This window comes from Cotesia glomerata, linkage group LG3 (assembly GCF_020080835.1).
Source record: "Cotesia glomerata isolate CgM1 linkage group LG3, MPM_Cglom_v2.3, whole genome shotgun sequence".
NCBI classification, from domain to species: domain Eukaryota; kingdom Metazoa; phylum Arthropoda; class Insecta; order Hymenoptera; family Braconidae; genus Cotesia; species Cotesia glomerata.
The window spans coordinates 15,898,459-16,042,637 of NC_058160.1; the positions used below are offsets into that span (position 1 = coordinate 15,898,459).

Genomic DNA, 144,179 nt, shown 5'->3' on the forward strand with positions numbered 1-144,179 from the left:
GGAAAGATACACAAATAAATTCAAAAAATCGTTATAAGTGTAGTGGTTACGGAATCAATAATTATCTTTGAATATTATTAATTAATTTCAAACATTTTCATGAGAGAAAAAGTAGTCAAATGATTAATGTCATTCTCAGCTTTATTTATTTCTCATGAAACGATAGGATGGAATAATAAAAGTTATTTGCGAGAGTATAGAGAATAAAATCTTAAGGGGGGAAATGCGTGTAGATGGCCGTTTTCGAGCAGATTTTAATCAATTATTTAAAGGTATAAAAAATTAATATTATTTATTCAAACTTTTGGGTTATTTTATACATATATTGAAGAGTAAAAATTTACATTTACAAGAATAAAACTTAAAAAGTAGTAAAGATATCAGCTGATACATCTCGTAGGTTGTCGTCCGACTTCGCAACTGGTGTACATCATGGAGGCCATAATTTTTATCTGAAATCAATGCATCAAAATTATAACTTTTTTTAGACATGTATCTTCTATATGAACCTCATTTTAAAAGAAAAAAAAAAATTTTCATTTTTTGACGGCTGTGAAAGTAAGTCATGTTTTTTACCTTTTTTGTTTATTGTTTAGTATAAAAATTAGTTAAAATGAAAAAATTGCTTCTGATTGAGGTTCATATTCAGCACAATTGTGTAAAGAAATAATATACTAAATTTGAAGATGATTGGTTAAAAACTTTTTAAGCTAGAGTGTACACTAGTTCGAAAAACTAGTTTCGAGAAAACGCGTTTAAAAAATAAGTGATGAAAAAAGTTAAGGTGACCGTCTCTTTTTCTCATGCAATAATTTCTCGCGACATAAATTATCAGCAATAATTTCTTGTTCGATATTTTCACAAAGGCAATATTTCTCATTGTCAAAATTTATTTGGTATTATTAATTATTATTAAAATTAATATTTATTTAATTATGAATTTTTAATGATAAAGTGAAAATAAAATATTTGAGAAACTTTTAAATGATAATTTTTGCTCTGTGAGAATTTTTTAATCAAGAAATTTTTGAGTGAGAATTTTTTGCATGTGAGAAATTTTTGTATGATAAATTTTTATGAAAAATTTTTGTTTCGATAAATTGTTACTGGTAAATAAAGCCACGGTGCCAAAAGGTTAATATAAAGTTGTATTAAACGAATTGAAACAACTTACCAATTAATCAGCTATTCCAGCACCATATTGTAAGCCTTCTTCAGCTTCATATGCTTCATTTTGAGCTTGTAGCTTTTCTTTTCGTGCTTTTCGGGCTTCTTTACTGTCCAAGGAGCTGCGTCGATTCTGACGGGTTACGCGCTGACTGTCGGATTGTTGTGCGTGATTGAAGCTATTGTTCCCAACGATGAGACCTAACTCGTTCATGACTAATAAAATACTTGAACTGCCTTCATTGAATAAGCAAGCAGCCAAGTATGCAGCAATTTCAATAGTTTTTAAACCACTATGCAAATGTTTAGGGGCCATACGCCAAATAGTTGAATTAAAACTTTCATTGGCATTTTGAGTATGGCCTCCTAAACATCTCTCCAATAAATCTACCCGGGATAAATCCTGATAAATTGGAAAAATCGCTTTTTGAACGTCAGGATGCAAAGGTGTCGGATGTTTTGGAGGTTCTGTCCCCAGAGCTTTAGCTTCGTTCCACTTACACCAGCTATCTACACCCTTTGGACATTTGTCATGTTGTGGATTATCATCTGTTGATATCATATGGAAATAAGTTGCCAATATCTCATTTTTCATGTCTTCAACGCTATTTACATTTCTCCTAATTGCTAGTCCATAGTAAGTGCTTAATTTTTTTATTAAAACTTCTGTCAACTTTCCTCTTCCGTCCAAATGTTTTTCTTTTTTTACGCTCCGGAGTCGCGTTCCCATTCTTTTTTGCACATGACCTATACATTCGCTTTTAGTTACTGTCAGTTCATCACCATACGGGTTCAATTTTATCACTGCTGAGAATGTTTTGGAATCTCCATCGCCTATATAATTACCGTACTTTACTCCGTGTAATTCTTCTGACCTTGTAAACATCGTTTTGATAGCTTCAACTTCCATACTTCCCGCAGATCCTTCATGTGTTTGTATGCAGCTTTCTTCATCATGGTTTTCTTCCCAAGCTATATATTCCGGTGAAGTTTTCGGTTTGTTCTTCCATATTGCACACGCATGACAATAACTACTCCGAACAACTAAATCTACAACCTTTCCAGTATAATAGCCTATTAGAGTTGTAACGCCAAATAATGATTTGAATCCTCGTTTCCTCCAAGTTCCATCACCAGATACTTTAAAATTAAGAAGAAGTCTTTCGTGCTTCTCATTTTCTTTTTTTTCTTCATCTACAGCTTTCTTACAACAAAATTCAAATATTTTTTTAGCAGCACTGTGAATATGATCATATATCGAATTGTAAGTATTTTCACAGATACCTGGAAGTATATGAATGACTACCTACTCGACCCTAACCGACCGCTCCGTTCAGGTAATTATGTTCTCGGGCGCTGTACCGAGCGCACTTACTAAATCGCTTGTAACTTTTGAACGAATAATAATTTTGACCTGAAATTTTAACTGTATATTTTTCAATAGTTTTACAAGCGATTTATGAAAAAAAAAAATTTTGAATTTTTTCAAGCCTCTACACGTATTTCCCCCCTTAAACCACGCGCACGTGAAATGAAAAATTGTACGATTAAATTTGTTTATTTTATACGGAAATAATGGTCATCAGTCTACATGTGGTGAGATAAAAAAATATGTTTAAAAACTATTTCATGTATTAGATCATTCTTATCGTCGCAAAAGTAGTGAGATGATACATTATCTTGAAAAGAAAGTAAATGAATGAATTCATTTCAATTGGTGCACAGGTAGTGAGATAAAAGATTATATTTGAAAATTAAATAATTTATTAGATTATCTAATCAAAAGAATTAATAACTGTACAATTACAGGGAAAGAATATGTTTAATAAAAAATTCTCGTAGCGGAAAAAGTGTTGATATTTAAAACTGTATCTAAAAACAACTTTACATGTTGGAAAATTAAAAAGTATGTCAGGCTAGTGAGACGGTTGATGACAGTTTATAAATCAAAAAATTTTTATTCGTTTTGAGATAGTAAGAAGGATAATTATGATCAAAAAATATTTCGAATATGAAAATATCTGATAAAAAAATTACAATTGATTGAAAAATGATTAAATCATGAAAAATGATAGTGCTCTTGCGGGAAAATAACAAAATACAATTGAAGAAATGTAGTAGATGAAAGAATAGTGAAATTAATACTTCTGTTAGCAACAAAATATTTGTTGAATTGTCATAGCTGAGTAAGTGTTGAAATTTAAAATTGGATGAGAAAACACTATAGATTAGGAATTTTGATTGATACCAAGGTAGCAAGATGGACAATCATATTTAAGTATATTTCATGGATCAAAAAAATGTTATTGTCGTTAAGACAGTGAGGATAGATATGTTATTAAAAAATATTTTTGAAAAATTTGAATTAGTGTGAAGGGATCAAGATAAAAAATGATATTAACAAAAAAAATGTTTAAAAATGATTATGCTCTTGCGAAAAATAATGAAATACAACTGAAAAAATGCAACAGATAAGAAAATAGTGAAAGTGATACTTGTGTTAGCAAAAAAATATTTGTTGAGTTGTCATAGCTGAGGATATGTTTAAATTTTAAATTGTACGTGAAAACTCTGTATTGATTAGAGATTTTTATTGATACCAGGGTAGTGAGATTGACAATCACATTCAAATATATTTCATGGATCAAAAAAATGTTATTGTTATTTAGGCGGTAGGAATATATATTATATAACAAAATATTTTTAATAAATTTGAATCAGTGTGGAGTGATCGAGATAAACAATGATATTTAAAAAAAAATTATCACATTCAAAAAAATCACTGTGCACTTTCAGAAAATAATAAAATACAACTCATAAAATTTAGTAGATGAGAAAATTGTGAAATAAAATACTTGTGTCAGCAACAAAATATTTGTTGAATTGTTAAAGCCGAAAAAGTGTTGAAATTTAAAATTGTATGTAAAAACTCTGGATAGTTTAGAAATTTTTATTGATACCAAGGTAGTAAGATGGAAAAATATATTTTAAGGGTCAAAAAAACGTTATTGTTTTTAAGGTGGTAAGAATATATGTTATATTAAAAAATAATTTTAAAAAATTTTAATTTGTGTAAAGTAATCGAGACAAAAAATGATTTACAAAAAATAATAATTGATTGAAAAAGTATTAAATTATAAAAAACGATGGTGCTCTTGCCGGAAGATAACAAATAACAATTGAAAAAATGTAATCGATGAGAAAATAGTGAGCTTAATACCTGTGTTAGCTACAAAATATTTATTGAATTTTTAAAGCTAAGCAAGTGTTGAAATTTAATATTGTATGTGAAAACTCATTATAGATTAGAAATTTTGATTGATACCAGGGTAGTAAGATGGAAAATTATTGTATAAATATATTTTATGGATCAAAAAGATTTCATCATCATTGAGGTGGTAAGAATAAATATTTAATTAAAAAAAATTTTTTAAAAACTTAAATCGGTGTAAAGGAATCGAGATAAACAATGAAATTGAAAAAAAAAAATAATTATATCAAAAAGAATGATAGTGCTCTTGCGAGAAATAACAAAATACAATTAAAGGAATGTTGTAGATGAGAAAATAGTGACATTAATACTTGTGTTAGCAAAAAAATATTTGTTGAATTTTCGTAGATAAGGAAGTGTTGAAATTAAAAATTGTATGTAAAAACTCTGTATACATTATAAATTTTAAATTAGAGTTGAGGTATCGAGATAAATAATATTTGAAAAAAATAATTAATTAATTGAAAAATAACCAAATAAAAAAAAACGATGATGCTCTCGCTGGAAGATAACAAATAACAATTGTAAAAATGTAGTAGATAAGAAAATAGTCATTAAAAATACTTCTGATAACGAAAAAATATGCGCATAAGAATTTTAGTTGAGTTGTCATAGCCGAGAAAGTGTTGAGACTTAAAATTGTATGTGAAAATTCCGTATTGATTAAAAATTATTAATGATACTAGGGTAGTGCGATGGACAATTATATTAAAATATATTTTATGAATCAAAAAAATGACATTACTGTTAAGGTAGTAAGAATAAATGTTTCATTAAAAAAATTAAAAAAAAAAAATTTGAATCGTTGTGGAGGGATCGAGATAAACAATGATATTTGAAAAAAAAATTATTATATTAAAAAAGTAATAGTGCTCTTGCGGGAAATGATAAAATACAATTGAAAAAATGTAGTAGGCGAGAAAATAGTATAATTAATACTTCTGTTTACAAAAAAATATATGCATAAAAATATTAGTTGAATTGTCATAGCCGAGATAGTGTTGAAATTTAAAATTGTATGTGATAACTCTGTATAGATTACAAATTTTGATTGATACCATGGTAGTAAGATGGACAATTATATATAAATATATTTTATCGATCAAAAAAATGTCATTATCGTTAACGTGGTAAGAATAAATATTTTATTTAAAAATATTTTTGAAAAATTTAAATCGGTGTAGAGGGATCGAGATAAACAATGATATCGACGTTCTAATTAGCAAATTATCTAACTCCATTTTAGAAAATCTTCCATTTATTCGAAAAAACAATTAGTTAAAAATTTATTATCACTACAAAAAACTATTTAATATCTAATAAAGGTAAAATATTTTGGTTTGGAGCATTCAAATAATTTATAATTGGACTATTGCTACATCAAAATGTTAAAAAATCACCTTCTATGAAATAAGGAGTTAGACCAATTGCTAATTAGAACGTCGATATTTAAAAAAAAAATTATTATATTACAAAAATGATATTGCTCTTGTAGGAAATAACAAAATACAATTGAAGAAATGTAGTAAATGAAAAAATAGTGAAATTTATACTTGTGTTAGCAAAAAAATATTTGTTGAATTGTTAAAGCCGAGCAAGTGCTTGAATTTACAATTGTATGTAAAAACTCTGTATAGATTTTAAATTTTAAATTAAAGTTGAGGTATTGAGGTAAATAATATTTGGAAAAAAAAAATTAATTGATTGAAAAATTATCAATTAAAAAAAAATGATAGTGCTCTTGCAGGAAGATAACAAAATATTTAAAGAAATGTAGTAGGTGAGAAAATAGTGTAATTAATACTTCTGTTAACAAAAAAAAATGTGCATAAGAATATTTGTTGAATTGTCATAGCCCAGAAAGTGTTGGAACTTAAAATTGTATGTGAAAATTCTGTATTGATTAGAAATTATTATTGATACCATGGTGGTGAGGTTGACAATTATATCAAAATATATTTCATGGATCAAAAAAATGTTATTGTTGTTAAGGCGGTAAGAATATATATTATGTAAAAAAATATGTTTAAAAAATTTGAATTAGTGTGGAGTGATCGATATCAAAAATGATTCTAAGAAAAAAAAATTAATTGAAAAATAATTAAATTATAATAAATGATGGTGTTCTCACTTGAAGGTAACAAAATACAACTGAAGAAATGTAGTAGATGAGAAAATAGTAAATTAATACTTGTGTTAAAAAAAAAAATATTCACAAAAATATATTTGTTGAATTATCATAGCTGAGACAGTGTTGAAATTAAAAATTATAAGAGAAAACACTTTATAGATTAGGAATTTTGATTGATACAGGGATAGCACGATAGACAATCATATTTAAATATATTTTATGGATCAAAAAAATGTATTTGTCGCTAAAGCAATGAAAAAAAAAATTATATTAAAAAAACATTTTTAGAAAATTTAAATTAGTGTGGAGGGATCGAATTAAAAAATAATTGTAAGAAAAAAATTATAAAAACATAAAAAATGATAGTGCTCTTGCGGGAAATATCAAAATATAATTGAAAAAATGTAGTAGATGAGGAAGTAGTGAAAGTAATACTTGTGTTAGCAAAAAAATATTTGTTGAATTGTTATATTCGAGCAAGTGTTGAAATTTAAAGTTGTATGTAGAAACTCTGTATAGATTAGAAATTTTAATTGTTACAAGGGTGGTGAGACGGACAATTATATTTAAATATATTTCATGGATCAATAAGATGTTACTGGCGTTAACGCGTTAAGAATAAATATTATCTAAAAAAACTATTTTAAAAAAATTAAAATTATTGTGGAGGTATTGAGCTAAAAAATGCTATTTGAAAAAAGAAATAATTGATTGAAAATTTATTAAATTATAAAAAATGATAGTGCTCTCGCAGGAAATTACAAAATACAATTGAAGAAGTTTAGTAGATGCGAAAATAGTGAAAATAATACTTTTGTTAGCAAAAAACTACTTGTTGAATTGTTATAGCCGAGCAAGTGTTGAAATTTAAAGTTTTATGTAAAAACTCAATACAAATAATCAGTTTTTTAATTCAATTTGTCCTATTTATATAGTCAATGAATTAGTTTCCTAAATCGAAAATTGTAAACATATGGAAGTAATATAAAAATTAATCAATTACAATCTTTTCAATAATGAAGGGTTCCAGGTAAGAAAATTACGAATGAACGACTTCAATGTAAAATTTATTAATATCTAATTTTTTTCAGGTGTTCTCAATGTCATTGTCATTAGTAATGACAGAGCCTAGAAGTTGGGACCGAGCTCGAGTATATATTGCTCGTAATTTTGCTGACTATCTTACTGATCGGTATTTACCATTTTCGAGATCAGCTAAATGTCTCCACTCAAAGACACTTCGACAATAGATGATATTTTCTTGAAGCGTAAGAAAGTTCATATTTTTTAATTTAGAATTTATTCTTTTGGTAAGAAAACAACTATAATGAATTTTTTGCATGAAGTTCAATGAGAATCTATTTTTTAATAATTCTGCATGCTGCGAACGTCAATTTTAAATTAGAACACCTTTTATTAAATTAAAAGTGCGTTGAGAAATCGATTTGATTTTGGCATAACGCTGTTCAGAAATTTTTTTTTTTGCCTGAATATTGCTGAGCAATTTTACAAATTTTTGTGAAAGTTCTGAATAAAAAAAAATATTTTTTTTTTGAACACCTTTTATTAAATTAGAAGTGCGTTGAGAAATCGATTTGATTTCGGCATAACGCTGTTCAGAAATTTTTTTTTTGCCTGAATATTGCTGAGCAATTTTACAAATTTTTGTGAAAGTTCTGGATAAAAAAAAATATTTTTTTTTTGAACACCTTTTATTAAATTAGAAGTGCGTTGAGAAATCGATAAGATTAAAAAAAAAAAAAACGCCGTTCACAAGTTATCTATACTTTTACACAAATTTACATCGTTTATTTGCATCTTGCAAATAGAAATGCTGCAAATTGTATTCATGAAGTGCTTTTAGTAAACGGAAAGGGGGCTTGCAAAATTTTTTATTCTATATAAAAATTATATTTTTGAAATAAGTACTTAGCATTTTTTGAGTTTGAGTTTCTTATTCTCAAAAGATGAATTCTATTGAGAAAAGTCAAAGAACATTGGAAAAATTATTTCTTTCTCATACATGAATTACGATACAAATTTTTCCATGAACGGAGCGTGAATTTCTCAATATTATTAAAAATACACCTTTTATTACTCACATTTGTATTTTCAACTTATTTCTAATTGTTTTGATCCAAACAATATGGTTGAATACTTTATTCAATTTCATTCGCTCTAAATTAGTATTCGCTTTATACTTACTTCAAATTGGTTGTCCATGTAATACATAATTTTATTACTATTGTACGTGAAATCATTTTGATTTGCCAATTTTGTAGTTGAAAAATACAAATAAGTGATGTAGATGTCACTAATTTACAGGATTCATTTAATTCATAAGGTCGTTTATTTTTAATTAAATATTTTACCGCTAGTGGCGTTTGCTGTCATGGGTAAGATCGAATTACCGACGGATGACCATCTTACAGCTTCTTAAGCATTGTTGTGTTAGTGAGGCACCCTAAAGCTTACTTATACTTTTAAAAGACTGAATACTGCAACAAATATATTATACAAATGCTCGACACTAAATTCTTTGATACTGTATTTTTATGATTTTTGACGTAACAAATTCTTAATTTTCTAATGTTTTGTTTCATCCACAGTCAGATGAAGAAATCTTAGGGGCAGGCTCCCGTAATCAGGAGTCAACAATCGTGGTAAGCCCTATAAGTACAAAATTAAAAGGAAATAAATCAACTAATATAATTGGTCAGAATAAAAAAGACAGCGAGGTATGTATGAATTTCAACAATAATAATAATAACAATCTTAATAAGTATTTTTTAGCGCATAAAGTTATTTCACTAGTCACTTATTAAAAAAAAAGTATAATAGCATCTGATAAACTATTTTTATCTATAGGAATTGGTATTGGATTTATCTTCTCCTCAAAATGCTGACAATTCCTGTGAAAAATTATCTCAATTCAGTTCAGCCACTATTGCAACAATCACTGCCAACGATAATAAAAAAAGAGAGAGTGTTGAAAAAGTTGGAAGTGATGATGATGAAAATAATGTTGATTTATTAAACGAAGAGGATCGAAGTGTCAGTACTAGCTATGACGAAGGACTTGGGTTGCCTAAACAAAAACAAGCTAAATGTAATGATGGGAAAATCTGTTCAAATAAAGAAAATATAACAGAGACTCATGATAACAATAAAGGTCGTTCATTGACTGCTGATAAAAATAACAAAGTAAGTTGATATAAATATCACGTTATTATGTGTGTGTAAAAATTCTTAAAGAAATTTTATGATTTTAGACCGTAGTTGTAGCAGGATATAGGATGGATGAAAGCTACTATAATAAAGCTAAAAGCGCCAAGAATATTCTATCTAGAATATCTAGTATTATGAGTGGGTATTGGACTGATGAACAGGCTTCTAAGTATTGTTTAAAGAAACGATCAGATAAACCTTATTTAAAACAGATCAGACCTGCTGAATTATTACCTATTAAAGGTAACATTTACTCAATTATTTATAATAATAATACCGCTCACAAATTATTTTCACCCGTTATATACTAATACAATGATTACAAATTACAGTTTTTTAGCTCACTCCTAGAATAGCGAATCATTATACTGCTGAAAATACTTTAAATTTTAAATTTATAAATATAATTTAACACTTTAAATTTTGCTTTTCATTGCAATTGAAGTTGAACAATTAGCCGGTGTGAAAATGTTTATTTTATGTTTTATTATTTTTTCTTACATTTTTATTTCATTTTTCAGAAATTTTTAACGCGATAAATGATGAAGTTCAATTAAAATTTATGAACAAGAAAAAGAATGCAGATAAATTAGATGAAGAAATTCGCAACTGTGCCAGCAGCCATTTTAAAGCAAGACGTAAAAAAATGAAGAATGCAAATACAAATGAAAAACCAACAATTCTTAAATTATCGAATAAATACCAGGATATAGCAGAAATAGACGATGCAATAGAGAAGTTGATAAAAAAAAAAAAGAAGAAATAAAGGCCACAAATCAAGAGAAAGAAAAGACTTCTGTTGAGGAGTTGCGAGTGAAACAAGAGGAGTTAATGAACAAAGAGTTAGAGTTGAAGCGTAAAGAAGAGGAATTAAAAGAACGGGAGAGAGAATATAAACGCAAGATGCAGTCAATGAAAAATATGCCAAAAAACGGAGAGTGATTGGTCACATAATCATGAAAGATAATTATTATTTAATGATTGGTACAGTTTAAAATACTATTTTTATATGGTTATTGATAATTATTAATTTTTATTAATAAAGAAATAATACATTAACTTAATCAACTGTAGCGTTGTTATTTTATTATAATTACGTGATAAAACATAATAAAATCACCGTGATTCACCAAAATTATCAATAGTAGCACCATGAATTACAGTAATTTTACTGTGATTGAAAGTGAAAAAAAAACGGTAAAGCCACCGTAAATTTCAGTGAATCGGATTTGCTGTATAAATAAATTACAGTAATATCACCGTGAATTAGAGTGAACTCAAGGTAATTAGGTACGGTGAAATCACCGTTTATAACTGTAAATTGGATCCGTCAGGGATATGGGTAAAGCACCGTGATGTCACCGTGAATCACGGTAAAATCACCGTTTATAACCGTAAATTGGATCCGTCAGGGATATGGGTAAAGCACCGTGATGTCACCGTGATCTTACCGTGAACCACGGTGATTTTACCGTGATTCACGGTGAACGGTCACGGTGAAATCACCGTGCAATCACCGTGCATCACGGTAAATCAGATCTGCCAGGGTATACACACTCGGTAGTCTGGCGCTCCGTTTGAACGGGACTTGGCGCCAGATTCTACCGAATCTATGGATTTTTATTACAATTGGGAAATTTTTTTTTTGTGTTTACTTATAATAGCTCTAACTTCGACAGAATTTTTTTTTTTCACTATTTCTAACAATATGTATTATCGATATAATTAAGAAACATAAAATTTTTCGCTTTCGTGAAACTATTTATTTTTTACTTGTATATTTAATGTAATCAAAGGTAAAAAAAATGATTAATATAATAATTAAATATAATCATTAACTAATTCAATCAGTTCTATTCATGTGTGTTTTGTATTGTACAGTGAACAATGCCAACAAAACGCAAAGGGGCCAATTTGAGATGTGATACAAATAAATCTAAAAGCATTCGAAATAGAAGAGCCCAAAGAACCGAAGAACAAGTTCAGGAAGAAAATACACGCCGAGCGCGTGTGAGAATGGCGCAATTGCGTCAAGAACAATCAGACGATACACGAGCTGAACGCAATGAAGTCATGAGATTAGACTGGCTAACAAAAAATATTGTTCACGCTGCAGCATTAAGAGATTAATATTATGTAATTAATTAATTATATAAATAATTATTACTCTTAATAAATTAAAACAATTAATGTTTGGTGTTTTGTTATTTTTAAACAACATTCCCTCATCGTTCACAGCGCTCCAGGCCTTTTTCACTCATATTCCACATCCTTATACACTTCCAATAAGTTAGTAATTTTTTTTCGACACTAGAAATTCTCTAGAAATTTTTCACATGGCAAAACAACGTTTGCTGGGTCAGCTAGTATATATATATATATATATATATATATATATATATATATATATATATATATATATATATATATATATATATAAAACGCGGCTTGTCACGATGATAGCGTCGCCAATTTACAACGGATCTTCACCAAACTCTAACTCGACATACTTATTCTACAGATAGATATCAAAGTCAAATTCAAAGATGAACTTAATCGGTCAAGTAATCTAGAAATGCCAGAATTTCAAATTTTTTTATATTCATACAAATTCATATTTCTTCACTTTCTTATTCAAATAACTCTTGAATGGGATAACTTGATATCGATAATTGTTCGACGCAGCACCGGCGCGTTTCGAACTTCGGGCCTAGAGAGAGAAAGGGAGGGGATAGTTTTGGGTTATTATACGCTGTGCATTGCAAGCGGCAGAAGTGGTGTAACCACCAGACAGAGTGCCACGAAAATCAAGAGGGACCGATCCCCGGAGTAGTTACCAGTCGAAAGAAGCCAACAACAACTAGGACTTCAATCTCAACAGTGAGTTAGATCGTCAGATTTTCATCAGGGTATCAATAATTACTCTTTGTGCTAGAAGTGGACCGCGGTTTACCTAACACCGGGTTAACTTCTCCTCTTATTATTATTTATTTCTCAATTATTTAATTCGCAATAATTCAAAGATTTGTTTAATTTTTATTTAATTAATATTCGTTAGTCGGTGCTGAGTGGTCCTCAAGGGGATCTTTACCCGGGCGTCACTCAGAGACTTTGTGGTGAAAAAGTTCGTAATTTCGTTAGAATTTATTTTATTTAAATTTAATTTACTGCGTTCTTTATTCAATTACTGATCATCTGAAAACGGTTCTGAATTGTACAAATTATATTGCACATTTTAGTCAGATAAAACCCAATGGTAAATTTTTCATGAAATTAAGATGTCTTCTCACGAATTCTAGTCAAGCGCCGGTTAAATTTTTACATCGTAGATAATCCGGACCCAAGGTCAAAACTCAAGTACTAACGAATATTTTAGCGTCCATTTTAGGAACGCAAATTTTTCTCAATTATATTTATTGAATATTTTACACCGATTTATTCAATTAATTAATTTTATTAATAATTTAATAATTTAATTTTATTAATATTATTCATTGCGGATTTATTTATTAATATTACAACGTGTTCGAGATAGATTTACTAGAAGGAATTTTATGGTTATTAATTCTAATGTTAAGATAGTTTAATGCATAATTATTTATTAAGACTAAAATAATTTATTAAATTGAATTGATGTTCTGGAAATTATTTAGATGAATTAATTCATTATTTTATCGGAAATTATTTGTTAATTATTTATCAGCGTCGATATTAAGTCCAAGAATTTATAGTTAGGATTATATAGTGAAATTTCTTAAGAATATATTTTAATTACTATGGTTGAGTATTAAACTCAGGAATTGATTTAAAATAAATTTATGAGTTGGATTTAGTTTAGATTTTCAGTGAATTTAATTATAAGTTGCAATTATCATGTAAATTAATCACTAGCTAATGATTGAAGATTTTTAGTTTGAGATTTAATGTTAATATTTTTCTTGAATTAAATTGGTATAAATTTTTATAAATAAAAGTAAAGTAAATTTAGTGTATGTGTGTGTGTGTGTGTGTGTGTGTGTGTGTGTGTGTGTGTGTGTGTGTGTGTGTGTGTGTGTGTATACGGGTTATGTGTGTGAGCTGCAGAGGTTTCTTGGCTTACGTTGCAGTCACGAGGCTATTACTTCTGTAGCTGTGTATTATTGGCGATCCCTCGTGCGCTGCGGTCTTTGTGCGAGGTGTTTCGTTGATAGTCATGTGGCGTTCCAGCTAAAATTATTATTAAATATAAGTGATTCGCGATAAGTAAAATTCGCGGAATCACACATGCAGAGATTCCTTGCTTCGCTGGTGGCGAAACAACGGCAATCTCAGCTGACAAGAAGTCATTGCGACTCAGAGTTAGGCTAAACAGCCGCGTCAGCGTGTGATCCGGTTCTCGACGGCGTTCCCTGCGTGGAATTTGAGATCCAACAATGGCTGACAAATTATTGTATCATTTATGCAGACTAAAGAAGTCAGTCTTTGACGAGATTTTATAGAGCACGGAGCTCCGCTCCGTTGTCTTGGCTCCGCCATAATCATATATATTAAATAAACGTAACTAATTTTAACCACTGAACTTAATCATTGACAGGATAGTGGGAACACCCACAGGGTGTTCCACCCTGTCCAATACCTACGGAGAAGAGCCTTTTGGTTGTTCTCTCTCCTTCCTGTTATCAGAAAGATTCGTGAGTGGCTATTCCCATCACCTTCAGAGGATTTTCCAAGAGGTGCCAAAGGGACCCCTCATTTTATTGGACAAATACCACAAATGATCACGATCAGCAATTTTTATATTATTATTATAGGAAAATTATCATAGTTGAAGTGCTTATCTTGTGACGGTGCGTCTGGAGTCTATAGACTTCCTAAAGTCACTAATCTGAGTTATATTAATTAATTACCCAAAATTTGGGAACGTTACAGTTAAAAATTTAGTAATACGTTAGTTAGTCAGGTGTTAGCTGTTTGGCTCTGGATAGCTGCCATTTAGGTTAGACGGTCTCTGTCACACTGCGGTCTTTGTGCAGAGTAATTTTACGGTTCTGGTCAGCCGACAGTTAGGCTGTAGTTTTAAGTCAATTATATTGTGAGTGTGTGAGTGATAAAATTCGTTAAATTCGTTATAATTACAAATTGTTATAATAACAAATTATAGAATTAATAATTTGTACACGAAAAAAAATTTCTGGGACAGTTTACGATACAACTATTGTAAAGCTGGACAATACTTTAATTACTATTAATTATTAAATATTTTAGAAGAAAATTTACTATTTATTCATGAAATTTTACAACTTACGATTAGAAAAAGTACGATATTACTATTATAAAAAGTAAGAGATCAATATATTCAGTGCTGCCTCTGTATCTTTTCAATAGAACTATAACAAATTTTACAATAGTTGAATTGGAATGTTTCTCATTTAGTGTAAGCGATGGCCGTGCACAGCGCTAGACTCCGAGCTTATGCTAATGTTAAAGGACATTGGTACTAGTTTACCTCGGATAGCGTAGAGGGGGAGTCTCTGGCTGCCAACAAACAGTTCTGGGTTCAATTCCCGGATAGGACGTAAATTCCGATTTCTTTTTCCGGTTACTGTATAGGTACCAGTTAGTCCAACCTTCTATCTCTCTCCCTCCCTAAAATTTCTTTTAAAAAAACTGACTGTTAATTTTTACAATCGTTGAATTGTAAAGTTTACAAACACATATTGTATAATTTGCTCTATATTATTCGACTTTTTAAGTTTCTTGCTAGCCTTGTTTGTTGGATAAAATTTACAATAGTAAATCGTGAAAATTACTAAATGAAAAGTATAGTCCACCATTCCTATTTAATTCAGTAAAAATACAATAGTGAAATAGTAAAAATTCCTTCAATTTTCTTTCCGTGTATTGTAGCTTAGAAAAAATAATAAAAAAATTTATTTTATAATTTATAATTGAGATTTGAATAATAAACCCCTGATATATTTGACATTTTTAAACCTCTTGAGCCGTTTTCTTAGAATAAATTTTACTTCCTTTTTTTAAATTTAATTTCATTCTTTATTCATTTTTCTTATTTATTCTTTGTGCTCGCTACTGTAATTTACCTTTATTCTCTACTTATATTATATATCTATATTTGGGAAAATATTTATTCTTCGGGATTCAAGCTATTATTGTCCTTGCTTTGGAATTTATTTCTATTCCTGTCGTATTAATTTCAAATCAATAATAGATTGATCGGTGCTGCCCCTGGTGATTAAGATTTTTAGAAATTTTAGAAAAATTGTCTGGCGGCCATAGGGATTCCTAACCCAGCCTGTTTCGTCGACGGGTATATTTACATATTTTCAGGGCGAGCGTAATATATTCTACCCGGCCGGTATTTCCGCCTCCGGTGCATATTTTCGATACGGAGAAAAATAGTGTTACAGATTTATAACTGAAGAAAGAGAGACACTAGTTAGCATCAATAACTTCGCTAGTGCTCCGTGCGGAGGAAAGTCTCATGAGGAGTGATATTTCCCTTTAGGGCAAAAACAATTTTAACTCTTTATACATTCTAAATCGCAGATATCCACAGACTCGGTAGAGTTTGGCGTCTAGTTCTGTTCAAATCCGTTGTAAACGGAGCGCCAGACCACCGAGTATGTTTAAACCAAGAATGGTAGGTTGGAGTCATCTACCTTTGTCAATTCGGCTGCTCAAGTGTTACGAGGAGAAGGGAGTAGCTAAAGGAGTGAACAAATACTTCTACTATGAAAAATCGAAACAGCCGTTGAAAAATGTCAATCAAATAATTAATCTTTTGAGAAACTAGCAGCACCATTTCTAGAATGTTGAACGAATGATGTAGCTACGAAAACGCAGAGAGAAAGGAGAAGCTAAAAACTTTCTTCCTCTACGTTTCGAGTTAGTTGATTACGTACGTGTTTTTCTCTATTTTATTCAAGTCGACATGCTCTTAAGTATTGACTACGTGATTATTAAACGTAGTCATTTACGATACGTAAGCAACGACGCCGTGACTAGGAAGTTCATTCGAGATCACTGCTTTCGAATGAGTCCAATCGTAGAAGATGAGCAACAAAGATGTACTAATTTTTTCAATGCACTACATTATGAATACGTACTTATATACTTACATATGGGCAGATCCATTAATTTTCGTCGAAAGTTTGCGCACTTAGGTCAACGATTTTGATGCCGATTTTTTCCCTAAAAGTACGTTTTAAAAAAAGACGATCCTGAAAATTTGGGCCCGATATAATCAAATCCAGCCGCTGGATAATTTTTTGAATTTTTAAAAAAAGTTGATTTTTCACTGATTTTTAATAATTTATTTCTCAGCTTCTATATAACTTAAAGACTCTTACTAAACGACATTCTTCTCAGTACACTCTCTTCTTTTGGGCTTAGCTGACAGCCTCTAACTAACGAACGGTTTTTGTTAAATTTGACCTGTTTGTAAAACACTTGTATTTGTACAGTGTTTGAAGTTAGGGGTCGAACAGCAGCTAATGGTTTCTATTGGGGTATACTTTAGTAGAATCTATGCAATTTTTACTTGATTGCTCCATTAAGTAAAGTTATAGCCATCTGAAACCAATCAAATTGAAAAAAAATTGAAATTTTCAGATGGGTAGAACTTTTTTCTCCGAACTTCGATTTCCTTCAAACATTCAGGAAAGTTGCTTTATTATATTCCTAAGAAGCCCTGAAAATTTGAGCTTAGGAATTGAGCTTGTATTCAAGTTATGAATTTTTTAATATTGCCAAAATTGCGTTGTTAAATATATTTGCTGATAATTTCTTATATATTGAAACGAATTGTTTCGCTCTCTTGGTTGCCCCTTATATTTATTTAGGGTACTACTGGATTTTTCACAGTGTCCAAAAACTGGACCAGAACATGAAGTGATGACACAGGGTCGTGAGAGATCATTAGGAAGGAGACAGAAATGATCGAAAGAAATTCATTTTCACAAATTATTTTATTTAACCAACCCTTAATACACAAATAAAACCCCTTACAAAATAATCAGATAGGCTTATTTCCGACGATACGCTCTTATGGAGCGTCTATATCGTGGTTTCTATCATAGTTCCTATTCCCGACAGTACCCTTATATGGAGCGTCTATACTGCAGTTTCTATCATAGTTCCTATTCCCGACAGTACCCTCATATGGAGCGTCTATAATGCTGTTTCTATCATAGTTCCTATTCCCGACAGTACCCTCATATGGAGCGTCTATACCGCGGTTTCTAGCTTACTACCGTTGTACCCCAAATCCGGCGTCTATACAACGGTTTCTAAGTACGCCCCGGTAGCAGAGGAGGATGCCATGAATCCCTAGGCAACACTACAATTGATAAATCTACCCACCAACACTAATAATCAATTTTCCAAACACACTGGATAATACCCCATATTCTACAGATTAAAATTTATAAACTTATTTCTCTAATTCTACTATTCTACTCATATCAACTCAATTCTAAATCCTAATCCAACTTCCTAGTTAATATCCCTAACTAATTTATTGACATGGTCTTAATGATACAACAAATAAATATTTAATTACAAGAGGCCTCCGTATCTTGAATTGATCAATTCAAATCTGTCGACAGAGGTCTTAATAATCTGCCAACAAAGCATTCGTTGCATCCGAGTGCTTACAAAATTATTTTGTTAAATGAATTTACTTAATTCTATCTAATTTATTTTACCAGAATTTATTAATTTATTTTATTAGATTGATTGTTAATTTAGTCCGAATTAACTTATCAGAATTTATGAGTTATTTTATTGAATTAAGAACTTAATTTCATGAATTAAAAATTTATCAACTGGTTTTGTTTGATTCATTTTTACTATTTCACTTGTCTATGAATAACAAAGTTTTATTTTACCTTAATTATTTCATTTCACTTTCTATTGTGTTTGCTCGAGAAACTTAGCATTTATTTTATTTTATTTTAACAGAGTATTATATTCTGCCTAGCAACGCAGTAAGATTTTCGTTTAGACCTTGCGTGTCCTCTACCGAGCGTTTTGACGCGGGACAAGATGGCTGACTCTCTCGCTCGGTCTTGCGTCTCTGTCGCACAACTCTGTTATGTCCTGATTGGACAAAAACGAATTTGATTTATTTTGGTCCTGGTGAGTTATCACCACTAGACCGGGAACCCAGAAAATTAGAGGGACAGGATTTATTAATAAAAATTATTATTTAATTTGTTTAATATATATTGAACATTAGGGCGGTCGTTAAAAATTAAATTTTTTCCGGCGCCCAAAAAAATCCTTCCTTTTCAGAAAAAACTACGGGAAAAATTTTGCTTTCTGATTTTAAACAAAAAGAACACGTGCCGACGGTCCATTGAATTTCAGTTTTCAATAAAATTATAGTTTTTTGAAATATTTGTCACAGTATTTAGATTTGGCAAAAAATCTTGAAAACAGGCTAGTAGGAAAATAAATTCTCTACAAAATGGTTCCTTTTGGTTTTAGATGAAGTTCATATTCATCGAGATAATCTTATTAGTAAACTTATAAACTCTATTAAGTCAGTCATTTAAGCACTAAAAACTTTATTTTTTCAGAAATATAAACAATTCTCTCAAAATATTCTGAATTTTAGATATTTTCTCCATATTTTAACATATGTAACTGATTTTTAATTCAATAGTTTTCAAATGAAACCTCTATCGTTAAGTTATCTATGATCAATCTTGTTCATATTTCCACCTGGGAGAGTGGAGCGCCTTTCCGTAAAGTCTAGACTATTAAATTGGTCTACATTGGTTCCACATTCACGTAACAGAATAATTGGGAGCAAGGGATTGAAAAAAGAATTGAAAACGACCTTCTTAATGTGAGTTTATAGAATATGCCAAAAAAAATTCGGATAGCTCGGACTGGGATTCAAACCCAGAACCTTACGAAGACATGTCGGCTACTCTACCATTTGAGCTACCCGGTTGTTTCGTTTAGCAGTAAAAATAATTTTTTAATTTTTAAACATATTTTATTCATAAAAACATTTGTTAACTAAAACTTTTATTATTAGAAAAACTTTAGCATTAGAAAATAATTTTAGGCCGTTTATGGTCATAAGCCTATTTTCTTTTCTTTAAGCTATTGAATATTCTTTTAAATAGTTTTCTCTTTAGAATTTGCTGTACCTCATTTAAAACTAAACCTTTCAGTCTAAAATTTTAAATACTATCGTAAATTTAGGGATTGAGTATCCTTGAGTTTATTTTTTATTATCTATTTATTGCATTTGACGACGAATATTTTTTCTAATCGGTGAGAAAATTTTTCTGTCAACCATGTGCATAACAGCTGTTCTCTAACTTACTCTCTCTACCTTCAAATTATTTCTTTACGCCTACAATTTTCATCTACCAATAATTTTGCACAAATAACGTTACCACACCTATCGACCCTTTCCTTATTACTTCAAGCTGTAACCTCTGACTGTACGACTTCAAACAAAATTCTTCAGTCAGTCATCTACTCACAAGACAATTGCATCTATCTATTCATCGACTATATATCGACAATCTATCTATACATCGACTATCTATCGACAATCTATATATTGAAACACTAAATTTTTCTTTATTTAAAAATTTAATTATTTAAGTCACTAAGTCCTCGCGGATAGGCAAATAATCACTTAAATTTCATAGAATGGGATACGCTGCTCTGGGATGTTCCGCTCTCTGACTACTGAATGTGTTAATCTTTTTATGATGGTTTTATTCTTTTGACAAAAGTTCTCACCTGAGCCAGTTAATTTATTTTACTTACTTACAATATTTTTGCTGCAAAGATGACCCTTTATTCCTTGACTGACCCTCTGATAAATTATAAATAATAGTGGTAATAGATGTTGATAGTCTCAACAATGAATGATGATCGGCGATGAGGATTATTATAAAAACTTGATTTTATTACACCAATTCAACACTTTAAATAAAACTTATAATATCTCGGTAACGCAACTAACGAAATATTTATAAATATGAATACTTATACTTAAAATTATAGCTGATGGAATAGTAGCAATAGTGAACGTGGTAAATAATCACCTAATATAAAATGATAATATTAATAGAAAATAATAAAGAATATTATATTAAACAATAAACTTTTAGATTAATTGAGATTTTGGTGAGTAGTCACCTAATAGTAGTATAGTAGTATGTAAATTTTTGACTATGAAAAACCTAGCGTGGTGGTTAACACCGGGGGATAGATCGAAGTGTCGATCAATGCTTAAGGTTTGAGGTTCGTAACCGTTTTTTTCCCCTCTTCGTGTCGTCCTGTGACGTCACGGGAGCTACACATTAATTTAGCGAGCGTCGGTAACGAAAATTTCGGGTGGTAGTTCGCCAGGCTGATAACATCGGGACATTTGTAGTGTCTCAATATCTATTGACAACTTATCAATTTTCTATTAATCAGTAATTAATTTAAACATATCAAAAAGTGTGTAATTTTACATTATTAAGAAGTATTTATCAATAAATCGTTAAGAGTAAAAATTTATTTTTGTGTGTTTAAAATCAACAATTTAATTGAAATATCCTCGCTCCAGTAAATTGTAGCTAGGAAATAAACACCGGTCTATACCAAATTTTCTTTTCACTTATTCTATGTACATTACACTACACCGTCCATCTTACGGTCCACATTTTTAAAATTAAATAATGCTGTGAAGCGGGAAAAAATAGGATTTACGGTTATTATTACGTGAAGTATTCACGTAACAGGACAATTGGGAGCAAATGATTGAGAAAGGAATTGGAACAAACCTTCTTAATGTGAGTTTATAGAATACGCAAGGAAAAATTTTTCATATTTCCGGAAAAATAAAGTTTTTAATGCTAAAATGACCGACTTAATGGAGTTTATAGATAGATAGATAGATAGATAATAAACTTTATTGACCCTAGAGCCTTAGCTCCCTCAGGACCATCATAATTATACATTATAATCAGTGTAAAATACAGAGCATGTAATTACATAAATTGAAAATAATAAAATATAAACATATTATAATGAAATAATAACGTGAATTATAAATTATAAATTATAATCGTGGTAGATATGAGACAAGTTGCCAGAAAACCTGGTAATAGCACAGTTAAGCAAAACTAATATCATTCAATATCACTCAAGGCACAGCAGCATACAATAATGACAATCAAAGCTCAATATCATAAATTAATACTTTTGCAAATAATAATTATAGCACGCACTACGGAACAGTTCATAATTTTCAGCTTTAGTTACTTCTGGGGGTAGCGCATTCCAAATGCGTATCCCGCGGATCAGAAAAGAGTTCTCAAATATCCGACAATTAGATCTAGGCAGGCGTAAATAATCCTCCCTTACATCACCCCTCCGCAAAGCTACCGGCAAAAACTCCAAATTACATCTGAACAATTGTCGGTAGCCCATACATATTTCTTTATAAAAAAGGCATGCCATGAAATAATTTCTCCTGTCACTCAACTTCAACCATCCCAGCCTCTTAAAGTACGACGTAATATGCTCAGCCCTTGAAACCCTAAAAATATAGCGAACACAGGAGTTCATTTTACGCTGCAGCCGCACCTGCAAACTATTGCTAATGTTACAGTAACCTACACAACAGTAGTCAAACACCGGAAATATCAGCGTGGTGACAAGCTTTATACGCAATTTCTCATTGAAGACTTCATTATTTACCTTCAACTGCGCTAGCACCCGCATCGCCCGATTGCACACTTCTGTAACCTGACAATCCCACGAAAGAGTACAATCAATCAAAACGCCAAGATACTTAACAACTGTGTCGTAGCGAATAATACAGTTATCTACTCGAATGCAATCAGCATACTTACAGCTATTACTATTGATTTTAAAATTACTACCAAAAATTATAGCTTTGGTCTTTGACGCATTCAACTTAAGATAATTAATATTGCACGTTACTGAATACGTTTATACGTTTACTGAATAGATTATCTCGATGGATATGGACTTCATCTAAAACCAAAAGGAACCGTTTTGTAGAAAATTTGATTTCCTACAAGCCTGTTTTCATGATTTCTTGTCTAAATTTAAATACTGTGGCAAATATTTCCAAAAACTATAATTTTATCGAAAAATGAACTTCAATTGACCGTCAGCACGTGTTATTTTTGTTTAAAATCAAAAAGAAAAATTTTTCCCGTAGTTTTTCGTCAAAAAGAAGGATTTTTTTGGGCGCCGGAAAAAAATTTAATTTTTAACGATCACCCTATTAAACATAAACTAGATTGATACAAAATTCACTTCATTGTAAATTAACATTGAAATTTTACATTGGAGAATTACAAAATATAGACAATATCTGAAGTTGTTTCATCGACAATTAATTATTTTAATCACTGTTGATTCTTTGATTTTTAATTTATTTTATTCGGTTCAAATTTTAATTTGCTCAATGAATCTACTTTGCTTACGTAATTTATTTTACTCATTAAACTGTATTCCTTTTTATAAATAATCAACATATTAACGAAAGGATTTCTCGACGGGAGTTTCTGATGAGACTCCTGCACGAGAGTACCTCCTAGCCAAGGACTTAGAATCAGACTACTCAACTACTCGCTAGACTGATTAGAACTCAACATAAAGTTTGGGTCTCTGATTTTCTGGGCTGTTTAGTAAAGTTTGGGGAAAACACTGTCCAATAAGATCCTGTTTTTCCTGTTCTTAGCCCTCTCCCTAAGGTTGCCTCGGGAAAGTAAGCGCCTCACCCTACTCTAGTCAGGATCAATGAATGCGTTCTCTCTTACTCTCACGTTTCTAGTACTTCGTTAATTATTATTGTTTAATTAAACCATACTATTATTTGCTATCTCGATTTATTAGTTATTTATTGTTTGTTTATTATTTATGAAATTCTGGACTATGTTGCAATTAAAGCTAAACAATTTATTTAATTATTAATTATTCATAAACTACTAAATTAATTTGCTTGTGTTATAAAATTCCGCTTTTTCGCTTAATTGATTATTAATCCGATTTAATAAATTGTTATTAATTATTCTTGAGTTTGTTACATATAATTTGTGTTATTTGTGCAGTAATTCACCGCTTTCTCAGTGCCGACTGTGTGTTCAACCTCGTATCAACCGGCTTCACTTTATTACATACGCTTTCATTAACTTATCCGCTTTTATTAAGAAAATCCGCTGAAATATTCAATAAGTATTGAGTGTATATTGTGTAAATAAATTTCTAGTTTACATTGATAATAATATTTCCGCATCTTAATTGAGATATCCAGACCAAAACCTGATCCTCCGCTTTCCCGCAATTACATCATTTTACAAAAATATTTTTTTTAAATGACGGGTTTAAATTAATTTCTTCATCTAATTTTGTTTTTTTTTTTTTTTATTTAATTAACAATATATGAAAAATTTATAAAATTGAATAATCGAAATTTATTGTATGCTTTTTAATATTTAAATAACGAGTGTCAATAACTAGTACATAATTTTTAAGTTGAATCTCGTATTCACAGCCAATCGAAAGCGCTAAGACGCCATTTTTTTACTTTAACCTAAAAAATTCACTGTATGAGTTTGAACTCTTCTGATTCAATGAATTATTTTTAAATTAATTTCTACTATTTGTAACGGGGGTTTTTATTAATCCCGTTCAATAGCAGCTTTATTTATTAAATAGATGTTAATTACCAATACGATGAAATTATTTAGATATTAAATTTTAAGGTCGCCACCAGGTTGTTATGACGGTGTCGTGGAAACCGGAAGAAACATGAGAGATATAATAATCACTCTCTCACGCATACTATAAATGTAATTGCCAAAATTTTCATAAATTATCATAAAAAATTATAAATTATTCTACCAATATTCCATATTACCAATGACCAATTTTTATTGTAAAGTTCTGATATAAAAGGAAAACCGTACCATTTATCAAAAGCTACTTGTCAGCGATCTCAATCTCTCTCACTCATAACCCGAACAAATAAATTGAAATAATATCTTAAATTTTTTTAACCGAACTAACAATTTTAACAAGAGATTATTTCCAACACAATAGACTTAGTGACGCTAGTAAAAGTGACCTAGGATTTTCAGACGCGCAGTTAAAATGTACTACGTAGTAACAATATTTGCAATTATTTCTTATAAAATTTCAAACTAACGATCAATAAATTAAATTTTACTTAACCAAAAATTGTCAATAATTAATTAAATTAATTTATTAAATTTCATTGTAATAAATGACGCGTAAAAACTTAGCACAAAACCCGCCTCAAGGTCAAACTAATATTTTCTGGGTATCGGACCACAGAAATTTCTAGCATTAATAAATTTTAAACACTAATTGAATTAATTTATAAACTCAACTAAAACAATTAAAACCTTGCCCAGACGAGGAAATTAGACTATGTAATAACCACAGTCAAATTTTCGCCCACGAGACATAACCGAGTACCTTGTAAATCGACGAACTCCTTCCCGCCAAACTACAGCTACGGCTTTGTTCTGCTGCCGTCCTCGTCATTACTCGTTATTCTAGAGGATGTATCCACTGTTTTCCCAATGGCAACAATATTACTAGAGGTACAAATTGGATTAGTATCTTGTAATTTATTAATTAGAAATAATTAATAAATATTTAACATCGCTTGCGTTCCAGTTAAGTGGACGCGCGACTGGATAATTACCTGTAAACTCCAACTGTGTCTGGAACGTTCGGTGGTACAACCTCTTCTGATTTCTCGCCGTTCGCCACTCACTCGTACTCGCTCCAGCCCATCGTCCCTCTCCCTACTACCGAAAATTCCCGAAAATGGAGACGCGCCAGTGCTGTGTCGATCCATTATCGATATCTGGTGAATTATCGATGCAGGGTATATTTTACTCTGTTATATATTTTAATACCATGATAGCCATACTGACCGAAAGTTTACATCAAATTGTACTTCAACTTGTCGACAATCTGTTGCCGAAACTGGTCATCAAATTTCCAGCATAAACTGTAGCACAATTCTTGATGTAAACTTGCCGTACAGTTGCAGATAGTAATTGTAGATGTGGCAGATTGTAAAAATTTTAACGTTTGTACTCTCAATAGGTAACTTATCTGTATCCCAGGTGAAAAATATTATGTATAATTATCCATAATTATATATGAAAAATGGTTCTATATAGTTATATATAATTAGATATAATTATATGAAATTATTTATTTATAACTAGCTGTTATTCGCCCGCTTCAGTAGGCACTTTATAGAATTACATTTTTAGATCTAGACTTGAAATTTAATTAGAGTATTTTTTTGACTTGCACAGATTCCGAATTCTATCGAATTGGCATGTACTTTCTATCCATGTAATTATTCTAGCTAATATTCATTGTAACTTTCAATGTACAATCATTATAACATTCCCGTATCTTTCTTACAAAAATGAATAATAATTAAAATAAAAAACAAAAATTTGTAATGAGCATCGAAAGTTTCAGTTAAAGAAATCGCAGGTCTCATAAGTGAAGAAATATGCCTAATATATAAACAACACCAATAGAATTAAAAAATTTATTCCAAACAAATGACTATCGAATAGAATAAATTTAGTTACAAAAAAAAAATTCATCATTTCTAAGTCAAAAAAATATAGGTTCCAGATGAGTAATCACCAACATATCATATACTAAAACCTTCTCCGAATCACGCTGCATCTTATGATGTAAGTATTATTCCGATCGGTTCTGGAGTTTTCGCAGTATAACCGGACAAAAAAAAACAGCTCTCCATTTATTATTATAGATTATTTCCATATAAATGAAAAAAAAAATCTAGCGAGCGCGGAAATCGAACCTCGGACCTGACGCTTGGAAGACTGATTCATTACCTATTTACCTACTAGACTTACATAAAGAGTAAAGTATGTAATAACTACAAGTAATAAAAATCTTATACATGATCGATTCGTAATGAACGAAATTTTTTATTAAATTTGTAAATTATTAATATATATTAGGGTGCTTCGTTTAAGACGAGTATTTTTTTTTCTCACTCCATAGACGAAATATTGTTCTATGTTCTATGTTTAGACATAGAAATACGAATTCCCACCAAAGGATGGTTCTTAATTTTAATTTCAAGTACTCGCTGAATGAATTTAAAGTTTTCCCATATGATTAACCCGTAAAATTCATTTTTTTTGCTTAAATTATCTATAGCATAGCGATATTTCATGATATTCATTTGACCATGGGCGGAAATTGTAGAGGGATCCTTTCTCTATAAAAGCTCTGACAGCTCATTTCCAATTTATGAGCTATCTCACCAGTAAAAAATTGTATATTCGATTTTTGCCCAAAAGTCATGGATTTTTTATTTTTTCTCCTAACCTATAGATCTGACACCAAAATTGCAAAGGACTTTTATTGTAAATAATTTCATTTTCTACAAGATCAAGTGATAGTTGATCCCTTTCAATGAAATTCCTCTGAGTTAAACTTAATTAATTACGAGAAAACAATAAATGACACTATTTTATCGTAATTTTACTACTTTTTAATAAAACAACAGTTTAAAAAAAAATTATAATATAGTGTATTTTTATAATCAACCATTATAATATCGTTATAATGCTTAAATTTGTAAAATTTCGAATCATCTTACAAATATTTTAATAAATATAGTTGTGACATAGAATAGATCCATAATGTATAGTCATACATAACTTCGGCACACGAAAAAAAAGTGGTATGTACTTTGGACCAGACCTACCTACCGAAATAAAATGGTCCCACTGAATCCGAATTTCAAGTCCGTTTGACCTGGTCACCCTCCAATTTTGAGCCTAATGCGAAAAACCCCGAAAAACTGCAGTCACAGCAATGAAAAAATGCTTGTGGACCCGGATCAAGTATGATTTTTATGTATATCAATTTACTAAATCTAAATCTGAACGTTAATTACCCCGGTGAGCCGTCTAAATTTGAAAAATGAAAAAAATAAAAACAAAAAACCCAAAAAAATTGCAATAAATCATTAAAAATTGTAGTTGTTGAGATAAAAACTTTTTTGGGTTAAGATTGAGTATGATTTTTATGTATTTCGTTGCACTAAATTTGAATCTGAAGTTTTCCTGCCCCGTTAACGTTTTAAAATTAAAAAAAATTTTTAAAAACCCAAAAAATCAGGAAAATTGCAGCTACAAATATGAAAAAAAATTTATAAAATATGATTAAATACTTTTCTTGTATTTTTATCGCGCATTGAATACAAGTTTAGAATCTAAAAATATAAAAAGTTTTAATATTTATAAAAAATGACGTATAATCTGGATAAAGAGAACAATTTTCTCGAATTTTAAACTGTTCTTCGTTGGTATCGAACTTTTTTGTTCTCAAACGATCTACGCATTGAATTTTTATTCCGTTTGTTATAATCTCTTGTGTTTCATGCGTGAAAACATACAAGAAAAGTATTTAATCATTTTTTATAGACTTTTTTATCATATTTGTAACTGCAATTTTCCCACACTGAACACGTCCCAAGTGATTGGGCTCGAGTTGCTATGTTCATGTTATTTAAAAAAGGAGACCAGTCCGATCCCAGTAATTATCGCGGTTTAGCAATGATAAATGTTTTAACTAAAGTATTCACTACAATTTTAAAAAATAGACTGATAAACTGGATCGACCTGACTGGTGCCTTGCCCGAGGAGCAGGCGGGTTTTACAACAAAAAAGAGTTGCACTGACAATATTTTCTCGCTTTTATCTGCCCTTCAAATAGAGCTAAGAAACAAAAAGTGTCGTCTATATGGTCTCTTCGTGGATTTCAGGAGAGCCTTCGACTCCGTGCCTCACAGCGCCCTCTGGAGGAAGCTATTCTTCCTCGGTGTTAGTTCGAAATTGATAAGAATACTGAAGTGCTTGTATGATCAAGCAACACTACGAGTAAGATCAGGAGGGTGCCTCTCGGGGGCGTTTGAGGTCACGGAGGGGGTTCTCCAGGGCGAAATCCTCAGTCCTATTTTATTTATTCTTTACTTACACGACATAGTAGAATTTTTTCGTGCCAGGGGTGCTCAAGGCATACAAATTAACAATGTTTACGATCTAATTATACTATTGTACGCCGATGACTTAGTCATACTCACTAGATCATTCTCTGAACTCAGGAAATCGCTTAGAATTCTTGAAGAATACTGTACATGTAATCATCTTACCGTAAATATAACTAAAACCAAAATCATTCATTTCAGGAAAGGTGGACCAAGGGAGAGAAGGAGTCTCTACTTTAATGATAAACTCGTCGAATGGACCGACGAGTACGTGTATCTGGGAGTGCCTTTTACAGGCTCCACGCTAGGGCTATCAGCCACTAAATCTGCCGCTCAGAAAGCCTACTCTGCCGCTGGCGCAGCGATCTCGACGCTCGCCACTAGCAAAGCTGAGTCCTGGCACGGCATTACTAAAATTTACGATGCTATTGTAGCCAGCACTCTATTATATGCTTCACATATTTGGGGCTTACGCTATCTCGATACTCTAGAGAAATCGCAACTTAATTTTTATAAGAGACTCCTCCTTCTCCCAAATGGTACCCCTAGTGCAGCTCTAAAACACGAACTCGGTGTTTCTTATGTAAAGACCAAGGTTCTGAGATTGGCGTTGGGATGGATCGCCAGGATTCTTGAAATGGACGAACATCGCATTCCTAAAATGTGCTACAACAGACTTCTACTTCTAACAAACAATCCAGACACTGACTCTAGATACAACTGGATCGCACAATTGAAACCTTTGTTAGAATTAGGCAATGCGCCGCCGACTATCTGGCTCAGTCCTTCCAGCGCTCACTGGAAAAGACTGACTCCCAAGATCCTGAGCTCATTCACCGCCGGTCTCAGACGCCTGGATCTAGCAGCTATCAATGAAAAAACTTCATGCCAAGTAGCCATTCCTCGCCAATTAAACTTACCCACGGCTTCTTATTTAATAAACAATCCACTGTACATTGCCAGGATATTTGCTCAAGCAAGGCTAGCAAATCACCATTATTTTAGTTTTAGTTTTAAGCGAATGTATTTTGGAATAAATCCACAACTCCCATGTATAATATGTAACCTCCTCGAAAACGAGAATCTAACACACATTGTTCTTAGATGTCCAATATACAGACCGTTCAGAGAACACTTTATTAACCCAATATTATCTACGAATCTAACTGATGGTGACACCCTGCTTGTCAATCTCCTAAGTGATCTGAGACTTACGACAGTAAAAGCGGTTTATCTCTTTCTTGTCCGCTCAATGAAACTTAGAGCTTTTTTCTTAAACATCTGATGCATCCGAACTGTAAAAGATTGTTAATTGTTTATCAGCATGCTATCCTCAGTGACTTACCCATCGCACCAAAGAGTATTCCAATAATCTTAAGAAATTTATGTACAGTCTAGTATTCATTTAAGCAATATGTAAGATTTAAAGAGTAACTAACTGGACAAAGTCATGTTATACATTACTAGTTCACTATCATACAATTATTATTGTAACCTGCTGTAAGCACAGCTTTATAAGCAGTTAAATAAATAAATAAATAATAAAACTGCAATTTTCCCGATTTTTTTGGTTTTTTGAGATTTTTTTTTAAATTTAAAACGTTAGCAGGGTAACTGGGCTAATTAACGTACAGATTTAGATTCAGTAAATTAAAATAGACATAAATCATACTTGATCCGGGCCCACAAGAAATTTTTCATTGCTGTGACTGCAGGTTTTTGGAATTTTTTGGAGTTTTATGCATTTCGCTCAAAATTGGAGGGTGACCGGGCCAAACGGACTTAAAATTCGGATTCAGTGCACTGAATCCACCCATTGCTCGATATACATTTCGGTAGGTAGGTACGGTCCAAGATACATACCACTTTTTTTTTTTGTGTGACGGTGTTATGTATGACTATATATTTTGGATATATTCTATAAAACAACTATATTTATTGGAATACTTGTAAAATACTTCAAAATTTCAAAAATTTAGACATTATAACGATATTACAATTATAAAAATATACGACGTTATAATTTTTTTTTTCAACTGTCGTTTTATTAAAAAGTATAAAAATTACGATAAAATAGTGTCATTTATTGTTTTCTTGTAATTAATTAAATTGAACTCAGAGGCAATTTGTTGAAAGGGTTTAGTAATCAATCCATATTGTAGAAAATTAAATTTCTTACAAAAAAGATCCATTGCAATTTTGGTGTCAGATGCAATAGTTTAGGAGAAAAAATCAAAAAACTATGACTTTTGAGCAAAAATCAAATATAAACTTTTTTACTGGCGAGATAGCTCATAAATTGGAAATACGTTGTCAGATCTTTTAAAGAGGAAAGATCCCTCTACAACTTCCACCCATGGTCAAATGACTATCATGAAATGTCGCTATGCTATAGATAATTTGAGCAAAAAAAAATCATTTTCACAGGTTAATTATATAGGAAAATTTTATATTCATTCAGCGAGTACTTGAAATTGAAGTTAAAAACTATCCTTTGGTGAGAATTTTTTTTTCTATGTTCAGAACAATATTTCGTCAATGGAGTGAGAAAAAAAATAGTCGTCTCAAATGAAATACACTAATATATATTGTGACATGGGAAAAATTCCCCATGTCATAAGACTAGTTTTGCTATTTGTTTTATTTTATTATTCTCTATCATTATTAATTATTTTAGATAAGCTGAAGGAATGCGGAGATTCGACGCGCCTGTGTCGCCCCAAGCCGCCTCCTGATCAGAGTGTGAAGCTCGAGGTAAGATGTAGAACAGAAACCGCGCCGAATTTGACAACTATTCATGGATGAGTGTGAATATTGTAAAGAGTATGTTCGAGTGAGAGCGAAAATAAGTTGAGCGATCAGACGAACCCGCGAATTTGCACGGAGCCATCAACGACCAGCGTGACATCTGGGGGAGGCCCACGGCGAGAGCGAAGCAAAATTTAAAACCGACGAATGACGACGGCGTTTGAGCAACTTAAGTCGAGCGAGGCACCATCTGGATGCCGTAAGCCGAACCGAGTGACATATCGACCAATCATCGATCGCAACGGAGTACTGGACGCATCCCGTAATACAACGGCCGGCTATAAGAAGCCGTGAGCTGATTGGATGCGAGGTTTTTGAACTAATGGAAAATTGGAGAACACATGTTGCCGAGGAGGCAGCCATGAAAAATTGATTCTGATCTGAACGCCGTGCCTGTTAGTCGCAGGAAATTCCGCCACAAGCATTAAAATATTTTACAACGCAATTAACCATCATTACTGAGTTAAATATTGCATATTGTTAAGATTATTTACGGTTGTACCTTGTCGAAGCTATTGTTCACGACCACTATGTGGATTATTGCCAAGTGACGATTCATTATTATTATTACGTGCACGTGGGAGACGCCATCGCCGAGACATCGACGCTATTCCACCTGTTATCCCGCCAACTTCGTTGAGAGTCAGCTACCTGGTCTGATCGCTAGTCTAGCCCCAGGGTGTCCTCACCGCGATATCGCGATCAATTTTAGTAAATTTCACCAGTTTGATTTTTGGTGTGATTTTTTTTTTATTAATTTTTTTTACGAAAGTAATTATTGAATTCCTTTCGGATTATCGAGACGTGTGTGACGACACTCAGAGGCACGGTACCATCGGGGTGTATTTGTATGTGTGTTCGTACATTAAAACGTAGATTCAAAGTCGAGCGTACGCTTCTTATTATTTATTTTTTTTGTTATTTTTTTTTGTTCGAGACGCTGTCATTGAACAAACTGTGTGACATTATTATTACTATTGTTAATGGTCTTATTGGTTGGAACATTGATATATGCCGACAATTGAAGGTGATTTTTTTTTGTTGTTGTTATTAAACGTAACGCACGAGAAATTTGGAGCTGTGTAGGACAGCTAGCCCGACCGACGTGCCATCTCCGAGCGCGAGCCCAAACTTATCTCGAGCTTCAACTTCCCGCAAGCTTAGTCGATTAACCGACCGTAATTAGTTATCCGCCGCGAGCCCGCCAAATTGTTGAATTTTGAAGTATTTAAATTATTATTTTGCGAATCATCATCGAATTAAAGCTACATTGTGTTTAATTTGCTATTGCAAATTACTTGGGGAATTGGCGAGCCCTTGACGGACCGAATTTAATTTTTTTTATTTAATTAATTTATGAGATAAATTAATTGGTTATTTCATCGTATGAATAATTATAAATTCATTTGAAATTTGTGCGAGCCGTTGACGGACTGAATTTGATTTTTTTTCTTTAATTATTAATTAATTGTAGAAGAATTGATTGTTTATTCCATTGTATTATTAATTATAAATTAATTTGGGAATTTGCGAACCATTGACGGACCGACTTTAAGTTTTTATTGAATTATTAATTAGTTTGAGACAAATTAATTGTTTATTTCATCGTATAAGTAATTATTAGTTAGTTTGAGATAAATTCATTATTTAGAGTATTTTATTGTGAAGTATAATTGCTCTTGAGCATTTGCGATCTACTAACGGACCGAATTGAGTTTTATTATTTTGTTATTATTATTAATTAATTTGAGCAAAATTAATTGTTTATTTCATTGTATAAGTAATTATAAATTAATTCGGGATTTTTACGAGCCGTTGACAGACCAAATTTAATTCTTTATTGAATTATTAATTAATTTGAGCAAAACTAATTGTTTATTACTTCGTATTATTAATCATAAGTTAAATTGGGAATTTTGCGCGCCATTGAAGGACCGAATATAATTTTTGGTTATGATTAATTAATTTGAAGATCGATTAATTGCTTACGTCATCGTAGTATTAATTATAAATCATTTAAATTATCATCTGCGAGCCACCGACCTATCAATGTTATTGTTGTTTCTTTTAGTTATTATTGTTCGTTCATTCAGCGAAGACAACTGTGATTATAGTAATTTTTGGAAAATTATTAATAATTCTTGGAGACTGTAAAAATAAATTGTTGACTGGACATTCGGCAATTACTGTTTTTTTGTTTTTCTTTTTCCCGAGCTTACTTAGATTTAAGCATTTTACGTTTCGCCGTTTATTTGAATTTTGAATCTCTTCGTCATCGACTCGCCGCCCGACGACAAACGACAACGACTTCGAATCGTGGAACGATAAGTTCCTGGCCATCAACTACCTTCGAAACCCAGGTAAGCCATATTAGGTGACCATTATAGTATATATATATATATATATATATATATATATATATATATATATATATATATATATATATATATATATACTAGCTGACCCGGCAAACGTTGTTTTGCCATGTGAATAATTTCTAGAGAATTTCTAGTGTAGAAAAAAAATTACTAACTTATTGGAATTGTATAAGGATGTGAAATATGAGTGAAAAAGGCCTGGAGCGCTGTGAACGATGAGGGAATGTTGTTTCAAAATAACAAAACATCAAACATTAATTGTTTTTATTTATTAAAAGTAATAATTATTTATATAATTAATTAATTACATAATATTAATCTCTCAATACTGCAGCGTAAACAATATTTTTTGTAAGCTCGTCTTCAGCTAATACAAACAAACTTGATGGTTTACCCACTCGAGAGCATGCAACGTATAATTGTCCGTGTGAATAACATGGTGTGCTCAAATCTAAGCCACAAACAGACATTGTTTGGCCTTGGGATTTATTAATAGTCATTGCAAATGCCAACCAAATCGGAAATTGAATACGCTTAAATTGAATTGGCACATCTGTGGGTATAATCGGTATTCGTGGTATCAATATATTTTCACCTCGAAACTTGCCATTTAAAATGGTGCCTTCGATAACGTTTTTCATTAATTTTTTAATTACTCATCGCGTACCGTTGCATAGCCGTGGCGGGTTCAAATTACGAAGCGAAATAATTGGAGATCCAACCTTTAATTGTAAGTTATGTTGTGGCATGCCTGGCAAATCTAGTGAGTTCAAAAACTCTGTTGGAAAATTGACAGCTTCAGTGTCATCGCAAACTGTATCAATAGATTTATATAATACCAATTCCCCTGGCAATAACTGTTGTATCTTCAAATTTAAAATGTCAACGTCCACATTTTTTGCAGCTAACATTGCTCTTTCTGCAAGCCACTCGAGATTTATGTAATTCGTGTGTACATCGGGAAATATTTGTTCAATGAGAGCATCTTGCGAATCAATGATTGTGCAGAAATCATTCGCTAATTTTATGTATCCAGTTTCAGCTATAGTGACTTTTCCATCGCCGATATCTAAGAGTTGTTTTGAGAATGTTTCAGTGGATGGATCTTAAAGCATTTAAACGTGCATATTTACTTTCAGCTGTACTATTTCAACATTACGCCACAATGTCGATGATTTATATTTGTAAATATACACGCTGACCATTTTCAAGATGAACGGCTAATTGAACAACTGCTGGATCCCGTTCATAAATTGGAAAACCAAAGATACGCCAAACAGCTTCATTGGAGCTGATATACCGACCTATTTGGTAGAGCGTTATTTCATCGTTTTTATTTACTGGAGGAGCATTCACATTGGTATTTTCAACTCTAAACACCGCCATGTCACTGCCTTTATGAACATACTTGCAAATGTATTTGATGTTCTTCACAGAACTGCAGAACTCAACATTAATATGAGCATTGTATATTTTGCTCAGCAGGGGCGAATATGGCACGACCCAACGATTGTCAATATCAATGTCTGTGTTGCTGATGTTTTTAAAAAATGATTGTCCGCCATTTTCTGGATTCCTTCGACGATATATTGGATATCCGTCGACATTTGTGATTGTATCGTTAGTGAAATCTTTAGGGAAATTTTTTGTACATTTTTCATCTGACATGTAAGGCGATGAACGATTAAAAGTACCGCATGGGCAATGAATCATGTTTGCTGTAACAATATCAAACAGCAATTGATCAGTAGACGGATCGGGAATTTCTGTAGAAATTATATTATCTATTTCTTCAGAACGGATTTTGTCGATTAACCAAATCAAAATGTGGGCATGAGGTAATCCTCGCTTTTGCCACTCAACCGAATACAGCAAGCAACGTGTGGGACCGAATACATGTGATTTAGTAATAAAATTTATTAATGACTTCAGCTTTTGTCTAAATACACGTGCTGTAATGTCATGACGATGTATTGCATTTTGGCCAGGCAACAGCAAAAATGTAATCTCTGGCCATTTTGGATTACATGTGAACGTGATAAATAATCACGGTCGCCCATATTCGCGCACGAAAGTCAGAGCATCTTGTATATACTCTTGCATATGACGTGGACTGTCTACGTACGATGATGGTAGAATGACAAAGTTACCAATTTCGGCGTCGTCGGCGTTGTTGACAATAGCGTCTCGCAAGTGAATGTACTCTTCCACACGTAGCTTGAGTTGATTATATCGTAAGTATCGTAGTCGTTCGCCTTCTATCTTCGCGTACATGTCGACCATGAATTGTTGTCAAAGCTCTCGAAATCGTAGAATGACGTTATCCAGACCGCGTGTAGTCATCAATCTATACGCATAGTAATCCTTCGAGCTAACGTCCTTGTTTGTTTCGGCTCCTGTAATAATATATTCATAAATATTAATTTAAGTTAATTGCGTTTAATAATTTAATTGTTTTGTTAAAAGTGTAATAATCGAATTCATAATAAATGAAGTACCTGATACGGGATTTCATTGTTTAATATTTATGCTTTATCCGTCTTGTCCCTTCCAGAAGATTAGCGGATATTGGAAAGCGTCATATGAACGGTGTGTATTAGCAATGAACTGAAGATTATTATTTCTCCTACGAATCACAATTTCTCGTGCACCTGTACGATCGCCAACCATGATTCCAGCAACGTCGTTAGCAACAGGTGCATTGAATCTACGAATGTGTTCTCCAGCTGGTGTTTTATCAGGATGAATAACAATAGCGTGATTATTGCTTTCTAATTGGTGCATATGTGATTTGAATATTTTCAACAATTCATTATGCTCATTCAATAGAGCATCCAGCTCGCTGACGATGCATCGAGCAAACGATGAATCAAGGTTATTGTAGCCACAACGTGCATCCACCAGATTAGCTAGTGCGCTTCCAGAGTCCTCGCCACCCATAAAGTAGATTTGTAAAAATTTATGTGGTTCGTTTGGCATTGGCAGCAATGAGCCTATTTTATGATAAACTTGGCTTCTGATTTTAAATGAAGAATTGTATTGTTGACCATTTGCATTAGTATTTTGCACTATTTCTGTTGCTCCGAACGATGTCATTTGAAAGCATGAACTGAATGTTCGAATGGACTTCAGGAACACGTTAGAATCTGGATCTGTGCCGATAAGCAAACCGTTCAATGGTTCCGGTGGTGTTTCAATTACAGGTAGTTGTACCTTCCCTGACGCGCAACACATCCCGGCAGGTTCATTTTTGAATTTCAAAGCATGACAATACGGGCATTCTTTGTCCATAGCACCAATTACTACTTTTGAATGAGCATAATATTCAATATCGGGCTCATACTGGAATTCTAGACGCAGGAATGATGTAGCTACAAATGCTCGATGTGCCTGTTGGCGTTGTTGGTCATTCGCTCTGCGTCTAATGACAGTAAAACGGTGTGATTGTCGTTGTTTTAATCTCATGACTTCATTGCGTTCAGCTCGTGTATCGTCTGATTGTTCTTGACGCAATTGCGCCATTCTCACACGCGCTCCAGTATTTTCTTCCTGAACTTGTTCTTCGGTTCTTTGGGCTCTTCTATTTCGAATGCTTCTAGATTTATTTGTATCACGGCTCAAATTGGCCCCTTTGCGTTTTGTTGGCATTGTTCACTGTACAATACAAAACACACATGAATAGAACTGATTGAATTATTTAATTATTATATTAATCATTTATTTTATCTATGATTACATTAAATATACATGTAAAAATTAGATAGTTTCACGGAAGGGAAAAATTTTATGTTTCTTAATTATATCGAAAATACATATTGTTAGAAATAGTGAAAAAAAAAAATTCTGTCGAAGTTAGAGCTCTTATAAGTAAACACAAAAAAAAATTTCCCAATTGTAATAATAATCTAACTTTCACTAAATTCGTTTTTCACCATTCCCAACAATATTTTCGTTATAAATAAGAAAGAATAATTTTTGATTTTATAATAAACGTAAAAAATAATTTATTCTTACAACTTAATAGCCGTTGTTTGCGGGAACTCGTGACACGTGTTGAGTATTTTAGAGGTTATGTAAGTCACTTAATTAACTGATCGTGCGATTTACAATCAAAATTGATAATTTTATCAGTTATTAATATTGAATTATATTCAATAATATTAGTTATTATTAAATAAACAATAAAGTTACTCGAGAATATATTTGATATGAGAGTTACACTGAGATAGTAAAAATGTTTAACTACTACGCTTGAAGCATAAACACTAATAATAGCCGAAAACTGTAGAGGAAACATCCCTACTCCGCGCTGTTTACAGGGTGAGAAATGACACCTGTAGACACATGGGGGGGATAACTTGAGAGTGATAATAATTGATGTTATCAAGCGGGATAGAAAATGATAAAATTATGAAAATGACTATTAAAAAGCAAGGGTTGATGATAATAAAGTGCAAATTTAGAGTTGTATGTATTTTTTGATGCCACATAAAAAAAAATAAAAAAAAAATTTTTGGGGTGAACACCCCTTATCACTTAGAGGTTAGAAAAATAGATAGTAGCCGATTTTCAGGCTTACTGAATATGCATAAAAAATTTTATGAGAATCGGTCAAGCCGTTTCGGAGGAGTATGGGAACGAACATTGTGACACGAGAATTTTATATATTGGATATCTATATATATATATATATATATATATTGTAACAGGCCGCTTTTAGCGCCACCTGTTAAGGCGTTGTTTTTCTAATTTTACCTTTTTGAATTTAATTTTAAAGGAAATTTTAATTGAGTTTTTTTTATTTTATTTTATGCCCATTGGTTGGATTCGCCGCGACCGAGTCGCCTTCGCGTGTAGAAACTCGAACGAAGCTCGATTGCGCGCGAAACCAAAATCTAATGCGATAATATGTAATTTGATTTAGTAAGTAAGTAGCTTTAAGTTAGATTTAAGGACTTAATTATTGTGACGGTACTAACGACGTCGGCCACGAACCCGCGAAGAGAAACAACGAGGATCATCGACGTGGGTAACCTGCAAGATCATCAACGACGGGAGGGATGGCTGTATCGAGAGCGAGCGAAACAACGGACTGATTGGAACTCGAAGTGAGCAATCGACGCATGCGTGAAGGGTTAAGCTAGCTGTCGAGCGCTCCAATGCTCCAGCCAATACATCATTCAAAATGTTGATATCGGAAAATTGGACTTACGGAGCCATCTCTGGAGTTCACAGCTAACGACGGACCCAGCAGAGAGGGGAGAAAGAAAAGAATGCGACATGTGCTGATGTTTTTCCTTCTTCCATGTTTCCGACTTGCCGTGTGCAGACAGGTTTTTACGACTTAGTTTTTTTTTGTTAATTTTGGGGAAAACTCCTTGCGTAATTCTTGCGTTCGAAATCTACGTATTTTTTTTTTAATTAGCCACGACGTAGTGTGCTGATTTTGGTTTGCCGAAAAATAAAGGCAGTGCGAAGATAATTAGCTGTTGCTAATTAGTTCTTCGACGAAAGCGTCATAAAGTACGACGCGTGTTTTGGTGTGATTGTTAGTCGACGTGTCCGGGTTCCGAAGAATCAGCCAGTATCCTCGCCGAGGAATCCAGTATCCAAGAGTCCGACGTGGAAGCCGAGAGCGACTTGGTGGCAGAAACAACCCAGGAATAACTTCAGGTCGACGCTGTGACCAGGGTGAGTGGCTTTGTCTCAATTGAAGTAGCTTGTGGGATTCGAATTGGTTAATTTAACAGTTGGATTGGGTTCATTAAATAATTAATTTATGTATTATTAATTGTACTCGACACTAGTCGAGTCATAGTGTAAAAACGTCAAGGCTGAGTTGAGTCAGTCAGCAGAGATAATCCCACGAGGTATTTAGGTACCGCCATATTTTTTTTTGTGTGTGTTTACGGATGTATAATTATTATTGCTCGTTATAAGACTTACGCTGGTTGATTTTGTACTCCCGGGATAATCGATGAGTTCGATTACCTATTGATCGAGCTTCGGGTTCGTGCGACTTACCGACGTTGAGTAAGAGGTTCGCCTACGGAGAGGGAACCCGAAAAACGGCTGCCGCGTCCAAGGCAGGCTATCGGACGTAAGTTGCCCACTCTCAGCGGAGCATTTGGGACTTAGAATAGAATTTGAACGGTGTGAGACTCAGTGACAGAGAACTGAGTGATTATGTAATTTTTTCTACTTAAGTATTTAATTTAATTATTGAGTAAATTCGATGATTGAATTTTATTATTTAAGGTTTAATTAAATTCAGCGAATAGATTATTTAAATCTTGAAATTGAATATGGCTATTCTTAATTGAATTTTGGCGCATCGATTATCGAGTTTTACTTATTTAATTAATCATTATTAATTAAAGCAAGCGGAGATTTTTTTTTTTTGTGTTATTAATTTTAATTAATCATCATTAATTAAAGCCGGCGATTCGATTTATTTCTTTGAGTTAATAAATTGGTATTAACTGAATTTAGCGAAGATTAAATTTTTTTTGTTAATTTACTGAAATTAACTGAATTGATGCAACGATTTATGTTTTATTATCTTGCTTAATGGTATTTACTTGAGTTCAGCGAAGATTATTGTTTTATTTAGTTAATTAATTGCCGTTAGTTAATTTGAGCACAGATTGATTTTTCTGATTCGATGGTTATTAATTTAGCTGAGCGACGGTTCATCATTTTTTTTTGGTATTTAGCGAGTTATTATTAAGGGGATTATTATGATCAGCTCATTGTTATTATTGCGGCGACTTTGAACTTTTCCTTGTTCGGGTTGTGAACTGCAAATCGACGACAGCGTCGACGATTATTATTGATTAATTTTCCTTGCGTTTATTTTCTCGATTTGTTAATACTAACCAATCGTTTTCATTTATTGTTAATAAATTTATAATTTAATTTTCTCTATTAATTTTTTTAATTAATTGCGAATTAATTGCGAGCAATCCCGCATACTTTCCTCGTTCCCCTATAATTAAGTCGTACCCTTAAGGCCCGCCACCCGGCGAAGAGAGTCCCGGACCGGAGTAGCCGGAAATCGACGTGATCGGAGCAAAGCTCCTGGCGCCCAACAACAGGTAAAGCAGGTAGGCCAGATTATTTATTTCGGACTTCGTCCTCGCTAACGCACGGGGACGAAAATACCCGTTATAATATATATGGGGCATTCCACGCCAAATCGACCACTTTTGACCCTGATCCCTTTTGATTTGGCTGAAAGTTTACCATCCTTTTCTACCCTATCAAAAACGTCTCTTATAATTTTTTCAAATTTTTTTATTCAACCAAACAAAAAGATATGGATTTCTCAAAAAAACCATATTTTATTTCCAAATTGCCATAACTTTTTAAAAAATTGACTTATCGGGACTTTTTTTTTCCTAAAAATTTTTGTTATTAAATGTTCTTTTTGAAACAAAATATAAAAAAGTTATTCAAACCTATCTTCATCGTTATTTTTTAGATTTTCTGAAAAAACTCCGAATTTCTAGATGATAACCATTTTCAATTTTTTTTTCTATCTTTCATATAAAACTTTGACATTTTCTACAAATATCCTGACATTTTCAGAAAGGTCTTTTTTCGATTTCTATTTTTTTTTTCAATTGAAAAAAAAAAATTTTTTTTTTTAATCTTCTTTTTCATAACACCGGTCCAAAAATTTCCGGGAATCCTCAAAAAACAAGACAAAAGTATAGCAGCAAAAGTTTAACATGTTAATCATCGAGAAAATCAAATTTTTTAAAATCAAAAAAAAGTATAGAACTAAAAGTTAACCAGATAAGCTTCTCAGAATTGCTTCTCAATTTTTTAATCCTTGCGAAGGTCCAAGTTTATTTTTGAATTGCTCTAAACTTCTTCGGGAAATGATTGTTTGCGCAACCTATGAATCTTCTTCATAAAAAAAAACTGATCAAGTGCCATCTTCAGAAATAATATTAAGCTTAAGAACATTTTCTTGCTAAGAGAAGCTAAATGTATTTATTAGTTTGTAACAGGGTAAAATTACCCTGCATCGATAAGTCGCCAGCGATCGATAACTATTCGACTAGCACTGGTTCACCTCGATCTTCAGGCCTAAAGAGAGAGTAGGAGGGGGTATTTTGGGGGTTGTTATATAGGTGAGCCAGGCGTTGTGATAGGGAGAAATAGTGTAACCGCCAGACAGTGTTTCACAAATCAAGAAGAACCGATCCCAGGAGTAGTTACGAGACGACGGAAGCCAATAACATCTAGGACTCCAATCTCGAGTAGTGAGTTAGATCGTCGTATAATCTAACAAAGTATCAATAATTACTCTGTGGGCTAGGAGTGGACTGCGGGGTTTATGCTCAGTTTACTTCTCCTCTGATTGATTATTCTCAATTTATTTAATAATAATTCAATAATCATTTAATTGTAATTAAATTTTATTCGCTAGTTGCCGTTGAGCGTACCTCTAGGGGGTTTATGCCCGAGGACTGTTCAAGGACCTTGCGGTGTTAATTTTCGTGAGAATTTATTAATTCACTCGATTAATTCTAAATCATTCTGAACATCTGGAAAATTGGTTTAGTTACATTGATTTTATTTCATAAAATAAAACCGAGAATTAAAAGCTTCGAGAAAATTCCATTGTCTTTTCACGGATTATCCAAGCATCGGTTGAATTTTACAACGCAGTTAACGTGTACCCAAGGTCAAAGACTACTACGCACTAACAAATGCCGGCATCCATTTTGAGCGCCTAAATTCCTGGCAATTATTTTACAAGACGAATTATTAAGAACAATCGAATTATTATTAATTAATATTATTTATTACAAGAAAATATTATTTATTTAACATTATATAATTTATTGAGAATTGGCTATTGAACTTCGACGCAATTAAAATTGAATACCCGTGGATAATTTTTCGTGAATTTATTTTACATTGAGATAAATTGTTTTATTAATTATTTATAAATTGAAAAATTCCACGTGGTCATTTTATATATTGAGCTTACGTTTCTGAATTATTTTCGATGACTAAATTTATTATTTTATTGGAATTATTTATAGAAATAATTAACAACGTGGATCATTAAATGCGAGAATTTTAGTTAAAATTAATTGATGAATTTTTTACAAGAATTATTTTATATTTAAGAAATAAATTACAAGTTGAATTGAAATAAATTTATGCGTCGGTATTGTTCCTAAAAATTTATTTAATGTTGAGTATTAAACTCGTGATTAATTTGGAATAAATATAGGCATCAGTTTTTAGTGTAGATTTTTTTGAGAATTAAATTATTAGTTGTGGAAATGTTTTACGATTTAATTGTTAGCTAATGACTGAATTAATTAAGCAAAAAGTTTGACGTAATAATTTTCTGATATTAAATTTTGTAATAATTTTTATAAGTAAAAATAAAAGTTAAGTAAAGTCAGAGTGTGTGTGAAGACCGTGCACGTTATATGTGTGTGAGTGTGTGCGTTCTCTGCTTGTTGACGTTTTGCCGAGCCGAGAACTAGTGTGTGAGTGTGTACATTTTCTACTTGTTGATGTTTTGCCGAGTAGAGTAGTTCGTACAGTCTTAGAGCGTGAGGGTCCGGTGGACAGCGCGATTTAGTTAGAAACTGCGGTATAGACGCTCCATAAGAGGGTACCGTCAGGATTAAGATTTTTGGCAACGTCCTCTGCTTGTTGATGTTTTGCCGGGTAGAGGACTAGCCGTGTTGTTGAGGCGTTAGTTTGTTGAGTGACTACGTTCTCTGCTTGTTGATGTTTTGCCAAGCCGAGAACTAGTAGTGTATAGCATTAAATTAGTTTTAAGTGATTTAGTGTAGGTGCGAGTGCACAAGTTGTTATTTTATTTTGTTGTTAATAAATTTTTGGTACCGTTGTAAAATAAAAATTTATTCATTTCAGATCACCTTCCTCCACTCTCTCTCCCTGTAGATAAGCTCAGCTCTGGCTCCAGTTCCAGGAACCGCGATTAAAAATCCTGGTGGTGCCCTTTTATTAATTAATTTAGATTCATTTGTTAGTTTTATTATTTCAATTAATTTAATTTAAGGGGCCATTTGAGTAGAAAAAACACCCGTTACAAGTTTAAGAATTATTGCATTTGAGACATTATTATCATGTATTAAACCATTTGATGAAAGCGTTTTAACCATAAAACTCAGATTATCGGACGATTGTTTCTTTTCAATGCTCACCATTTATTAAGCAATAAATGAAAAAAAACAATTGTTTTTCATTTTTCTGGACCAGTGTTATGAAAAATAAGATAACAAAAAAAAAATTTTTTTTTTCAATTGAAAAAAAAATAGAAATCGAAAAATCACCTTTCTGAAAATTTAAAGATATTAGTAGAAAATGTCAAAGTTTTATATAAAAGATAGAAAAAAGAAATTAAAAAAGGATATCGTCAAGAAATTCGGAGTTTTTTCAGAAAATCTAAGAAATAACGATGAAGATAGGTTTAAATAATCTTTTTATATTTTTTCCCAAAAAGAACATTTTATAAAAAAAATTTTGAAAAAAAAAAACGTACCTATTAGTCAATTTTTGAAAAAGTTATGGCAATTTAAAAATAAAAAAGCGGTTTTTTTGAAAAATTCATAACTTTTTTTTTTGGTTGGGTAAAAAAATTTGAAAAAATTATGAGAGACGTTTTTGATAGGGTAGAAAAAGATGGTAAACTTTCAGCTAAATCAAAAGGGCTCAGGGTCAAAAGTGGTCGATTTAGGTGGAATGTCATATATATATATATATATATATATATATATATATATATATATATATATATATATATATATATTAGGGTGTGCCAAAATGTAACTCCCGTGAAGAACCTTTTAAAATTGGAATTTTGAGTTCCGCTTTTAACAGGGGCTACATTTGGGCATTCTCTGAGATATTTTGGTGTGAGACGATGTATTTGATTTTCATAGAATTTTTTAACAGAAGCTTAGTTTGGGAATTTCCGGTGAAAATTCAAAATTTGGCCGGAAGTACCTAATTAAATCTCCTGTTAAAAAATTCTATGAAAATCAAATACATCGTCTCACAACAAAATATCTCAGGAAATGCCCAAGCGCAGCCCCTGTTAAAAGCGGAACTCAAAATTCCAATTTTAAAAGGTTCTCCACGGAAGTAACATTTTGGCACAGCCTAATATATATATATATATATATATATATATATATATATATATATATATATATATATATATATATATATATATATTGTGACATGGGAAAAATTCCCCATGTCAAAAGACTAGTTTGGCTAATTGTTTATTTTTAATTTTCTTTATCATTATTAATTATTTTGGCTCAGCTGAAAGAATGCGGAGATTTGACGCGACTGTATCGCCCCAAGCGGCCTCCTGATCAGAGTGTGAAGCTCGACGTAAGGCTTATACCTGAAACCGCGCTGAATTTGAAAGTATGCATGAATGAGTGTGACTATCGTAGAGAGTATGTGAGAGTGAGAGCGAAATTAAGTTTAAGCGATCAGACGAACCCGCGAATTTACACAGAGCCATCAACGACCAGCGTGACATCTGGAGGAGGGCCACGGCGAGAGCGAAGCAAAATTTGAAACCGACGAATGACGACGGCGTTTGAGCAACTTAAGTCGAGCGAGGCACCATCTGGATGCCGTAAGCCGAACCGAGTGACATATCGACCAATCATCGATCGCAACGGAGTACTGGACGCATCCCGTAATACAACGGCCGGCTATAAGAAGCCGTGAGCTGATTGGATGCGAGGTTTTTGAACTAATGGAAAATTGGAGAACACATGTTGCCGAGGAGGCAGCCATGAAAAATTGATTCTGATCTGAACGCCGTGCCTGTTAGTCGCATAAATTCCGCTATAAGCATTAAAATATTTTACAACGCAATTAACTACCATTACTAAGTTAAATATTGCACATTGTTAAGATTTATTTTTACGATTGTACCTTGTCGAAGCTACTGTTCGCGACCACTGTGTGGATTATTGCCGAGTGACGATTAATTAGTATTATTACGTGCACGTGGGAGATGCCATCGCCAAGACATCGACGCCATTCCACCTGTTATCCCGCCAACTTCGTTGAGAGTCAGCTACCTGGATGAGTACCGACCCGAGGGGTTCACTGCTGCCGCAGGGTGAGTCTGATCACTAATTTAGCCCCAGGGTGTCCTTATAGCGATATCACGATCAATTTTAGTAAATTTCACCAGTTTGATTTTTGGTGTATTTTTTTTTGTATTAATACATTTCTTACAAAAGTAATTATTGAATTCCTTTCGGATTATCGAGACGTGTGTGACGACACTCAGAGACACGGTACCATCGGGGTGTATTTGTGTGTGTTTGTACATTAAACCGTAGATTCAAAGTCGAGCGTTTGCTTCTTATTATTTATTTTTTTTGTTTTTTGTTCGAGACGCTGTCATTGAACTAACTGTGTGACATCATTATTAATACTGTCAATAGTTTTATTGGTTGGACATTGATATATGCCGACAATTGAATTTGATTTCTTTCTGTTGTTGTTATTAAACGTAACGCCTGAGAAATTTGGAGCTGTGTAAGACAGCTAGCCCGACTGACGCGCCATCTCCAAGCGCGGGCGACTGTTAAAATAAATTGTTGACTGGACATTCGGTGATTACTGTTTTTTTTTTGTTTTCTTTCCCTGAGCTTACTTAGATTTAAGCATTTTACGTTTCGCCGTTCAGTCGAATTTTAAATCTCTTCGTCATCGACCCGCCGCCCGACGACAAACGACAACGACTTCGAATTGTGGAACGGTAATTTCCTGGCGCCCAACTACCTTCGAAACCCAGGTAAGCCAATTTAGGTGGTGCTCTCCGGCCCTGTCGACGCCAGTGCCGGTGAAAAGACCATTATAATATATATATATATATATATATATACCAAGATGGCGGCTGACACGCAGCCTGTTAATAAATCTAATGAAACTTTCAAGTGTCATTCGAATATGAAAATACCAAAAATAGTGATCTGTATAATATGTGAAAGTGTTTATCATAAAGGTGATTTTAACAGATATAATAAAGGTTTCTACGTGGGTAAGATGAGCAGTTGGTAAATGCTAAAATGGAAATTGAATTATTACGTGATTTAAACCAAGAACTGAAATCTAAAAACCATCTGTTAACAGAACTACTAAAATGGAATAAAGTGGAGTTAAACAATAACAAATCTTTCGCTGATGCCTTAAAAGCAAACAATAAAGAAAGGCTCCCTGAAGTAGTTCCAGCCATTGTCATTAAAACGAGGAATAAAGAAACCGGCAAAAACTGCGTATCGATAGTTAAAAAAAACATTACAGCAAATACCAGCGCACAAATAAAAAATGTATTATCTACAAAATCAGGCTCAGTGGTTGTGAAATGTAAATACAAACAAGATGTTGCAAGAACCAAGGCGGTGCTTGCAGAAAAACTTGGTGACAATTATGAAGTAGAACAAGAGAAAATGAGTGCTTCCAAAATAAAAATTTATGATATTGATAGTGACATGGACAAAGATGAATTGATTGAGGACATATGTAACAGAAATAATGCATTTTTTGACAACAATTTTAAAATTGTCGCTGATTTTTTTAATAACAAGAGGAAACATAGCATAATACTTGAAGTGTCGTCAAACATCTATCTTAGTGTCATGTCTACGAGAGTGTTATTTGTCGGACATAAGAGTTGTCGTGTGTTTGATGTTTTTAATTTGAGTTTATGTTACAAGTGTGGCCGTGCTAATCACAGTCACAAAAAGTGTAACAATGAAGTGAACTGTCTAATATGGGCTGGGAATCATGATACTAGTAAGTGCACCAGCACTACTAAAAGATGCATTAACTGTGTTTATTATAACAATAAATTTAATAAAAACAACTGTACGGATCATGTAGCATCAGATGTCAGTGCGTGCGAATACCTTAAATTCAAATATAAAAATGTAATAAAATCAACTGATTACCCTATAATACCACAGATACCAACCCACTTTCCCGAGTCGAAATTTAGAGCCTATATAGAACCCTTTAGTCCGAAATAGATCCGACTGAGAGCCCTGTAGTCCCATAGCTCTGATTTTGAACCCACAGATCCGAACATTCACCGAGAGGTCCGATTTTGAACCCTCAAGTCCGTCAATATTAGCCTCTTCATAAATTTTTATTAACTACAATTAAATTATTCATGACATAAAAAATTAAAAATTAAAAATAAAAAAGTAAAATAATATGAATTAACCCATGTACACAGAAAGAAAAATTTCTTGATTGGAGAACAAAATTCTTGGCTCAAGAAAATTTTCGGGTGCCTGAAGGAAGGCCGAAGTTGTGTTGGCCGAAGTAAAAATTTTTCTTGAAATTTTATTCTTGGTGGAAGTCATTTGTTCTTAATTCAAATAATCATAAATACTTGTTACAATAAGTTTTTGTATTTGATCAAGATTTTTAGATACTTTAGGGAAGCAGCGCCACTTACTTCAGCTGAGAAAAAAATTTTCTCACCTTCAGAAAATTTTTCTCTTGAATATTTGATACCCATTTTATATTATTTTAGCGTGCAATTATACATATTAAATGGAAAAAAATGATGAAATATTATTTGATCTTCCCATTTGACATGTTAATCAATAAAAATGTAAATGAAAAATTACTTCTATCTTTATATTTCATTTTTTGAAGTAAGAGAGAAATTTTCTCAAGACTAGAAAATTTACTTCTATCAAGAACTAAATTTTTTGGAGCAAGAGGCCGAATTTTCTTAAAATAACAAGATTTTCTTGACTTAAATAAATTTTCTTAGATCAAGATACGTATTTCTTAAAGCAAGACATTGAATTTTGTTGGAATAAGTGAAATTTCTAGTGTTAAAAAATAATTTTTTTTTTTCGTTTAAGAAAATAATTAGGAAGAAAAATATTTTTTTGGCTCAAGTGAACCTTTTTTTCTATGTAGGAGTCCCCAGAGTTGAACGACGGGGCCAAGACTGAACAACTCAGTCTCGGCCGTTCTTTTGGTGAACCAGACTTGAACCAAGACTGGGTCATCTAGCTCTGGCTATTTAATGGTGTGCTAGGCTTAGGTCAAGACTGAATAACTTAGCCTTGGCCATTCAATGGAAAATCTAAAGTTAATTAATAATTAAGTAAGAGAAGGGGGAGGGGGCAAAACGGACCTATTAAGACAAAAATGTGAAATCCTTAATGTTTTTCTCTGATTTTACGTTTTTTTTAGTCCTTTGCCAAGTATTTGACATTAATTTGTTCTGTTTATTGAAAATAAAAAATTGAAAATGTGGGGCAAAATGGGCCACCTTCAGAAAATATTATCATATGAGTTTTTCAACTTGTCTTACTTTTTTTGGCCTTTTACTGAGTTTATGGTATTAATTTTTTTTGTGTCTATCGAAATTAAAAAATTGAGAAAAGTGAGAAATCTCAAAAAAATTAAAAAAATTTTTCAAATGTGGTTCTGTTGGAATAACTTTTAAACGGATTTACCGATCGATTCTAAAAACTTATCAGCTCTTAATCAAAAAACCACGTTGATCGCAGCCAGCCCGGTCAAAATCAGTTGATTCGTTAGTTAGTTATTGTTGTCGAAAGAAAACCAAAAAAAGTATTTTTTCGGAATTACTTAGAAATTCCTAGTTTGATCAATTTAAACTGAAAGATTCTTTGTGAGGCTTCAAAAACTGCGTCGAATGCCGCCAACCGTGTAGAAATCGGTTCATTCATTCAAAAGTTATTGCAGTTTAAAAATTCAAAAAATAGTGTTTTATTACACTTCTATCAGATTTTTGAGCTGGGAGAACTCAAAATGACACGAAAATTACATTTATTAAAAATTGATTTTTCTATCAATTATTTAATTAAAATTTCCATCAATAATTAAAAAATTAAATTTATTAACTAAAAAAATTTTTCTTCTTGATCTGAAGAGAAAAATTCTTCAACTAAGAAATTTATATTGGTTTAAGTGAATTTTATTTGATTCAAGAATTTTCGTCTTGATTCAACACAATGAATTTTTTTAAAATTATTGTAAAAATTTATTGTTTAACGAATATTTGTTAGCAAATGCTAAAATTTAAAATTTATTATTCAACCAAAACAATTACATATCGTCAAAATTGATATGGTCTTTAAAAATTTAAAATTTAATAATTTACAGTTAAATTTTTAATATTGATAATTTTAAATATTAAAATTTATAATAAAATATTGAAAATCCACAGAATGGTGTACAAATTCTAGAGTAATATAAGGACTTGACTTTTGCATTGTTTTTAATTAATAACCATGTGTAAAAAATAGTTAATTTTCATCAAAACACAATATTAAATAACATAAATTATTAAACCGTCACACTTCATCATTATATAGATTTAGCTTATAAGAATGATGAGATGCGTAGCAGCTCATCGGTCGTATAGTGTAGGGGTTAGGTATCGGTCTAGCAAGCGCGCGGCTCGGGTTCGAATCTCGGATAGGGCGGATGCGATTTTCACTTTATTTCTATGATTAGCGAAAGTTAGGTTTAAATAAGAGTCAAACAGTCTGAATTTGCGTTAGCCTCTACATCTAAAATCAAATAGAAAAAAAAATGATGCTTAGAAAATTAATTTTTTTATTATTTCTTATGGAATAGCATGAGGCAGACTTGAAAATTGACTAAGGCACAGTCCTGGTAACCAGGCATGGGTCAGTCGTGGCAACTAAGAGAAATAAAAATTAATTAATAAAAAAATAATAATAAAAGAGGACTCAGGGGTTCAAAATCGGATCTAATTTTTATTTTCATCAGGTCCGATTTTGAGCCCTAAAGCGCCGAAAACGGAAATTTGTAGCGCTTGTGGGACCAAAACCGGACCTACTTAAACATGGAAACAGGCTCTAGTTTGAGCCCCTAAGTCAGAAATAGATCCGATTTTAGAAGGTTCTAAATGGGCTCTAAATTTCGACTCGGGTTGGTAAAGTACTTGAACCAAAGAGGGTAGCAGCATAAATTTTTAACAAGTGCTTATTACTTATCATAAATAAATACTACTTTCTAATAATATGATCTTTAATCAAGAATTAAATTGTGTTATTGAAGAGTCAATAGACATAATTGATGATTTAAATGCCAAACTTGCTGATAGTGATCTTTCTATACTACATGTTAATATTAGAAGTCTCAGCGCCAACTTCGAAAAACTAGAATTATTCTTAGAACGATTACATTGTAAGCCTTATGTTATTATCTGTACAGAAACTTGGAATCTAGTAGAATATAAGTTTTTTTCGTTGAGGGATTATAGTATATATTATAATCAAAGTTTTGTAAATAAGACAGATGGAGTAGTAATCTATGTTTCAAATTCTCTAACTCATACTACTACTATAGACATAGTCGGGCGTTGCAATTTTATTACTACATATATAAATATAAATAATGGTCTAGTTATAAAAATAAGTGGAATATATAGATGGCACGATATTGATAAAGATGAATTTATAAGAAACCTGAGTAGTTATATAGATGCCAACTCGAAAATTAAAAATCACATACTTGTTGGCGATTTTAATATAAACTTAAATAATACAGATTGTCACTCAGACTTACTTTTGTCTTGTCTTTTGGACATGAACTATCACCCATATTTCAACAATACTACAAGACCAAATAACTACAACGGATCGTGTATAGATAATATGTTTTTTAAATCTAATAGTAATAATTTAAAATCTTTTACCTATAGTCAAACACTTACTGATCACTTTCCATTGTTTTTATCATTAAAATTTCAAAAGTCAATAAATCGTAAAGAACCCAAGCCATATCTTAACTATAAATTACTCGAAAAAAATTGTAGCAATATAGCCTGGGATGATATATTAAATATACATGATCCAAATCTAGCCATAAATAAACTTATTGCGTTAATACAAAATCTTATAAAAATTGCATATGTAAAACCTAAAATTAATAAATGTAAACTAAAACCACGCCAAAAATGGATCACAACTGGCATTATGAAGTCATGTCGTACAAAAGAAAAACTATATATTAAGTGGAAGTTAAATAAAGATAACCGAGAATTAAAAGTTAAATACGATAAATATTGTAAAATATCTTGATAAAGTAATAAAAATTGCGAAATGTAATTTTGAAAGCAAAACAATCACCAGTAAATCGAACAGTAGCGAAGATCTATGGAACTATATAAATCAAAAGTTAGGGAAAAACGCGTGTAATAATAATGATATACACTATTTAATTAATAATGAGGTAAAGATCTCTAATACTAAAGAAATTGCTGACACTTTCGTAAATTTTTTCAGTAATATTGGCATAGATTTAGCAACTAAGATGAATAATAATGACAAAAATACTATGTATAATATAGAAAATAATGTAAAATCTATTTTCTTGAAACCTATTGATAGTCAGGAAATTGAATTGGTAATTAAAAATTTAAAAAACAAAGCAGGAGGGGTTGACGGAATCAATACCAAAGTTTTAAAATTAATAAGTAAATATATTAGCATACCACTAGAAATCATCTTTAATAAATGCATGACAAGTGGGGTATGGCCAGATGCTCTGAAATGTGCAGAAATCTTGCCTATATATAAATCGGGAGATAAACATAGAACTACTAACTATCGTCCAATATCCTTAATATCAAATATAGCCAAAATTTTAGAAAAAATAATACATGAACGAATGTATAATTTTGTAATGGACTGTAAAATTATTGCTGATAATCAGTATGGTTTTCTAAGAAATAAAAGCACAAAAGATGCTATTGTAGCTATCACTAATTTTATTTATATGAATCTTGATATCAATAATCCGACAGTAATAGCTTTTTTGGATTTAGCGAAAGCTTTTGACACGGTAGATCACGTTATATTTCTTGATAAATTATATAAGTATGGAATTAGAGGTGTTGCTGCTGAGTTAATCAGTAATTATCTTACAAATAGGTTTCAGGCTGTCGAACTTAAAGATGTTATGAGTAAATCATGTAAGGTGCAGATCGGTGTTCCCCAAGGCACTATCTTGGGTCCACTGCTATTCATATTATACATGAATGATATTTTTAAAGAACTACCTGAAAATTGTTTAGCTGCTTACGCGGATGACACAATAATTAAATGTACTGGTATAAATTGGGCAGAAGCTCAAGCACAAATGTCGGAACAACTTAATAAAATAGGGAAATGGATGTGCAATAACTATCTAACTTTGAATATAGAAAAAACTAATTACATAACTTTCGGCTCATACAAAGACAGCATTCCGGATAATTTTGTATTAAAGATTTATGATAAGGTAATTAATCGGTCTGACACTTGTAAATATCTGGGTTTAATTTTTGATAGTCATATGAGATGGGATAAACATGTCAAAGAAGTTCTGAGAAAGACCAGATATTTCATGTTTATTTTCTACAAGCTAAAGAATGTTATGAATAAAAAAGCCTTAAAAATGATTTACTATGCTTTATTTGAAAGTATTGTAAAGTATGGTATTATTTCCTGGGCGGGTAGTTCTAAAAATGTAATGAAAGTGCTAATGAATACTCAAAATAAATTAATCCGATTTTTACATGATAAAGATGATAAAACTCCGATAATGGGAATTAAAAATAAGTTTATTGCAGAGTCTCTATGTTATCATTATTCTTACTGTAAAGAAAAATATAATGATTTTAAGGGTAAAACTAGAGCTAAATCCTTACAATTACCAAAGATTAATAAAAATATTTCGTGCAAAAATTCTAAATATATAGCAATTAAGTATTTTAATAAACTATCTCAGACTTTAAAGTCGTTAAATATAAAACATACGCTTAATAAAAAAAAGTATTTCAGTGGATAACATCAATTGATATCTAATTGCATGATTACATCTTTGTTATCATAATATGCTCTCTTGTTTTTCTTTTTTCATTTTGAAATGATACTTTATATATTAATATTAAGTCTTTTATTGATAAGTTTTTGTTTCTCCAGGTCTATGTACAGGTGTTTTTTATAACACCTCTATAGGTGCATATTTTTTATGTATATACTAATTTTGTATCCTGGTAATAATAAATAAATAAATAAATATATATATATATATATATATATATATATATATATATATATATATATATATATATATATATATATATATAGGTCATTCCACTAAATAAGAACATTTTTACGGGGCGACTCTCGCGGATTATGTTTAAAATTTATGAAGGTGTTCTCTATAATAAGAAATGAATTCCCTACAAGTTTCAGCCCTTAACATGCTGCGGTTCTGGAGTTATGATTTTTTGAACTTTTGAAAAAAAATTTTATATAACTTTTTTATTAATTTTTCTGAAGGAAGCTTTTTTATTAAAATCCACGAAAAATCTTATCTTGTGGGAAAAATGCTCAGCTTTTGAATGAAAATATCCATTTTATTATAAACACATCAGAAGACCCTTTGAAATCCAATTAAAGTGGAAAAATTGATTTTTCTCAGTGTGCGGTGCAAGGTACTTCCAATTTGACTTTTTTTTCTGAAAAATTTTTCTGAAGAGTTTTTTACACAAAATATATGGTTTTCACGATGTGCATATTTTTTGTTCAATCGCACTTAAATTAAACGTAAAATCTTTATAATTAAAATACTTTTATTTTTAAACTTTTTTCAGATGTTGATACAGTTTTAATAAGAGCATATCCAATTTCATCATTTATCGGTAAAAGTGTGCAATGTCTGTGCACCCTTTACCGTTTTTGATAAAGAATAACGTACGTCTAACACATTTTTTTTGTCTAAATAATCATCATTCGTTATGAAAGTAAAATCAACGCCTGTAAAATTCTTGATTGCTCAGGAATGCAAATCTTGTGGTTCCAGTATATGTTTTTTATTTTCCATTAGTAATGAAGCTCTAGCAGCATGTCGTTTTACTGGACCTCCAAGCCCATCGCATGGTCCTTTGCCATGGGCAGTCGCAGAAAAATGCCACTCAACGATGATTCTAAAGTCAGCATAATATTATCATAAATTAGTAATGTTTTTTTATTTTTAAATTGCTGAGGTGCTCCATCTGAGAAGTAAAAAATTCTTCCAATAACAGTAAATTTTTCTCTTAAAAAAGAAATCAATTGTTCTTAAAATAAATAAATCAAAACTGTGTCATGTTTAAGGCAATCTGAGATACCAACTAAGCCTGAATGCTTAATAGTATCATTTTCGTTTTAGTAAACCACCATTTGAAGTATAGTAGCTTGGTCATTATTTCAATGATAGCCTTGAGCAGCTACCTGCACAACAAACGCAATTTTCTACCAAGTTAAAAACTACCGCTAATTCACCACTCTTCAAATTTAATTTCGCATTAAGGAAAAACCGACTTTGTATTTTTACTATAAAGTCATGTTTTAAAAGTTTCTTAAGTTGCGTCGCTAAGGTATCAATAAAGTCATCGGAATCCGAAATAACGTTTACAATGGTACATCGATCGGTTGATGTCCACATTTTAAATTCGATTTCATTTACATCAAATTATTTAAACGATGGATGAAAGTAATTAATGATTTCTTTATTGTTTGGACGTCTATTACAACTTCTAAAGAAGCACGATTCCGTTGGATTATTACAAATCAATTTATTCAATAAATTTTTATAAATTTATTAAGTTTCCATAATCCAATCAGTATTTCTCGCAAATTTCGGAAAATTACATCCTAAATAAGAAAATAGAATTGTAGTTGTGAACGCCATCTGCATTGTATAAAATCAATTTTTTAACGAGCAGTTTGAAATTTTAAATATTTAACAGAAAATTATTTTACTATCCCGAATAATCGTATAACGCTTAGCCGATATAACGTTTAATTTAATTGTGATTGAATAAAAAATATGCACATCGTGAAAATAATATATTTTGTGTAAAAAACTCTGATCTTTTAGAAAAAAAAGTCAAATTGGATGTACCTTGCACCGCACACCGAGAAAAATCAATTTTTCCACTTTAATTGGATTTCAAAGGGTCTTCTTATGTGTTTATAATAAAATGGATATTTTCATTCAAAAGCTGAGAATTTTTCCGATAAGATAAGATTTTTCGTTGATTTTAATAAAAAAGTTTTCCTCGTCAGAAAAATTAATAAAAAAGTTAAAAAAAATTTTTTTTCAAAATTTCAAAAAATCATAACTCCAGAACCGCTGCATATTAGGGGCTGAAACTTGTAGAGAATTTATTTCTTATTATAGAGAACACCTCCATAAATTTTAAACATAATCCGCGAGGGTCGCCCCGTAAAAATGTTCTTATTTGGTGAAATGACTCATATATTAGGGTGTGTCAATTTTAAGCGACTTTTTTTTTGAACGAAAAAACAGGCTGAAAACTTGCATGAAGGTGAGAGAAGCCTGTTCAAAGCGGAGCTCTTAATATTAATATTTAGAGGTGTCTGTCCCTAATTTTCCATTTCCTATTTGAATAACATAGGAAAAAAAAATTCTTTTTAACTTCCCGCTACGAAAATCAAAGATTTTCAAAAATCGGGAAGTTATTATTTTCACCCCGTTTTGCAAAAACCGAGTTTTCATCAGATCTCTACATTTGAAGGTCACAGGAAGCTTCCCTGACTATCCCCGCGAGGTTGTCACGGTGTCTGTATGTGTGTGTGTGTGTGTGTGTGTGTGTGTGTGTGTGTGTGTGTGTGTGTTTTTTTTTGTAGGGGGGGGAATCCTTTTTACGGATTCTAGGCATAGCTGTTTGGCCTGGATATGTGGCGACTCGACGCAGCGTCATACTAACTCGACACTAACGCCCCTACCCACTAAACCCTAAACCCCTTTTCTTCTTTCCTCTAATCCCTCATGGAAACCGCCGTCAGGCATTACTTCGTGAGGGGAGGATCTAGCTACTGCTATTCCTTCTGGTGGCTAAGGTGTTATTTTTCCTTCCTTCTAGTTTCTGTCATTTGCCCTTTTTCTTTCAATGGAACGCAGCTCTGTAAGCACTTCGGTGGTAAACGTGCTTGTGGCGTTCCAGGCAGCTTCGGATGACAGCATTTCTTCTACTATTGACTCTGGTGTGATTTTCTTGTTCAGGATCTTCTCTAACTCATCACGCTGTGGGTCAAAACGAGGGCACTCAAAGAAAACGTGCTCCGCATTTTCAGCAACTCTTGGGCAAGACGGACACTCTGGGGAATTATCGTGCTTAAAGCGATAAAGGTACTCCCGGAAACAGCCGTGTCCTGACAACATCTGGGTCAGATAGTAGTTGGCCTCGCCGTGATTCCGGTTAAGCCAAACGTTAATCCTTGGTATGAGACGGTGTGTCCATCTCCCTGTTGTCGCGGCGTCCCACTGCGATTGCCATCGTGCGATGCTGTTCTGCCGTTCTTCAGCTCTGAGTTCCTCGGCACTTAGTGTGGTTGACCTCTTTCGTTGGTAAAGGTTCCGTCTTTCCTCAGCTAGAACTCTAAGCGGCAGAGTTCCGGAAATGACAAACACTGCTACTTCTGATATCGTGCGGAATGCACTGGCTAGTCTTACAGCGCTCAGTCGATATACTGGTCCAGCTTTTCTCCATGATTCTTGCAACTTCAGCGCGTCTGCCCAAATGGATATTCCATATGTGAGCACCGATGTGACAACTGATGATAGTAGTAGTCTCCTGCTCTGCTCTGGCCCTCCGACGTTCGGCATCAGTCGTGCGAGACTAGCCCTCACTACTGACGCTTTGGCACTGACGTGTTCCACTTGCTGTTTAAGGTTGAGACGGGCATCAAGTATCACTACCAAATATCGGATATAAGGTTGTGATGTGATTTCTTGTTCGCCGACTTTCAGCTTAATGGTCTCTACCACTTTTCTGCTGGTAATAAGTACTGCCTCAGTCTTGTGTTGCGCCAGTTGCAGGTTCACTGCGTCCATCCACCGGTTAACTTGCTCAAAAGTGAGATCGAACATATGATTTATCTCGTCAAGGTGTTTGACAACGATCACTACGGCTACGTCATCTGCATATGCTACGAGTTTGACGTTTCTTGGCAGAGTTAGTCTTAATAGACCGTCATACATAATGTTCCACAGGAGCGGGCCTAGTATGTGAACCGCTTATAACTTTTGAACGGCTTGACCGATTTCATCGCGGTTGGTGCCATTCGAAAGGGCTTGATCAAACTTAGATTTTGAAAACTATTTGGACCGATTCATATCAATAGATTTTGGGAAATCTTCAAAAAACTGAAGAAAAAATTTTTTTCAAATGTGGTTTTTTTGGAATAACTTTTAAACGGCTCGATGGTTCAATTCAAAAAACTAATTAGCTCTTAACCTCAAAAAACCACGTCGAGCGCCACCAGTCCAGTCAAAATCGATTGATTCGTTCGAGAGATATCGTGAACGGAAGAAAAACGAAAAAAATGTTTTTTCGCAATAACTCCGAAATTTCTGGCGCGATCAATTTAAAATTTGAGATTCTTAATGAGGCTTAAAAACGGCGTCGAATGCTGCCAACCGCGTGAAAATCGGTTTATTCATTCAAAAGTTATTGCGGTTTAAATATTCAAAAAATAATGTCATCAAATCACTATCATACTTTTGAGCTCGAAGAGCTCAAAAGCATAGGAAAACAATCTCTTTGAGCTTGGAGAGCTCAAAATAACCCATGAATTGTATTTTTGAGCTCGAAGAGCTCAACAACGCCATTGGTGCAATTTTAAGCGCCTAAGTATGGAATCAGCGGGAAGTTGCATGGATGGCCTTCAGGGTCAACCGTTTTTCTAATTTTTTTTGTTTATTTTTCTAGCTTGGCATACACACCTCATATAACTAAGCCCCTTGCATATTTTTGTAGGGAATTCAACGTTCTACAAAAAGGTCTCCTACACTTTTATCATAAAGACAGCTGTTCTAAAGTTATTCAGACGTAAACTGCTAATTGTATAAAATTTTGATTATTCAAGTATTAAACTAATACAAATTGATTAATTACTGTCTTAAAAATTATTTTTATATGTAAAATTGGTTCTTATGCGCTAACATTTTCATAAAGCTAAAAAAAAAATTATTCATGTATCAAATTTTTTTCTTCCTTATTTCATTTACTGTAAGAAAATCATAACCCAAGTTAAATGAATTAAATTTTCAAAAAGTTTCACAGAATTATCAATCTATTACTATACACGAAGAGAAAAGATAAGTTTGGAAAATCAGAAAAGTGCACGTCTCATAACGCTCATCTATCACAAAAAAATCTGGAAAACGGTTGAAAAATTCAATCTTTTCCAAATCGATTGGTCAAATAATATTACCAAAAATGTTAATAAATAATACCAAAAAAAAATAATTCATAAATGAAAATACTTGCCTAAGACTGTATCAGTTACCGACGTGGTCCTCACAGATCCCGAGTGGGAGAAAAGTTGCGCTTGCCGCCCGGTGTCAATTGAAATTTCTCAAAACTAAGATAAATTTATTTTAAGTAATGATATTTTTAATAAAAATAAATAAACAAATTTAATATTTATAAATGTTCATTGCAATCCGCATAACTATTTATACTCTAACATTTTTCAATAAATTTAAATTAAATATTTGAAGAATGAGTAGGCAAGTTAAAAAAAAATTTAACAGAAAATTTTTCAGGAAAATAATAATAACTATCCGGTGTAAAAAAAATTAGGAAAACGGTTGACCCTGAAGGCCATCCCTGCAACTTCCCGCTTATTCCATACTTAGGGGCTTAAAATTGCACCAATGACGTTTTTGAGCTCTAAGAGCTCAAAAATACAATTTATGGGTTATTTTGAGCTCTCCAAGCTCAAAGAAATTGCTTTCCTATCCTTTAAAGCTCTTCGAGCTCAAAAGTCTGATATAGATTTGATAAGACACTATTTTTTGAATTTTTAAACCACAATAACTTTTGAATGAATAAACCGATTTTTACGCGGTTAGAAGCATTCGACGCAGTTTTTCATGCCTCATTAAGAATCTTAAATTTTGAATTGATCGCGCTAGGAATTTTAGAGTTATTCTGAAAAAACACTTTTTTCGGTTTTCTTTCGTTCACGATATCTGTCGAATAAATCAACCGATTTTGACCGGACTGGTGGCAATCGACGCGGTTTTTTGAGTTTAAGAGCTAATTAGTTTTTGGAATTGAACTATTGAGCCGTTTAAAAGTTATTCCAAAAAACCCACATTTAAAAAAATTTTTTTTTTCAGTTTTTTGAAGATTTCCTAAAATCTATTGATCTGAATCGGTCCAAATAGTTTTCAAAATCTAAGTTTGGTCAAGCTCTTCTGAATGGCACCAACCGCGATAAAATCGGTCAAGCCGTTCAAAAGTTATAAGCGGTTCACATACGTTCACACACACACACACACACACACACACACACACACACACACACACACACACACACACACACACACACACACACACACACACAAACACACACACACACACACACACATACACCTTCATCTGTGAGCAATATCTAAACCTCCAAGATAGAGCATGGTTCGCAGACAAAACTGGCACGGCGGCAATCTGGATTGCAAATACAAAGAACGTTACCACCATCAACAGCGGAAGTGGAGCAGGTTTTGTCTGGATTGAAACCCCCATAACCTACTTCATGAGCGTCTATCTCTCACCTAACGAAGGGATTAGTGTGTTCCGACAGAAACTGGCAAATATAGAGGATGTGATCACCAAGTTCGACGGCGAAGTTATCGTAGCTGGTGACTTCAATGCTAAATCGGCTGAATGGGGCGCTGATTTCTCCGACACCAGAGGCAACGAGGTCGCTGACGTCGTGGCTAGACTTGACCTCATAGTGCTAAATACTGGGAGCACTACGACTTTCAGAAGACCGGGGTACCAAGAGTCCATCCTCGACATTTCGTTGGCGACTCCAAAAATTGCCAACATGATTGAAAACTGGACAGTATCCGAAAAATACAGTGGCAGTGATCACCAGTTCGTGACATTTAACGTTGGATTGGCATCTGCTCCGGTACCACAACACGACCTTTCTAAGCGAAAGTGGAATGTCAGGAAGCTTGATCCAGAGGCACTGCGAGCTTCACTTGCACGGAGCTGGTCTATCCTTCAGAACAACCTGACTCCGTATACTTGCAGCGAGACAGAAAGGACAGTACTAAATACGATGAAGGAGATTTCCGCCGCATGTGACGCCTCTATGCCGCGGTTGAAAAACCGGAGTTTTCGCAGGCCGGCGTACTGGTGGTCAACAGACATAGCGGAACTTCGCAAAATGTGCCATCAACTACGTCGCCGCGCAACGAGAGCCGCCAAACGCTCCCCAAGCCAGGACTTGTATTCAAAAGAGTACAAGCAGGCCAAAATGATGCTAAATCGAGCCATCAAAGCAAGTAAAGCAAAGTTGTGGAAAGAGATCTGCAACGATCTCGACAATGATATCTGGGGTAAAGCCTACCAAATTGTCGCCAAACGACTTGGAAAGGCTTCACCAGAGGCGCCGAAGTCTCCAGCCTTAATGGATAGCATCGTAGCGGAGCTTTTCCCCAAACACCCGCCGCGGGAGGAGAAACACTACACTAAAAACAACGAAGTAACGCCCTTCACAACTAAGGAACTACAAGACACGGCCAAGTCACTCAAAACAGGAAAGGCACCTGGACCTGATGGCATCCCGGCATTGGTGATCAAGATTATAGCCCTGGAATACCCAGACTTACTCCTGAACACCTACAACGCATGCTTGGCAACTGGCACCTTTTCCGCGGTCTGGAAACGGCAGAGATTGGTTCTCTTAGACAAAGGTAAGGGAACCCCCATAACACCTTCGTTGTTTAGACCACTCTGTATGCTAGATATTGCTGGAAAACTGCTCGAGAAGCTCATACAAGGGAGACTTCGCGACGACATCGACCGTGCTGGAGGTTTTGCCACCAACCAACATGGCTTCCGGAAAGGTCATTCGACAGTCGGAGCGATCAAGAAAGTCATAAAGACAGCAACACAAGCATGGTCTGGTAGCCTCAAAGCTCGTAAAGTATGTCTTCTCCTCACGCTAGATGTCAAAAACGCATTTAACAGCGCAAATTGGGGAGACATTTTAGACGCTCTGGAGCACAAGTTTGACGCGGAGCCAGAAAATCTGGCACTAGTCGACAACTACCTTGACGATAGAAAGCTAATAGTGGAAACTACTGAAGGCCCACAAGAATACGCCATAACGGCTGGCGTGCCGCAAGGCTCAATAATGGGGCCTGATCTATGGAACGCAGACTACGACGAGCTTCTTGAAATCCCGTTGCCAGAGCAAGTAGAGCTAATAGGCTTTGCAGACGACGTTGCAGTCACTATAGTGGCGGACAGCGTGGAAGAGGCCGAACTGCTAGTTCGGGAAACCATCGACACCGTCGAGACTTGGCTCGATAAGCATCACCTGAAACTCGCCAAACAGAAAACCGAGATGGTCGTTTTGACCCGTCAAAAATGGTTTCCAAAACCATTCGCTATGGACATGGGAGGAACAACGCTGACGTCAACAAGGGCCCTGCGGTATCTAGGGGTAATGATAGACGAGAAACTATCTTTTCGTGAACACCTCGACAGTGCATGCAAGAAAGCCAGCAAGACTGTGTCTAGCCTAGCACGAATTATGACCAACACCATATTAAAGCAGAAGACCTACCGGTGAAAGATCGCAGCAGTACAGCGGCGAGGCGCTCTCAGGGTTGCCTGCGCCTACCACACAGTTTCCGAAGCGGCTGTATTGGTCATTGCAGGAGCCGCGCCCATCGACCTATTAGCGTTCGAAAGAGCAAAACTCTATGACGCTAAAGACAGTGATGATAACATGAAGGACGCAAGAACGAGGATAAAGGCGGAAACGCAGCAAGAGTGGCAGGACCGATGGACATCGGGAGAGACGGGCAGATGGACGGCGCGCCTGATCCCAAACATCAACGTCTGGCTCTCTCGGAAGCACGGGGATACGGACTTCTTCCTGACCCAGCTATTGACGGGACATGGGCAGTTCAATGCCTATCTTTTCAAGATGGGTTTGCACAGCACACCAACGTGCAAATACTGCCCGGATAAAATCGAAGACGCCGAACACACATTCTTCGAGTGTGCTCGATAGAAGGACTACAGAAGAAGCACCGAAGAGATCATAGGCACCAGGCTCTTCCCCTCAAGCCTGGTGACCTATATGATCAAACAAGAGGAAAACTGGTCAGCTGTTGCAGTTTATGCACAGCACCTCCTGAAAGACAAAATCGCAGAAAGGGACCAGTAGCCAGGAGTAGACGTCGTGAGACGCAGCACGACTGGATTGAAGTAATGCTAACGCGGTTCCAATCCAGTCCTCCCCGTACTATCTAGGGGAGAGGGGAAGAGGAATGTTTTTTTTTGTGGGTAAAAATCTCCACACTACCGACTATCGATATCTGCCGGAAGATGGGCGGGAGAGTTAACGATACCGGTGTCTTTTGAAGATCTTTTTCTGTACCTCTTTACAATTAAAAATCAATGATTAAATAAAAATAATAAACTAAAAAAAAATTATTAATGTTTATTTGTATGTATGTGTGTGTGTGTGTGTGTGTGTTTTTTTTTTTTTTTTTTTTTTTTTTGTAAAGAGGTACTGGGATCCGAGCGGATAGCAGCGAGAACGCGTTCTTCGTTGCGAACGTTCCGAACCTCTCGAGGTCGACCGACTCGCTCGACGTTGTTCGGCATCAAATTGCCGGATTCGCGACAACGATGGAGAGCGCGAAGGATAACATTTTTATTCGGAAAGCTTTCACGATTCGGAAACCTCTCACGATAAGCGCGTGCAGCTCCTTGAGCATTGCGATTATACTCGCCATAGAGAATAATCATCTCGGTAAATTCAGCAGCAGTATAAACCATAATGACTAAGTTCGTTGAGAGAAAATTCAGATATGACTGTCAACGAAAAATAGTTAGCCAAAAGAAAGAAAGAAAACAAATGAAATCGGAAAACAAATGGAATCGCGAGACACTCTGTCAGACCGTCTAAAAGCATCGCTTCTTTATTTTAGTAATTATAATTATTATTTTATTTATTTACCAAAATAAATTAGCCGCCGACACTTTGTTACTCCGTCCGAGTTAATCGATTTTTTATTTTTATAATAATTATTATTATTTTAGGAATTAACCGAAATTAATCAGCTACCCAGTGCCTTTGCTTGACCCTCGCTTCTGGTTTCTAATTGAAAATTACTCCAATAATTTAAAATGAATAAAAATTCTTGATCCAAACACCTAGTGCCTCTAACAGACTTTATCTGACTCTCGCTACTTATTTTAAAATTAAAAATTTCTTAAATTATTCCAAATAAAAATTAAATTTCATTCCTAGCCGCCCAGTGCCTCTTACATACCCTCGCTACTTATGTTTTAATAAAAATTACTTTAATTGTTCTAAATAAAAATTAAAATTCAATCATTGCAGCCCAGTGCCTCTTGCTCACCCTAGCTACTCAAATTTTAATCAAAAAATACTTTAATTAGTAAAATAAAAATAAAAATTTATTCACAGCTGCCCAGTGCTTCTTACTCACTCTTGCTACTGGATTTTCAATTAATAATTACTTTTAATTGATAATTATGATAATTATTTATTTACTTTTCAAGCTTAGCTTACAGTAAATTTAACAAATTAATTGACTTACAAATTAACAAAAGATAAAAACATCAGATATACAAAGCGGCTAAACAACGAATTTTAAAAATCTATATGTTAGTTATCCAGAAGGGGAGTTATCCAGAAGGGGATCGAGAACTCCAAAGTACCGGGAGTCATCAATGACTCTAGGAGGATATATTCGTTCATAAAAAGTGTTCCAGGTTTCCAATGTCACGGCAGGGGGGCTAGTTTTTTTCCTGTTAAAGTTATTATAGACACTCCAAAATAGAGGGGAGTCCTTTATATTAGCGAATTTACTAGCAACCTCGAGCTTATAATTTCTTAGCTTAGAATCAATAGTGAGTTTGTACAGTTTTTTAGACTCTAAATAAAAAGAGAGTTCAGGGTCTTTAAAATTCGCGAGCTTGGCCTTACACAGTGCAGTTTTCAATTGTTTTTTCACGTCTTTACAATCATTATCGTACCACGGTTTATTTGTCTTACACTGAACTAGACCTGAGCTGCGTATTTTGAGCAAGCCAACCTTTTCAGAAGCTTCCGTTAACGCTGCAATGAAGTTTTGATGCATACAGTCAGGGGAAACAAGTTCAAAATCTATTTTTAAGTTACTTGACCAAAGCATAACCGAGGTAAACTCAGAGCGCTTAGTGTGGTCCCAAAGAAGCTTCTTTGAGGTTGATGAAGGTCCAAGAGACTTTAGTTCACCGTTTAAAGAGGGCCAGGCAAGATTTAGAGAAACGGGGAAATGATCTGATAAAGTAGGCTCAACTCTCACTGAGAGCTTAGAAACGTAGTTAATACCTGTGAGATTTACCCATACTAAGTCAATTACCGATTTACCACGAGCTGAGCAATACGTAAATTGAGCCGGGATATCCCCAACAGTTCTACCATTGATCATAACGAAGCAGTTAGATTGAAAAAATTCTATTAGTTTAGAACCTCTGCTATTTAGTTCTGGGTCTTGGGATAGTCTCATTGGATTCAAAATACTACCCGTTAGAGCGTCTTCATGTGCAAAATCACCGGCACCTACCCGCGCATTAAAGTTTCCCCCAATAAAGACTGCTTCTGCCGGAAATTTAGATTGTAAGTCAATAATGACATCTTGCAAAAGATCCAATTGGGAGTCAAGGTCAGAGGTTGGTTTAAAATATACTGTGCCTAAAACCAAGCTCCAGTTGCTAGTAAATAGTTTTACAAAAATCCACCAAGGGGAACTGTCAATTACTTCACATTTATATTTTTTATTGTATGCTATTAGAAGTCCTCCACTAGCCCGCCCCGCACTATGACATCTGAGAGCCTGTGAACATATATAATTAAAATTACTAAATTCATTATTAAGATTAATAACATTATCTATTACCCAGGTTTCTGTCAAAAAAAATATGTCGGAGTCACATAGTGACTGATTACTGCCAATTTTACTGAGGCCGCAACAATTCCAGAAGTCTATTCTCATGTCCTGCTAAATCTTCTTGGGGGAGTTCAAAGAACCACCAGCTGCTGTGATATCCATGGGAGAGGGGCGTTCCTCTGCATTGATTAGGAGATGTTCGATGTTGGAATCCCAGTGATGCCAAGAACCATTTATTTGAAGTTGTTTATTACCAATTTTAACACGAAAGCCCTTTTCTTTTAATTTTTTGGCTTTTTGTCTTAAAGTTCCATTGATCTTCCGCTCTTCAGATTATAGATCGTGGTCTATGTAGACTTTTCTTTGACCCAGCGATTTTTTCTTCCTCATTATCTCGTTTTTGACCTGGAGAGAATTGATTTTGGCCTTGATGATGTTATTGTCTCTACCGACCAAGCTGACGTGGTCCACACAGTTAGAGACGCCAAAGTTTTCAGATAGGAACTTCTCTACAGATGAGTAGAGGTTATAACGAGTAGAGTTATTAGTAGCCAATCCTTTGATGATGATATTAGACTGTCGTAAGTGTTTATCAAATGCTGAGAACTTACTGTTCATTTGTTCCATGTACTTAGAAAAAGCAGTATCCTGTACAAGATTTGTAGGCTCAGAGTTGTTTGACTGAGGTGGCAAGGAAGAGACGCTTGGAGTAGACGATTCCAGGCATGACAGGCGGAGTTCAAAAGCGTTCAGTTTGTTGTTCACTGATTCGTGGTTTGAGTTAACGGCTTCATTAAGCTTTTGAAATTTATTTGCATTAGATTCCTTTATCTGTTCAATTTCAGCACTTAATTCCTCGATGCGAGCTAGTTTTTCGTTTAATATCTTTTCAATGCTACCTGTCAAGGCTTCCACGATTCCTTCTTTCAGCTCTAACAGAGTTGCTGAATCTAAAGCTACTCTTCTTTTCGGTGGATTATTACTAATGTCATCGTCCATCGATTCACTCTCTAATAGTCGTTTTTTGTTATTTAGTAGTTCAATCGGATTTCCTAACACCTCGATGTTGAGTTTGTCCCAGCTGTCAGCTAACCTTCGTCTACCTTTGAGAGAGCTCGTATTTTGAGACGAGTGGCTCCCACTATCGGGTTTTACTGCCAGCTTCTGAGATGTTGTGTTGGTAGCATTTTCGAGTTCAGACATACTTGTAGAGAGAGAGTGAGAACGGTGAGGAGAAGAGAGATGGAAATAAATTTTCTTTAGGTTAGAGCCGAATTAGCGAACCAAAAAAGCCGTACAACAAAAAATCAACGAAAGTTGTCGTTGCAAATAATATGTCAGAGTGTAACAAGACCCTAGCTGGGCACACTTCGATATAACTGATGTCAAATAGTAACTTTAAACTGGCCCAAACAACAATAAAATAAGGAGCGAACAAAATACGTCAGGCAGCTAGTCGGCCATTTTTTTTCCTCAAATTAATAATTACTTTAAGTATTTTTAATTAAAATGAAAATTGATTCACAGCCGCCCGGTGTCTCTTACACAGCCTCGCTACTTTTTTTTGAATTAAAAACTACTTTAATCATTTGAAATAATAATAAAAATTCATTCATAGCCGCTTAAGACCTCTAACTGACCCTCGCTACTGATTGTTTAGTTAAAAATTACTCTTATTACTCCGAATAAAAATAGAAATTAATTCATTGCTGCTGATTGCCTCTCACAGAGCCTCACTACTTGTTTTTCATTTAAAAATTACTTTTATTATTCCGAATAAAACTGAAAATTCAGTCATAGCTGCCAAGTACTTTTTACTTACCCTCACTACTTGTTTGTCAATTGAAAATTACTTGAATTACTCGGAATAACAATAAAAATTCATTCATAGCCACCCGGGTCTTCTTATTGACCCTCGCTACTTATTTTCCATTTAAAAATACTTTAATTATTCCAAAGAAAAATTAAATTTCATTTCTAGCCGCTTAGTTCTTCTTACTCACTCTCGCTTCTTCTTTTTCAATTAACAATTACTTTAGGTATTTGAAATAATAATAAAAAATCATTTATTGCCGCCCAGGGCCTCTAACTGACCTAGCTTCTTATTTTACAATTAAAAAGTTTTTTAATTATTCTAATTCAAAATCAAAATTTCTTCATAGCCGCCCAGTGCCTCTAACTCATTCTCGCTACTGGTTATTCATTCAAAAATTACTTCAATTATTTAAAATAAAAATCAAAATTTATTCGTAGCCGCCCAGTGCCTTTACTTGACACTCCACACTAATTTGTCAATTAAAAATGACTTTAATTATTAGATATAAAAACAAAAAGTTATTCATAGCCGCTCAGTGCCTCTTACATACCCTCGCTACTTATTTTTTAATTAAAAATTACGTAAATTATTTAAAATAAAAATTAAAGTCCATTCATAGCCGCCAGTGCCTCTAAGTGACCCTCGCTACTTATTTTTCAATGAAAAATTTATTTAATTATTCGAATTAAAAATCAAAGCACTTGGCATAGTCGCCGAGTGCCGCTCCGTAAAAATCGCCATAAATTTTACATGAAAAATTACTTTAATTATTCCGAATAAGAATAAAATTTCATTCATAGCCGCCCAGAGCCTCTACTTGATACTAACGACTAATTTTCCAATTAAAAATTACATTAATAATTCTAAATAAAACTAAAAATTAATTGATATCTGCCCAGTGCCTCTTACTCACCGTTGATACTGGTTTTTCAACTAAACTTAATACTTAATACATAATACTTAAAGTAGTTAAATATTCGGAATGAAAATAAAAATTTATTCGTAGCCGCCCAACGCCTCTTACGGACCCTCGCTACTCATTTTTTAATTATTCGAAATAACAATAAAATATCATTTCTAGCCGCCCAGTGCCTCTGCTTAACACTCACCACTAATTTTTCAATTAAAAATTACTTTAATTAATTGAAATAAAAATAGAAATCCATTTATAGCCGCTCAAGGCCTCTATCTGACACTTGCTACTTATTTTTCATCTAAAAATTACTCTTATTATACGAAATAAAAACAAAAATTTATTCCTAGCCGCTTAGTGCCTCTTACTCACTCTCGCTTCTTGTTTTTCAATTAAAAATTATTTTAATCATTCGAAATAAAAATAAAATTTAGTTATAGCTGCCTAATGCCTCTCACTGAGCCTCGCTACTTGTTTTTCAATTAAAAATTACATTAATTATTTGAAATAATAATAAAAATTCGTCAATAGCTGCCCAGTGCCTCTAACTGACCCTCGCTACTTATTTTGAATCGAAAATAACTATTACTCATCGAATAAAAATAAAAATTCAATCATAGCTGCCCAGTGCCTTTTACTGACCCTCAATACTTGTTTGTCAATTAAACTTTACTTGAATTACTCGAAATAACAATAAAAAATTATTCATAGCCGCCCAGGGCCTCTTTCTGAATCTCGCTACTTATCTTTCATTTAATAATTACTTCAATTATTAAAAATAAATATGAAAATTTATTCCTAGCTGGCCAGTGCCTCTTACTCACCTTAACTACTCCATATTCAATGAAAAATTACTTTTATTATTCGAAACGAAAAGAAAAATTCATTCATAAATGCTCAGGGCTACTAACTGACCCTCGCGACTTATCTTTTAATTGAAAATTATTCTTACGATTCCCAATAAAAATAAAAATTTATTCATAACCGCCAAGTGCCTCTTACTCGACCTAGCTACTCAATTTTCAATTAAAAATTACATTTACTATTTGAAATAAAAATAAAAATTCATTCATTGCCGCTTAATGCTTCTAACTGACCCTCGCTACTTATTTTTCAATTAAAGATTATTTTCATTAATCTGAATGGAAATAAAAATTCATTGGTAGCCTCCCAGTGCCTACTTGAAAATCACCACTAATTTTTCAATTAAAAAAAACTTTAACTATTCCAAAGAAAAATCAAAATTCAATTATAGCTGCCCGGTGCCTCTTATTAACCCTCACTACTTGTTTGTTGATTAAAATTACTTGAATTACTCCAAATAACAATAAAAATTTATTTATCGCCGCCCAGGGCATCTTACTGAAACATGCTACAAATTTTTCATTTAAAAATTACTTGAAATATTTCAAATAAAAATCAAAATTCGATCCTAGCCACCCAGTGTCTCTTACACACCCTCGCTACTTATTTTTCAATTAAAAATTACTCTCACTATTCAGAATACGAATAAAAATTAATTCATAACCGCCCAGTGCCTCTTACTCGACCTAGCTTCTCGATTTATAATGAAAAATTACTTTAATTATTCGAAATAAAAATAAATATTCATTTCTAGCCGGCCAGTGCCTCTACTTGACAATCACCAATAATGTATCAATTAAAAATTACATTCATTATTCGAAATAAAAAAAAATAGTAATTTATGTCATATGGCCGCAAAGTGGCAATTTTCTGACAACGACGATGTTGCGATATGAGCTTAAGGTTTGTGGCGGGAATGTACGAAAACGGGCGTAATTTTAACGTCCGAGGCGAAGCCGAGGTCGGAAATTTACGCTCGTTTTCGTACATTCTCGTTACAAACTTTAAAGCAAATATCGTAAAGTTTTGGTTGTCAAAATCACCACTTAGTGGCCAAATAACATACAATATTTTTTGTTATTATCGCTCCATAAGTTTAACTTTTGAGGGATAGGAGGCAAATAATGACATATTCAAATTTCATGAAGTTTCACAAGTGCAATCTGACCCTCGATACTTACTTTTCAATTAAAAATTACTCTTATTATTCGAAATGAAAATAAAATTTCATACATAGCCGCTCTGGACGTCTAACTGACCCTCGCTACTTATTTTTTAATTAATAATTACTCTAATCATTCGAAATAATAATAAAAATTCATCCATAGCCTCTCAGGACCTCTAACTGACCCTCGCTACTTATTTTTCATTTAAAAATTACTCAAACTAAAAATAAAAATCCTAGCCGCCCATTGTCTCTTATAAACCCTCGCTACTTACTGTTTTATTAAAAATTACTTTCATTATTTAAAATAACAATTAAAATCGATTCACAGCAGCCCAGTGCCTTTAACTGACTCTCGCTACTTATTTGTCAATTAATAATTTCTTTAAGTATTCGAATTAAAAATCCAAATCTTGGCATAGCCGCCCAGTGCCTCTCCTTGCAACTCGCTACAAATTTTTTTATGAAAAATTACATTAATTATTCCGAATAAAAATTAAAATTCATTCATAGCCGCCCAGAGCCTCAACTTGACACTAACCACAAAATTTTCAATTGAAAATTACTTTAATCATTCTAAATAAAATTCTCAATTTATTTATAGCTGCCCGGTGCCTCTAACTTATTCTTCCTACTGGTTCTTCAATAAAAAATTACTTTAAGTATTGTTAATTAAAATAAAAATTCATTCCCAGCCACCCAGTGTCACTTACACAACCTCGCTACTCATTTTCTGAATCAAAAATACTCTAACCATTCGAAATAATAATAAAAATTCATTCATAGCCGCTAAGGGCCTCTAACTGACTCTTGCTACTTATTTTTCAATTAAAAATTACTCTTATTACTCCGAATAAAAATAAAAATTAATTCATAGCTGCTCATTGCCTCTCGCTGACTCTCACTACTTATTTTTCTTTTAAAAATTACTTTTATTATTCCAACTAAAAATAAACATTCATTCCTACTCGCTCAGTGTCTCTTAGACATCCTCGCTACTTATGTTCTGAATAAAAATTACTCTAATCATTCGAAATAATAATAAAAATTCATTTGTAGCCGCCCACTGTCTCTAACACACCCTTTCTACCTATTTTTTAATTACAAATTACTTTAATCATTCAAAATAATAATAAAAATTCATCCATAGCCGCTCAGAACCTCTAACTGACCCTCGCTACGTATTGTCATATTTAAAATTACTGTAATTATTCGAAATAAAAATAAAAATTCATTCATAGCCGCCCAGAACTTTTTACTCACCATCGCTACTTATTTTTCATTTAAAAATTACATTAATTACTCTAAATTAAAATAAAAATTTATTCTTAGCCTCCTATTGTCTGTTACAAACCTTCGCTACTTATTGTTTGATTAAAAATTGTTTTCATTATTCAAAATAACAATTAAAATGGATTCATTGCCACCCAGTGCCTCTAACTGACCCGCGCTACTTATTTTTCAATTAAAAATTTCTTTAATTATTCCAATGAAAAATCCAAATCTTGGCATAGCCGCCCAGTGCCTCTCCTTGCATCTCGCCACAAATTTTTTTATAAAAAATTACATTAATTATTCCGAATAAAAATTAAAATTCATTCATAGCCACCCAGAGCCTCAACTTGACACTTACCACTAAATTTTCACATGAAAATTACTTTAATCATTCTAAATAAAAATAAAAATTCATTCATAGCTGCCCAGTGCCTTTTAATTATCGTTCCTACTGGTTCTTCAATCCAGAATTATTTTAAGTATTGTTAATTGAAATGAAAATTGCTTCCCAGCCACCCAGTGTCTCTTACACGACCTCCCTACTTATTTTCTGAATAAAAATTACTGTAATCATTCGAAATAATAATAAAAATTCATTCATAGCCGCCCAGGGCCTCTAACTGACCCTCGCTACTTATTTTCCAATCAAAAATTACTCTTATTACTCTGAATAAAAATAAGAATTAATTCATAGCTACTCATTGCCTCTCACTGACCCCCACTACTTGTTTTTCATTTAAAAATTACGTTTATTATTCCAACTAGAAATAAAAATTCATTCCTACTCGCTCAGTGTCTCTTACACACCCTCGCTACTTATTTTCTGAATAAAAATTGCTCTAATCATTCGAAATAATAATAAAAATTCATGCGTAGCTGCTCTGGGCCTCTAACTGATCCTCGCTACTTATGTTTTAATTAAAAATTACTTTAATTATGTAAAATGAAAATAAAAATTTATCCATAGCCGCTCGGGGCCTCTAACTGACCCTCGCTAATTATTTTTTAATTAAAAATTACTTTTACTATTCCGAATAAAAACTAAAATTAATTCATAGCTGCTCATTGCCTCTCACTGACCCTCACTACTTGTTTTTCATTTAAAAATTACTTTAATTATTCTAAATAAAAATAAAAATTCATTCATAGCCACCCCGGGGCTAGTACTTACCCTCGCTACTTGTTTTTCAATTAAAAATTATTTGAATGATTCGAAATAATAATAACAATTCATTCATAGCCGCCTAGTGCCTCTAACTGAATCTTGCTACTTATTTTTCAATCAAAAATTATTCCAACTATTCCCAATAAAAATGAAAATTCATTCATAACCGCAAAGTGCCTCTTACTCGACCTAGTTACTCGATTTTCAATCAAAAATTACTTCAAATATTCGGAATAAAAATAAAAATTCATTCATAGCCTCCCAATGCTTTTAACTGACCCTCGCTACTTATTTTTCAATTGAAAATTATTCTTATTTTTCCGAATAAAAATAAAAATTTATTCATAGCCACCCACTACTTCTTACTCACCCTAGCTACTTATTTTTCATTTATAAATCACTTCAATTATTCTAGATCGAAATAGAAATTTATCCTAAGCCACCCAGTATCTCTTACACACCCTTGCTACTTATTTTTTAATTAAAAATTATTTTAATCATTTGAAATACTAATAAAAATTTATCCATAGCCGCTCAGGGCCTCACACTGACCCTCGCTACTTAATATTAAATTAAAAATTACTGTTATTATTCGAAATAAAAATAAAAATTCATTCATAGCTGCCCAGTGCCTCTTACTGACCCTCACTACTTATTTTTTATTTAAAAGTTACTTTAATTATTCTAATTAAAAATTAAAATTTTGTCATGGCTGCCCAAGGCCTCTAACTGACCCTCGCTACCTATTTTTCAATTAACGATTACTTTAATTACTTCAAATAAAAAAAAAAATTCAGACACAGCCACCCAGTGCCTTGTTAATGATTGTTTAATCAACAATTACTTTAATTTTCCTAATGAATAAAAAAGTCCAGTAACTCTTGCCCTCTGCCTTTTTCTGAGCCCCGCTACTGATTCTTCATTATAAATTTCTTTAATTATTCCAATTTAAAATCAAAATTCAGTCGTGCCGATTGAGTTCAGTAAAATCTCCTTTTTTTCCTGTCGAATTTGGTCAAATCTTGTGCCTGTAATAAAAAAAATAAAAATATTCTCTCTCACATTCATACGTGCATTGTTACCGTTACACTGACGTTAGCCCACACTAGCACACGATCTCACACATTCACCTAGCATCACGTACGTCCGCCGTCCACGTTTGTTCCGTTCCCACTCTCGGTCAACTGCGCGAGACGCAGGCAGCAGATCTCTCGTCTTACTCTCGCGTCTCTTTCTGCCTTTCCACTCACTTTTCATTCTTCTGTCGCGCGCTCCTGATTGGTCACTTTCATTAATTAATTATTAATTATCCATGCGTCTGATTCAAAAATGGCTAAGGACTTTTCGTCTCAGAATATTTTTCTCTTTCGATCCCTACAATGGGGTGCACGACTTCTGGGACACCTTGTATATATATATATATATATATATATATATATATATATATATATATATATATATTGTATATATATATATATATATATATATATATATATATATATATATATATATTAGGGTGTGCCAAAATGTAATTTCCGTGGAGAACCTTTTAAAATTGGAATTTCAAGTTCCACTTTTAACAGGGGCTGCGTTTGGGCATTTCCTGAGATATTTTGGTATGAGTCGATGTATTTGATTTTCATAGAATTTTTCAACAGGAGATTTAATTGGGTACTTCCGGCCAAATTTTGAATTTTTACCGGAAATGCATAAACTAAGCTTCTTTTAAAAAATTCTATGAAAATCATACATCGTCTCACACCAAAACATCTTAGTAAATGCCCATACGCAGCCCCTGTTAGAAGCGGAGCTCAAAATTGCAATTTTAAAAGGTTCTTCACGGAAGTTACATTTTGGCACACCCTAATAGATATATATATATATATATATATATATATATATATATATATATATATATATATATATATATATATATATATATATATATATATATATATATATTTATATATATACATATATATACAGAGTGTCCCAGAAGTAACGGACGCCATTGTAGCATCTGATAAACAAAATAATCCTGAGACGAAAAGTCCTTAGCCATTTTTTAATCAGACGCATAGATAATTAATTATTAATTAAAATAACGTCCTTCTATGCGTTAGAGAGAGCGCACTAGTGTCAAGTCAAGTGCGTTCCAACGAAGACGCTTGCACGTGTGAATGTGTAAGTAAATATGTGTGTCTACGTTAGCTATAGAAACTAGTTAATCATACAGTTAGTTGTGTCTTTGTTTGGCACATACTATACTGGGCACTGGCGCTCTCTCTCTAACAAATAAAGAGACGTTATTTTTAATTCATAATTAATTATCTATGCGGTTGATTGAAAAATGACTAAGGACATTTCGTCTCAGAATTATTTTTTTCATCAGATGCTACAATGGCGTCCGTGACTTTTGGGACACCCTGTATATATATATATATATATATATATATAACGCGGCTTTTCAGCACGATAGCGTTTTCAGTTTATGACCGATTCTTCTCAAACTCAGCATGCTTTATCTATTGATCAAGACCAAGGTTAAGTTCAAAGATGAGCTTAATCGGGCGAGTAAATTGGAAATGACAGGATTTTCAAATTTTGAAAATCGTAAAAATTTATTTTTTTACTACTTCAACTTGGTGTAATTACTGAACTAGACCAGATATTTAAATTTAGTGGAATGCATTGTAAAGCTCTTTTAATATGCTTCAATTTCCACTACTCAGAAGTGGTAATAGCCTCAATATTACTCCTTTCAGATTTCGTTTAATGAAACAGTTTTACTGTTGCAGCCGTTTTATAGTAATTTTTTGCATCATAGCTTAATTATGATGTGAATTCAATAATTACGATATTGATCAGTCTTTCGTGTAATGTTTTCGCGTAGGTTGTCAGTAAATATGTCACAAATTAGTTCTAACCATTGTTTTCTTCAATTAAAATTTTATCCGGTTGCAAAATTCTGATTAACTTAAAAACTGTCGTTCCTAAGCAGTTACTTAAAATTTGGACATTTATAATTCAAATTTCATAATCTGTGCAATTCTTTGGTTAATATTTGAGAAACTTTTTCATCACAAGATAATTTTTTGTCTAAAATTTGTTCTAAATAGTTTTAAATTTATTATTGAATTTTGTTTTTAATTCATGAATTAAGTTATACATTATCAGTGTTATTATATTATTTTATCAAAAATCAATTTTCTTTATTTGAAAAATCTTCTTCCATTTCAGCTGCCGAATGGCCTTTTTTTTCAATTTGCCAACTCATTCTTCAAAAATTGAATTTAAATTTTTAAAAAAATGTTAGAGGACTATAAGATATGCGGATTGCAATGAACATTTATTAATATTAAATTTGTCTATTTATTTTTATTAGAAAGATTATTACCTAAAATAAATTCATCCAAGTTTTGGAAAATTTCAATTGAGACCGGGTGGCGCGTGCAACTTTTCTCCCACTCGGGATCTGCGCAGACCACGTCGGTAACTGATAGTCTTAGGCAAGTATTTTCTGTATTTTGATTTAATAAATTATTTTTTTTGCTATTATTTATTAACATTTTTGGTAATATTATGTGACCAATCGATTTGAAAAAGATTGAATTTTTTGGTTATGTAAATTAAATTAATCTCTTATGAAAAATATTCTTATGGGAATCATTTAAAGTCGATCAAGGCGTTACTTGCACAATGTTTTTTGTTGATAACAAAAGTTCCTATTCACGGATTTCAGTGAATTTTGCACTGTTAGATTTGTCTGATTTTTCTCGATTTTTTACAATTTTAAAATTTTTAGTAGCACTCTGACCACAAAGTTGCGTAGTAGCGGGCGTAGACTATTAGTAAAAACATTACTTGAGACTTTACCACAAACCAAATTCAACGATATTGATATTTTATTGCTGAAAAAAAAATCAAATCATAACTTTGTCTCTTATAGTGTCAATAATTTGGACTTTTACCTCACATGAATAATTCAATAGATATGTAAGAAATTATCAGCGAATATTATATTCAACAATGCAATTTTGGCAATATTAAAAAATTCATAACTTGAATACAAGCTTGATTCCCTAACTCAAATTTTCAGGGCTTCTTAGGAACATAATAAAGCAACTTTTCTGAAAGTTTGAAGGAAATCGAAGTTAGGAGAAAAAAGTTCTAGCCATCTAAAAGCTGCAATTTTTTTTAATTTGATTGGTTTCAGATGGCTATAACTTTAATTAATAGAAGTAATCAAGTAAAAATTGCAAAGATTCTACGAAAGTACACTTCTCTCAAAAATTAAGGGAGCAGAAAAAAAATCTAAATTTTTGGGGGATCTTCAACAGGCTGTAACTTATACAAAAATGGTCGTACAGCAAAAAAAAAAAAAGCAAATTATAGCTCTAAGTGTTTAGTTTTCGGATCTGAGTTTGAAATTTTTTTTTTGAAAATATTTTTCGAGTAATCTCAAGAAAACCACCAAAAAAAAAATTTTCGAAATTTTTTTGGTTTTTTTTTTTAATCTACGGACGTGGAAAAAATTTTTTCGACTCAACCTCCATATGGACCGGATAGCTTGTTTATTCAGCTTTGATTTCGTTTTTTTAAAATCTCGATACGAGCATTTCTCGCTGAGATATCGATGTTTGAATGGATAAAGATCATTTCGTCTTTGATTACCAATATCTCAGCAACCAATGATCGCACAGAAATTTTGAGGTTGGTTTTAAAAACTTGAATAAATTCTCTACCAGGATTGGCAATTGAATTTTGAAAAAAAAATTTTTTTTTCAATCATTACATGAATTTGAAAAAGCATCCAAAAAAGGGCTTTTTGTCGTTTTTTGGAAAATCAAGCGCCCAATCAAAAATATTGCGGAAACCACTAACGTTAAGTGTGCCTTTTACTGTTCAATATACCCACAAAAACCCTACAAAGTTTCAATTCAATCCAGCCAACCGTTTTTTTTTTCCCACTTGATCGAATTTTTGAAAAAATTAAAGGAGCAAGAATTTCGCTCTGAAAATGTCATAATTTTTATCAAAAATGAAAAAAATTTTTTTTTTTCATTTTTCTCTCAATTTTGTATTAGTGACTTGAAAAATTTAAGGAAAAAAAAAACAAAAAAAAAAAAAAAAATTTTTTGAGAAAAAAAAAAAAAAAAATTTTTTTAATTTTTTTTCAATTGGCCCAAATCAAAAAAAATGTAGCGACTCACTTTCTCATCGATTTTACTCTTCCGCACTTTAATTTTCCTAGTCAAATTTTTCAAAATTCAATTGCCAATCCTTGTAGAGAATTTATTCAAGTTTTTAAAACCAACCTCAAAATTTCTGTGCGATCATTGGTTGCTGAGATATTGGTAATCAAAGACAAAATGATCTTTTTCATTCAAACATCGATATCTCAGCGAGAAATGCTCGTATCGAGATTTTAAAAAAACGAAATTAAAGCTGAATAAACAAGCTATCCGGTCCATATGAAGGTTGAGTCGAAAAAATTTTCCACGTCCGTAGATTAAAAAAAAAACCAAAAAAATTTCGAAAATTTTTTTTTCGGTGGTTTTCTTATGATTACTCGAAAAATATATTCAAAAAAAAATTTTCAAACTCAGATCCAAAAACTCAACACTTAGAGCTACAATTTGCTTTTTTTTTTTTTTGTTGTACGACCATTTTTGTATAAGTTACAGCCTGTTGAAAATCCCCCAAAAATTTGGATTTTTTTTCTGCTCCCTTAATTTTTGTGAGAAGTGTATACCCCAATAGAAAAGATTAGTTGCTGATCGTTCCTCAACTTTAAACACTGTACTTATACTAGTGTTTTACAAACAGGTAAAATTTAACCAAAACCGTACGTTAGTTAGAAGCTGTCAGTTAAGCCCTATGTGAGTTTAGACCAAATGATTATTTTTTTCTTAAGAGTAGAGAGTCAACTGAGAATAATTTCGTTTGGTAGGAGTCTTTAAGTTATATAGAAGCTGAGACATAAATTGTTAAATATCAGTGAAAAATCGACTTTTTTAAAAATTCAAAAAATTCTCCAGTGCTCAGATTTGATTATATTGGGCCCAAATTTTCAGGATCGTCTCCTTTTAAGGTGTACTTTCGAGGGAAAAATCAGCATCAAAATCGCTAACCTAAGTTCGCACACTTTTGTCGTGAATTAATGGCTCTGCCCATATATGAACATCAAATAATACGGAAGAGACGCATACTTACTAGTCACTATAATTTTATGATAACAATCTTGGTTCCTAGATTTTATGATAGTCCCATGCTTGTAAGACACAGAATTTCGATTTCCATCAACCAGTTCAGTCAAAAAACTTATATAGCCAATTGCAAGTTTTAAAGTATCAACTTTCGAGAGTCTTTTCTCATAAGGTAAAGTCGGTAAATGAGCTCTAAGCCCTTCAAACGCATCATTAATACTCTGCATACGTTTTCGTTCCCTCAAATTAGCTGCATGGCGCTGTTGTATAATGTGAGATGGTCTCTTCATACTTGAGCCCAAATTACCTTCATAAATCAAATTTGGAAGCTTCTGATATCTGCAAGCAATACAAGCAGTATTGATGAATACACTGGTTAAAGCTCCTGAGCATTGAAAACATGGATAGTTATCAAAAAAATTAAAATTGAAGAATTAAGAATTACACAGGTCTACAAAAAAAATTTTTTTGATTGGTACCGCTAATTCTAGGTTATATTTTGGTTAATTAGCCCGCAAGATGTGCGAGGCTGACAAAATCGCGAAGCTACGTTCAGGTTTGTATCGATCGATACAATATCCTGTAACAGTTTTTGATGCTGTCCAATTGGCCCCCTTAAATTAATAAAAATATAAAACAAATAACAATTAAAATAACAAACAATTATAATAACAATTAAAAATGAACACAAATAAAATCAACAACCAAATTAATCTAATGGGTGCCAACAGGTTATTTTCACGGTTTCTGGAACCGGTCCAGAGCTGAGAGCTTATCGTTTAGGGTAGAGAGAGTGGAGGAAGGTGCTGTGAAATGAATAAATCCTTAATTAACAATGGATCCAAAATTTATTAATAACAACAAATTTAACAAGTTTACGTCCACACGATCACACTATAATCACTCAACAATAGCTTATCATTACTGTATTAACAGGACTGGATAACTAAACTAACGAAACTAACTCCATGACGTGTGACAGACTAATTGCCTTGCACAGAGACTAATCGTAGGCAAGAGATCATTAACTCGGCTCACAGGAGTAACGACCTAGTGACTTAACGTAGACCTAGATACTCCTGCAGCTTAACATACTCTGCTACAGGACAACGACCTAGTGATTAAACGTAGACCTAGATGTCCTGTAGCTCACACACATAACCCGTATACACTTTCACACAGACACTACTAATTGACTTTATATTTTTCAATAAATTTATAACAAATTATTTCAAATATTTTAAAGAATAATATTAACGTTAAATCTCAACTTGAAATCTTCAGTCATTAGCTAGCAATTAAATTACGCAATACTTTCAAAACTAATAAATTTAATTTCACCAAAAATCTGAACTTAATTCAACGTATAAAATTGTTCTAAGCCTGAATTTAATATTCAACGTTAAAATAAATTCTTAATAATATTCATCATATAATTCTAACTAAATATTCCTGGATTTAATATCCACGCCGATAAATAATTTATAAATAATTTTCAATAAATTGACAATTTAATTATCTAAATAACTTCCAGAACTTAAGTTCAATTACAATAAACTAACTTAGTAAAATTAATTCAATTCAAGTAAATAATTATATATTAAACTATCTTAATATCAAAATTAATTATCATAAAATTCCTTTAATTTAATCAGTCTTAAATGCGCCGAAATAGTAATAAATAAATTTGCAATAAATAATATTAATTAATAATAATTTAATAATTCTTAGTAAAATATTCAGCAAAAAATAATTAACAAGAATTTGCGTATTTAAAATGGACGCCAAATATTCGTTAGTACTTAGACGTTTTGACCTTGGGTCCGGATTATCTACGTTGTAAAATTTAATTGACGCTTGACTACGATTTGTGAGAAGACACTAAATTTCTCGAAAAATTTACCATTGGTATTTATTTGACTAAATTGTTCAGCATAAAATATACAATTCAAAACCGTTTCTAGATGTTCAATAATTTAACAAATAACCGAGTAAATTAAATTTTAAACAAATAAATTTTCACGAACTTTACACCACAAGGTCTCTGAGTGACGCTCGGGTAAAAATCCCCTTGAGGGCCACTCAGCACTACCTAACGAATATTAACCAAATAAAATTAAATAATTTTTGGATTATTACCAATTAAATAAATAATGAATAATATTAAAAGAGAAGAGGTGAAATGAACCGAGTATAAAACTCGCGGTCCACTTCCCGCCTACGGAGTACTTTTTAGATACCTGAGTAAATTAATGAACGATCGAACTCCTATTAAAACCCTAGTGTTTGTCGGATTCCTCCGGGGATTGGACTGGATTCTTCTCCTTCGTGTCACTGTTCCGGCAGCTAAACCAGTGTGGCCAGATTGTACGATTTTTTTACCCCCACTTTGTAGGACATTCTCATCTGACTACAGTGAAAATTGGTACAAAGTGGGGGTAAAAAAATCTCACGATCTGGCCGCACTGGCCTTAACCACTTCTCTCCTTTGCAATGCACGGTTTAACTATAATAACCCAAAATTATCCCCTCTTACTCGCTACATAGGTCCCGAAGACCGAGACGCGCCAGTGTTGCGTCGAATAGTTATCGATATCCGGCGACTTATCGATATACGGTAATTTTACCCTGTTCCAATCCTAAAAAAAACTATTTTATCATAATTAATGTATTGTAATCAATAAATCTTTTTCTAATCAATAATATTGATATGCCGTCGTCGAGAAGGTGTTGTGTAAATAATCCAAATTTTGCATCATTCTAATATTTTCATAATCCACAGTTTTTCAAATTGATACTTGTAGTGTGAATTATATTACGCACCAAGTACACTAAATTTTTTTCCTTAATATTAACTGTCTTTAGCGTTTTTTGAATCTAAAAAATTTTTTGTACTTGGTTTTTTTTACGATTTAATAGTTTTTTGTAAAAATCGAATTATTATAGTTTGTGACAATAGTTGGACGTGTACTTGGTGCGGCGGCTTACAGTGAAACTGTTTTTTGTGGGATATTTCTTTTTTTGTAAAAAATATATTAAGTGACATAATCAAATATTTTATAAACATTTTAAAATGCCAAGTATGGACTTCTTAAGTAATTCAGCTAATTCTATATTCTTGAATTTTTGTAATAATTTAATTCCAAACGAAATTACTACAATATTTTTACTTTAAATGACGCGCGTGACTGACCAATGTGTCATCTAAAATACAGCGGTATTGATTTTGTAGCTCCACCTACTGTTGTATATTTAAATTTTAAACTTAAACCAACTACTTATGGACACTAAGTTCAATATTTAGTACTAACTACTTAGATGGTAGGATAACAGAATTGAGTGGTGCCAACTTCAAAATCAGAAAATTCGCTCTAAATTTGTAAAATCTCTCGTAGAATCGAAAACAGGCCCAAGCAAAAATTTTCAAACTGGCGATATATTAAATAATTGTTAAGATCCAATAACTTTTGTAATATATGCATAATTTGTAAAAAGAAAATTATTAACAATGGTGTCAAGTGTTAGTGTCTTAGCAATAATAAAAAAATTAAAAAAACGGTTGACCCTGAAGGCCATCCCTGTAACTTCCTGCTAATTCCATACCTAGGCGCTTCAAATTGCACTTATGACGTTTTTGAGCTCTTCGAGCTCAAAAAAACAATTTATGTGTCATTTGGAGCTCTCCAAGCTCGAAGAGATAGCTTTTCTATGCTTTTGAGCTCTTCGAACTCAAAAGTCTTATCAAAATTCGATGAAACACGATTTTTCTAATTTTCAAACTGCAATTACTTTTCAATAAATTAACCGATTTTCACGTGGTAGGCGGCCATTGATGTGGTTTTTTGAGTTCTATAAAAAATTTTGAACAAGAAAATTGATCTGATGAAAAATTTCGGAGTTATTACAAAAAAACACTTTTTTCGATTTTTTTCGACAACGATATCTCACGAACGCTTCAACCGATTCTGACGCTCTATGTGGCGATCGACGCGGATTTTTGAGGTTTAGAGCTGATTAGTTTTTAAAGATGATCAGTTTAGCCAATTCGGAGATATTTAAAAAAAATAAAAAAAAAAAACAACTTTTTTTGTCACTTTTTTTGCAATTTCTCGAAATCTACTGGTCTGAATCGGTTCCAACCTACAGAAAATCTGGGTTCGGTGAAGCCCTCTCGAATGACACCAACCGCGATGAAATCGGTCAAGCCGTTCAAAAGTTACGAGAGGTTTACATACCCACACATACACACACACACACACACACACACACACACACACACACACACACACACACACACACACAGACACACCTCGTGTCGGGCTTGCTGGGTCCCGCATCGGGCGCCTCCCCAGGTGGTGGATAGGGGAATGCCCGGCATATCTGCACGTCAGATGCGTCGGGTACTGAGGAAATATAATACTCGGAGTGGACCAAAACCTAGCAAAAGATGATATGAAAATGCCAGATCAATTTCAAACATCGTTTACGGTGCAGAGGGATGATACCTCAGTGCCGGCGAGAGAAAGCGTGCAAACGGGCCTGAACTCGTCGTTATCAAGCGACCCTTTAAACAGCGGAGTAGACCCCATGGCTCTGCTGTCTAGCAATGCTAGCAAGGTTACAGGGAGTAGGAAATTAGCCCAGATGGCAGAGAACGGACAGCTGAGCAACATTCCTCCAAAAAGTGAAGGACCTTTTGCTCCTGTCACTAATCAAACCTACCGAGGAAGAATCAACTCTGTACCGACCGTTACAAGCCAACAGTCACCAATGGAGAGGCTCAGCATCAAGATCGAAGAGTTAGCCGAGTTTATAAAAGACAAGAAGAATCTTCATCATGAGATTAGAAAATTGGTTACATCTATCACTACAGCATATAGGTTAGCCAACAAATCACCAGGCATGTCGGCCTCAATGATTCAAACAACTCTGCGTCTGACCAAAAAACTACAGCCATCTTTGGTCACTCCTAAAAAATTACCACAGCAAGGAAAGGACAATAACAAGAAGAGGCAGCTGTCCACGCCCAGCCCTTCTTCAATAATCGAGAAGCCACCACAGAAAAAGACAGCCCGAGAGGACGTCTGGACTACAGTGGACCGAAATAGAAAGAAGAAGGAAAAAGGCCATGAAACAGCGGCTCCCCCTAATAAAGCTCAAAACCAGCCAAGTAAGGGTGCCTCTAAGAAACCGAGAAGAAAGAAAACAAGAACTAAGGCTGTTCTTGTCCAACCAATAGACGGCCAAACTTATGCCGATATCCTAAAGGAAATCAAGGCCAAGGTAAGCCCTGTCGAGCTGGGAGTACACATAAAGTCTATTAAAAACACGAAACACGGAGGCATTCTCCTTGAAATAGCTCGAAAGACCGAAGACAGCAAGGCTTTCACCGATGCAGTAAGGTCAGCCACTGCAAACATCGGCACGGTCAAGACGCTAACACCAACAACAACGATCGAGATCCTCGACTTGGACGAAATCTCTACCGAGAGCAAAGTCCGTGAAACACTCAAACGTGAATTCACTGACAGCCTGGAGGTCAAACGGGTAAATTTGACAAAACCCACACCACGAGGAAATCGGGCAGCCTTCTGCAAAGTAGACGAGACCATGGGAATAAGACCCTTGACAAGGCCCATATAATAATCGGTTGGGTGAACTGTCGTATACGCCCAGTTGCAAAAGTAACCCGCTGTTTTAAATGTCTTAGTTTTGGACACCAAACACGCAAGTGTGCGGGACCAAACAGAAGCAGGTGCTTCTACAAATGTGGCGGAGAGAACCACAAGGCCGTAAACTGCACGGAGAAGCCAAAATGCTTCCTTTGTGCTCTAGACAAAGATGCCCAGGATGGACTATGCCATATTTCTGGCACTGGAGCTTGCAGGGCATTCCGCACAGCACTTGCAAGCCAAGAGAGGACAGAAATGACACGCATACTACAAGGCAACCGGAAAAAGAGCGCCTTGGCGCAAAACCTGCTGCGCCAGCGTGTCTTTGGAGATAAAATCGACGTCCGCTTCATCTGCGAGCAATATCTAAACATTGAAGGTAAAACATGGTTCGCAGATGAAACTGGCACCGCAGCAATTTAGATTGTGAACACAAAGAACGTTACCGTCAACAACAGCGGAAGTGGAGCAGGTTTTGTCTGGATTCAAACCCCTACAACCTACTTTATGAGCGTCTATCTCTCACCTTACGGAGGGATTAGTGTGTTCCGACAGAAACTCGCAAATATAGAAGTTACGGTCACTAAGTTCAACGGCGAAGTCATCGTAGCTGGAGACTTCAACGCTCAATCGGCTGAGTAGGGCGCTGCTTTCACCGACACCAAAGGTATCGAGGTCGCTGACGTCGCAGCTAGACTCGACCTCATAGTGCTGAACACTGGGAGCACCATGACCTTTAGAAGACCAGGGTACCAAGAGTCCATCCTCGACATTCTGTTGGCGACTCCAAGGACTGCAAACATGATCGAAAACTGGACTGTTTCTGAAAAATATAGTGGCAGCGACCACCAGTTTTTGACATTCAACGTTGAATTGTCATCTATTTCGGATTCACAACGCGACCTTTCTAAGCGGAAGTGGAATGCCAGAAGGCTTGATCCAGAGGCATTGCGAGCTTCACTTGCACGAAGCTGGTTTATCCGTTAGAACAACCCGACTCCGGATACCTGCAGCGAGATGGAAAAGGCAGTGCTAAATATCATGAAGGAGATTGCTGCCGCATGTGACGCCTCTATGCCGCGGCTGAAAAATAGGAGTTCCTACAGGCCGGCGTACTGGTGGTCAACAGACATAGCAGAACTTCGCAAAAGATGTCATAAGCTACGTCGCCGCTCAACGAGAGCCGCGAAACGCTCCCCAAGCAAGGACTTGTATTCAAAAGAGTACAAGCAGGCCAAAAAGATGCTAAACCGAGCCATTAAAGCAAGAAAAGCGATATTATGAAAACCGATCTGTAATGATCTCGACAAGGACATCTGGGGCAAAGCCTACCAAATTATCACCAAACGACTTGGAAAGGCTTCACCAGAAGCGCCGAAGTCTCGTGCCTTAATGGACAGCATTGTAGCGGTAACTTTTTTTCAAACACCCACCACGGGAGAAGAAATACTACGCTTAAAACAGCGAAGGAACACCCTTCACAACTAAGGAACTACAAGACGCGGCCAAGTCACTCAAAACAGGAAAGGCACTTGGACCTAATGGTATCCCGGCAGCGATGATCAAAATTATAGCCTTGGAATATCCAGACATACTCATGAACACCTACAACGCATGCTTGGCAACTGGCACTTTTTCCGCGGTCTAGAAGCGGCAGAGATTGGTTCTCTTAGACAAAGGAAAGGGAACCCCCATAGCACCGTCGTCGTTTAGACCACTCTGTATGCTAGATATTGCTGGAAAACTGCTCGAAAAGCTCATACAAGGGAGACTTCGCAACGACATCGACCGTGCTGGAGGTTTTGCCACCAACCAACATGGCTTCCGGAAAGGTCGTTCGACAGTCGGAGCGATCGAGAAAGTTATCAAGACAGCAACACAAGCATGGTCTGGTAGCCTCAAAGCTCGTAAAGTATGTCTCCTCCTCACGCTAGATGTCAAAAACGCATTAAACAGCGCAAATTGGAGAGACATTTTAGATGCTCTGGAGCACAAGTTTGACGAAGAGCCAGAGAATCTGGCACTAGTCGACAACTACCTGGACAAAAGAAAGCTAATAGCGGAAACTACGGAAGGTCCATAAGAATACGCCATAACAGCTGGCGTACCGCAAGGCTCAATAATGGGACCCAGGCTGAATTACTGTTTCGGGAAACCATTGACGCCGTCGAGACCTGGCTTGATAAACACCACCTGAAACTCGCCAAGCATAAAACCGAGATGGTTGTTCTGACACGTCAAAAATGGTTCCCAAAACCATTCGCTGTGGACATGGAAGGAACAACACTGACGTCAACAAGGGCCCTGCGCTATATAGGGGTAATGATAGACAAGAAACTATCTTTCCGCGAACACTTTGACAGTGCATGCAAGAAAGCCAGCAAGACGGTGTCTAGCCTAGCAAGTATCATGACCAACACTATGGGACCAAGAACCAAAAAGAGAAGAGTTCTTCTAGAAGTAGTCCACTCGGTACTGCTTTATGGAGCAGAAATATGGGCAGGCATATTGAAACAGAAGACCTACCAACGAAAAATAGCGGCAGTGCAGCGGCAAGGCGCTCTCAGTGTTGCCTGCGCCTATCGAACGGTTTCCGAGGCGGCTATATTGATCATTGCGGGAGCCGCACCCATCGACCTACTCGCGTTTGAGAGAGCGAAACTCTATGACGCTAAAAACAGTGACGAAAACATGAAGGACGCAAGAACAAAGATGAAGGCGGAAACGCAACAAGAGTGGCAGGACCGATGAACATTGGGAGAGACGGGCAGATGGACGGCACGCCTGATCCCAAACATCAACATCTGGCTTTATTGGAAATACGGAGAAACGAACTTTTTCTTGACCCAGCAATTGACGGGTCATGGGTAGTTCAATGCCTAGTTTTTTAAGATAGGACTGCACAGCACACCAACGTGCAAATACTACGCAGACAAAATTGACAACGTCGAGCACATGTCTTCGAGTGTGACCGGTGGAAGGACTACAAAAGCCGTACTGATGAAACTATTGGCACCACGCTCTCCCCTGAGAGCTTAGTAACCTGCATGGTCAAAAAAGAAGATAACTGGTCAGCTGTCGCAGCCTATGCGCAGCGTCTTTTAAAGGAAAAAATCGCAGAAAGAGACTAGTAACTAGGAGCAACCGTCGTGAGACGCAACACGGACTGGATTGAAGTAATGCTAACGCGGTCCCGATCCAGTCTTCCCCGTAACATCTATGGGAAAAGAGAGAGTAGGATGTTTAGACGGTATTGTTGTCAATAATATTGACTTTCGAGTCCGACATACCCAGGACAAACATCTCGTCCTAGTATACGTAAATGTATTTGACCTCCTCTATAAAAAAAAAAAAAAAAAAAAAAAACATACAGACGTACCGACATCATTGCGGAAACATTCGGGGAGGCTTCCTAGGACCTCAAAAAAAAAACACCCACACACACATACATCCATACATACAAACATAGTGACAACATCGCGGTGGTAGTCGGGGAAGCTATGACCTTAAAACGTCGAGATCTGATGAAAACTCAATTTTTACAAAACGGTGTGAAAACAATAACTTCCCGATTTTTGAAAATCTTCGATTTTTTTAGGGGTCTAAAAAGGTGGTGATGTAAAATTAGCGAAATTGAAAAAAAAACACCAAAATTTGTTGCTGTATTGTTGCTAATTAATTGCTAAAAAATTAATTTTTTTGCTCCAACCGATTGCAAAAAATCGGAAATCACGCTAACTTTACATTAAGATAACGTGGAAATTACTGAATGTAGACTGATCGATCAAGCGAATAGGGGTCAATCCGTTGCTAATTCGTTGCTGAAAGATGGTAAGAAAAAAAAAATTAAAAAAAATAAAAATTAATTTTTTTTAATTATGCCAAAATACACACACGCACACACACACACACACACACACACACACACACACACACACACACACACACACACACACACACACACACAATTACCAGCCGAAAAGAAGTTGAAACAGTTAAAATTAATGTCGGTGACCGAGAAATCACAACCTCATATACGATATCTGGGAGTGATGCTTGATGCCCGACTCAACTTCAAGCAGCAAGTGGAACACGTCTGTACGAAAGCGTCAGTAGTGAGAGCTAGTCTCGCACGATTGATGCCGAACGTCGGAGGCCCAAAGCAGAGCAGGAGGCTACTATTGTCATCAGTAGTCACATCGGTGCTCACCTACGGAATATCAATTTGGGCTGACGCACTAGAGGTGCAAGATTCACGGAGAAAAGCTGGACCAATATATCGTATGAGTGCCCTACGAGTTGCAAGCGCCTTTCGAACAATATCAGAGGAAGCAGTGTGTGTCATTTCCGGAATTCTGCCGCTTAGAGTTCTAGCTAAGGAAAGACGGAACCTTTACCAACGAAAGAGGTCAACCACACTAAATGCCGAGGAACTCAGAGCTGAAGAACGGCAGAACAGCATCGCACGATGGCAATCGCAGTGGGACGCCATGACAACAGGGAGATGGACACACCGTCTCATACCAAAAATCGACGTTTGGATAAACCGGAGTCATGGCGAGGTCAATTACTATCTGACGCAGATGTTGTCAGGACATGGATGTTTTCGGACGTATCTTCACCGCTTCAAGCATGATGATTCACCGGAGTGCCCGTCCTGCCCAGGAATCAATGAAGACGCTGAGCACGTTTTCTTTGAGTGCCCACGATTTTACCTACAGCGCGATGAGCTGGAGATGATTCTGAAGAAGAAAATCCAACCAGAGACAATAGTAGAAGCAATGCTGTCATCAGAAGCTGCCTGGAACGCCGCAAACACGTTTGCAACAGAAGTCCTCATAGACTTGCGTTCCATCGAAAGAAAAAGAGCAAATGACAACAACTAGAAGAAAGGTAAAATAATACCTAGTTACCAGAAGGAAGAGCAGTCGCTATATCCTCCCCCCACGAAGTAATGCCTAACGGCGGTTTCCATGAGAGATTAGAGGAAAGAGGAAAGGGGTTTAGGGTTTAGTGGGTAGGGGCGTTAGCGTCGAGTTTTAGTATGACGCTGCGTCGAGTCGCCACATATCCAGGCCAAACAGCTACGCCTAGAATCCGTAAAAAGGATTCCCCCCCTAAGGGGGAAAAAAAAAAAAAAAAAAAACACACACACACACACACACATACACATACACACACACACACACACACACACACACACACACACACACACACACACACACACATACATAGGAAGGGATTTTTCCTCGGAAGTGGAAACAACAACGGCTGGTACTACTTCCTAAAGGGAAAAAGCCACCGGAAGAACCGTCATTTTATAGTCCACTCTGCATGCTGGATACAGCCGGTAAGATACTAGAACGTATAATCCACCAAAGGATAGCAGCAGTTGTCGATCCACTCTTAGCAGACAATCAGTACGGATTTCGGAAAGGACGATCAACCCTGGACGTGATCAACCTGGTTGTCAGTATAGCCAAAGACGCAATCGCCGGTACCAGATGGAAGGGGGGAACGGAGAAATATTGCCTGGTGGCAACTTTAGACATAGAAAATGCCTTCAACTCCGCCAACTGGGATTGCATCATGCAAGCCCTTCAAGAGATGAACGTACCAGGATACCTACGAAGGATAGTCGCTAGCTACTTCACAGATAAAGTTCTGAGATATGACACGAAGAATGGTCCAAAGGAGTATGATGTTACTGGAGGTGTACCGCAGGGTTCTGTTTTCGGTCCACTTCTCTGGAATGTCATGTACAACGGATTGCTGAGACTGAAACTACTAAGAAATGTCAAACTGGTAGCCTACGCGGATGACGTAGCCGTAGTAATCGTCGTTAAGCATCTTGATGAGATAAACCATATGTTCGCTATCACCTTTGAGCGAATTAACCAGTGGATGGACACAGTAAATCTACAACTGGCTAAACAGAAGACCGAGGCTGTACTTATCACTAGCAGAAAAGTGGTGGAAACGATCAATCTAAACGTCGGAGACGAAGAAATCACATCCCAACCATTCATTCGATATCTGGGAGTGATGGTCGATGCCCGACTTAACTTCAAACAACAAGTTGAACACGAGACTGCCAAAGCATCAGCAGTAGTAGCTAACCTTGTACGATTGATGCCCAACATCGGTGGCCCGAAGCAGACAAGGATGTCATTGCTATCATCAGTAGTTACATCGGTCCTCACATATGGTATATCTATTTGGGTCGACGCACTTGAGATCCAAGAATCATGGAGGAAAGCATGTCCAGTTTACCGACTGAGCGCGCTAAAAGTAGCCAGTGCCTTTCGAACTATATCAGAGGAAGCAGTGTTTGTCATTTCCGGAACTTTGCTGCTCAGAGTCCTAGCTGAGGGAAGATGGAACCTTTACTAACGAAAGAGGACAACCACACAAAGTGCCGAGGAACTCAGAGCTAAAGAACGGCAGAACAGCATCGTACGATGGCAATCGCAGTGGGACGCCGCGACAACAGGGAGATGGACACACCGTCTCATACCGAAGATCAACGTTTGGCTAAACCGAAATCATGGCGAGGTCAATTACTATCTGACGCAGTTGTTGTCAGGACATGGATGTTTTCGGACGTATCTTCACCGCTTCAAGCATGATGATTCACCGGAGTGCCCGTCCTGCCCAGGAATCAATGAAGACGCGGAGCACGTTTTCATTGAGTGCCCACGATTTTACCCACAGAGAGATGAGCTGGAGATGATCCTAAAGAAGAAAATCCAACCAGAGACAATAGTAGAAGCAATGTTGTCATCAAGAGCCTCCTAGAACGCCATCAGCACATTTGCAACAGAAGTCCTCATAGACTTGCGTTCCATCAAAAGAAGAAGAGCAAATGACAACAACTAGAAGAAAGGTAAAATAACATCTTAGCTACCAGAAGAAAGAGCAGTAGCTAGATCCTCCCCTCACGAAGTAATGCCTAACGGCGGTTTTCATGAGGGATTAGGGGAAAGAGGAAAAGGGGTTTAGGGTTTAGTGGGTAGGGGCGTTAGTGTCGAGTTTTAGTATGACGCTGCGTCGAGTCGCCACATATTCAGGCCAAACAGCTATGCCTAGAATCCGTAAAAAGGATCCCCCCCCTTAAAACAAAAAAAAAAAAGAAAAAAAAAACACACACACACATACATACATACATACATACAGACATACAGACATCATCGCGGGAATGGTCAGGGAAGCTTCCTAGGACCTTAAAACGTCGAGATCTGATGAAAATTCGATTTTCGAAAAACGGGGTAGAAACAATAACTTCCTTACTTTTGAAAATTTTCTATTTCCTTAGCGGGAAGTTGAAAATATATTTTTAATAGCTAATTTTTGACTGATTTTCGTATATATTTTATATATTTAAAATGTATTTTAAATATATTACAAATATATCTCAAAATATATAAAAAATATTGGTATGATGATATAAACAAGATATCAAAAGTATATTTGAAATATATACAAAATATAATTTTGAAAATATAAAAAACTAATAGATTATTTAGTTCCAAGGGCTCAAAACGGACTGAAACGTAATATTTTTCATATTTTCATAATTATACTTTTTATGTATTTTGAATCTTTTTTTTTTATAAATGTTTTTCAGTTTCAATCATGTATTTTCATACATTCTAAGATATATTTAAAATACATTTAAAATATATTCGGAAATCGGCTGAAAGTTAGCTATGGAAAATATATTTTTCTACATAATTTATATATATTTATATGTATTTTTCATGTAGTTTTTATATATTTTTTCTGCATAAAAAATATTTTTTTTATATTTTATTATGAATTTTTTTTTTTAATTTTTTTCATGGGGGTAGCTGTATAATATTGCAAATCTAATATTTCTATTGCACTTGGATAGTACTTTTAAGATGAAAAATACTACAAAATAATCATTTATGTTATACTTACAGCAAAATCCGGCGTTGCTCGGGTGAAAATACATACTTTGGTATAAAAATGGTATCAAAAATTTATAAGGATACATTTTTTAACATAGATATTATAGATATCTATTATGATATTGTGAGACTTTCCAGATCAAAAATTCCAAAACTTTCTAGAACTTTCTTAAACATTCTATATCGATTATAATAGTTTGCACTCATTCGAGAAATTTCTAAATCATTCCAGATATTTGTAGAACATTCTAGATCAATTATAACCGTCTTACACATTTTGGAACTTTCTAGACCATTCCAGAAATTTGGAGATCTTTTCAGAAGTTCTTATGCATTAGAAAAAGACAGAAATATATGTTTTAACATTTTCGCCACCCACAACCACCCACTTCCACCCATCGCAACCGAAATCCCTTACCACCACCTCCCCTGTAAGAACTGCCAGAGTTGAATGACGGGGCCTTGCCTGGCCCAGTACTGGGCAACTAAGCTTGGCGCACCGATATTGGCCCATGTTGGGCCAAGACTGGGTAATCAGCCTTGGCCAACCCAATGATTACCCGAGCCTGGGCTAAGACTAGGAAACCAAGCCTTGGATGGCCCAATGATTACCCGAGCCTGCGCCAAAGCTGAAAAGTCTAGCTATGGCCGTTGAATGGCAACCCATACTTGATACAGAATTGGGTAATCTAGCCTTGGCCATTCAATGAGAAATCCAAAGTTAATTAATCATTAAACAATAGAGTTTTAAACAGTAAATGTTTATTATTTAACGAATATTTGTTAGCAAATGCTAAAATTGAAATTTTATTACAGTCAAATCGCGTTATGAGTTCGGCTTGTTTTCTTTGATTTTTAACCAGACTCGCGTTAATAAGAGATAGACACAAGGAGGGCTCATAAAGCAACTCGACTGTATTTAACCAAAATAATTGCATGTCGTCAAATTTGATGTGGTCTTAAAAAAATTAAAATATAATAATTTAAAGTTAAATTTTTAATATTGATAATTGGATTTTGCGCCTCTTCCTCTGATCACTAGTAGTACCCCTACTTACTACAATTTGTGCCACAAGTTTAAAGTATATAAAAAAACTTTTTTCATCGTCGCGAACCTAGCACCGCGCCCAGCCAACCTCATTCGTTTTATTGCGCAGAGCGTATACACAAGTTAAAGTTTTCAACGTGCGTAATAAATAATTAAGAAAATTTTTTCGAGATCAGAAAAATGGATCGAAGAAGATCCGACAGAGACTATGACTATGAAAGAATCAGAAGACGCATTTTATGTCTTGAAAGAGAATTAGATAATTATAGAAGTTCTCGAAACCGAAAACTTAAGTATAACCTAGAATTACAAAAAATTATGAGAAATTAATAAATGTTACAAATAAGTACACAGATGATTCGGAATAATGCGAATCATAATTATCAAGAGATAATTGTGTATTTATTGAGACACGAGTCTTAATATATGCATTAATAAGGTTAGCTTGGACACGAGTCCGTAAGCGACTGTACTTAACCCAGTTGATGCACAAGAGTCTAATGTCGAGACTACGAATTTGATAAATCAGACGAGAGTTAAGATTTATAAAACATAGAATAACATGACTATTAACAAAATAATAATAAGAATTGTTATTTCTTAATTTTGTTCTTAGGTCGTTCGCATAGTAGATCAAGAGACAACTATTACAGAAGCAGGTCCTCGAGCTATTTAGAATGGCGAAGTCGATCAAGAGATCGTTTTTTACGTGGGCGATCGAGGGACTATTATTCACGTGCACGATCACGAGATCATCATGTACGTAGAATACCACGTAATCGTTATTCACGAGTAAGATCACGAGATCGTTTTTCGCGCACTAGATTAAGAAATCGTAGTACGCGTACTTATTCAAGAGAAAAAGAAATGTGAGAATATTTAAGCTCTCGCAGCCGATCTAGGAGTAAGCAATCGTCTCATCATTCAAGAGAATGAGGCTCAGAGAACCAAGCAGACAACCAAGATTCCACTCAACTAGGTAATGATCTGCCTAAACAGAACGCAGGATTTGGAAAACACTCTGATCCAGTTTTAGATTCTGGTAAAGAAAAAGAGGGGGGGGGGCAGAATAGCCAGACAACCGTGGCAGCTCAGTCAACACAGCTGGATGAGTCGATTTTGAAAGCAATTGGAAAACGTTTAGATCCAGACAACGCAACAGGACTACCAATTGAACAAGAGATTGCGCTGCGCTGGACAGAAATTCTGAAGAAAGGCTTGTCCACAGAAGAAAAGCTGGAACTTTTGAAAAAATTTCCTACTCCGGAGAATTGTAAATCAATAAGCCCCACAAAATTAAACCCTGAAATAAAAGCATCACTCCCGGAGGGTGCAGTCAGTTGAGATGCTCAAATGGTTAAGAAACAGACAAAATTATCTGTATGTCTCACGGCTTTAGGCCGAGCTATCACATCTTTAATTTCAGCGGAAGAAGTTAATAAATTAGTGGTATTAGAGTTAGTGAGTGACGCTTGTAGAGTACTCTCAGTGGTTCAAAGAGAGGAATCTCTTACGAGAAAAGCTCCGATCCTCACAAACTTGAACTCTAGCTTGAAAGAAACCTTGAACACAACGACGATTGGAGAAATGTTGTTCGGAAAAGAACTCGAAGGTCAAATAACAATCGCTAAGACGTTGGAGCGTACAAGCAAAGAACTGAAAAGTTCAGACAAAACCTCGAAATCAGAAAAAAACGGCCAGCACCCATCCCGTGCTGTGACAACAGCATCAAAGATACAGACCAAACCGGACGGGCAGAGACGATGATGGAATCTGAGGAACATGTACCCGAAGAGCACGTATCAGAAGAATGCATACCAGAGACCGAATGCAAGCACGAGCTCGACCCGCAGCCGCCATCTTTTAAGGAAACAATAAATGTAAGTAAACCTGCAGGTAGACTTAGTCTGTTTAAAGACATCTGGACTTCAATCACCAGTGATCCTATTGTTTTAACATGGATATCAGGCTATGGGATACCTTTTAGCCAGTTACCTCGACAAAATATTACTCCGACAGAGTCCAAGTGGTCTTTGGAAGAACTCCGGGAAATTCCAGGGCTCATCTCGAAATTACTCATGAAAGGAGTAACTACGGAATGTCAACACGTCGAAGGTGAATTTATCTCGTCAATTTTTCTAGTCCCGAAACCAGATAAATCATATCGCTTAATCTTAAACTTGAAAGGCTTAAAAAGTTTTATTGAAACTCAGCACTTTAAGTTAGAGGACCTTCGAACGGCGCGAGATTTAATTTTTGTATCATGTCGAATGGCTACGGTTGACCTCAAGGATGCCTATTATTTAATATCGATTAAAGAAAGTAGTAGAAAATATTTAAGATTTTTATTCGGTGACAGACTTTATGAGTTTACGTGTATGCCTTTTGGACTCAATACAGCACCTTATGTCTTCACAAAAATTATGAGAGTTGTAGTATCTATATTAAGAAAGAAGGGATTTTTGTCAGTCGTATACTTAGATGATTTACTATTGATTGGAAAGTCTAATGGAGATTGTTTAAAAAATGTTTCAACAACTTGTGAGTTATTGAAAAATTAGGCTTCATAATCAATAAAAACAAGAGTAGTCTTATGCCAGAAACTAATAAAAAATTTTTAGGCTTTGTTCTAGACTCAGAAAGAATGTTACTGTCATTGCCACCAGAAAAAAGGTCTGACATAAGCAAAAAATGTGAGCCGTCACGGGACGCCTGGCAGATATGAAACATCGACATTATTTTGTAAAAGTAATATGCAGAAAAGAACAGATTGTGATACGAACTAAATATGTCATAATGATAAAATAAAATATTACGATTTTTTTTCCAGATAACGATGACTATTTATTGAATAAACATTTATTTTCATTAAATACAAAAATTTATTAATTTATTTCAAATCGTGACTATTTAATTCGTTTAATCAGTGACTTCGGTAATTGTTATATTCGATGTTGCCTCTGAGACGGTATTACTGTGACAATTGGTAGATGGTAACTGAAGTATGTTACAAAAGTATTGGACATAACATTATCAAGATATCTAATAAATACAGCATCTATTGTTGTACGGTATCTGGTGGTAGGTTCTCTTGGATTGTTATTAATTTGCAATTGAAATTCTTCTTGGAAGAACGTAATTAATGGCGTTGATTCATCTTTTGCAAAATTAATATTGAAATCCCCAGCTAAAATCAATGGTAGTTTGTCTTTATTGGTTTTGAAAGTTATTTAACCTTTGTGACTGTACGGAAATAATCTCTTGTGTAGAAATTAAATGATGTCATTTATTTATTTATTAGGAGAAATGTACACAACAATCATCATCAATTCACTTCCATCTTCTAGTTTAACGTGTGAAGCACATATATTGCCAATAGATGTTTGGGAGACATGAACTTCTGTAGCATTTTGAATTACTAAATCCATGTTGAATGTAGTAATAAGTAAAGTATTATTATTTTTATAAATGGCAACTCCAGCGGCTCTAACATTTTGTCTCTTAAATTTAGCTATACAATGAAAATTAAGTAAGTCAACTGATTCATCTGCAGGAAGCCATGTTTCAGTTAGTAATAAAAAGTTACTCCTTTGACAAATAGAATCTTGTAAATCAGTAGTATGTTTTCTGAGACTTTGGCAGTTTAAAGTATAAATGGTTAATTTATTTCTGGAGTTTATAAATTCAGTGATCAGTCCTTGCAATGTAGTAAGTTTGTTTAGAGATAATCTTATAAATTCTTGCTGTAAACTTGAAACTGATGGAGCTACTCTTCTTCCATGATAAAATCTTAAATTATCCTGACTGTTACATATAAACAACCCTTCAAGACTTGTTACTCGTGTTAAAGCTACGTAAAGTAATGAAATAGAATGACTTTTACTATACTTATAGACCACATCGTCGTATGTACCTCCTTGAGAGCTTAAATAAAAATTAGTATATTCTGGTACTATTAGATTAATAAAATCTTACATAACATTAATAGTATGTCTTGTGTATAACTGATCTTGGTGATGTCCAGTTTCAATAATAATATTTTGTGACCCCTGTAATGATTGTTGGGTTCAGAAATATTTATAAAAAATATGTTATTAAAATATACAGAAAAATTTAAATTAGCTTCAATATATTAGTAAACTCAAGAATCTTAGCTAGTTATTTCAATATATTACTAAAGATCGTAAATTATAAATATCAATAATGAATGTTTCACTATAAATTCCACTATGATTAGAAAAATTAATTAATTTTTCAATGTTCATATTAATAACAAATAAGAAAAACATTCATGCGCTGCATGCCATCAGCTGATTTTCAAATATAATTCTGTCAGTCTTAATAAATTTACTCTCTAAGCAATTGTTTTAATGCATCAATTTCAATAAAAATGAAATTAAAATTAATAATTTAGTTTAAAAACATTATATGCAATGAAATTCATGTGAATTTTAATCTACCAAGAGAGTAGATTTTACATTTGATGGCGCTAAAAACACACCAAATCTACGCGTGCTTAATGCACAGATAAATGCATACTTTAATTATAAAAATATAATTAACTTACTGATGACTTGATAGTGTGTCATAGTGTGATTTTGCTTTCTTTGCAGGAGGCTGATCACTTTCACTCTCTAAATTATCACGGTCAGACATTTAATTATCAGAAAAATTATTTGTTTTTAAGTAAAACACAGGTTATGTGTACTGTAGTAAACAACATGGTATACACTAGGGAGTATACACTATAGGTATCGGAGCTCAGTGTAACGAGAAAGATGGCTTAACGCCGGATCGAGTGGGAGAGAATCGCACAGTCGATTGCGCATGGCGACGCATCGCCACACCGTACACACTACTGCATATAGACTGTATATATACCATCATATAGCGTGGCGACGCGTCGCCACGGCATGCGTTGCCACGCCAGAAATCGGTTTTACGTGCGGCTATAGATGTTTCACATCAAAAATTAAATAAATTTTCTCACTTAAAAAGCTGCCAGATCAGAGATTTGGCTTCTTTTATTGGTTCTCTGGGTGCATGCTGTCCAGTAGTCCGATACGGTTGGGTTTACATGAAAAATTTTGAAAGAAAAAAATTTTTAGCATTGGAACGCATAGTCGGTAATTTTGATGTAAAGATAGAGATTCTAAAACTCTTAGGAGATGGCTTCCAGTGGTGGAAAAAATCGATTATGACGGCAACAAGCCCAATCAATAACTTCGAGTTTAAAATCGAGATTTACTCTGATGCTTCCCTGTCAGGCTAAGGTGCTTCTTCTGGTGGGAAAAAAGCCCATTGTTTTTTGAGTTTAGAGAAGAAGAAAAATCAAATAAATTATCTCGAATTACTCGCAGCCTTCTTAGCTTTGAAGTCATTCGTCAAAGAGTGTCGTAATTGTAATATATTTCTTAGGATCAATAATACCTCCGCCACATCATACATTAATCGTATGGGAGGGATTCGATACTAGAACTTAAATAACCTTACCAAGGATATATGGCAGCAGTGCGAGCAACGAAAATTATGGAACTTTACTTCGTACATCCGATCAGCAGACAATTATAAAGCAGATTTTGGATCCAGGAGACATGAACCTGAGACTGAGTTTTCGCTCTCAGATTCAGCTTTTCAAAAACTCTGCCATAAATTTGACACTCGAATAATTGATCTTTTCGCAAGTCACTCAAATACTAAGTGTAATAGATATTATTCGTGGAAAAACGATCCAGAAGCTGAGGCAATTGACGCGTTCACGGGAAATTGGTCAGATGATTTTTTCTATAAAAAATTTCATAGAAAATTAAAAAAAAACAACGCTAATATTAACAAGAACGCTTGTGATAATTGCTCATATATAGAATAAAGTTCTTATTATTGCCTTCAAATCCTGAATAACAGTAAAAAAATATTAAAATCGACTTGAGATAAGAAGATAGGTGTATGCATCTCAAAAAATTGCACTTATATGTTTCAGTTCTTCGAGCTCAAAAATGGAATTTATGTGTTATTTTGAGCTCTCCGAGCTCAAAAGTCTAATAAAAGTTTTATAGAACACTATTGTTTGAATTTTCAAACCACAATAACTTTTAGATGAATTAACCGATTTTCACGTGGTTGACGGCATTTCGGCTGCCGATTGGCCTTTTTTTCTTTAGTTCACAATATCCCTCGAACGAATCGACCGATTTTGACTAGCTTGGCAGCGATCGACGTGGTTTTCTATGTTAAGAGCTGATAAGTTCTTAAAAATGATCGGTAAAACCGTTTTAAAGTTAGTCCAAAAAAACGACATTTGAAAAAAACTAGAATTTAAATTTGCGCACGCAAGTGCGCGCCTGACCGTAGACTTTGCATATATTTTCATGCTTATGATATATTCGACCAATCACGTTACGAATAGTTTGATGCCACATACATTTCATCTCTTTTTTATTATGGGATGTTTTTTGTAGTTTTCTTGAAATATCTTAAAATCTACACGGAAAGATTAGAACCTGACTGGTTCATGTTTTGCACCCGACTCACTCATGTGCGGTGCCAGACTGGTAATCATGCCTGGATTCTGGTGCAGCACCCGACTGAGTCTGGTGCAGAACACGAGTGAGTCATGTGCGCACACGACTCAGTCTAGTGTGCACACGAGACTTTTTGGTGCGCACATGACTCAATCTGGTGTAAACTAATTTTTCGTCCAGTTTTTCTTGCACATGACTGAGTCTGGTGCAGAACACGAACCAGTCGGGTTCTAATCTTTCGGTGTACCGGTCCGAATCAGTCCAAATTGCAATAAAAATATAAGTTTAGTTAAGTTCTGTCGAATAGCGCTCTAATCTGTCGAGCCACGATCAAAGCTGTCGTGCCGTTCGAAAAAAATAGGCGGGTTATATACTCACACACACACACACACACACACACACACACACACACACACACACACACACACACACACACACACTCGGGGCAGAAGAGATACTGCTACCGGGCGCGTCTCCCCGAGCGGATGGGAGAACGCTCGCTGTCCTTGGATGACACTTAATCTCTTAGTTGATGAGGTACAGCGGGTAGGAGCCAAGCAAAATAACCAAACAAAATACGCTCCCGTGGACAAAACTCCCCTTTAATGGGTTGGTCGCACTAACTGACCTAACAAGACGATCGTTCTCTGCTGTGACCCACTGGGAGTGACCGGAACCTCGTGTCGTAGTTTCCGACGATGCAGGCCACGGCTGATGTGAGCTTGCTCTGCCGAGGTGTAAGTTGCAGCAGTGGATCAGGAGCCAGCCACTTCGGGCCTTGATCAGGAAGTACGCAGTGAGTGTTAGAGATCGGAATCTTCACCGCTCCGAGCGCGTCTAGTCCGTCCGTGTATTCCGGGGCTGGCTAAGTGTCGGCTAGGCCTCAGGGAACTGGGGTAGGAGTACTATCTCCGAGGGTACACCCGTTCCTAGTTATGACAACCCGCTCCACTCCGTACGATGTGCTGGTGAATTTAAAAGTATGAGTAAAATTCAGGAAAACAACAATAGTGAAAACGGGCCTCATGCCCAACAAGCAGCGATTGAAGCAAGCGCTGAAATGAAGCGGTCGCAAGCGTTTGAACGCCTTAAAAAGCTGACCAGTGAGCTAAATGACTTCATCCAATCTAAGGTCAATATCCACAAGGAGATTAAGACCAAGACGACCAGCGTAGCCAATGCCCTCCAGAGATTCAAGAAACTTGATGAAGAATGGTGTTTAACAGTACGACGCACTTCTCGCACTACACCGGAGAGAAGCATTCAAGCAACTATCGTCAATGAAGAAGCAATGGACACTGGAGCCGAAGGTGACGGTGAATCAGTCGCGGAAGACAGAATCAGAACTAGCAGCAAGTCAACTAAGAGAAAAGATCGATCTTCTCCCGACCCAACGATCTGCCAAGTTGTGAAGAAAAAGGACCTGAAACCAAGCCCTCCGAAAAACACGGCAGTGCAGAACGCCGGAAAAAGAGGTGACTGAATGGCAGAAGGTCCAATCCAAGAAGGAGAAGAAGGAGCAAGCGAGAGAGCGGTTACCAAAACAACCGGAGAACAAATCTCGGCCGGAGTCTAAGCGGGAGAAACCGCGAAAATTCACCAAACCAGATGCCTTAATTATTCGACCCGTTGAGAAGGCGAAATATGCCGAGATACTGCGTCGGATTAAAAAGATGTCCCACCAGATCAGACCCGTGACGTCGTTGACAAGGTTCAAAAGACGAATGATGGGAATATGCTCATTACGCTTTCCAGAAAGACCGCAGACAAAGGACAAGCTTTGCTGAAGACCATCAAGAGCATCCTTAAAGAAGAAGCGCAAGTCATCTGTAAAGGCCCAGAGGAACAGCTTGAAATCCGGGACATTGACGACGAAACAACTAAAGACGATGTCCGGAAGGCCTTACAAGAGGCAGCTGGAAATGACTACGAAATACCTGAAGATGTCATTAAAATTCGTCCGGCCTACAGAGGTACTCAAACTGCTTCGGTACGATTGCCAGCAGCAATAGTGCAGAAGATACTTGGAAAGACAGGCAAAATAAGGATTGGCTGGGTAAATTGCCGTGTCAGAGCAATTAAGACACCATTACGATGCTATAAGTGCTGGCACTTTGGGCACACTACTGCTCAATGTAAAAGCGAAGTCGACCGATCTGGGCTTTGCATCAAATGTGGGCAAACAGGTCATCAAGCTGCTCAATGCCAAAATAAAGTGAAATGTGCGTTATGTGCGGAAAACCTGGCTCTCAGGACACTGCTCACCGTTCTGGTTCTGGCCGATGTCCAGTCTTCCAAGAAGCACTCCAGAAGCTGACAAATAAACGAACATGAGGATACTGCAGCTTAACATCAATCACTGCGAAGCTGCGCATGACCTGCTTATGCAGACAGTACGGGAATTAAAGCTCGACGTTGTGCTTTTATCGGAGCCATATAAACATTTAGCTGGACAACCTTGGGAGACGGATATCACCACGAAAGCTGTGATCTGGGCTTGTGGTAAGCTCCCTTTCCAGAGTGTAGCTACCAATGGCAGCGCTGGCTTTGTAGCAGCATCAGTAGATGGCATCCGTTTTACAGCTGCTACGCACCACCTAGCCTCTCAATTGCTGAGTTTACTGACTTCTTGGATCGACTGACCGAGGACGCGAAGCAACATCATCCAGTGGCGATAGCCGGGGACTTTAACGCCTGGGCAGTGGACTGGGGCAGTAAGCAGACTAATGCACGAGGAAGAGAGCTGCTAGAAGCTCTTTCTACACTAGATGTAGTCTTGCTCAACAGTGGTGACACGCCGACCCACACCAAAGGTGACGCAAGCTCGATTGTAGACGTCACTTTTATCAGTACCAGCCTTGCTAAAGGTAACACTAACTGGAAGGTACTGGACATCTACACTGCCAGTGACCATCATGCGATACTCTGGGAAACGTCAAACGACCAGAACCTCCGGTGGCCTATCAAGCAATTTAACACCGTCGGTTGGAAGGTGAAATCTCTTGACCCAGAAGTATTGCTAATAGCCCTCGATAGTGATCCGATAGAGACTGGATGTGCAGAAGAACATACTAAGGCTCTGATGATGCGAGTAACACAAGCTTGTGATGCCAGTATGCCTCGCAAACGTGTTATGAATTCAAGACCTGCGGTACACTGGTGGAATGATCATATCAGCAACCTCCGTAAAGAGTGTCATCGAAAGAGAAGAATATCACAGCGTGGCTATCAACGACCTTACTCTGCAGTGCTGATCGCAGAGTACAAATAAGCTCGTCGTGAACTTAATAAGGCCATAAAAGAGAGCAAAAGAAGATGCTGGAAAGAGCTCATATACGAGGTCGACAAAGACGTGTGGGGTCGGCCGTATAAGGTGGTCATGACGCACCTGAAGAAACAACAAATGCCGTCACCTACGTGTCCCCAACTCCTTCAGAAAATCGTCACTGCGCTGTTTCCACAGCAACACAGTCTCACTTATCAGTCAACGCAAGATGAACTGGACGACATTCCACCTGTCACTGAAGAAGAATTGTTGGAGGCCTGTAATCGGGTAGGAAATAATAAAGCGCCGGGATTGGACGGAATCCCTAATATAGCCTTGAAAACCATCATAAAGGCAGCACCAACATTATTTCTAGACGCTTACAACGCATGCCTCAAGGAGGCGACTTTTCCTCGTAAGTGGAAACAGCAACGGTTAGTACTTTTACCTAAAGGAAAGAAACCGCCAGAAGAACCGTCATCTTACCGACCACTCTGCATGCTAGATACGGCGGGTAAGATATTTGAGCGTATCATCCATCAGCGAATAGATGCAGTAGTCGACCCACTCTTGGCAGACAACCAGTATGGATTCCGGAAAGGACGATCAACCCTGGACGCGATCAACCTGGTTGTTAATACGGCCAAAGAGGCAATCGCAGGAACTAGATGGAAGGGTGGAACGAAGAAGTACTGCCTGGTGGCTGCCTTGGACATCAAAAATGCTTTCAATTCCGCTAATTGGGACTGCATCATGCAAGCTCTCGACGAGAAGAACGTGCCAACATATCTTCGCAGACTAGTGATCAGCTATTTTACAGATAGAGTGCTGAAATACGATACAAAGAATGGTCCAAAAGAGTATGATATAACCGGTGGTGTGCCACAGGGCTCTGTTCTTGGTCCACTTCTGTGGAATATCATGTATGACGGGCTCCTGAGACTGAAGCTTCCAAGATGTGTCAAACTGGTAGCGTATGCGGATTATGTTGCCGCAGTGATCGTCGCCAAACACCTCGACGAGATTCAACATCTGTTTGACATCACTTTTGAGAAGATCAACCAGTGGATGGATACAGTGAACCTACAACTGGCCAAGCAGAAGACCGAAGCAGTGCTTATTACCAGCCGAAAAGAAGTTGAAACAATTAAGATTAATGTCGGTGACCGAGAAATCACATCACAACCATTTATCCGTTATCTGGGAGTGATGCTGGATGCACGACTCAACTTCAAACAGCAGGTGGAACATGTCAGTGCCAAAGCGTCAGTAGTGAGGGCTAGTCTCGCACGGCTGATGCCTAACATCGGAGGCCCAATGCAGAGCAGGAGGCTACTATTGTCATCAGTAGTCACATCAGTGCTCACTTACGGAATATCCATTTGGGCTGATGCACTGGAAACCCAAGAATCATGGAGAAAAGCTGGACCAATATACCGACAGAGTGCCCTACGAGTAGCTAGTGCCTTCCGCACTCTATCAGAAGAAGCAGTGTGCGTCATTGCTGGAACCCTACCTCTTAGAGTTCTAGCAGAGGAAAGACGGGCCCTTTACCAACGAAAAAGGTCAACTGCACTGAGCCCGGAAGAACTTAGAATTGAAGAACGGCAAAGAGCATAGGCCGATGGCAACTACAATGGGATGCTGCAGAGAAGGGTAGGTGGACGCACCGTCTCATACCTCGGGTCGACATTTGGCTTAACCGGAATCACGGTGAGGTCAATTACTATCTTACGCAGATGTTGTCGGGACATGGGTGTTTTCGAGAGTATCTACACCGCTTTAAGCACGATGACTCTTCGGAGTGCCCGTCCTGCCCAGGAGCTGCTAAAGACGCGGAGCACGTCTTCTTTGTATGTCCTCGTTTCGATCCACAGCGTGAAGAACTGGAGAGGATCCTGAACCAGAGAATGCAACCAGATTCACTAGTAGAAGCAATGTTGTCATCAGAAGCTGCCTGGAACGCTACCAACACGTTTGCAACAGAAGTCCTTAAAGACTTGCGTTCCACCGAAAGAAAAAGAGCAAATAGCAGAAGATAGAAGGAAGATAGTTAACACCTTAGCCACCAGAAGGAAGAGCAGTAGCTAGATCCTCCCTTCACGAAGTAATGCCTGACGGCGGTTTCCATGAGGGATTAGAGGAAAGAAGGAAAAGGGGTTTAGGGTTTAGTGGGTAGGGGCGTTAGTGTCGAATTAGTATGACGCTGCGTCGAGTCGCCACATATCCAGGCCAAACAGCTATGCCTAGAATCCGTAAAAAGGATTCCCTACAAAACACACACACACACACACACACACACAATCACACACACACACACACACACACACACACACACACACATACACTTGCGGCAGAGGAGAAACTGCTACCAGGCGCGTCTCTCCATAACGGATGGGAGAACGCTCGCTGTCCTTGGATGACACTAGGTCTCTTAGTTGATGAGGTACAGAGGGTAGGAGCCAAATAAAATACACTCCAGTGAACAAAACTCCCCCCCCCTTTTAATAGGTTGGTCACACTTACTGACATAGCAAGACGATCGTTCCCTGCTGTAACTCACTAGGAGTGTCCGGAATCCGTGTCGATTATTTCCGACGATGCGGGCTACGGCTGATGTGAGCTTGCTCAGCCGAGGTGTAAGTTGCAGTAGCGGATCAGGAGCCAGCCACTTTGGGCCTTGATCAGGAAGTACGCAGTGAGTGTTAGAGATCGGAATCTTCACCGCCCCGAACGAGTCTAGTCCGTCCGTGTATTCCGGGACTGGCTAAGTGTCAGCTAGGCCTCAGGGAACTGGAGTAAGAGTACTATCGTTAAGGGTACACCCGTTTCTAGTTATGACAACCCGCTCCACTCTGTACGATGCGCTGGTAAATCAAAAAGTATGAGTAATTTACAGGAAATAAACAAGAGTGGAAACAAGCTTCATGCCCAATAAGCAGCGATTGAAGCAAGCGCTGAAATGAAGAGAACACAAGCGCTGGAGCGCCTAGAAAAGCTGACCATTGAGCTGCAAGAGTTTGTCCAAACTAAGGTCAATATCCACAAGGAGATAAAGACCAAGACAACCGGTGTAGTCAATGCTCTTGGAAGATTCAAGAAACTGGACGAGGAATGGCAGTCACCACGACGACGCATTCAAACTGAAGTTGAGACGGAAGAAGCAATGGACACTGGAGCTGACGGTGACGGCGAATCTGCTGCTGAGGACAAGGTTGAAACTGACACAAGGCCTGGACAGAGAAAGGACCGAAATTCGCGAGAGCCAACCGACAAAGTCACAAAGAAGAAGGACTTGAAAAAAAGCCCTCTCCAATGACTGGCAGATCAGGGCGACAAACCTAAGAAGGCGACTGATTGGGAAAAAGTACAGTCTAAGAAGGAGAAGAGAAAGCTAGCTAGAGAGCAACTCTCAAAGCAGCCGCCGAAGGAGCCCAGGCCAAAGCCTAAGCGGAAAAAACCACGCAAATGGATCAGACCTAACGCACTGATCATCCGCCCGGCCGAGAAAACAAAGTTTGCCAAGATTCTGCGTCGCATCAAGCAGGACGTCCCAGGTGAACAGGTACGTTCAACGGTAAATAAGATCAACAAGACCAGAAGTGGCGACTTGTTGATTAAGATTTCGAGGAAGAGCACTGACAAAGGACAAGCCCTCCAAAAGACGATCGCAGACATCCTTAAGGAAGAGGCCAAAGTGATCTGCAAAAGACCACAGGAGACCATTAAGATCAGAGATGTCGATGATGACACGACGAAAGAGCATATTCAGACCGCTCTAAAGAGGTAAACTGGAGAAAATTGTGAAATCCCACTAGAGGCAATCAAGATCCGTAAAGCCTTTAGGGGTACGCAGACAGCCACAGTGTCACTACCAGCAGCTGCAGCAAAAAAATTACTAGAGGGAAAGTGCAAAATAAAGATCGACTGGGTCCATTGCCGAATGAGAGCAACGAAGAGACCCGTACAATGCTTCAAATGCTGGCACTTTGGGCACTTCGGATCTCAGTGCAAAAGCGAAGTCGACCGGTCTAAGCACTGCATAAGGTGCGGAAAAGAAGGACACAAAATTGCTGATTGTAAAAATCCAGCTAAATGTGTACTGTGTGTTGAACAGCACGGCGTAGAAAAGGCGGCTCACCATGCAGGAAAGAACAGATGCCCCGTCTTCCAAGAAGTACTCCAGAAGATAACAAAGCCAAGAACATGAAGATATTGCAGCTCAACCTCAATTATTGTGAGGCTGCGCATGATCTGCTTATGCAAGCTGTGCGCGAATTAGAGGCAGACGTAGCACTTATAAGTGAGCCTTATAGACACCTGAGTAACCAACCTTGGAAATCCGACAGCACTAACAAAGCCGTAATCTGGTCCTGCGGTAAATGTCCTTTTCAGAGAACAGTCAACAATAAAGAAACCGGCTTCGTAGCAGCATGGGTAGATGGCCTCCGCTTCTACAGTTGCGATGCACCACCTAGTCTCTCTAATAAACAGTTTGAAGACTTACTTGATCGGCTAACTGAGGACGCAAGAAAACACTTTCCCGTAGCAATAGCTGGTGACTCACTAGTGGAAACAATGTTGTCATCAGAAGCTGCCTGGAACGCTATCAACGCGTTTGCAACAGAAGCCTCAAAGAATTGCGTTCCACCGAAAGAAGAAGAGCAAATATCAGAAGATAGAAAGAAGGTAGTTAACACCATAGCCACCAGCAGGGAGAGAAGTAGCTAGTTCCTCCCCTCATGAAGTAATGCCTGACGGCGGTTCCCTTAAGGGATTGGAGGAAAAAAAAAAGGGGGTTTAGGGTTTAGTGAGTAGAGGCATTAGCGTCAAGTTTTAGTATGACGCTACGTCGAGTCTTCACATATCCAGGTGAAACAGCTATGCCTGGGATCCGCAAAAAGGATTCCCCCCCTCTGAAAAAAAAAAAAAAAAAAAACACACACACACACACACGGACAGACATAGTGACAACCTCGCGGGAGTGGTCAGGAAAGCTTCCTATGACCTTCAAACGTCAAGATCTGATGAAAACTCGATTTTCGCAAAACGGGGTGACTAAAATATTTTCCTGATTTTCAAAAATCTTCGATTTTTTTTAGCGAAAAGTTAAAAATTTCTTTTGATAGTCGGTTATAAGAATAATGCTGTTCGATTTTTAAAACACTAGTCGAACATCAGTTGATTTCGATCTCCGAGACAAATGAAAATGTGTTTAATATGAAAAGTGATTATTAATAATAATATTTGAATCTTGTAACAGGGCGATTTGCCCTTGATCGATAAAATCGATCACACGCGGTAATAATTCGACACAGCACTGGTGTCTCGGTCTTCGGGACCCGACTAGACCCGACTAGAGTTAAGAGAGAGGGGGAATTTTGGGGTTTCTTCGCTAGTAAAGTACTAGCGGAAAAACAGAAGTAGTTAGGTGTTCAACTAAGTGGCCTCGCCAAGGAGCAGGAAGCAACCAAGGAGAGAAGTCACGCACAATCCAGAGTTTTCTTCAGCGAGAAATAAAATTTGCTAAGGTATTCTAACTTTTATTTCCTTGATGAGCCAAGGGGGGTTTACACCCGGCTCAATTTCCAAACTACTTCTCATTAATTAATTAATGGTAATTCAATTCGTTTTATATTTCGTTAATAATAATTAATTGTTTAATCTGCTAGCTTTGAGAACAATTCCTCCAGGGGATTGTTACACCCGAGGAACGTTCCAGACCTCCAGGGTTTAGGTCGTGAGTATCTAAAATATTAATCCAGCTGGTTAATAATAATTAACACCTTGATTGGCTTTAATAAATTCATTTTTTATTAATAAATTATTAATATAATTTCTGAACATCGAGAAATATTCAGTCAGCAACTCACGATTTGGTCAAGCATCAGTACCCGAGGTCAAGCTAACTACGCAGTAACGGCGTCCATTTTGAGCGCGCAAATTCCTTAAGAATTTCGTGACGCACTAAATTTATAAAATAAATACCTAGATTTTTTTATAATTTTTATAAATTGAATTACCACTTAATTAATTATTTTACTGATTTATATCTGATTATTTATTGAAAATTACTTAATTTATTACTTGGAACAATTTTATTACTGGAAATCAATTTGTTAAGAAACTGCGACGCATTTCGAATTTTAAGACCGTGGATAAAATTTTGAAATTATATTCTTTACACCGAGATAAATTATTTATTAACTAGTCGACAATTTAATTTATCGGAAAATAATTATCCTACGTATTATAAATTATCGAGAATTAATTTATTAAACTTCGTCGCAGATAAGACTAAAACACCCGCAGAAAACAAGAGACACGTAAACTTTACGTCGAATAAAATAATAATTAATTATCTAATTTAATGGCCAAATTCTGCTAGGGGAGTCTTATATAAAATTGTCCTATGAAAGTCGCCAATAATTTATTGTTATCAGTATTCCGGTAAAAGCATTTGTGAAAATTATACATAATTTAGTATTGTTGTTCCGGAAAAATTATTTACAAAACTATTTAATTGTGTGGATTAAGTCCGAGTAAAATTTAGTTAAAACTACAAAAGAATATTCTGAGAATTTAGTTAATGCGTAGAGATAAGCTCGTGTTAAAATTGGAAGGAAAAGTAGCGTCGGTTCAAGCCGGAATATTTAAGAAGTAAAATTTGTTAAATTGTGAAAATAAATTACGATTTTATTACGAGTTAATGACTGAATTATTTTAGAAAAATTAACGTTGTAAAATTTTGGAGTAATTTTGTAATCCAGAAAATAAAAGTAAAGTAGAGTCAGTGTGTGTGAGACGCGTGGGATATGTGTGTGGAGATTGTGCGGGTTAAGAGTGTGCGATTGTACGGGTTCTCTGCTTGTTGATGGTTTGCCGAATAGAGCAATTCGTACAGTCCTAGAAGCCGTTGTATAGTCGCCAAGTGGGGTACAACGGTAGTAAGATAGAAACTGCAGTATAGTCGCTCCATATGAGGGTACTGTGGGATTAAGAATTTTCTTGGACGACCCCTACTTGTTGATGGTTTGCCGAGTAGGGTAATCAAATCTTAGTGCGACGTTTTCTACTTGTTGATGGTTTGCCGAGTGGAAGACTAGCGTTAAGTCGGAGTAGCCGGTTTTAGCCCGAAATCCTCCAGTAGTTGTAAGTGAAGTAGTTGTAAGTGAGTACGTGCAAGGGCACGAGTTGTGAATTAGTTTTATTTTGTTGTTAAATAAATTTTGGATCCGTTGTTAAATAAAGATTTAATTATTTACAGATCACCTTCCTCCACTCTCTCTCTTTCCTTGTAGATTAATAAGCTCAGCTCTGGCATCCGGTTCCAGGAACCGAGAAAATAACCCTGGTGGCGCCCTGAATCAGCATTAGAGTCATTTGTTGTTAATTAGTTGTTTTGTTTAATTTTTGTCAGGGGCCTTAAGCACGGGAAATAAACCACTCGTTACACTGGCGCCCAACTTTTGAAAAACCCCAAAGAGAGAGAAGGAAGGCCTGAAAATAAATAGGTTTTTATTTAATTAATGTTAATTAAAGAAAAAAATCAGTCATTAGCTAAAAAATTTTTAGTTTAAAAAAATACTTAAGTCTGAAAAAGTTTTTACTTGAGTCTATTTAATTATATTTGAAATTTCTTTCTCTTAATTCCAAAAATTAGGAAATTAAAATTTATTTTAAACCGGAAGTGTCATTTTACCCAATAGCTGGTGCTTACTACGACACACAGCTATTCAGGGGATTAAAAATATTATCTACAACAAAAAAAAAAATACCCAGTGACTTGCACTAGCATTGTCTATGTGAAGTAGCCACTCAGGGGATTATAGATAATAATAATAATAATTACAAATTAAAACTCGGAAAAACCAAAACATTTTTGTCTACGTAGTAAATTTGAGAACACAACGCTACCGAAGCTAGTGACGCGCTCACTTCGGACAACTTCGTTCATCATCGTACGTTTGGCGCGAGAAGACTCTCGAACAAAACTATACACGCTGCTACTGAAGCGGGTGACGGAGTCGCTTCTGTCTACTTCGGACAACTCCGTTCGGCATCGTTAGTTGACGCGTATAGTGACAACGCTAATACTGAAGTGTTCTCTACTTACTATATAATTTAATCCGCTTATAAAATTTTTCTTTTATTTCTTTTCGCTAAAATAAAATAATTTGGAAATTTAATATTTTACAAAAATAATACTCAAGTATTTTTCTTGAATTTCACTTTTGAGAGTCATTTTTGAAATTTTAAATTTTATTTTATAATTAAATTTTGAAATTCATTTTTACAAAAATTTATTTGATTTTTGCGCAAATTTAATTTTAAAAAACTTATTCCTGTTTTCAAATTATTTTCAAATTTTTTTCTTTTTCCTTCCGGAGATTTTAATTTATCTTTACTGAAAATTTTGTTTTCTCGAAATTCGTTTTCAAATCTTTTCTTCAGAAATTCAAACTTATTGGGGAATTTATTTTCGAACATTATTATCTTGAAACCTAATTTTGAAAATCTTTTCGGAATTGTTTTTTTTGAAATTTAATCTTCGGAAATTCATTTTTCCGAAATTTATTCCGAAATTTATTTTGAGATTTTATTTTGAAATTTTAATTTTGAAAATTTATTTTTAAGATTTAATTCTCGGAAGATTAATTATTTCTCAAAATTTTTCTGGAAGGTATTCTAAGAAAATTTTATTTCGAAATTTTGTTTGAAAATTTATTTTGAAGAATTATTCTCGGAGTTTTATTTATTTTTCAAAATTTTTCTGAAAAATATTTATTTTTAAAATTTATTTTGAAAAATATATTTCGAAGGATTATTATTTTAGCTTTTCGCTGAAATTATACTTTTCCGAAAATTCAAAAAGGAAACTCATTTCGAGAATTAATTTTCGAAAATTCACTGGTTTTGAAATCCAACTTGATTTACTTGAGGATTATTTTATTTTTGAAATTTATTTTGCATTTATAATTTAAAAATTTATATATTTCATTTTTATTTTTTCTAAAATTTTATTTTGCGAATTTTGACAAAATTCTTTGGTGTCAAATAAGTTAATTATAAATAGTTAAAAAAAAAAAAAAAAAAAAAAAAAAAAAAAAAAAATTTAACATGATTCCGCCGACTGGACCCAGAACAAGGTCTCAAGGACTCCTGGCAGAGCCAGAAATTGAAGCTCGTCGAGTTTCTTTTGGTAGAGGCCGTGGTACGTTGTCATCTAGTACCATAGTGGATCCCGGAACCAACGTTGGACAAAGACCTTTGGGGGAGCGTACTCAAACACCCAGGTCAGGTGTAATGCCTGTACTTCCGGGGGAGTCGACTCAATTAAACCCGGGTCTCAACCAACAAAGACCTTTGGGGGAGCGTTCTCAAATACCCAGGTCAAGCGTAATGCCTGTACCTCCGGGGGAGACGACTCAACTACACCCAGGTCAGAATCAACTAAGCTCTGCTGGATTGACTCAAATACCCAGGTCAAGTATAATGCCTGTACCTCAGGGGGAGTCAACACAGCTGAACACGGGCCTCAGTCAACATAGGTTCACGGGATACACACGTCAGGTCCAAGACAATCAACGAATTTCTATTGGTATAAATCCTGGTACCAGTGGTACGACATCTGCCCCTGTAAACTCACATACGTCCAGATACAGTAATTTGTTCACGAGAATCACAAATACACCAACTCCAGCTGGTTCCTCAGACGCTTCGTTACATTTTGGAGAAGTTGCGGACCGAATGAACGATATCATGGACGATATGGACCAAAAACATATCCTGGCTCCAACATAGACTACGAGGAGATCCAGAAGCATCTAATAGACCTCCTGCTGAACTCTTTGGTGTCGAGGAAGCATTAAGAGAGAGAGAAGCACGGGAACAAGAACTACGCGATAATCTACGACGTGAACAAAACCAACGAGAACGTCTTGAACGAATACAACAACAACAAGAGCAAGAAATACGCCAGTTGCGAGAACGTGAACAACTAGCACGTCAGGTTTACACAGGAGCAACGTATACTGGAATAAATTCCAGCTCTCCTATTCTCCAAGATGATTATAACCAGAATACTCGTCCTGTGAATATGACACAACGTCCACCGACGAATACTGTCATAGACCAAGGAGTTGATTTCAGAGACGATGATCAACTAGGGCGTTACCGGGGGTATATACCCAGTAACACCTATATAAATGTACCACAAGCTAATTACTCAGATAATTTGTATGACAACTACCAATCGAGAGTACCTGGAGGAGTTAACACGAGACAGAACACCGTCAATAGGTGGAGTCAAGTTGCCTACAACCGCTGGAGGGAAATTAAAGATAGTATCCAGATGTCTGGCATCTGTTTCCCTCGATCAGGAGTCACTGCAAACGACTTTGTGAACTCGTTGGAGGCAAGATCCAGACGAGAAGAATGGAACGACAAGGAGTTATTGAAGGTGATCACCCTCACACTAAAGGAGACACCAGCCAGTTGGGTGGACGCGAATTACAGTAGATGGGAAAATTTTGCTCAGTTTAAGAGAGAATTTCTAAAAACTTTCGGCAGCGCGACAACTGATCACCAGATGATCATGGACATTAGCCAAATGAAGATGACGCCGGAGGAAAATCCCACCGAATTTGTCTTGAAGGTCCAACAAAAATACCGAGCAATGGAAATTCCTCCACCAATCCAAGAACAGGTAAACTGTATTCGAAACAATTTGATTGACGAGCTGAGAATCATGGTATTTTCAAGACAGGTCTCGACGTATGAGGACCTGCTGAACGTGTTACACGAGGCAGCCAGGTGTACCAAAGGCACGAGCAACAAAACACAGGCTGTTAATCAGCCTAAGAACTCAGAGAAACCTCGCTTTGGAGCAATCCAACAGCCAACTGAGGACATGGAAATTCTGGAAGAATATGTCGAGCTTCCTGAGTTCAATGCCATGCAACTGAACTCAGGAGAATACGACAACCGTTACGGAGTATACAGACGTACTAACAACCAGTTTCCAACGACTAGACAATTTGTCCGTCGAGGTTTTTATCCGAGGCAACAACAGCCTGTTGCTCAACCGGGTAGCCAACAAACACCAGGACAAAATTATCAGCCTACAACATCCAACATAAAACCACCAGGACAGTTTCCTGCTCCTCAACAACAGCAGCAAACATTCGTACAACCTTTAAATGTACCGGTGCAAAACGTAGGCCAATTTTACGATTTCAATTACCTACGTGGACCTAAACCATGCCACAATTGTGGTGTAATTGGTCACACGTTTGATGTTTGTCCAGGCCCCAGAAGGGAGGTCTGTAATGTATGTTACAAGATTGGACATTCTAGAAAAAATTGCCCTCTATTTGTACCGATTAATAATCAAAATAAGTCAGGACCAGTCATCACAGAAATTTTTGAAGAAGATACTAGTCAACAAATTCAAAAAAACGCAGAGAGGTAGCACGTGAGTTTCCCGCGTGCTTACCAGAACAGAATACCTCACAGGGAAACAATTTAAATAATTCTGAAATTGATACCCGTCTGGATAAACCCTCTTGTGGGCCAGAAAGGGGCAAAGCGAACAATATGTTTGTTTTAGACAATTGTAAAATAGACACCCGTCTGGATAAACCCACTGTTGGGCCAGAAAGGGATGAAACAGACAATATGCTTGTTTCAGATAACATTGAATATAATACCCGTCTGGATAAACCCACTGTTGGGCCAGGAAGGGGTAAATCAACCAATCTGTTTGATTCTGACACTGAAGACAATATACAAGAAAAACATCAGGTCACACCACCTTGTTCAGAGGAGGTGCTGAGAATAATAACACTATTAGAAAATCCTCCATCGGATTTATCTGACGATTTTCTCAATTCTCGTATATTTGCCTTAGAACAACATTCTAGTGAAAACTCAGAGCCAGAACAAGCATCAGACTCTGAGTGGGAAGATGAAGTCGAAACACTTTGTGAACCAACAGTATCTCAACCAGCAGTTACTACAAACACGAATAAGCCATCACAAGCTTCGTTTTTGCCTCATAGTTTACAAGACAATCCTCTAAACGCGTCTTTCATCCGCAAGCTAGCTTCTAGACGTATTTTCAAGCCCGGAAACGGGTCACCACCGGAAAAAACGTCAAGAATACCCATATCCGTATGGATATTTGGGGTGAGGCTAAATGGGATCCTGGATACAGGCAGTGAGAGGTCTTACATCAATGAAAAGGTGTATGAGGACATCAAACATCTAGCTGCTGGTGAGCTACAAGACGATCAGACCAAGAAAGGAGTGCTTCTTGCTAATCATTCTACTTGTAAAAGTAGAGGTGGAGCCCCTTTCATAATTCAAATCGGATCTGTCGCTGGAGAACAATACCTGAGTGTTTTACCCGACCTAGGTTATTCCTTGGTCCTGGGGATGGACTTCGCGACTAGATTTGAGGTTCAAATCGACTGCAAGAACTGCACGTGGAAATTTTCGGATTCTCCAGAAGTCTTTTTATTTCAACCTATCAACTGTCATGAGAAGTCAGCACAATTATGTGCTATGTCTGAACTTCAAGAGACAAAATTAAAAGAATTTCTGGAGGCTGAGTTGGGGAGATTTGGTGAAGTGTCAAATCTAGGAGCAACAGAAATTATTCAACATGAAATTGTTTTAAAACCAGGAACACAACCGGTACGAATTAAACCATATCGTAGAAGCCCAGTTGTGAACGAGGAGTTGAATAAACAGATTGATGAGCTCCTAGAGAAAAAATTCATTCGCCCGAGCTTCAGTGTCTGGTCATGTTCACCATTAATGGTCTCAAAACCAAATAACAAGTGGAGATTCTGCATAGACTATCGTCCAGTCAACAAAGTGACGATTCCACCTGCACATCCACTGCCGAACATGCTCAGAATACTGAGTGCTCTTCATGGCGCCACCTTCATCTCGACAATGGATTTAAAGGAGGCATTTCATCAAATCCTCATGTCACCCGATTCAGTTCCATTAACAGCATTCTCCGTGGAGGGTAGAGGCCAATTCGAGTGGTTACGTATGCCATACGGACTCGTGGGAGCTCCAAGTACTTTTCAAAAAGCTATGGATCACATAAAAACGCGTTTTTGCCAAATATTGGTCCAAAGAGAGCTTCCACTAAAATGGGCCGAACAAGTTTTCGCTTACCTCGATGACTGGATCGCGATAAGTGAAACTTTTGATGAACATCTAAAAGTCCTGGCGCTTCTTTTTGAAGTATTCCGCGAATTCGGCCTCCTAATCAACCCGGAGAAGTGCAAGTTCTGCAGAAACGAAGTGAGATTTTTGGGGTTCGTTGTAAACGAAACTGGGTTATATCCAGATCCAGAAAGAATCTCACCAGTCGTTAATTTTCCCACTCCAACAAATAAAAAACAATTACGAAGTTTTCTGGGCCTCGTTAACTGGTACCATCGCCACCTCCAGAATGTTGCGAAGGCTCAAGGTCCTTTAAACAAATTGACAGGTGCAAATTCGGAGTGGAGATGGGGTCCAGAGGAGGAAAAGTCGTTCCAGTTGCTTAAACAGTCTCTCGTTGATGCTCAGCCCTTGTCAATTCCTAAACCCGACTGGACGTATGTATTATACACCGATGCATGCGATACCGGTCTTGGGGCGTTTCTAGTTCAAAAGGAACCCGGAACAGACAAAGAACATTTAATTATTTGTCTCAGCCGTCAGCTCCGTGGTGCAGAAACTAGATACACGACTACAGAAAAGGAGTGCTTAGCTGTAGTCTGGGCGGTGAGGAAGCTGAGATGCTATCTCGAAGGTGCTCCGTTCACGGTGGTCACAGATCACGCATCTCTGTTGTGGCTGCACTCACTGAAAGAGCCGAACGGACGCCTGGCGAGATGGGCAGTCGAGCTGTTTTCTCACCAAGTTACCATCAAGCATCAACGAGGCACGACTAACGAGGGCCCAGACGCTCTTTCTCGGCTATATGAAGATGATTCTCCAGAAGATTGGATGGAAATTAAAGACAGATTGCAGACAGCTAGATTTGTCCACATTCAAACATCGAATTGGTATGACATTAAGTTTAATAATGTCAGGAAACATCCAAAAAATTTTCCAGATTGGAAAATCCTGGAGGATCGTCTTTATTATAGAAGACCCGATCCCCTTAAGGAGATCCTGGGTGACGAGGAAGAGTGGAAAAAGGTACTGAGAGACCATGAAGTACCGGAAACATTGAGAAGAAATCATGAAGAACCAGATGCGGGTCATCTGGGTCGGGATAAAATGTACGAGCGCATAAGAACGAAATTCTACTGGCCAGGCATGTCAAAGGACGTCGAAGACTTCGTACAAGCCTGTGGAATTTGCAAACAGGTTAAATACAAACAAACGTCCTCGAAAGCTCCACTACAAACTAGACAACCAATAAAACCGTGGGCGGTAGTGGCAGCTGACGTCACAGGCCCCTTTACAAGATCAAAACGGGGAAACTGTTACGTTTTAGTTGTCCAGGACCTCTACACCCGGTTTTCGGTTTTCTTTCCTCTACGACAAAACAAGGGTACTTTTGTACTGCAGTGTTTTAAAGGGCTGTTCACACTTTGGGGGTACCCACTATTCCTGGTAACAGATAACGGTAAAGAATTCATCAACACTGTAGTACAGGATTACTTGCGTGAAGTCGGGGTGAAGTTTTCTCCAATAGCTGTATCACACCCTCAGGCTAATCCAGTAGAGCGCATCAATCGCACATTGAAACCAATGATGAGAGCTTTCATCAATAAAGACCAGAAGGAGTGGGATGAGCACTTGGGCGAGTTTCAACTGGCTTATAACAGTGCCTTCCACTCCTCCCTAAATCTGTCGCCGTATTATTTATTTCATGGACAAGAACCACGACAGGCAGATCAATTGTCTCATCTGGAGCTAGATGACATTGAATTCAATAATCCAGAATGGGCCAAAAGAGTACAGCGTCTTGATGAGCTCAGACATAAAATCGAATCGGTCATGAGAAAAGAAAACGAGCGACAAGAGAAGTACCACGGTACCGATCTGAAGATCCCGGAGGTGTCGGTCGGTGATAAGGTCTTTTATCCCAATCGTAAACTGAGTAATAAAGCGGCGGGGTACAGCGCGAGTCTGGGGGTTAAATATTTAGGGCCTGCGTTTATTTCTAAGATAATTAGTCCGCTAATCGTAGAATTAAAAAATGAGCGCGGAAAACTGTTAGGCCAGCACTATATACCCGACTTGAAGCTGCCGCGTCGTAGCGATCGATTGGCAAATAAGAAGTAACTTGGAAATAATTACAATTCTGAAAAATAAAAAAAAAAAAAATTAATGGCTGGGAATTTTGGTACTAATTAAATTAATTTTCAGAGTGATGTGGAAAATTTCCAAAGAAGTAAAGACCCAGAGAGAAGCGGCAGCGACACCTAGGACATCTGCATTGTCAAGACTAGGGCCGTTGGTGCCTAGCTACTTCCCAGTCCCGGCAGCGATTACACCCTCGGTCCTTGACCGATTGGGGGCTCCGGGAGTTGGTAGCAATAGGCCAAAGGAAACTGATGAGGAAAAAGACTCGGCTACAGGCCGAGTGAGGTCCAGGAGAGCAAATCGACGCCATGGAAGGGGCAACCAGGTCTGTACCGAGATCTCGAAATGGTGTGGGCTCAACGGGAACCAGAACAGGTTGAACAGACGTAGAGCTAGGTTCAACTTGCTACTGACTGATCCGACGACCTCAAAGAACACTCTCAGGAGAGCGTGGAGGAGGGCCCTCACAGAGGACGAGAAGAAAAAATTCAAGGAACCGAGACCTCTGGAGCTTTTGACATTTGGAGTCTGGGCTGCTCGTAAACAGATAGGGTCGGAGACGTCTCTTACACCAGTCCGGGTCTCCATCCCTCTCACGTCTTTAAAGACACCACCACCTGTATCTACTCCAGGGCTCGGACCACCATCCTCAACGCTAAGACCACCTTTAGCAGTATCAGGACCCTCGTCCAAGCCTGACATACCATCGAGACCCAGAACAGAGGTCCCAGGTGATGGCAATACACCCGGACACTTCAGTAACGTATCCAAGGGGGCCATCCCTCGTCGACCACCTGCGAAGCCGAATAAACCTACGACGTCGACCACGTTCGTGAAAACCAGGGTCTTCACGACGTTCCAGCCACTAGCCGCTACGCCCAGGAGAAGCTCTGTCTTTCCGGCAACCGTTCCAGCCTGCACAACACCTGCGGCAAGCGTCGAGCCCGTGCCTTTGGAAGCGGAGGGGGCTGCAGCACTCCCTACCGGGAGCCAACACGCTGCTGATACTCAGGAAGCCTCAACATCTACGTTTAAAGTTCCTGAGTGTCCACCCCATCTGTCGCCAGCCTTCGCCGCTTACCGGGCGAGTCTATATAAGGAGGCACTGGAACGGGCTGCCCAGACGGGAATTGTGGAGTCCGGCATACCCTTGGCTAAGAAGATGCCCGAGCTAGATCCGTCCACGGCCCTTGTCCGCCGAAAGAATAAGAAGAAGAAGAGGAAGAAAGGCGAGCTGAGAGGGCCCAATTGGGCAGCGATGGAGTACTGCGGGGGCCATGCACCTCTCATCTCCGAGGACTCCGGGATCGGGGGCGAGGATAGCGATGACGACATCCTGGAATTGGACCACGACGAGGAGTTGTAATCTGTAGCCTGGACCGAATAAAACTATACTTACTTTTGTAAAATCTTTCATAATCTTATTTCATGTACCTCTTGGGGTTTTGAAAATCGAGACCCCCAGTGTTGGTCTGGCGGGGAGGAGTGTAACAGGGCGATTTGCCCTTGATCGATAAAATCGATCACACGCGGTAATAATTCGACACAGCACTGGTGTCTCGGTCTTCGGGACCCGACTAGACCCGACTAGAGTTAAGAGAGAGGGGGAATTTTGGGGTTTCTTCGCTAGTAAAGTACTAGCGGAAAAACAGAAGTAGTTAGGTGTTCAACTAAGTGGCCTCGCCAAGGAGCAGGAAGCAACCAAGGAGAGAAGTCACGCACAATCCAGAGTTTTCTTCAGCGAGAAATAAAATTTGCTAAGGTATTCTAACTTTTATTTCCTTGATGAGCCAAGGGGGGTTTACACCCGGCTCAATTTCCAAACTACTTCTCATTAATTAATTAATGGTAATTCAATTCGTTTTATATTTCGTTAATAATAATTAATTGTTTAATCTGCTAGCTTTGAGAACAATTCCTCCAGGGGATTGTTACACCCGAGGAACGTTCCAGACCTCCAGGGTTTAGGTCGTGAGTATCTAAAATATTAATTCAGCTGGTTAATAATAATTAACACCTTGATTGGCTTTAATAAATTCATTTTTTTATTAATAAATTATTAATATAATTTCTGAACATCGAGAAATATTCAGTCAGCAACTCACGATTTGGTCAAGCATCAGTACCCGAGGTCAAGCTAACTACGCAGTAACGGCGTCCATTTTGAGCGCGCAAATTCCTTAAGAATTTCGTGACGCACTAAATTTATAAAATAAATACCTAGATTTTTTTATAATTTTTATAAATTGAATTACCACTTAATTAATTATTTTACTGATTTATATCTGATTATTTATTGAAAATTACTTAATTTATTACTTGGAACAATTTTATTACTGGAAATCAATTTGTTAAGAAACTGCGACGCATTTCGAATTTTAAGACCGTGGATAAAATTTTGAAATTATATTCTTTACACCGAGATAAATTATTTATTAACTAGTCGACAATTTAATTTATCGGAAAATAATTATCCTACGTATTATAAATTACCGAGAATTAATTTATTAAACTTCGTCGCAGATAAGACTAAAACACCCGCAGAAAAACGAGAGACACGTAAACTTTACGTCGAATAAAATAATAATTAATTATCTAATTTAATGGCCAAATTCTGCTAGGGGAGTCTTATATAAAATTGTCCTATGAAAGTCGCCAATAATTTATCGTTATCAGTATTCCGGTAAAAGCAATTGTGAAAATTATACATAATTTAGTATTGTTGTTCCGAAAAATTATCTACAAAACTATTTAATTGTGTGGATTAAGTCCGAGTAAAATTTAGTTAAAACTACAAAAGAATATTCTGAGAATTTAGTTAATGCGTAGAGATAAGCTCGTGTTAAAATTGGAAGGAAAAGTAGCGTCGGTTCAAGCCGGAATATTTAAGAAGTAAAATTTGTTAAATTGTGAAAATAAATTACGATTTTATTACGAGTTAATGACTGAATTATTTTAGAAAAATTAACGTTGTAAAATTTTGGAGTAATTTTGTAATCCAGAAAATAAAAGTAAAGTAGAGTCAGTGTGTGTGAGACGCGTGGGATATGTGTGTGGAGATTGTGCGGGTTAAGAGTGTGCGATTGTACGGGTTCTCTGCTTGTTGATGGTTTGCCGAATAGAGCAATTCGTACAGTCCTAGAAGCCGTTGTATAGTCGCCAAGTGGGGTACAACGGTAGTAAGATAGAAACTGCAGTATAGTCGCTCCATATGAGGGTACTGTGGGATTAAGAATTTTCTTGGACGACCCCTACTTGTTGATGGTTTGCCGAGTAGGGTAATCAAATCTTAGTGCGACGTTTTCTACTTGTTGATGGTTTGCCGAGTGGAAGACTAGCGTTAAGTCGGAGTAGCCGGTTTTAGCCCGAAATCCTCCAGTAGTTGTAAGTGAAGTAGTTGTAAGTGAGTACGTGCAAGGGCACGAGTTGTGAATTAGTTTTATTTTGTTGTTAAATAAATTTTGGATCCGTTGTTAAATAAAGATTTAATTATTTACAGATCACCTTCCTCCACTCTCTCTCTTTCCTTGTAGATTAATAAGCTCAGCTCTGGCATCCGGTTCCAGGAACCGAGAAAATAACCCTGGTGGCGCCCTGAATCAGCATTAGAGTCATTTGTTGTTAATTAGTTGTTTTGTTTAATTTTTGTCAGGGGCCTTAAGCACGGGAAATAAACCACCCGTTACAATCTTCTTAGAATAAATTATATCTATAAATAAGTGTAAAAAAAATATTAATTATAAGAATTTGATTTTTTAAATACTCCAACAGGCTTAACAATAATTAATTGATTAATTAATGCACAATTAATTAGTCGTTATGTTTTTTATTTCATCATGAGTAAACTTAAAATAATAAGACGGTAACAATTATTTGTTATAAATTATTAATTTTATTAGTTAAAAAAAAGTCGAATTCAGTGTTCGAAAAATTGAACACTGTAGACAATAGGTTGAATGAGGAAAATTCATGAATTACCAGCTAGGCTCTTCAAAGGGTGAAAAAAATATCGAAAAATTATAGAAACAGAGAATTTTTACCATAGTTTTTCCGCGGAAAAATCATCAGTTAAGCTAGCGTGGCCGGTTTTTTTGTAAACCGATCTCCAACTTCTCTATACTTCCGGTTTTTATTTTGTTGCTGACTTTTTCTGATAAAACAAGCTGCACCATGACAAGCAACAAAGTTTTACTATAGTTTTTTGCGGATAAGTCTAAAGCTAAGCTGGCGTGGATATTATTTATTTTGGCAAATTAAAAAAAATCCAATTTTTATTTTTTAAAATTTTTTTCTTCTTAGTATAGCATCTTTTAGCAACAAATTAGCAACAAATTAACCCCTATTCGCATGATCGATCAGTCCACATTCAGTGATTTCCGCGCTATCTTAATGTAAAGTTAGCGTGATTGCCGATTTTTTGCGATCGGTTGGAGCAAAAACATTACTTTTTTAGCAACTAATTAGCAACAAAAAAAAAAACAAATTCCGATTTTTTTTTTCAATTTCGTTTATTTTACATCGCCATCTTTTTAGACCCTTTTCTTAGGAGGAAGTTAAAAAAAATCCTGGAATCTTACAAAAATTCATAAAAAGTGTTTTTTTTTTCGATAATGTCAAAAAAAATAGTGACTGAAACCTTATTCAAAATATTTTTTACTAGCATAATAAATAGAATATGAGGGAAGTGGATAATAAATGATGTAAGTCATTATACCAATTATTAGTTCAGCGACGTTTCGGTTATATATTTGATCTCCATCAAGCATCTATAACTAAATCAAAACAGCACATGTCAAACTTAATAGTACATAACAACTACATAACTGTTTACAAATATCAGTATATTTACTTTAATATACACTGTTAATAATATTTGTAAAATTACAATCATTTTACAAAACAAATGTTGGGTAAAATTACAAATCGATGTTTACTACTGCGATGTTATAAAATAAATTTGGTAATTTTTCAAAAGATGTCAGGAAACTTAGTCGGATGTATTGTAATTTTACGATTTTCATGTAAAAATCCTAATTGTATTATAATTTTACGAAACTGTTTGTGAAATTTCAATAAATAAATAAATCTTTGAGATTTACAAACATTGTTTGTAATTTGGTTCATTAGAAATTTTTGTAAAATCACAAAACAAAGTGGTAATAGAAATTACAATGGAGACTTAAAAAATTCAGTAACTTTATTTGTAACATTCAAATTTTAGTTGTGAAATTAAATCGTAAATTTTAATTTCACCCACAATTATTATTTTTTATAATACGTATGGTAATTTTACAAAACTTTTTGCTGAATTACTATGAAAACACCTCATATTTGCGAACATTGTTTGTAATTACATTTACTATATTCTTTTTGCTATAGCAATTTTATATAATATACGAAGGGCCTTTTTTATCTCAATTTTATGCATAATTAAATATTTTCCCATAATTCAAAAAATAAAAAAAATCATAATAATTGAATATCTTTCTCTATCACTATACAGTATAACGTTTGAGATATGTGTTATATAAAACAAACAATAAAAATTAGTTTTAAATACTCCCAGTTGGGATTTTGTTATAAGTCATTGCCTTATGTTTTTTGAAATATTTTTTAAATTTATAATTGCAACGTGGCCAGTTGGCTCACATTAGGTAAAAGCCAATTTACCACCTGATTCTAAACGTTTACTGATAACATGTAAGTCAGATTTGAAATTAGACAATAATTGCTAATAGTACGAGAATTATTTGAGAGTGGCGCTAGAACGTACCCCCACTTCTCAATGCTAATTAATGTACGCGGAAGCCGCGTGCAGGCAGTCTTTGTTCAACCTTCATAATGTATACTTCTGTAATTGATATATTTGTTAAAATATGAATAATTATTTCTACCGTGTTACAACGCAATGTTTGGTATTTTATTAATTTACACCGTTTATTAAATAATAACAGCATTTTAATCTACAATAGTACGATACGACTCCGATTATCAGTTATCAAGGAGTATGTCGTACATTAATTAAATAATACGACGCATATACAAGATAAATTAGCTTGGCATGTCGTGTACTCAAGAGGTCTCGAGTAATCAGCCATTTTGTTGAGGAAAGCGTCGTTTTCATTGTTCAAGGAAGATCCTGGTTTGTCGGTCACCTCGATTATTTGTCTGTTCCTGACCCAGTAACCGGCCCAGCTACAGCCACGAGGAATCTACCACCGCTGAACAACGTTAAAGCACACCGAAGTAGTAGTAGTACCTGTTGTAAGTCAGGTGGTATATTGGTAAGAATTGGACGCGGTATTGAACTTACTTTGAGCTGTATTTTTCAATATTTGTACTTGACGACCATTTAGCTCTATTTTTCCATACTAAGCGATCAGCGGAGCAGTACGCGGCAAAGATTGGTTTTGTGTCGGAGCTAAATCTATCTTTCAACGAGTATCGCCACCCACGAATTGCCCTAGACCATATTCCTAACGCGAATTAAATCAATGTAGCTATTTGTAGCTTTGAAAGCTATTGGCTTGGTCCGCCGTAAAATCTAAAGCTACAGGTATCTGGAGCAGCATCGACTCTTATGAGCTACGGCTTCGAGTTGGTTACACTCCGGGTGTAACGAGTGTGTCTTTTCGGTCCAGTTCGTAATTAATTATTAAATTAAAATTTAGATAATTTTCATTTTATAATAAAATTTATTTCACTCTACGAACAGTCGAGACCAGCCACGTTACATAATTAAATATGTTTTGAGGTCTTAGGAAGCTTCCCTGAATGTTTTCGCGATGATGTCCGTATGTCTGTATGTGTGTGTGTGTTTTTTTTTTTTTTTTTTTTTTTTTTTTTGAGGGGGAATCCTTTTTGCGGATTCCCTGTATATGTGAAGACTCGACGCAGCGTCATACTAAAACTCGACGCTAACGCGCCTACTCACTAAACCCTAAACACCTTTTCTTCTTTCCTCTAATCCCTCATGGGAACCGTCGTCAGGCATTACTTCGTGAGGGGAGGAACTAGCTACTGCTCTTCCTTCTAGTGGCTAAAGTGTTAACTACCTTCCTTCTATCTTCTGATATTTGCACTTCTTCTTTCGGTGGAACGCAAGTCTTTGAGGACTTCTGTTGCAAACGTGTTGGTAGCGTTCCAGGCAGCATCTGATGACAACATTGCTTCCACTAGTGAATCTGATTGCATTCTCTGGTTCAGGATCCTCTCCAACTCTTTACTCTATGGATCGAAACGAGGACATACAAAGAAGACGTGCTCCGCATCTTCAGCAACTCCTGGGCAGGACGGTCACTCCGAAGAGTCATCGTGCTAAAAGCGGTGTAGATAATATCGAAAACACCCGTGTCCCGGCAACATCTGCGTAAGATAGTAATTGACCTCGCCGTGATTCCGGTTAAGCCAAATGTCGATCCGAGGTATGAGGCGGTGCGTCCACCTACTCTTCTCTAAGAGGTAGGGTTCCGGTAATGACGCACACTGCTTCTTCTGATATAGTGCGTGCGTGTGTGTGTGTGTGTGTGTGTGTGTGTGTGTGTGTGTGTGTGACCGATTTCACCGTGGTTGGCACCATTTGAAAGGGCTTGACTGAACTTAGATTTTAAATACCATTTAGACCGATTCAAATTCGTAGATTTTAAGAAATCTCAAAAAAACTACAAAAAAAAATTCTTAAAAATGTGGTTTTTTTGGAATTACTTTTAAATGGTTCTACCGATCAATTCTAAAATCTAATCAGCTCTTAAGATTAAAAAACTTCGTCGATCACTGCAAGCCCGGTCAAAATCTGTTGATTTGTTCGTGAGTTATCGTTGTCGAAAAAAAAACCGAAAAAAGTGTTTTTTTGGAATTACTTCGAAATTACTGGCTTATCCAATTTAAACTTAATTATCTTTTATGGAGCTTTAAAAACTACTTTGAATGCCGCCAACCATGTGAAAATCGGTTCATTCATTCAAAAGTTATTGCCGTTTGGGAATTCGAAAAATCGTGTTTTATTAAACTGCTATTAGAGTCTGAGCTCGAAGAGCTCAAAATGGCATGAAGTCATATTTTTGAGCTCGAAGAGCTTAAAATGAGCCGAATTCATATTTTTGAGTTCGAAGAGCTCAAAAACGTAATGTGTAACTTTGAACGCTTAAGTACAAAATGAGCGGGAAGTTGCAGGGATGGCCTTTAGAGTCAATCATCATTCTAATTTTTAACTTCCCGCTAAAAATCTCAGATTTTCAAAAATCGGTAAGTTATTGTTTTCACCCCGTTTTGCAAAAATCGAGTTTTCATCAGATCTCGACGTTTGAAGGTCACAGGAAGCTTCCCTGACTATCCCCGCGAGGTTGTCACTATGTCTGTATGTATGTCTGTGTGTGTATGTGTGTGTGTGTGTGTGTGTGTGTGTGTGTGTGTGTGTGTGTGTGTGTGTGGGTGTGTGTGTGTGTAAGTATGTGAATCACTTATAACTTTTGAACGGTTGAACCGATTTCATCGCGGTTGGTGCCATTCGAAAGGGCTTTGCCAAACTCAGATTTCTTGATAATTTGAACCGATTCGGACCGATAGATTTTGAGAAATTTTGAAAAATCTCAAAAAAAATTAGAAAAAAATCATTTTTGAAAGTGGTTTTTTTGGAATATCTTTTAAACGGCTTAATCGATCAATTTAAAAAACTAATCAGCTCTTAACGTCAAAAAACCACGCCGATCGGCGCTAATCCGGTCAAAATCGGTTGATTCGTTCGAGAGATAGCGTGAACGAAATAAAACCGAAAAAAACCGAAAAAACTGTTTTTTTCACATAACTTCGTCATTTCTTCTCGATCGTTTTTAATGATATAAAATAATTTTAGAGGTTAAAAAACCGCGTCGATTGCCGCCGAAAACGTGGAAATCGGTTGATTAGTTCGAGAGATATCCTCGACGAAATATTTGGAAATAAGGATTTTTTCAACATAACTTCGACATTTTTTGGAATAACTTTCAAACAGCTCTACCGATCGATTCCAAAAACTAATCAGCTCTTAACATCATAAAACCACGTCGATTGCCACCAAGCTGGTCAAAATCGGTTGATTCGTTCGAGAGATATCGTGAACGAAAGAAAACCGAAAAAAGTGTTTTTTCAGAGTTACTCCGAAATTTCTAGTTTGACCAATTGAAACTTACAAATTATTTATAAGGCTTAAAAAACTACGTAGAATGCCGCCAACCGAGTAAAAATAGGTTAATTCATTCAAAAGTTATTGCGGTATGAACATTCAAAAAATAGTGTTCCATGAAACTTCTATCAGACTTTTGAGCTCAAAGAGCTCAAACGCATAGAAAAGGTATCTTTTTGAGCTCGGAGAGCTTAAAACAACACACAGATTGTACTTTTGAGCTCGAAGAGCTCAAAAAAGCGGCCAGGTATTAACGGAATTAGCGGGAAGTTGCAGGGATGGCCTTTAGGGTCAACCATTTTCCTAATTTTTAACTTCCCGCTAAAAATCTCAGATTTTCAAAAATCGGGAAGTTATTGTTTTTACCCCGTTTGGCAAAAATCGAGTTTTCATCAGATCTCGACGTTTGAAGGTCACAGGAAGCTTCCCTGACTACCCCCGCGATGTTGTCACTATGTCTGTATGTATGTATGTGTGTGTGTGTGTGTGTGTGTGTGTGTGTGTGTGTGTGTGTGTGTGTGTGTGTGTGACTATGTGACTCGCTTATAACTTTTGAACGGTTGAACCGATTTCATCGCGGTTGGTGCCATTCGAAAGGGCTACGCTGAACTTAGATTTCCTGAGAATTTGAACCGATTCGGACCGATAGATTTTAAGAAATCTTGAAAAATCTTAAAAAAAATAAGAAAAAAATCATTTTTGAAAGTAGTTTTTTTGGAATATCTTTTAAACGGCTCTATCGATCAACTTCAAAAACTAATCCGCCCTTAAGCTTGAAAAACCACGCCGATCGGCGTCAACCCGATCAAAATCGGTTGATTCGTTCGAGAGATAGCGTGAACGAAAGAAAACCGAAAAAAGTGTTTTTTTCACATAACTTCGTCATTTCTTCTCGGATCGTTTTTGATGATATAGAATAATTTCAGAAGTTAAAAAACCGCGTCGATTGCCGCCAAAAACGTGGAAATCGGTTGATTAGTTCGAGAGATATCCTCGACGAAATATTTGGAAATAAGGATTTTTCAACATAACTTCGACATTTTTTGGAATAACTTTCAAACAGCTCTACCGATCGATTCCAAAAACTAATCAGCTCTTAACATCATAAAACCACGTCGATTGCCACCAAGCTGGTCAAAATCGGTTGATTCGTTCGAGAGATATCGTGAACGAAAGAAAACCGAAAAAAGTGTTTTTTCAGAGTTACTCCGAAATTTCTAGTTTGACCAATTGAAACTTAGAAATTATTTATAAGGCTTAAAAAACTACGTAGAATGCCGCCAACCGCGTAAAAATCGGTTCATTCATTCAAAAGTTATTGCGGTATGAACATTCAAAAAATAGTGTTCCATGAAACTTCTATCAGACTTTTGAGCTCAAAGAGCTCAAAAGCATAGAAAAGGTATCTTTTTGAGCTCGGAGAGCTTAAAAAAACACACAGATTGTACTTTTGAGCTCGAAGAGCTCAAAAAAGCGGCCAGGTATTAACGGAATTAGCGGGAAGTTGCAGGGATGGCCTTTAGGGTCAACCGTTTTCCTAATTTTTTTTCAATTATAAAGCCGAAGTTCAATACGATTAAAAATTTGAACCATAATACCGTCTACTTATTGATGTAGACTGATTGTTGCGTAAATACCACATGTTCGCGCCAAAACATGTGGTAAGTTCGCACTTAACTTCACCAGAGGTGTGGCGATTGACGCGCACTCTGCCAGTCAACCTCCTAAAGTCAACAGCTGCTTGCGCGCCAACCACCATAATATATCTACACGCGGTGACCAACAACACGTGCATTGTGTATTCATAAACTTACTTACTAATTCATTGTGTACAACTCATTATTGCAAGTGCTTTACCAAGGAAATTCAGCATCATTGGTAACGCAGGTACTGTCTTTTTCACATAATCCAATAAATCCTTTCCTTAAAACCTGTCTATTAATCATCATTCATAATTGTCACCTTTGTAACTTCTTATGCCGGAAAACTCTAGTTATAAAATTGGTCATTCACTATTGCAATGTAATGAACTCATAATCTGCAGTCACAAAGGATTAAATTTATTGTTTCTGAATATTTTAATGAGATATGACTAGTTTATAGTTGTTTATTTGTAATAACTTATTACTAATAAGAAATTCGAGGCATTTTTTATCTTTTATAAATTTTAATATTACTTTCGAATGATCATTTCGCAATTGATATATTTGAACGAGTATATGTTAGACTCTAATTTTTATAATATTTAATGATTATAAATAATGTGAAAGTCCGTTATTTTCCATTAATAAACAGCATCAAATACCACAAATGATGTAAAAATAAGTCGTAATGCTCCATTACCCCGTAGGATTAGCTTATAAGAATGATGAGATATTGAACCACCGATCGGTCGTACGGCGTAGGGGATTAGGAATCGGTCTGGCAAGTGCGTGGCTCGCGTTCGATTTTTAGTTAGATCAAATGCGTTTTTCACTTTATATTTAATGAATAGAAAATTAAGGTATGTAGGAAGTGCCAAATTTCGAGAAAATATAATAAGCACTTCATAATAATAAAATCACATAAAATATCAAATCAAATTATTCTTTTTTACTATTTTAACTATCAACTACCTATATATATATGAATATATATTGAATATTTTTTCTCGGGGTACTAAACTTACAAAAAATTTTAAATAGAATTTGTTTTGTAAAATTACAATCTTGTATTGTAATATTGTTAAACAAATTGCCGATAGATGTTTAGTAAATTACAAAAATTGTTTTGTAATTTTCCTAAATTGAGTTGGAATAAAAAGTGGAGTAAATTTACAAAACTGTGTATTATAATTACTATATTGTGGTGCGTAAAAATATCCAACACATTTTTAGTAAAAATACTATAAAAGTTTTTAACAGTGTACAGTATATAATAAACATCATATGCATAGCACTGTAGATCTTAATTTTAATTAATCCAATTACATAATTAATAAATTTGTCAAAAGTTATTAATTTATAAGAGTAAACAACGTTATAAACATGTGAATTGTGATATTGCACACATCATAAAACTCATAATAAAAACATTATCTATGATTACAAACACAATCTGTAGATGTCGCCATATACATCAATTAAAAAAAAATAAACCTATTTCTGTCAAAAACTCTACTTAATAGCAAACTGAAAATCATTTAAAATTTTATTACATAAAACGCTCAAGTTATTAGTGTAAGTTCTTTTATTTACTGTCTCATTCACTCTAATAAAAATCATTTTACTAATATTTCACTTTAGCCAATTGGCCTCGTTGTGTAAAACTTCTACTCTGTTAAAATCAAAATTGTGATGTAAATTAAAATGGTGAGTCGACAAAGCAGTTTGATTTTCTTTATTAACATTAATATTCCTACAGTCGTTTATATGTTGATTCACTCTCGACCCCACAAACAATCTCGTTTGTCGAACATAACACAAGTCGCAAGCACAAAGAATCTTGTACACCACACAAGCCTGTTGTGCTTTACTCAGTGGATCTTTTAATCGTGTATATATGTTGTTAATTTTAGACAAATTATAAAACGCCAGCTTGCCATTTGTACTCGAAAAACACCTATTAATACTGTGCGATAATTTTTCAATGTAGGGAAACCTACAATACTTAATAGTGTTCTTTCCACGAGCCAAGTCAACAACCGACAAACGACTGTTCAATTCCTTCTCAAATTTTAATATAATAGCATCAGTAAAAGACTTATAGTACCAATTTTATGTTAGTTATGCTCGAATGATATCAAAGTTTTTTTCATAAAATTATCACTTAACCTGGCGTTCCTATCCAACAATCCAGTGATTATTTCCACCTTTTGTGATCGAGGATGGTTGGAATCATAACACAGCTCAACAAAAAAAAAAGTGCTCTGTGCTGGGTGTGTGACAAAGATTTTCCGACGTACTTGTTACCACTGAACACAAATCTGAAGTCAAAACTGGTGGTCAAACTGCAAAAACCGGAAAAAAATTGAAAAAACCTATAAAATCGATGATCTAATAGTATTTTGTGTATCTTATGATCAAATTGCAGTTTCTGCTTTCTTTCTCTGTGAAGCATCCATCAGTGATTCGCAAATATGTTTATTTGCCACTTATTGTGTTTCATTGAAGTCTTTCATCGAATGAATTTTGTCTTTGATATAAAATAAAACGTCAGGACATTGAATCGGTACATTTACCGGCAAAAACCTGCTACCACGGAGTGTTTAGCCTACGATGAGAACTGCCCTTTAACGGAATGTGTACAATGATTTGGCAGTCAACATTTCGTGGTATCGAAGCCAGCGAAGGCACGCTGTTTTGCAGGGAAGCGCTAGAATATGAGAATGACGAGGTATTCTAGCGTGCGGGGTTTGTTTATTTTAATGGATTGTAATACTTCTTTCACTGAAAGTTTAACTGGATCTTCTAGTACTCAGGACGATCATGAATTCTATGAGAATCCTTATCTCTTTTGCTATGTTTGTGCAAAATACATTGAGATGAAAAATACAAAGAAACTCACAGATAAGTTTGTGACTTTGTATGAAAAGTGTTTCAATATGGAAGTTTCTCTCAATTTGAAAAATGGATACCTTATGTTGTTTGTGAGTAGAGGAGCCTCCGATATATAGGCAATGTTCTTGATTTCTTTTAAATTTATGCATACAATCATGATTTTTTTTTCTTAACATTTTCTAATTTATTGATGTGTAGGAGCTGATAATTTTCGGCAAATATTTCAATTCTTTTACTAAAAAATGCTTTGCTGTTGTACTTAATGAATTATTGAAATGTTTTCAATTATTAATTATTATTTATCTATACTAATATTATAAAGAGAAAAGATTTGATTGTTTTTTTGTTTGTTTGTTGATTTGTTTGTTTGCATCGAATAGGCTCCGAAACTACTGAACCGATTTGAAAAATTTTTTCACTGTTGGGAAGCTTCACTGTCTCCGGATAACATAAGCTATATTATGTTATGTCTGTGAGACATGTCTAGCCCCCACTCCTCGACCCTGGCGCCAGTGATTTCCCTTCCCCCTCCATTCGGACAGGGGTTTTCCCATCCCCTCCATTGGTTGAAGGGGATTCCCTCGTGTAGTGAGATGGGTCCTTTTTCCAAATATGGGTATGACACTTGTTTTGGCATGGGGTGAACAAGTTGGGAGTTTTTTTAGAAATTTGATTCCTCGGAGCGGGGTGGCGTCTGCATGCGGGTGGTGATAAAAACATTGAGTATTGATGCGAAATAGATTTTTTTAAAGCTGATGTGTCGGGATAGGTCTGTGACGGAGGTCTAGGGTCGTTAAACAAAAATGAATGATTGATATTTCGTTTTTTTTTTCTTTTATTTATCAATTTTTTCCACGTATACATTCATACTAATAAAAACAGGTATTCTTATCTAAAAATAGTAATAATCGTAATGATAATGATAATAATATCATTAAAAATAATAATGAGAATAATAGTAATAATAATGATAATGATAGAGATAAAAATATTGGGTCCATATTAATAGACCATGTCTTGTCCTTTGGTAGCGCTATAGTATAGTGTGTAACGAAGTGATAACTGTTCGTCAATTCGGCGAATTATTTTTTGTACAAATTCTTCATGATGATGTAGCAACTCCCAGAAAAATGAAAAGCCATGGTCCCCAAGATTCGTGTGGAGTGAATGTGTCCTCTCGTTATATTTGAATCGTTCCAAAAAATGTTTTTCAAAATACTTTAATATTTTATAGGTATTCAGTGTTTTCTTGACATTGTCTACCATATTTTTTAGAATATATTTTGATATATTTTCTTCGGCTGAATTAATGTAGTCGACGACAGGTAGTTGTTCAATGTGATCCAACCAATAATTAACACTTTGATGGATAGATTTAAGAGTCGTTGCCGTTTGTCTAAGTAGAAAAATGCGTGTATCTTGATGAGATAATGTGATACAGCGATCTTGTTTAAACTCGGAGAACTCTATATGCAGGTCTTCACATTGAATTGAACAGAACTTATGATATAAATTATTCTTTACTTCTTCATAAAAATAGATAGCAAATGATTCTGTTGAAGAGCACAGTTTTTTCCATTCATTTGAGAAATTGTATTATTTTTCTAGGATGCGTAGCTATTATTTGTATAACAGGTAGAAACTTATTTTCAATGTATTTTAAACCACAAGGCACTTGTCTGGTGTGCGACTTATTTAGTGGAATCACTTTAGATAAATAGATAAACTGAGATGTTTCCATTTTTTATGGATGGTTCAGAAGCGAGTGCGAAAAAAAAAAGTTAATTACTCGAAAGAAACTCAAAATAAGTAGAAATAATATTCTAAAAATAATGTATAAAAGTACTATTCGTAAAATATGTGTCATTAACAATCCCGCAATTTATCCAAAAAGTATTGGTCTTCAGTGAATAAATGGTGTTAAAAAAGTCCATATTTTTAAATAGGAGTTCTCAGCTGAATCCGAAGATAATATGAAAAACTACGATTATTTTCCTTTTTATCCTGCAACACTTTATTATTGTGGTAGTGTGGTAAGCAAAATACAATAAAACCTCAGCGGGTGGTCGTAACAGATGTTGATTAGGATCTGTATGCATGAAAAGTTGTTAGGTCGTCCTTCACACCCTTGTTAGAGAAACTAGTTTTCAGAATTTGATGAAAATTTAAGTTTGAAGACAAAAAATACATAGTAGTAAGGAGGGAGTAAAAATTTTGTACTGAGTATCCGAGGAGCGGAAAAGGTCCTCAGTTGTAATTTTCTAGTTGTAAAGTTCAGTTCAGAGATAAAGTGCTTAAAAAAATGGAAAGTTATTAGTGTGGATCCAGAGTGTGGTTTAGCGGAAGCCGTCTGGGAATTGGAAAAAAACAAACCGAAGCTTTTTGAACTATTTGAGAAATGGGTGGCTAATGCAGCAAAGAACTTTATTCGCGATATGCAGAAAGATTTTTCAAGAGAACTAGAGGTAATTATTTACACAAAAGTGTTATTATTATATTATCGACTGGTGATTACATTTTTAAACTTATTGGATTTGATTTCAGAATGAGAGATTGACCAACAGAAAGAAAAAGGACAGGAGAAAAAAGGAGATTCTCAAGCAGATTTCTTCGGCGAAGAGGATTCGTCGCCTCTACCCATCCATGAAAGAGGTATTTTATTTTCACAATACTGTTATATCCGAATTAATTATAATTAAATAATTATTGGTAATGTGGGCCTTGAGGAGGCTTGAACACGTTTTGAGATAGATTTTCTCTTGTAGACAAGCTACAAGAGTTTTATTATTATTGTGGATTTCGAACGCCTCCCGTTAACCAGGAGTTCCAACGGCGAATTTAAAGGGAAGTCGATAACAAATAATGAACTCACAGTCGTCCTTTATGAATTTTATAGTTGATTTGGATTTGAGTTGTCTGATCGGTAGGTCCTGGATTGATTTCTCCTCCTTCTGTCGTGGTGTAGATCGGTGTAGTGGAGGAAGTTCAGGATCTTAATTTAGAATGAAGTAAAGCTCGAAGTTCTGGTTTTTATAGTTTATTCAATTATTTGCCCTATGGGCGAAACGCACTCAATGTACAATATTTCACTTATAACTATACACTTAAAATTATGTTTTAACAGTTTAAAATGTTAATTAAATGAGTTCGTGAACAGAGTAACGACTCCGGCAGATACTTAGATCCGCCGTAAATTAACTAATAGATCGAACGGTTATAATTTAGAGAAGGATATCACTACGGGCCAAGGGGCTCTCGATGCTGCTCGAAAAGCACACTAGTCGTTGTTCGTAGAAGATAGAAATTAAAATCGGATTGAGATGAATTTAGATTTTTGTATACGCGACCGAGTGCTGTATACTGCCTTATACGTAACGCGGTATAAGGACCCACACGGGTTCTACGAGGATACCTTCCCTCGTATTCTTTGATAAAAGACTGAACATTTGATCCGTGGTGTTTGGTGGTTTTATACACCCGGATCGTGATTTTCGGAAGGGAGTTGAATTTTGTTATTGGTCTGAAATTGCAAATTTGACAGAACGTGGACAGTGTGCTCATTTCTTAATCGAGGTGTTGTCCGAGTGATTGCCGAAATTTATAAAGTGCAAGCGTTGCACTTTTTGTCGACAGGGGAGAAACCCTGCGTGTTATATGAGGCAACGCCGAATATAACAATACTATTATTATAATGTTATGAATGAATTATCAATATATAAATAATTATAATTGATTTCATTTTAGAAAGTGCAAGTGCTCACGAGGAAAAGTGCTTTCAATCCACCTACGACAAGGATAATAATAATAATAATAATAATAATAATAATAATAATAATAATATTTAAGATATTTAATATATCTATATGTACATATTGTGACGTTATTTTATCGACCGGGGTCTATTTAAAATGAACGTCACTAGCGCCAACGGATTTTTTTGTGATTTTAAGCCGATATTCTAAGGCAAAAATTTTATAGAAAATAATTGAGAGGATTAAAAGTGAGTCTTTAGCGAACCTTCAGTGAGTTCTTAGCGAATCTTTAGTGAGTAGAGTCCGAGTGTAGATGCCGAGTAACGAGGAGCTACAGTTTTAGTGTGAATAGAGAGTTACAGTTACAGTCGAGCTTTTGAGATTTTTGAGATTAGAGTCAGTTTTAGAGTCAAGTTTTTGAAAAATATAGAGGTCGAGTTATTTATGGGTTTTATTGAGTTATTTTGAGTTTGTGGGTTTTGAATTTTTAGTTTTGAGTTTCGAATTGTAAGTTTTGAGTTATTGAGTTTGGAGGTTGCAGAGTATGTGGGTAAATCAGCGTTACCGAGGAGCGGGACTATAAGTCACCCGGTTTCGTTTGATGTGAGACGTTGGTCTAACCCTTTGAGACTTCCGGGAGGAATGCCTAGGTCTGGTTGAGCCGCCAGCGCTCCAATGTAGAGGAACATGACGAAAGCATATGGGATCAGTTTGAGTTACGTTTACGTTTACGTTTTTCGTTAAGTTTTTGTTACGTTTAAGTTACGTTTTTGATATTTTAATTTTGGGTTTAAGTTACGTTTTTGGTTTCGATCCCAGCAGTAGTCAGTTCCCGGAGAGCATCCACTAAAGGAATATCCGTACTCCGAGCCTCAATTGTTTGATTTAGAGATTAAAATGTTTATGGGGATTAATTAAATATAGAAATTTTAGTTGGGAGTGAGTCACGTTTAAGAATACTTGAGTTTTAGATTTTGTTAAAGATAGTTGGATTTTAGATTTTGTTAAGGAGAGTTGAGTCTTAGACCTCGTAGAGGACAGTCGAGTTGGAGAGTCGCCTCTGATCACTTCAAGTGATCGGATGTGCGTATTATTGCAGCTACAGGTTAAGAGTTTAGTCTCTTGCATTTTAGTTTACGTTACAGAAATGAATATAGTTATGAGGTTTATTTAAGTTAGTATAAAAAGTTACTCAGCATCGGCATTGCTTATATCAGGTATGATTTTAGTTTATTTATTGTAATTTGAGCGTTAATAATTTAGTTTTTGGTCTTGAGATATCGAATAGTCTCGTTTATAGTAAACTTTTGTGTTATAAAGAATTTAGAGTTTTGTTGATAGATTTAATTGAGATTGTTATTCGAGTCATTAAGAGTTATTTATTTATTTGTTTTATTTTATAAGAATAAGGTACTGTAACTTGGCTATAGCGTTGATATTGTTGGCTATATCGTTCTAGTAATTTTATATGAATTTGAGATTAAGTTTGTTAATTAAGTTTACGGTTTATTGAATAAATACCGATTTTATTTTAATGATAAATTTTTAGTGTTGCGTGTAAAATTATTACAATTATGGATCCTCTCTACCCGAACCACCCCCTCTCTCCACAAACCAGCATACTTAGCGACCCCGAGGTATTCCGTTGTCTTTCTGATTTTTAGTCTTTATTTTGTTAAGTTTTCTGTATTTTCGATTTAGTTTACGTTTTAGCTAGTTTGATAATTTCTAGCGAATAAAAATTATCTAATTACGTTTGAGTTTAAGTTTGAGTTCTGATATTGTTTGAGTTTGCGTTTAAGTTTAGCTAGTTTGAGAACTCCTAGCGAATAAAAATTCTTTACGTTCCGTGTTCACTAGTTTGGTAATTCTAGTGATTAAAAATTACCTGGCGCCCTATTTTATCGAGACTAGAGACCAAGAATCGGAAAGATAACGAAGTATAATCCAGATTTTATTTTTAGAATTAAGTTTAGTTAAGTTTCCGTATACCCCCCTTGAAAATTTAGTTATAATATATACATATATATATATATATATATATATATATATATATATATATATATATATATATATATATATATATATATATGCAGGGTGTCCCAGAAGTCGCACATCCCATTGTAGGGATCGAAAGAGAAAAATATTCTGAGACGAAAAGTCCTTAGCCATTTTTGAATCAGACGCATGGATAATTAATAATTAATTAATGAAAGTGACCAATCAGGAGCGCGCAACAGAAGAATGGAAAGTGAGTGGAAAGGCAGAAAGAGACGCGAGAGTAAGACGAGAGATCTGCTGCCTGCGTCTCGCGCAGTAGACCGAGAGTGGGGACGGAACAAACGTGGACGGCGGACGTACGTGATGCTAGGTGAATGTGTGAGATCGTGCGCTAGTGTGGGCTAGCGTCAGTGTAACGGTAACAATGCACGTATAAATGTGAGTGAGGATATTTTTATTTTTTCATTACAGGCACAAGATTTGACCAAATTCGACAGGAAAAAAAGGAGATTTTACTGAACTCAATCGGCACGACTGAATTTTGATTTTTAATTGAGATAATTGAAGAAATTTTTAATAAAGAATCAGTAGCGGGGCTCAGAAAAAGGCAGAGGGCAAAAGTTACTGGACTTTTTTATTCATTAGGAAAATTAAAGTAATTGTTGATTAAACAATCATTAACAAGGCACTGGGCGGCTGTGTCTGAATTTTTTTTTTATTTGAAGTAATTAAAGTAATCGTTAATTGAAAAATAGGTAGCGAGGGTCAGTTAGAGGCCTTGGGCAGCCATGACAAAATTTTGATTTTTAATTAGAATAATTAAAGTAACTTTTAAATAAAAAATAAGTAGCGAGGGTCAATAAGAGGCACTGGGCAGCTATAAATAAATTTTTATTTTTATTTCGAATAATAACAGTAATTTTTAATTTAATATTAAGTAGCGAGGGTCAGTGTGAGGCCCTTAGCGGCTATGGATGAATTTTTATTAGTATTTCGAATGATTAGAGCAATTTTTATTCAGAAAATAGGTAGCGAAGGTGTGTAAGAGACACTGAGCGAGTAGGAATGAATTTTTATTTCTAGTTGGAATAATAAACGTAATTTTTAAATGAAAAACAAGTAGTGGGGGTCAGTGAGAGGCAATGAGTAGCTATGAATTAATTCTTATTTTTATTCAGAGTAATAAGAGTAATTTTTGATTGAAAAATAAGTAGCGAGGGTCAGTTAGAGGCCCTGGGCGGCTATTGATAAATTTTTATTAATATTTCGAATGATTACAGTAATTTTTATTCAGAATATAAGTAGGGAGGTTGTGTAAGAGACACTGGGTAGCTGGAAAGGAATTTTTATTTCAATTAACAATACTTAAAATAATTCTTGATTGAAGAACCAGTAGAAACGATAATTAAGAGGCACTGGGCAGCTTTGAATAAATTTTTATTTTTATTTAGAATGATTAAAGTAATTTTCATGTGAAAAATTAGTGGTAAGTGTCAAGTTGAGGCTCTGGGTGGCTATGAATGAATTTTAATTTTTATTCGGAATAATTAATGTAATTTTTTATAAAAAAATTTGTGGCGAGTTGCAAGGAGAGGCACTGGGCGGCTATGCCAAGATTTGGATTTTCCATTGGAATAATTAAAGAAATTTTTAATTGAAAAATAAGTAGCGCGGGTCAGTTAGAGGAACTGGGTGGCTATGAATCGATTTTAATTGTTATTTTAAATAATGAAAACAATTTTTAATTAAACAATAAGTAGCGAGGGTTTGTAACAGACAATAGGAGGCTAGAAATAAATTTTGATTTTAATTTAAAGTAATTAATGTAATTTTTAAATGAAAAATAAGTAGCGATGGTGAGTAAGAAGTACTGGGTGGCTATGAATGAATTTTTATTTTTATTTCGAATAATTACAGTAATTTTAAATATGAAAATACGTAGCGAGGGTCAGTTAGAGGTCCTGAGCGGCTATGGATGAATTTTTATTATTATTTCGAATGATTAAAGTAATTTGTAATTGAAAAATAGGTAGTGTTATGTCCAAGGGCGTTTTTTGAGCGGTAGCGTAAACGGTGGAGGTTTGGACTAACAGTTTAAAGAATACGCAACGGAGGTTTTAATTCCGTTGTTTTAATTATTTTTGTGAGACGTTTTCGATGTACGAATTTACCACGCCTTCGTTTGAGACTGTACATGGATTTCTATTAGGAGTAGATGTACTTACTACTTGCTAGATTATTTCTTAGGGTCGGATCCGTGATTCCGGGGCTGATCGTAGTGCCTTTTCTTTGGTTGGACCCTCTGTTGGTATTTGCAGCGAATAAATGGATTCGGGCTGCTTATTCTAAGGGGTCCTTATTTTACGAAATGAACTTATTCGAAACAGATTTCACTTATCAAGATTTATTTAACAAACACCAAAACCTTTACTCTTTCACAATTTTTATTAGATCGAAATTATTTATTAATGAATTTTTATTTATTTTGAACTAACGTCCTCCAGTCCCCCGTAGGGTAAAGTGCGCAAATTTAGCTATAAAAGATCTTAAGTTACTTATTGACCGAACTCTCGCCTAAGTGCAGGGCAAATTAGAACTTTGAGGGTCCGGTTCTCTAGATTTTCTTATTGATCAAAATCTCGCCTAAGTGCAGGGCAAATTAAGAACTTTGAGATTTTGACTCTCTAAATTTTATCTACTGACCAAGCTCTCGCCTAAGTGCAGGGCAAATTAGAACTTTGAGAATCCCGACTTGTAGATATTAATAACTAATACGTGGCCTGCCGGTTGAACCGTGTCTGAACTCGTCTTAAGTGCAGCGCAAATTAAGATAAGGGACTTTACAAGGCACGGGTCTGTCAAGTTAAACGCGGAAGTCGAATTAACTAACAAAGACGTGGATTTGGCTGTTGATCGCCTTTTTAAAAGCTCGCGGTGCTGAGATTGCAGAAGTCCCCGCTAGTCAACCAGCAGTCACGTAGCTTACATTTTATTGTGGCTTTCGCGCATGGAGAAGTCTTCCATCTGCGCGGGTGATTTAAATTAAGAAAAAAAATTGAAGTGGACATAACAGTAGCAAGGGTGTGTTAGAGACAGTGGGCGGCTACAAATGAATTTTTATTTTTATTTGTAATAATTAGAGTAATTTTGAAATGAAAAACAAGTATTGAGGGTCAGTGTAAGAGGCAATGAGCAGTTATGAATTAATATTTATTTGTATTCCGAGTAATAAGAGTAATTTTTAATTAAAAAATAAGTAGCGACAGTCAGTTAGCGGCCCTGAGCGGCTATGAATGAATTTTTTTTTTTTCATTTCGAATAATAAGAGTACTTTTTAATTGAGAAATAAGTAGCGAGGGTCAGATAGAGGCCCAGAGTGGCTATGGATGAATTTTTATTTTCATTTCGAATGTTTAGAGTAATTTTTAATTTAAAAAAACGTAGCGAGGGTCAGTTAGAAGCATCGGGTGGCTATGAATGAATTTTTATTTTTATTTCGAATAGTTAAAGTAATTTTTGATTGAAAATAGAGTAGCTAGGTCGAGTAAGAGGCATTTGGCGGTTATGAATGAATTTCTATGTTAATTAAGAATAGTAAGAATAATTTTTAGTCAAAAAATAAGTAGCGAAAGTCAGTTAGAGGCACTGGGCGGCTATGAATGAATTTTTATTTTTATTTAGAATTATTCAAGTAATTTTTAATTGAAAAATAAGTAGCGGGGGTCAGTAAAAGGCACTTGACGGCTATGAAAGGATTTTTATTTTTATTTTGGATAATTAAAGTAAATTTTAATTGAAAAATAAGTAGCAAGGGTCAGAAAGAGGCCCAAAGCGGCTGTAAATGAATTTTACTTGTTATTTCAAATAATTAGAGTAATTTTTATTCAGAAAATAAGTAGCGAGGGTGTGTAAGAGACACTGAGCGCATACGAATAAATTTTTATTTTTATTTGGAATTATTAAAGTAATTTTTAAAGGAAAAATAAGTAGTGAGGGTCATTGAGAGGCAATGAGCAGCTATGAATTAATTTTTATTTTTATTCGGACTAGTAAAAGTAATTTTCAATTAAAAAATAAATTAGCGCGGGTCAGTTAGAGGCCCAGAGCGGCTATGGATGAATTTTGAAGTTTATTTCGAATGATAAGAGTAATTTTTAATTAAAAAATAAGTAGTGAGGGTCAGTTAGAGGCCCCGAGTGGCTATTGATAAATTTTAATTTTTATTCGGAATAATTAAAGTAATTTTTCATAAAAAAATTTGTGGCGAGTAGCTAGGAGAGGCACTGGGCAGCTATGCCAAGATTTGGATTTTTGATTTTAATAATTAAAGAAACTTTTAAATGAAAAAAAAGTAGCGAGGGTTAGTTAGAGGCACTGGGCTGCTATGAATCGATTTTAATTGTTATTTTAAATAATGAAAGTAATTTTTAATTAAACAATATCTAGCGAGGGTGTGTAAGAGACAATGGGCGGCTAGGAATAAATTTTCATTTTAATTTTGAATAATTAAAGTAATTTTTAAATGAAAAATAACTATCGAGAGTGAGCAAGAAGCACTGGGCGGCTATGAATGAATTTTTATTTTTATTCGGAATAATAAGAGTCATTTTCAATTGAATAATAAGTAGCAAGCGTCAGTTAAAAGCATTGGCCAGCTATGGATGAATTTTTCTTTTCATTTAGAATGATTCAAGTGATTTTTAATTGAAAAACAAGTACCAAGGGTCAGCAAGAGGCACTGGGCGGCAATGATTGAATTTTTATTTCTTTTTAGAACAATTAAAGTAATTTTTAATTATTTTATTAACTAATTATTAGCGAGTGTCAAGTAGAGGCACTGGGTGGCTATGAATGAATTTTTATTTTTATTTCGAATACTTACAGTAGTTTTTAATTGAAAAACCAGTAGGAAAGGTGAATAAGAGGCACCGGGTAGCTATGAATGAATTTTTATTTTTATTTAGAATAATTTAAGTAATATTCAATCAATAAGTTACTAGCAAGTGTCAAGTAGAGGTTCTGGGCGGTTATAAATGGATTTTTATCTTTATTTTGAACAATTAACGTAATTTTCAATCGCAAAATAAGTAGCGAGAGTGAATAAGAGGCACTGGGCGGCTATAGAGTAAGATCCCAGAGCGTTCTGACATAACTTATTTTCACATGGATGAAACCTTCACGAATTAGTAACGTCTAGTATACTTTAAATACCTGCCTACTTGTGGAGCTTGCCCTGTGACACCTGGGCAGGTACCAGGTGAGAAAGGTAACTAAAAATATGAGTTATCTAACTTAAATTTGTATGGCTGAATTTTATATATATTTTGTAGAATATTATTCTAAACTAGAATTATAAAGTGTCAGACACTTTTCATGGACCAGAGCTTTTGTCAGACGCTTTAAAGCTCGACAAAAAA

General features: G+C 35.3%; 1 protein-coding gene across 1 annotated transcript; it reads left to right on the plus strand.

Moving 5' to 3' along the window:
* The first annotated feature begins 9,089 nt into the window (after positions 1–9,089).
* LOC123261383 lies at positions 9,090–10,777 on the plus strand. The gene is made up of 5 exons (XM_044722977.1): positions 9,090–9,116; positions 9,179–9,307; positions 9,438–9,773; positions 9,842–10,040; positions 10,319–10,777. The coding sequence occupies exons 1-5, from the start codon at positions 9,090–9,092 to the stop codon at positions 10,561–10,563; spliced, it is 936 nt and encodes a 311-aa protein (XP_044578912.1). The 3' UTR covers positions 10,564–10,777.
* Positions 10,778–144,179: the final 133,402 nt, after the last annotated feature.

Bases quoted from the DNA above. Each gene is read 5' to 3' on its own strand.
- LOC123261383 (XM_044722977.1), top strand. From the start codon at position 9,090: ATGCTCGACACTAAATTCTTTGATACT. The intron at 9,774-9,841 runs GTAAGTTGATAT...TTATGATTTTAG, and splicing joins CTGCTGATAAAAATAACAAA to ACCGTAGTTGTAGCAGGATA. The intron at 10,041-10,318 runs GTAACATTTACT...TTCATTTTTCAG, and splicing joins TGAATTATTACCTATTAAAG to AAATTTTTAACGCGATAAAT.